The 141,640-nt window shown below is 45.7% G+C and overlaps 5 protein-coding genes across 10 annotated transcripts; 2 read left to right on the top strand and 3 right to left on the bottom strand.

Annotated features, from left to right (window-relative positions):
* Nucleotides 1-1,852: 1,852 nt before the first annotated feature.
* On the top strand, nt 1,853-13,364 carry AQP11 (aquaporin 11). Its single transcript, XM_081949981.1, has 4 exons — nt 1,853-1,934; nt 3,799-4,395; nt 9,363-9,479; nt 11,452-13,364. Exons 2-4 carry the CDS (start codon nt 3,801-3,803, stop codon nt 11,511-11,513), a joined length of 774 nt encoding a protein of 257 aa, XP_081806107.1. The 5' UTR covers nt 1,853-1,934; nt 3,799-3,800; the 3' UTR covers nt 11,514-13,364.
* Nucleotides 13,365-15,732: 2,368 nt separating this feature from the next.
* On the bottom strand, nt 15,733-29,328 carry CLNS1A (chloride nucleotide-sensitive channel 1A). 3 transcript variants are annotated; one of them, XM_081949984.1, is made up of 8 exons: nt 29,135-29,328; nt 26,573-26,709; nt 24,756-24,860; nt 23,829-23,939; nt 20,743-20,916; nt 19,144-19,217; nt 16,084-17,194; nt 15,733-16,023 (listed from the first exon to the last, which is right to left on the bottom strand). In XM_081949984.1, exons 1-6 carry the CDS (start codon nt 29,251-29,253, stop codon nt 19,150-19,152), a joined length of 714 nt encoding a protein of 237 aa, XP_081806110.1. In that variant the 5' UTR covers nt 29,254-29,328; the 3' UTR covers nt 15,733-16,023; nt 16,084-17,194; nt 19,144-19,149. The 3 variants fall into 3 exon arrangements, with proteins under 3 accessions (XP_081806110.1, XP_081806111.1, XP_081806109.1); XM_081949985.1 differs by having other exon boundaries at nt 20,777-20,916; nt 24,756-24,863; nt 29,135-29,326; XM_081949983.1 differs by having other exon boundaries at nt 24,756-24,863; nt 29,135-29,325.
* A 7,776-nt stretch (nt 29,329-37,104) lies between these two features.
* Nucleotides 37,105-89,601, bottom strand: RSF1 (remodeling and spacing factor 1). The gene is made up of 16 exons (XM_081949956.1): nt 89,351-89,601; nt 66,173-66,264; nt 64,503-64,595; nt 62,984-63,189; nt 60,788-60,933; nt 56,665-58,349; nt 52,186-52,404; nt 51,399-51,503; nt 50,101-50,180; nt 48,213-48,267; nt 46,207-46,316; nt 45,411-45,478; nt 44,748-44,955; nt 43,501-43,724; nt 40,533-40,721; nt 37,105-38,428 (listed from the first exon to the last, which is right to left on the bottom strand). The coding sequence occupies exons 1-16, from the start codon at nt 89,562-89,564 to the stop codon at nt 37,857-37,859; spliced, it is 4,266 nt and encodes a 1,421-aa protein (XP_081806082.1). The 5' UTR covers nt 89,565-89,601; the 3' UTR covers nt 37,105-37,856.
* Nucleotides 89,602-90,013: 412 nt separating this feature from the next.
* On the top strand, nt 90,014-100,692 carry AAMDC (adipogenesis associated Mth938 domain containing). 3 transcript variants are annotated; one of them, XM_081949992.1, is made up of 5 exons: nt 90,014-90,159; nt 91,980-92,125; nt 97,748-97,843; nt 100,380-100,539; nt 100,584-100,692. In XM_081949992.1, the coding sequence occupies exons 2-4, from the start codon at nt 91,994-91,996 to the stop codon at nt 100,518-100,520; spliced, it is 369 nt and encodes a 122-aa protein (XP_081806118.1). In that variant the 5' UTR covers nt 90,014-90,159; nt 91,980-91,993; the 3' UTR covers nt 100,521-100,539; nt 100,584-100,692. The 3 variants fall into 3 exon arrangements, with proteins under 3 accessions (XP_081806118.1, XP_081806117.1, XP_081806119.1); XM_081949991.1 differs by having other exon boundaries at nt 100,380-100,692; XM_081949993.1 differs by lacking the exon at nt 90,014-90,159 and adding an exon at nt 90,167-90,304 and having other exon boundaries at nt 100,380-100,692.
* A 3,547-nt stretch (nt 100,693-104,239) lies between these two features.
* Nucleotides 104,240-141,047, bottom strand: INTS4 (integrator complex subunit 4). Of its 2 annotated transcripts, none has more exons than XM_081953260.1 (23): nt 140,789-141,047; nt 139,537-139,728; nt 138,285-138,402; nt 137,589-137,695; nt 135,282-135,467; nt 135,091-135,141; nt 131,886-131,974; nt 130,213-130,333; nt 127,819-127,890; nt 126,937-127,111; nt 124,575-124,780; nt 123,729-123,871; nt 122,294-122,409; nt 120,061-120,194; nt 119,223-119,380; nt 117,900-117,993; nt 115,357-115,437; nt 112,973-113,103; nt 110,541-110,597; nt 109,350-109,509; nt 108,163-108,306; nt 106,858-106,978; nt 104,240-106,108 (listed from the first exon to the last, which is right to left on the bottom strand). In XM_081953260.1, the coding sequence occupies exons 1-23, from the start codon at nt 140,978-140,980 to the stop codon at nt 105,915-105,917; spliced, it is 3,042 nt and encodes a 1,013-aa protein (XP_081809386.1). In that variant the 5' UTR covers nt 140,981-141,047; the 3' UTR covers nt 104,240-105,914. The 2 variants fall into 2 exon arrangements, with proteins under 2 accessions (XP_081809386.1, XP_081809385.1); XM_081953259.1 differs by having other exon boundaries at nt 139,537-139,734; nt 140,789-141,046.
* Between the last annotated feature and the right edge of the window lie 593 nt (nt 141,048-141,640).

The following is a 141,640-nucleotide window of genomic DNA, read 5'->3' on the forward strand; positions in this document are numbered from 1 at the left end:
TCCTCTGAAACTTCATTTTCTCTTTGCACATACGAAGATGAGCAGCGTGCAAAACACCCCCGGCGGCGATTATGTACACCCTAGCCTGACACACGCAGAATTTTGGGTTGTGTCAAATGCCACAGGGAATCAATTTAAAACTTGCAGTCATTTGAATATTGCATTTATTCCAGCAAGCACTAATCACAACGTGCCAGTACATTGTAGCATAATTTCTCCCAGTGTGGCATTGTCTTTGGACACCAGTGCCAGAAAATACGTAACCTGGCCTTTTTTTCAAACTTGGTAACTTGAAGAGGTGTGGACTTCAATTCCCAGAATTCCCCAGCCAGGCTGGGGAATTCTGGGAGTTGAAGTCCACACCTCTTCAAGTTACCAAGTTTGAAAAACACCAATTTAAGCCAGAATATCTTTAAGCATTTTTGAAATGCAGTTGGGAGGGGGGGGGGTGGAATGCTGCTTGGAAAACATTAGTAAATATTTAATGTTCAACCTCTTCCTTCTTTATACTCTGAGTTACAGCTTTTACAAACACTTAAACCACCGTTTAGAATATTTACACTGTGGAAGAAGGCAGAACATGGAATGGTTTGACATTTCAGGACAAAAGAAACTCATTAAGGATGAATGCAAGCTCATTAAAAGCTGGAAAGCAGACTGTGTGGAAAATCTGGATGACATCTTTTTATTTTAAAAAGTAGAAATAAAAGAGCAATAATGGAACAGAGCACGGGGCTGAAGTGCAAAGATATTATTTCTTTTAGGGATCAAACCACCATTTTTCAAGCAAGGAAAATCACACCTAGATACATTAAAGATATTAAAATGCCCTTATGCATTTGCCTGGGTTATACATATTGTGGTGTTAATACTAACAGAATATCGAAGTTGAAAGGGACCTTGGAGGTTTTATAATCCAACGGTTACCAACTGGGGGCCTATGGGCCACTGGTGGTCCGTGAGAAAATTTTGGTGGTCCGCAGAAAACTTATTTGGATTTTTTATATTGCACTAAATCAGGGGTCCTCAAAGTACAGAATTAACAGAATACAAAAGAATAATAGGATAGAATAGAATAACAATTAATAGAATAGAATAATTAATAGAATAAAAATTAACAGAATACAAAAGAATAATTAATAGGATAGGATAGGATAACAATTAATAGAATAGAATAATTAATAGGATAAAAATTAACAGAATACAAAAGAATAATTAATAGGATAAGATAGGATAATAATTAATAGAACAGAATGAAATCAGAGTGGAATAGAAGAGAAGAGCTTTATTCTCACTTTGAATGCGCCCTAATCGGCATACATGAAAAGGACATTTCGGGGCGTCCAAGGGTCGCAACCATTAGACTCCGCGAAGACCCCAAAAGAAACCGAAGAAACCACCCCCTCCCCCCCAGGGAAACAACCTCCAGTCCCGGGGGGGTTTATTTCGTGCGCGTGCAAGGGACTTTTGCAAAAGTGGGCTCTGCCAAGGGCAAAGTCCCCCCCGCGTGTTCCGGACCGGCTCGGAGCTGCCCAGAGCCAAAGCAGCTACTACGCCTCCTCCTCCTCCTCCTCCTCCTCGCCGACACCGCCGCTTGCAAAGGCGACCGGGGCCAGGTTGGCAGCTCCAGCCGCCCGAGGTGGGTCGGTGCTCGGGGAGGCTTCCCCCGATCTAGGCGCACCATCAGGACCTGGACCTGGGATCCCCTCCCTCCTCCCGAGGCCAGGCCGGCTTGGAGCGAACCCAAAGCGCAGCCTCGCAACAGAGCCGGGCTTCGGAAGGAGCGACGGAGCCGGTGCGGGATCGCGCGAGCCCTCCGCGGGCAACGGGGGGGTGGGTGGGATCGAGCGGCCGTTTGAGATCGATCGAAGGAAGCCAGAGCAACGGCCGAGCCGGAGCGGCCGCCCCGAAGAAGCGGGAGGGAGCAGCCTTCGGTCAGCCGCTGCGGTCCCCTCGCCCTGAGAAAGGGTTTTATTTTCCCTTGTTTTTTCCCCCTTCTCCCCCGCAGCTTCTGCAGAGCTGAGCCTCTCCTTGTGGTCTCCTTTCCTTTTGTGTGGATTGGGGGCGGGGGGGGGAGGAGAGGAAGGAGGAGAGAGAGTGGGGGCTGCTTCCCACCCTGGCAGAGCAGGATTTGAACTCAGTCCCCGGAAGGCTGAGCCAAGGACCTGCACGGAAGAGGATTGAGCCCCCCCCCCCCCCCACAGCAAGCTTTGGTTTCAAGGATTAAGATAGTCCTCGATTTATGACCATAATGGAGCTCCACATTTTTTGTGGCTAAGCGAGACATTTTTTTAAAAAAAGTGACTTTGGCCCAGCTTCCTTGGGACCGTTGTTAAGTGAATCACGGCGGCAGTTAAGGTAGCTGTTAAATGAATCTGGCTTCTGACCTTGGAGGGTCAGACGGTCGCGAAAGCAGGTGACTCCGGGACACCGCCACCGTCATATATATGAATTGATTGTGATCCCGTGACCATAGGGAATACTGCGGTCTGAGAAATGGTCATAAGTCTTTTTTTTTTTTAGTGCTGTTGTAACATAGAACTGTTCGGTGAAGTTTTGTCCCATTTTACAACCTTTCTGGCCGCGAGTTGTTAAGCGAATTACTGCAGTGGTTAAGTTAGTTACATGGTTGTTAAGTGAGTCCAGCAAGGGGTGCCAATAACGGTCATTTTTTGGACTTCTGACCACAATTGAGCCAACCTTTTTGTTGCTAAGCAAGACAGTGAAGTGAGTTTTGCCTTGTTTTACGACCTTTTCCCATCCCCGTCACTAAGTGAATCACTGCAGGTGTTAAGTGAGTCACGCGGTTGTTAAGCGAATCTGGCTTCCCCGTGGACTTTGCTTGTCAGAAGGTCGCAAAAGGGATATCTCCCAGGACACTGCAACTGTCTTTTCCAGATCAAATTGTATTTATTTTATCAAAATACAAGATACAGAATCCCAAATAAAGGAAAAAAGGGGAAAGAGAAAATGTGGGATGGAAAGAGAAAAAGAATAATGACTTTCCACTCTCTTTGGCAAAGTTAAAGATAATAATAATAACATCACAACATCCATTTTTTATTCAATCTAAATTTTGGTCACATGGATGCTGGAAACGGTTGTAAGTTTGAATAAACGGTTCTAAGTCACACTTTTCGGTGCCGTTGTAACTTGGAGCGGCCACTAAACGAACGGTTGCTGAGTTGAGGATTCTCCGTACGGGTGAGATCCTCGAGTTATGACCGCAATCTAGGAGCCTGAAATTTACGTTGCTAAGTGAAAACGTTTCCTTAAGTGAGTTTGGCCCCATTTTACGACTTTTCTTGCCACAATTGTTAAGTGAATTTAACAACTCATTTGTTAAGCATTTGTTAATTCATTTGTTAAGTTAGCCACACAAGTGAATCGGGCTTCCCCATTGACTTTGCTTGTCAGAAGGCCGCAAAAGTGTGACCGTCATAAAAACGAGCCAGTTGCTAAGTGTCGGAATTCGGATCGCACCATCACGGGGATGCTGCAACGGTCATAAGTGTGGGGAAAAAGGTCCCAAGTCTCTTTTTTTCCAGTGCCGGCGTAACTCGGAGCGGTCCCTAAACAGACCATCGTAAGCCGAGGACTACTTGTAACATGGCTGTTAAGCGAATCCAACTTCCCCGTTGACTCTGCTTGTCAGAAGGTCGCCAAGGGGGGGATGTCGCAGTGACCCCCGGGGACGCTGCAAACGTCACTAAACGGACGGTTGTAATCCATGGACTTCCTGTATCAGCGCTCCTCTTTTTTTCCCCTTCCTTCCTTCCTTCTTTTTTCCCCCTGCAGCCATGAATACCGACGAAGCCTTGATTTCCCTGCTCGTGATGGCAGGCATCATCTTTCTGGTGGGCATCTGCAGAGAGCTAGCCCAGCGGGCACTACGGCGGACTCCCAACTGGTTCACTTTCGCCCAGGAGCTGACCGCCACTTTCCAGATCTGCGCTTGCACCCACGAACTCTGTCTGCTGGGCAGCTTGCTGCCCCGCCCGCAGATCGCCCTGTGGCTCACCTACATTTTCACCGTCCTCCACGGCTGGACGTTAACGGGCAGCGTGGGGAACCCGGCCAGCAGCATCCAACGGTTTTACAAAGGGCAGCTGAGGTCCCGCGGGTGGTGCTTGCAGACGTTGGCGCAGTTCACGGCGGCCGCCTTGGCTCACCTGGGCATGAAGTGCATCTGGATGCTGGGCTTGACCTCCGGCCACCAGAGAGCCCTGCCCGACGTCTGCAGCAACCCCATTCAAACCACCATCCCCAACGCCTTCGGCCTGGAGTTCCTCTTCTCCTTCCTGCTACACCTGACTTTACTCCAGTTTGAGTCCATGAACCCCACGATGAAAGTCCACCTGATCGCTTTGTTGATCACCTCCTTCGTCTACACAGGTTGGTGGGTTTATCCCTCGTTTGCTCCTACGACTTAAAACTAGGACCAGGTGTTGTTCTTCTTCTTCGTCTCCTTCTCCTCCTCCTCTTCCTCCTTCTCCTTTTTCTTCTCCTCCTCATTCTTCTATCTTCTATCTTCTTCTATATCTTCTCCTCCTCCTATCTTCTTCTCCTTCTATATCTCCTCCTCCTCCTTTTTCTTCTTCTTCTTCTCCTCCTCCTCCTCCTTCTATCTTCTATCTTCTTCTCTTTCTTCTATATCTCCTCCTCCTCCTTCTCCTATCTTTCTTCTATATCTTCTCTCTATATCTTCTTCTCCTTCTGTCTTCTTCTATCTTCTTCTCCTTCTATATCTTCTTCTTCTCCTGCTCCTTCTCCTCCTCCTCCTCCTATCTTCTTCTCCTTCTATATCTTCTCCTCCTCCTTCTCCTTTTTCTTCTATCTTCTTCTCCTTCTTCTATATCTTCTATTTCTATAGCTTATTCTCCTTCTTCTATCATCTTCTCCTCCTCCTATATCTTCTATCGTGTGTGTGTGTGTGTGTGTGTGTGTGTGTGTGTTCCAACATAACTCTGGAAAACCTCGAGCAATTTCAACCAAACGTGGTACACAGATGACTTACCCTCTGGAAACAAATACTGTGGGGGGTAAGATACCCCTAAAGCCTCTCGGGGTATGTGTTCCGTTAAGATGCAGCCTGTTGTGCCTTCAAATGGCTTCTGCTGTAAAATGGCTTCTACTGTGCAGTGCAGTGGAGTTGCCATGGTAACGGTTTCACAGTCCTCCACAAGGGGTCTCCCTCTGGTAAGGGGGAAAATCCAACATTAGAAATTATGTTTGGTTCCGGACATTTCCCCCCTATAAATAAATACCTGGGCAACGTCAGGTTATCGGCTAGCTTGGAATACAGACGGTCCTCGACATACGGCCACAATTAAGCCCAACATTTCCGTGGCTAAGCAGGGCAATTAAGGGAATGTTGCTTCAAGACCCGTGATGGCGCTAGTGGTTAGAATGCAGTCTTGGGGGGGAAAAGCAACCGCTAGCAAGTTATAAGACAGAAAGGGAAATTCGCAGTAAGACTTAACTTGGAAAGGTAGTCCTCGTTTAGTGACTGCCTTGTTTATTGAGCCTTACCACAGGGATGAGAAAGTGTAGAATATAGAACAACAGAGTTGGAAGGGACCTGGGAGGTCTTCTAGCCCAACCCCCTGCTCAGGCAGGAAACCCTACTGCTTCACCCTACACAACTGGTTGTCCAATTCTCTTCTTAAAAACATCCAGTCCTGGAGCATTTACAACTTCTGGAGGCAACGTCGTTCCTTGAAAGTTGACGCCTCGGCGTTTGCAACCTTGGCGGGTCTGCAAAGCGAAGGAAAGCCGGAGTAAGATTGTGAGCACAGTCACGGTTTCCCCTTGACGATCGTTTTGCTGAAGAGCCTCTTGTAAGAAGAGGGCATTGTCTTCTCCCAATCCTTCCGTCTGCCAACTGCGTGGTCTCTTCCATTAAGAGTCTTTCAGCCAGAATCACAATTGGCGGCTCGGCTCATTGCGGTTTTTACTGCTCGGTTCCAGCATTCGCTGGGCTGACTCAAAAGCCCTGGGAACAATATCCCATGCCGTGTTAATCGATGGAAAGAAAGAAAGAAAGAAAGAAAGAAAGAAAGAAAGAAAGAAGAAAGAAAGAAAGAAAGAAAGAAAGAAAGAAAGAACCCGCTTGCCATTCTAATGTAAAGCAAAAGTGAGAAGTTGTTGAGAACTTTCATGTGTTCGGACTGTGGTTTTCTTACCGTATTAAGGGTTTCCACAAAGGAGAATATTTGAAGTGAGAGGGTCCTTGGTGCTCTCTGAGCTTGGATGTTTTCTTGCAGACGTTTCATTACCCAACTAGATAATGTCATCAGTGCTAGAAGGGAGTGGGTTTGAGGAGGAGGAGGAGAACTATGATGGAGGAGGGGAACTGTGACGTTTCATTACCCAACTAGATAATGTCATCAGTGCTAGAAGGGAGTGGGTTTGAGGAGGAGGAGGAGAACTATGATGGAGGAGGGGAACTGTGACGTTTCATTACCCAACTAGATAATGTCATCAGTGCTAGAAGGGAGTGGGTTTGAGGAGGAGGAGAACTGAGGAGGAGGGGAACTATGACGTTTCATTACCCAACTAGATAGTGTCATCAGTGCTAGAAGGGAGTGGGTTTGAGGAGGAGGAGGAGAACTATGATGGAGGAGGGGAACTGTGACGTTTCATTACCCAACTAGATAATGTCATCAGTGCTAGAAGGGAGTGGGTTTGAGGAGGAGGAGAACTGTGGAGGAGGGGAACTATGACGTTTCATTACCCAACTAGATTATGTCATCAGTGCTAGAAGGGAGTGGGTTTGAGGAGGAGGAGGAGAACTATGATGGAGGAGGGGAACTGTGACGTTTCATTACCCAACTAGATAGTGTCATCAGTGCTAGAAGGGAGTGGGTTTGAGGAGGAGGAGGAGGAAAACTGTGGGGTCCTTGGTGCTCTCTGAGCTTGGATGTTTTCTTGCAGACATTTTATTACCCAACTAGGTAATATCATCAGTGTTAGAAGGGAGTGGGGTTTGCAGAGTGGAAGAGGAGGAACAGGAAAAGGGCTGAAAAGGACAAACAAAAAGGGTTCTTGCAGCTTTCTGAGCTTGGTGGTTTTCTGGTGGACGTTTAATTACCAAACTAGATAACATTATCAGTACTAGGAGGGAGAGGGGTTTGTGGAGGAGGAGAAAGGGAGGAGGAGGAGGACTGGGGGAGGTCCTTGGTGCTCTCTGAGCTTGGTGGTTTTCTTGCAGACATTTCATTAACAAACTAGGTAACATCATCAGTGTTAGAAGGAAGGAGAGGAGGAGGAAGAGGAGGAGGAGGAAGGGAAGGACTGTGGGGTCCTTGGTGCTCTCTGAGCTTGGTGGCTTTCTTGCAGGCATTTCATTAGAAAACCGCCAAGCTCAGAGAGCACCAAGGACCCCACAGTCTTCCTCCTTACCGCAACCCCCACTCTGCTAATGCGCTAGCCAGCAAAAGAAACTCCTGAGACATTTCCCCCCACCCTCCCCCAGGGTATAAAGGTAGTCCTCAACTTGCAACACTTCATTTAGTGACCGTTCAAAGTTGCAACCGCATCTTAAAAAGCGACTCATGACTGCTTCTCGGAGTTAAAACCTTTGCAGCTTCCCCCTGATCACATGATCAAAATTCCGACACCTGGCAACCGGCTCATACTTACGTCCGTTGCTGTGTCTCAAGATCACGACATTCCCTTTGGCGACCTTCCGACAAACAAAATCAACGGGGAAGCCGGATTCACTTAACAACCATGTTCCTGCCTTAACAAACTGGAGTGTTTCACTTCACAATGGTCGTAAAATGGGGCCCAAGCTCACTTAGCAAACGTCTCGCTTATCAGCAGAAATTTTGGGCTCAACTGTGGTCGTACGTCGAGGACTAACTGTGCTAAAAAGCCATGTAGGTACAGAAGCGGAAAAGCCCGCTCTAGCATTTCGCGCACAAAAAGCATAAGATAAATTCCCCCCTTTCCCCCTCTCTCTGTCCTCCCATTGTCCATCCATCAGTTCCACCTGGGTTGTTTTGAGAACAATCTGTTTGCCTCAGACATTCTCAGAGTTGGTGACCTTGGAACCAGAGTTTCCCCCTCCCAAACCACCCTCACATCCCAAGGCCTTCTCTCCACCCTCCCCTGATTCTTGTCTGTTGGCGAGCAGGCTGGTTAGCGCGTCACCCACGACGCCTTCCCCCGCCAGACTATCCTGAGGATGCCTGAAAAGATCTGAAAAACCTACACCGCCCGCCACCTACTATCCGGCTATCATTGATCATTAACCTTCCTCTGAAGAGTTTGGCAAACCGCAAAATGCAAACATCAACGATCCCTGAACTTTGGAATCTGTTCAATTTGGGACTCGCTCCGAAATCTCCAGATCAGCACCGACTGGAATTGGCGGTTAAATCCAAGCGCCGTGTCCATCAGTGAAAAGGCGCCTTCTTGCAGGATTTCAAAATGGGGCTTTTGTGTCGCCATGCCTGGTCCAATATTCCCACCTCCTCTTCCTCATGCCTATTGGAGATGCAGAAATTAAGACCAAGAGATGGTTTGTGTGGTCTATGGAACAGACATAGTCTAGTGCAGGAGTGTCAAACTGAATTTCTTTGAGGGGGCGGATTAGCATTGCAGTTCTTCTCTGTGGGCCGGCGGGGGGGTGGGGGGAGACAAGATGGATGCCTCCTGCAGCACCCTTCCAGCCAAAACTGGGTCTAGTGTTTGGCACAACTCTAGAGTTATCACTCTCTGATAAGAATGGACTAGCTGGATACCCGTGCTTCGCGATAAAACTATGTGATCAGGCAATGCAGGAGAAATCCGGTTCACTACGGTTCAATCTATTGGCTCAGTGGTGGTTGATGATTGAAACACCTGAGGGAATATTGCTCCCGCGTTGAGTCCAGAAGAAGTTCCATAGGTGGAGGGCGTAGACATTTTTGTGAGGTACCGACGTTTAGTACTGTAGGGAGTCCCAGGCCGCTCCTGAGTGAAGGAGTGGAATGTCTGCCAGTTTGACCTGTGGTAACGGAATGTGAGGCAAGTAGCAGTTGGAACTGAATTATTTTCAGGTGGGGAGGGGAAGTAGAACTCCTTAGCATCAGGGCATGTTAATTACCGTATTAGAAATACTAATGATCTGATGGTCATTTCGAAAAACCCTTTCTTAGCGAGCACCTAGAAACCAAGAACATCCGTGTCAAATTTCAAGTTTGTAGGCTTTACGGTTCTGGAGATTTTGTGATGAGTGAGTGGTACTTGGGTTTTATATATATAGATGATCAATGGTTCTGAACTACCCGATTCTTATGCCAGCGAGCTAATTTGATGGCCTCTTAAAAGTTGCATGAGGTCTTAAAAGAGAAACGTTTTCTGTTCTCTTGTAGGAGGACACCTCACTGGTGCGGTATTTAACCCAGCCCTGGCTTTTTCTCTGCATGGAAGCTGCTTCATAGACCAGTTCTGGAATTACTTGATGGTGTATTGCATCGCACCATGCGCAGGTGAGCAGTTTTGTATTTTTATTTCTTGGACAAACAGACAAGGATCCCTAAATTGTAGGAAGCAAGGGGTCTAAAACAGTGATGGTAAAACCTTTTTGGCACCTTGTGTGCATGCACATGCCGGCCAGCTGATCTTTGGGTTTCCAGTGTGCGCATGGGCATGCCAGCCAGCTGCTGTTTGGGTTTCCAGTGTGCGCATGGGCATGCCGGCCAGCTTTTCTTTGGGTTTCCAGTGTGCGCATGCGTGCTGGCCAGCTGGTCTTTGCATGCACCCGAGCGCCTGAAACCTGAAGACCAGTTGGCAACAGTGTGTGTGCCCACAGAGAAGGCCCCTGCGTGCCACTTCTGGCACACGTGCCATAGGTTCGCCATCACAGGTCTAAAACAATGGACGAACAGCTTTAAGAACAAAATCTTACAAAAAACCTTTTATCAATTAAAGAGTTCCCGATTACAGGCGCTAGGGATTTGAACCGCCGAACTTTCTGATCAACAAGCTCAGTATCTTAGCCACTGAGCCTAGCGCCGCCTAATGGCGTGAGCTCCCGTTCCTTGTCCCAGCTTCTGCCAACCTAGGAGTTCGAAAGCATGTAAAAATGCAAGTAGAAAAATAGGGACCACCTTTGGTGGGAAGGGAACAGTATTCCGTGCGCCTTCGGCATTGAGTCATGCCGGCCACATGACCACGGAGACGTCTTCTGACAGCGCTGGCTCTTCGGCTTTGAAATGGAGATGAGCACCACCCCCTAGAGTCAGGAACGACTAGCATGTATGTACGAGGGGAACCTTTACCTTTTAAATTACAGGCAGTCCTGGACTCATGGTCACAATGGTGCCCACAATTTCTGCTGTTAAGCGAGAGTTGCTAGATGAGTTTTGCCCCATTTTACAACCTCTCTGGCCACAATTATTATGTGTATCACTGCAGCTGTTAAGCTAGTAACAGGGTTATTAAGTGAATCTGGCTTTCCCTTTGACTTTTGCTTGTCAGAAGATTGCAAAAGGTCATCGCTTGACCCTGGGACGCTGCAGCCGGCATAAGTACATGCCAGTTGCCAAGTGTTTGAATTTTGATCACGTGTTTCATGCTGCAATAGTCATATGAAAAACGGTCTAGAATAGAAAATATAGAAAGTAGAATAGAATAGAATAAGAATAGAAAATATAGAAAATAGAATAGAATAATAGAATAGAAAATATAGAAAATAGAATAGAATAGAATAAGAATGGAATAAGAATAGAATTGAAAATATAGAAAATAGAATAATAGAATAGAATAAGAATAGAAAATATAGAATAGAGAAAATAGAAAATAGAATAGAATAAGAATATGAATAGAATAAGAATAAGAATGGAATAAGAATAGAAAATATAGAAAATAGAATAGAATAGAATAGAATAGAAAATATAGAATAGAGAAAATAGAATAGAATAAGAATATGAATAGAATAAGAATGGAATAAGAATAGAATAGAAAATATAGAAAATAGAATTGAATAGAATAGAATAAGAATAGAATAGAAAATATAGAATAGAGAAAATAGAAAGTAGAATAGAATAAGAATATGAGTAGAATAAGAATAGAATAAAAAATATAGAAAATAGAATAGAATAAGAATAGAATAGAATAGAAAATATAGTAAAGAAAATAGAATAGAGAAAATAGAGGAGGGAGGAGAAGGGAAAAGAGAAGAGTTGAAACGGACCTTGGAGGTCTTCTAGTCCAGCCCCCTTGCTCAGCAGGAAACCAATACCATTTCAGATGTCTCCAAAATCTGAATTCAGAAATCAATTTTTTCACTGCTCTGTAACTTCGGTCACCAAATGGATGTGTTTGTAAGTCAAGAATCACCTTTACAGATAGTTCACACTCTTTGAAAACCGTTCAACCCAAGGAACATCCACTCCTATTTTAATCTGCTTTTTTCTTCCCTTTTCAAATAGCTCAAAAAAATTTATTTGTCTCTTTCAGGATCCATGTTTGTCTCTGTTATATGGGATGAAGTTCTCCCTGGGCTGTACAGAGATATTTAAGGCCGAGACGACAGAGGCTCAAGCATCCCATTACAAAAACGGATGCAATTTTCTCACATTTTCCTGGAGACCGCTGTCAAGGGATTCTTAACGTCTTTCAGAGGTTGATTTTGAGCATGTGGTTTGAATGTCTCATAGATGTCTCGTGCTTTAAAAATTTCCTGCGCTAAGACACGTGGGGAAAATCACCGAGATGTGTTTTTCAGATCCTTGAAAACTTGAAAAGCCAAGCGCCTGTGCACCTTTTACAAGGGAAGTTATTTTCCTTTTATGCCCATTTCATCCTGTTTTCAGGAAATAAGAGTTACCGTTTTAAGGGAAAACAAACAATTCATTGTTAAAAATGTACCCCAGAAAAAGTGTCATAGAAAAAAATGACTTTTTCATTTAAAAAAACGTAGCTGGGCAATAGGACGGCAGCTAAAATGGTCACAATAAAAAGATTATTGGGACTGTTTTGCTGAATGTTTTTTAAAAAACTCAACCGTTTTGGATGCATGGACTTCAACTCCCAGAATTCCCCAGCCCAACCTTGGCTGGGGGGATTCTGGGAGTTGTAGTTCCATGCATTCTTAAAGCAGCTAAGTTTGAGAAACAATGGGCTTGAAAATGATTTAGTAAGCTACATCCTAACTAGGTCTTAAATCTGAAATGCTGGGATTCTTTTGTGGGTTATCCCAATCATTTACATTTCTGCAGAATATTGTTTCTACCAGCTCGTATGAGGTGAGGCAGCCTCAAACCCCTTTAAAAACATTTATACTATTTGATACTATTTTTTTTTAAAAGTGTGAGCCACCTTCGTATAAATGATAGTTTATAAAGCACAGTTTTATGCATATCACTTTATGCATATCAAAAACACATAAAACCCAGCAGGTACATCGTTAACTAAGGGCTGAAAAATTACCTTTTTTAAAGCATCTCTTTATTGTTAAAGCGGCAAACAAGCCCCATAATGAGAAACAATATCCAGTTATGACAATCGCATGGTTTCACATACGCTTCAAGATTTTAGGCATCCATACAAGAGTTTCCTCAATTATTTGCACAATCTGGAAATTCAGCAGCTTATGAAATAAAACAAGAGTGTGTGCCATAATTGGTTCTGGAAGCATCTGTGCTGGAGCGAACGTAGTCCTTCCAGAATTTCTATTTTGTTCTGTTAATACGAAACGGTTTCTATTTTGTTCTGTTAAGCTAATTCTCCCTCCCCGAATCTTAACATTTAGAAAGAAAGCGAAGGTTTCGTTTCAGGAAAATGTGAAATTTCCGACCCGTTTAAATGTTGGAAGCACTTTTAAAGACATTTGGGGTCTTTTGGACTTTTAAAAACGCTTTCATGGGAACTAGAGTTGACAGGATGGAGCCTGGAAGTACCCTGTATTTTTTTTATTAAAAAAAAAACAACGTATCTTAATATTTTTGGTGGATGAAAGAGTTCGTTGCGGTTTGTTTTTTGCATGGTTTATATTTAAAGAACCCTGGAGCGATCACCAATGGCGATCGGCTGTCCTTGAATTCCAGCGAAAGGATTTCTTTTAATGTTAACGGTTGTCTCCTTCACAATAACGGGGAAATTCGCGCTGTAATCGTTTATCTTACACGCCTTTGAGACGTTGTCATGGTAGCACTGCTGCAGAAAAGGAGGCATCGGAATATTCCTGCAGCAAAGCAAAGGGGGGGGGGGGGATATGGAGTTCTAATCTTTGCCCTAATTGGATTAGAAACATCGTCTTCAATTTCCCTTCCCCTGTGAAACTTGAACGTGGCCCGTCCAGTCATGGAAAATGAAACGAGCGCCTGCACAGAATACCCACAACTTTGCACAGGGGGTTAAATATTGTCTTAGAAGAGGATTATTTTCTTAATAAAGAAGAGTTTACTTTTACAACTCTCCAATGTTTTTTTTTTCCTCCCCAAAACTTTGCCGTTGTTATTAGTTGCGTAGTTATGTCTGACCCATCGCAACCCCATGGACAACGTTCCTTCAGGCCTTCCTGTCCTCTACCATCCCCCGGACTCCATTGAAGCTCACACCAACTGCTTCAGTGATTCCATCCAGCCACCTCCTTCTCTGGCGTCCCCTTCTTCTTCTTTTGCCCTCCATCGTTCCCAGCATGAGGCTCTTCTCCAGGGAGTCCTTCTTCCTTCTCATTAGGTGGCCAAAGTCTTTGAGCTTCCTCTTCAGGATCTGGCCTTCTAAAGAGCAGTCAGGGTTGATCTCCTCCACGACTGACCGGTTGGATGGCCTTGCAGTCCAAGGGACTCAATGCAGGAGTCTCCTCCAGCACCCGAGTTCAAAGGCCTCCATTCTTTGGCCCTCAGCCTTCCTTATGGTCCAGTATCAGGGAATGTTGTGGCCTGTCGGCCACTGCCCCCCCCCCCCAGCAGCTGAATCAGAGGAGGAGGAGGTGTGGGAATCAGGGCCAGCATCAAGGTAATCTGAGAGTTCCAAGGGGGAAGAGGGAATGGAGCTGGCAGAGAGAGAGAGAGACAGAGAGAGAGAGAGAGTGACAGAGAGAGAAAGAGAAAGAAAGAGAGAGAGAGAGAGAGACAGAGCCTGGGCCGTCCATCAGCCCTCAGATGGAGAGTCAACACCCCCAGGTTTGGAGGTGGATGATAAGGAAGAGGAGGAACAGTTAAGTCCAGTGCCTGATGCATGAATGCGCAGAAGGCAGAGGAGAGGAGAACAATGGAAATCTATGGGCCGGTCCTCGGGACAGAAGAGCCACTGCTGCTAGTGAAGCCCAACCCTAGCTCTGGATAAAAGGCGGGGGGCGGAGATGAATAGATGTGGCCGACAACTACTCATTTGCCATCTGACCGGATTTGTCAGCCTGATGTACTTATTGCCCGGGGCTGCTGGCGCTCCTAAGAAAGGAATCTTTTGAGTTCACGTCAGAGGGTTGGTCGTGTTTGGGGAGCTGGGTCAGAACAGGGAGACTTGCTGCATTTCTCATGATCAGATGGCAGTACAGATAGTCCTCGACTTATAACCGTTCATTCGGTGACCGTTCGAAGGTCGCTCAATGAAGCTTACGAAGACAGAACAGCAGCAGTTAAAAAAAAGAGACTTACGACCATTTCCCACACTTAGGAAACTTCGCAGCAGCCAGGTGGTCATGAGATCAAAATCCAGGCACCTGGCAACTGACTCATATTTATGACGGCCGCAGTCTCCCGGGGTCAGGTGATTCCCCTTTTGTGACCTTCTGACAAGCCAAGTCAATGGGGAAGCCAAATTCACTTAACAACCGTGTTGCTAACTACATGCTGAGCTGCACATAGAGTTAAGACCACAGCTTACAACTGGTTGCTGAAATGACCAAAGTTACAACAGACCACCCACCCAACACCCACCCACCCCCAAGGTACTTATGCTCACAACCACATTCCAACAACCAGCTGGCATTTATGGCCCTTTGCAATCGTCTAACCCAGTGTTTCTCAAACTTGGCGACTTTAAGTCCTGTGGACTTCAACTCCCAGAATCCCCCTGGCTGGGGGATTCTGGGAGTTGAAGTCCACAGGACTTAAAGTCGCCAAGTTTGAGAAACACTGGTCTAACCTCAATTTATAACATTTCTGCTGAAAACCAGTGTTTTTTTCTGAGTTTGGCCAAAATCGCCCCACAGCGAAGGTGGGCTCACTTAATGACTGAGTTTGCTTAATTAGGGACGCAATGGCTCAGTGGCTAAGACGCAGAGCCTGTTGATCAGAAAGTTTCGTAGTTCGAATCCATAGAGCTGCGTAACGGAGTGAGCTCCCGTGACTTGTCCCAGCTTCTGCCAACCTAGCAGTTCGAAAAATGCAAGTAGAAGAATAGGAACCACCTTTGGTGGGAAGGGAACAGCGATCCGTGCGCCTTAGGTGTGTAGTCATGCCGGCCACATGACCACGGAGACATCTTCGGACAGCGCTGGCACTTTGGCTTTGAAACGGAGATGAGCAACGCCCTCTAGAGTCGGGTACGACTAGCACATACGTGCGAGGGGAACCTTTACCTTTGCTTTATGAAAACGAGGCCATAAAAACAGATCTAATTACCTGTTGACCCACCTTATGATCATCACGACTTATGACCGTAAGCCGAGGACTTCCTGCACCGTGGCTACTATAGGTGTCCCACTTTGAATACCGAGATAAACACCAGTTGCTTTTAGCCCGCGCAGAAACGGGAAAATACTAAGTTCCCGGCAATAAGCAAGCTAAGCTGTAAGATACAAAAATCACCTTTATTGAACCACTTCATTTTCATTTTATAGCGGAAATAACAAAAAAAGATTTATCTGGAGCTCAGAACCATTTGCTTGGGTGCCAAAAGGGGCCCCTTAGAAACATCAGACAAGATTCTCGGAGAGACGGAGTCCATTCTTTGCAGGGTTTCCACAATTCCCTTAACTTTGTATCTCTGTCGTAACTCTCGTCACCTTAGATTAGGGGTGTCCAAACTTGGGAACTTTAAGACTTGTGGACTTAAACTCCCAGAATTCCCCAGCCAGCATGGCTGGCTGGGGAATTCTGGGAGTTGAAGTCCACAAGTCTTAAAGTTCCCAAGTTTGGACACCCCTGCCTTAGATAATAGCACAATAATCCCTGTTGGGTGAACCTGGCTGTAGACAAACAAGCATTAAAACCTACGGGAAAGATCCTGGAACCATCTAAAATTCTAAGTTACAATTTTATTCCTTACTCTCTGATACAAGGGTGTGTCCAACCTTGGCAACTTTTAAGATTTGTGGACTTCAACTCCCAGAATTTAAGACTTTGGGAGTTTCAACTCAGCATGGCTGGCTGGGGAATTCTGGGAGTTGAAGTCCACAAGTCTTAAAGTTCCCAAGTTTGGACACCCCTGCCTTAGATAATAGCATAATAATCCCTGTTGGGTGAACCTGGCTGTAGACAAACAAGCATTAAAACCTACGGGAAAGATCCTGGAACCATCTAAAATTCTAAGTTACAATTTTATTCCTTACTCTCTGATACAAGGGTGTGTCCAACCTTGGCAACTTTTAAGATTTGTGGACTTCAACTCCCAGAATTTAAGACTTTGGGAGTTTCAACTCAGCATGGCTGGCTGGGGAATTCTGGGAGTTGAAGTCCACAAGTCTTAAAGTTCCCAAGTTTGGACACCCCTGCCTTAGATAATAGCATAATAATCCCTGTTGGGTGAACCTGGCTGTAGACAAACAAGCATTAAAACCTACGGGAAAGATCCTGGAACCATCTAAAATTCTAAGTTACAATTTTATTCCTTACTCTCTGATACAAGGGTGTGTCCAACCTTGGCAACTTTTAAGATTTGTGGACTTCAACTCCCAGAATTTAAGACTTTGGGAGTTTCAACTCAGCATGGCTGGCTGGGGAATTCTGGGAGTTGAAGTCCACTAGTCTTAAAAACTTGTGGAAGTTGGATTTCCCTGCTCTAGTATTTCATGTAAAGGCTCTCCCAATTGCAAGCCATAATTAATTCTCCGATCAGAGCCAAGATGTAACTTCCCCTGTGTGTGTGTGTGTTGCAATCTATGTGTATGAAAAAAGGTCAAATCATGTTTTAGAAGCGCAGCTACAAAACCATTTGCAGTCTCCATGTTTGGGTCTAATTAGAGGTTGAACTGTGTTTATTCTTGTAACCTTCTCAGTCTTGGGGAAATCCTGCTTTGAAGACGCCAAAGAATCTGAAAGACACAAGAAGTTGCGTTTCAGAAAAAGAAAGAAAGAGGGAGGGAGGGAAGGGACAGAGGGAGGAAGAAAAGAGAAAAAGAAATAACGAAAGAGAAAAAGAAAAGAGAAAAAGAAAAAAGAAAGAGAAAAAGAAAAGAAAAAAAGAAAAAAGAAAGAAAAAGGGAGGGGGGGGAGGGAAGGAAAGAAAGAATAAGAAAGAAAAGAAAGGAAGGAAAGAGGAAGGAAGGGAGGGGGGAAAGAAAGAAAAAGAAAAAGAAGGAAAGAAAAAGGGAGGGAGGGAAGGAAGGAAAGAAAGAAGAAAGGAAAGGAGAGAAAGGAAGGAAGGAAGAAAAAGAAAGGAAGAAAAAATGAAAAAATGAAAGAAAAAGAAAGAAAAAAGAAAGAAAAAGGGAGGGAAGTAGGGAAAGAAGGAAGGAAAGAAAAAGAAAGAAAAGAAAGGAAGGGAAAGAGGGAGGATGAAAGAAAGAAAGAATAAATGAATGAAAGAAAAAGAAAAGGGAAAAGTAAAAAATTGAAAGAAAAAGGGAGGGAGGGAAGGAAAGAAAGAAAGAATAAGAAAGAAAAGAAAGAAAAGAAAGGAAGGAAAGAGGAAGGGAGGGAGGAAGAAAAAGAAAATGAGAAAAAGAAAAGAGAAAAAGGGAGGGAGGGAAGGAAGGAAGGAAAGAAAGAAAGAAGAAAAAAGGAAGAGGAGAGAAAGGAGGGAAGGAAGAAAAAGAGAAAGAATAAATGAATGAATGAAAGAGAAAAAGAAAAGAAGGGAAAAAGTAAGAAAGAAAATAAAAAAGGGAGGAGAGGAGGGAGGAAGTAAAGAAAGTAAAAGAAAGAAAAGAAAGGAAGGGAAAGAGGAAGGGAGGGAGGATGAAAGAAAGAGAAAAAGAATAAATGAATGAAAGAAAAAGGGAAAAAGTAAAAAAGAAAGAAAGAAGAAAGGAGGGAAAGAGGGAAGGAAAGAAAGAATAAGAAAGAATAAGAAAGAAAAGAAAGGAAGAAAAGAGGGAGAGAGAGAGGAAGAAAGAAAGAAAAAGATAAAAAGAAAGAAAGAAAGAAGGAAAGAAAGAATCTCCTGGCAGAGTTTCACATTAGTTTTCTTTTCAAGTAAGCTTTGAAATGCTCACAATGTAAAAACCTATCAGTTTAGAAAAGCTGTAAAGGTGAGTAGATGAATAGGTACCACCTGTGGGAAGGCCACAGTTTTTCCATGGGCCTTTGGCATACAGGTATTCCTCAACTTACAACAGTTCATTTAGTGATCGCTTGAAGTTACAACGGCATCGAAAAAAGGGACTTATGACTCTTTTTCACACTTACGACCACTGCAGTATCCCCGTGGTAATGTGATCAAATTTTGGATGCTTGGCAACTGACTCATATTTAGGACGGTTGCAGGGTCCCAGGGTCACGTGACCCCCCTTTGTGACCTTCTGACAAGCAAGATTAACGGAGAAGCCAGAGTCACTTTTACAACCGTGTTGCTAAATTATCGACTGTGGAGATTCACTTAACAACGGAGGCCACAAAAATCGTAAAAGGGGGCAAAACTCCCTTAATAAATGTCTCATTGAACAACAGAATGTGGACATAAGTTGAGGAGTTGTAATTTGCTTATGGACCGTTCCAAGTTACAACGGCGCTGAAAGAAATGGCTTACAAAGTGACTTATACTTATGACCGTCACGGATCCTTCACAATGAGGCGAACAAAATTCGGGCACTTGGTTCGTAGGACGTAGCAGGGTCCTGGAGTAATGGGATTACCTTCTGACGAACAAAGTCAATGGAGGGGAAGCTGATTCAACAATCAAAGGATTCACTTAACAAACTGCAGAGCAGAGGGTTCAGGTTTTTAACAAACTGGATTATTGGTCTGAGCTAAAGCAAGGAAATGAAGCCAGAGGCTCAACGCGATGAAGAGAGAGAGAGATAATTAGGAGGATCGTTCCTACCTTCCTTTAATGATCAACATCGGCATCTTCAAATTGTCCCGTAACTACTGGGGCCGCATCGACTTCCATTCCATCTGAAAGCAAAAACAGCAACGGAATGAAGGCAGCACTTAAGACTTATATACCGCTTCAGTGCTTTTACACCCTTCTCAAAGCGGTTTACAGAGTCAGCCTCTCGCCCCCAACAATGTGGCTCCTCATTTGACCCGCGTCGGAAGGACGGAAGGCTGAGTCAGCCTGGAGAGATTTGAACTCTTGGCTGTGGGCAGAGTTTGCAATACCGTGTTTCCCCGAAAATAAAGACAGGTTGTTATTTTCTTTTGACCCCTGAAATAAGCGCTTGGTCTTATTTTCGGGGAGGTCTTATTATTTTTGAGGTGCAGGAGGCGGCAAGCGTGGTCACCTTATGGCTGCTGCTGTGTTGCAATATTTTCGGGAAGGGATTATTTTAGCACATGCGCTCAAAAGCCCAATTGGGCTTATTATCCGGGGAGGTCTTATTTTCGGGGAAAACAGGATACTGCATTCGAAACACTGCAACTAATGGCTTCCTCCTTCCTTCCGTCCTCTTCACACTGCTTTCCAGCCCTCTCTAAGTGGTGTTACAGAACCAGCCTCTCGCCCCCAACAGTCTAGGTCCTCATTTTACTGACCTCGGAAGGACGGAAGGACTGAGTCAACCTTGAGCTGTTCAGGATCAAACTGCCGAACGGCTGGCAGCCGGCAGTCAGCAAAAGTAGCCTGCAGTACTGCATTCTCACCACTGCGCCACCACAGCTACTGCAGGTGGTCCTCAACGTACGACCATTCATTTAAATGACCGTTCGAAGGGATACCGGCACGGAAAAAAAGTGACTTATGACCATTTTTTCACACCTACAAAAATGTCGCAACACCCCGTGTTCACGGGATCAAAATTCAGATGCTTGGCAGCTGCTTCACATTTACGACAGTCGCAATGTTTTTGTGGGTGTGACGTGGTCCCTTTATGACCTTCTGACAAGCCGAAATCCATGGGGAAGCCAGATTCACTTAACAACCGTGTTATAAACTGCAGTGAGTCACTTAATGACTGCGGCATCCAAATCTCTTTGTCATTAAATGGAAGGAAAGTTTGTTGAAAATGATTGGGTGGATTTCAGGGGTGGATTCCGGCCGGTACAGTCGTACCGGTCGTAGTCAGGAGCAGCGGCCACCGTACTGGTACAGTGGCTCGTTTGTCCCACCTGCCCGCATTCCTTACCTGTTTCTAAGGCAACCAGGCCAATTGCGCCTGCCCGCACAGTGTGCGGCGGCTGTGCGACCTCCAAAAAGCGGCTGGGTAGCGCAGGGTCGGTAAAGTGCGCATGCGTGGGCAGCGCATGTCAGCATAGCACATGTCCTGCGTGTGCACGAATGGACCACGAGCAGTGTCCTGGTACCGAAGGTAAGAGCGACCCACCACTGGCGGGTTTCTCTACTATTCGACACAGGAAGAGACTTGTGTCGAACAGCAAAAACCGTTTGCAGAGCTTGGAGGTGCCCGCCTTAAATCCTAACCTGAGACGCCCCTCCAACATTCTAATGTCACTCACGAAAAGCTGCACGCTGAATTCGTACCTTCAAAATCCCTCAGAGTATCTTCCGTTCTCACCCCGGCCATGTGGTACTGAGTGCTTACGGACTGGGCCAGCATGCCCTCCAGCCTCTCCAAGGTCGCCTGACCCTCGGCTGTTAAACGCGACAAGCCTTCCTCGTACGTGTAGAAGGACGGGATATCGCCTTGACCGATTTCTGTGCCAAGAACAAAATCCAATACGCAGGTTAGCCTTTAAAGCGGGGGTCCCAAATGCCTGGGCCGCAGCTTAATTACCACTGAGCCACATGAGTGGCCGGCCAGAGTGCGGGCGTCCATGTGGCCCCGCTTGTGCGAGCTGCTGTAGCCTGTCGGCCGCTGGCTCATTTGGCGGAAGAATCAGAGGAGGAGGGGGAGGGGGAGTCAGGGTCAGCATCAAGGCAATCTGAGAGCTCCGAGGGGGAAGAGGGAATGGAGCTGAGAGAGAGAGAGAGAGAGAGACAGAGACAGAAGCGGAGCCTGAGCCATCCGTCAGCCCTCAGTTGGAGCGTCAACAGCCGCCAGGTCTGGAGGTGGCCTATGAGGAAGAGGAGAACAGCTGGTCCAGTGCCTGATGCACGGATGCACAAAGTACAGAGGAGAGGAGAGCAGTGGAAAACTATGGGCCGGTCTTTGGGACAGTGGAGCCACCACTGCTAGAAAAGCCCCACCTTAGCTCTGGGGATAAAAGGCAGGGGGCGGAGATGAATAGATGTGGCAGAGGAGAGGAGAGCTGTGGAAAATGATGGGCCGGTCCTTGGGACGGAAGAGCCACCGGTGTTAGCGAAGCTCCACCCTAGCTCTGGGGATAAAAGGCAGGGGGCGGAGATGAATAGGTGTGGCAGGTAACTATTCATCTCCCAGCCGGACAGACTTGTTAGACAGTGGTGCAAGAAACTTTTTGCCAGGACTGCCAGTGCTCCTAATAAAGGAATCTGTTGAGTTCACGTCAGAGGGTTGGTCGTGTTTGGGGAGCTAGGTCAGAACAAGAGCGTTGCCATAGGTGCTCGTGGTCCCACTCACGCGAGCCTCATTACTTGCAGCCGGGTCGCACAACTCGCTGTGAATGTTGTGGGCGCTTGTGCAGGCCCATAAAACCACCCCATCTTTCCCCATCCCACTGCTCTGGGCCGCCAACCCAAAAGGTTTGGGGAACTCTGCCTTAAAAGAGAACACAACAGGGTCTGGTCACGTGATCAAAATTCAGATGACAGGCGATTGACTCGTATTTATGACGGTGACAGCATCCTGGAGTCAGGTGATCCCATTTTGCGACCTTCGGATGAGCAAAGTCAATGGGGAAGAGCTGGATTCCGTCAGCCACCATGTCATTAACCTAACTGCCATGATACGCTTAACAACGGTGGCAAGGAAGGTCACAAAACGGGGCAAAACTCACTTAACAAATGTCCCGCTTAGCGGCAGAAATTTTAGGCTCAATTACGGTCGTAAATCCAGGACAACCTGTGTTACTTTCCAGGAATTATTTCCATAGGTAACCTGATTCTGTTACGTATATTTGTGGGAGGGGTGGCCATTAAGCTAATGGCGCAGTCATTAAGCAGAAATCACAGTCATTAAGTGAACACTGCAGTCGTTAAGAAAGCCTGTTTTTCCCATTGGACGTTGTTTGGCAGAAACTGGAAGTAAAGACCAGAAACCAGTAAAAGAGCAACAGACAAGGTCACATGACCTTAGAGTAGGGGTGTCCAAACTTGGAAACTTTAAGACTTGTGGACTTCAACTCCCAGAATTCCCCAGCCAGCATGGCTGGCTGGGGAATTCTGGAAGTTGAAGTCCACAAGTCTTAAAGTTCCCAAGTTTGGACACCCCTGCCTTACAGCATGGCAGACAGGCATAAATGCAAGCCTAGTGCCCACAATACGATCACATCCCCCCCCCCTTCCCCCTCCCGGGAACAAGGGGGTGTTCAGAAACATTCAAAGAGGTCATAAGTAGCTCTGGGAAAGTCCGTAACTTCAAGCAGTGAGTAAGCGACCAGTCGTTAAGTGAGGACTACCTTACAGACTAAGACGATGATTAATCAATGAATGTCTGTGGAGATTCTCCGTCATACAGATCCTGGTTGTCCCAAAGGTGCTTTTTTTTCAGGAGGCAAATGGACTTTATTGTTTTTTCTTTTGAAGACATTTCACTTCCAATCCGAGAAGCTTCTTCAGCTCTGGCAGGACGATGGGGAATGGAAAGATTGATACTCCTTGCAGACAGCTGGTCGTTTGCATCTTTTTTAGAGGGTCGTTGAGGCCACTTGGAGGTTTCTCTGTGTCCTGAGGGTCATCTGAGTGGTGCAAATAGGTGTGGAGCCTTCTTGGAACTGATAAAAGGACTGTGTTGTGGAGCTGTGCTTTCTGCAGGATGATTTTGCAACACAGACAAACCTCCAAGTGGCCTCAATGATTCTCTAAAAAGGATGCAAATGACCAGCGGTTTGCAAGGAGTACAGATCCTTCCATTCCCCACCATCCAGTCAGAGCTGAAAAAGCTTCTTAGATGAGAAGCAAAACGTCTTCAAAAGAAAAAAAAAACAAAGTCCAGTTGCCTCCTGAAAAAAGCACCTTTGGGACAACCAGGGCCTGGATGGTTGAGGATTTTGGCAGACATTTAGCTACACAATTTGGGTGAAGACGCTTGGAAGGGTGTGGGAGTAGGAATGGATTTCCAGAGGGGAAAGATTGCAGACTACAGGAACCATTTGCCCCTATTTGCAGCACTCAGGTTACAGACAAACCTCCAAGTGGCCTCAATGACTCTCTAAAAGGATGCAAATGACCAGCTGCCTGCAAGCAGTATAAATCCTTCCAATTCCCCACCATCCAGTTGGAGCTGAAGAAGCTTCTGGGATGAGAAGCGAAACCTCTTCAAAAGAAAAAAAAACACAAGAAAGTCCAGTTGCCTCTTGGAAAAAAAAAAAAGCTCATTTGGGACATTAATCAATGAACCTTTTTTTCCCTCTTTTTCTTTTCTTTTTGGCCTCTTGGCACAGATGCAAAACTGCCAGTTAATGGGGCCTCAGCTGGGTCAAAGTCAATGGGAGAGGATGGCACATTAGGGGACTCCAAGCCCCACTCACCGTGAGCCTCGACATCATATTCCTCCCCGTCGTAATTGCCATCAGAGTCTTCGTCCTCCGGATCAGGGTGCAGCGCCTGGCATTCGCACATGGCGGTAAACATGGCTTCCACTAGGTTCAAACACAAGTGCAAAAATTGACGTCACTCAGTGACTGCTCCACGAAGGCATTTTGACAGGCACTTGGCAACTGGGGTGTGGTGATGACGGTGGCTCATGGGATCACCTTTTGGGACCCTCCCACCTCATTTCCGACAAGCAAAGCTAATGGGGGAAGCTAGATTCGCTTAATGACCAAATGATTCACTGGAAAATGGCAACGATTTGCTTAACAATTGTGGCAAGAAAGAGCGTACATTTGGAGGTGGCTATTCACTGAACTACTCTCTTGCTTAGCGGTGGAAATGTGGTCGTAGATCAAGGGCTACAGGTGCTTGCCCCGCGGACTGAAAATCTACGGAGGAGGAGGGTATATCAGAATTATAGTGTTTGCTTGCCAGTTAGATGGGTGCCAGCATTATTCTGAAAAAACAAGCCGTCTGATGCAGTGGTTAAGGCACTAGGCTAGAAAACAAGAGAAGGTGCGTTCTAGTCCCGCCTTAGGCATGAAAGCTGGCTGGATGACTTTGGGCCAATCACCAGGAGACGGTGAGTTCTAGTCCCGCCTTAGGCATGAAAGGCAGGTGGGTGACTTTGGACCAATCACCAGGAGACGGTGAGTTCTAGTCCCGCCCTAGGCATGAAAGCTGGCTGGGTGACTTTGGGCCAATCACCAGGAGACGGTGAGTTCTAGTCCCGCCTTAGGCATGAAAGCTGGCTTGGTGACTTTGAGCCAATCACCAGGAGACGGTGAGTTCTAGTCTCTATTCTAGAGAATAGGATATATTCTCCATGCCAAAACTTGTGTGATCTTTTTTTCCCTACTTACACGCTGATTTGTCGCTGGGAACAAATCGGAATTCTGAGATGGGTTCAAACTCATCGTCGCTCTCCTCCTCTTCCTCCTCCGGAATGGGACTTTCTCTGGATTCTTCTACTAAGAAATCAAAAATGAAGATGCCTGTCAAGGAACCTGGCATTCCTGCCTCACTTCTCCAAAGAAGTAGAACCACTGGGAGCTCCTGCTGTCATTTCCAGCAAAGATAGCTAATGTCCAGGGATAATCACTAAAACCCAATAACTGGGTGTAGCTTACACAATTTTGGTTTCTGCTATACGAAATGAAAGAAAAAAGGGGAGGAAGGGAGAAAAGGAGAGCAAGGGAAAAGGAGGGAGAGAGAGAATGAAAGGGAGAGAAAAGAGAGAAAGAGAGTGAGGAAGATAAAAGGGGAGAGAGGAAAGAGAAATTCAAGACAATAAAGGGCTAGAAAAAAAGAGAGAGAGAAAGGGGGAGGGAGGCAAAGTCACTATTTCAAGAGGCAACTGGACTTTCTTGTTTTTCTTTGAAGACATTTAGCTTTTCCTCCAAGAGGCTTCTTCAGTTCTGACTGGATGGTGGGGAGTTGAAGAAGCTTCTTGGATAAGAAGTGAAATGTCTTCAAAGAAAAACAAGAAAGTCCATTTGCCTCTTGAAAAAGCACCTTTGGGACAACCATGGCTGGATGACATCTCCACAGACATCGAGGGAGGCAAAAAGAAGATTCAAGAGAATAAAGGATTAGAATAAAAGGTTGTCTCAGCCTTCCATCCTTCAGAGGTGGGTAAAATGAGGACCCAGATTGCTGGGGAAAAGATGCTGACTCTATAAACTACTTAGAGAGGGATGTAAAGCACTGTGAAGCGATATGTAAGTCTAAATGCTATTGCGAAGGAAGGGGGAAGGGAGGGAGGGAGGAGAGAAAGAAAGAAAGAAAGAAAGAAAGAAAGAAAGAAAGAAAGAAAGAAAGAAAGAAAGAAAGAAAAAAGGAAGGAAGGAAAAAGAAAAGAGAGCCTTGGTAATGCAGTGGTTAGAATGCAGCATTGCAGGCTGACTCTCCTAACTGCCAGCAGTTTGATTCCCCGCTCAAAGTTGACTCGGTCTCCCATCCTTCTGAGGTCGGTAAAACAAGGAGCTAGATTGTTGGGGGCAATTGTTCTGACCGAGGCTTCCCAAGAGCATGAAGCAAACTCCTTGTCCCAGCAAAAACCCTTTTTATTAATTTCCTGTGAATTCTGCTCCTTCACATCCAGCCAAGTCTTTCAAGGGAGGATTTACAGTCACAGACCTTCTCTGGCTTGGAGAGCTGCCAGGCCGGGATCTGCAAAACTTGGCAAGGAGTCTCAGAGAGTCACGAACCAATGAAGGGAACTCATGGCCTCCTGCAAACTCCACTCCCCTGTCGCTCCTCTTTTATTTCCTCTGGGAGGGGCCATTCATCATCTACCTGTGGCCTTACTCCCAAGTCAACCCTGTTCTTTAGCTGCTCCCTTCCTCTGGCAACTCTGCACATGCGCACACTAGGAACAGGCTCCAGCTGTTCTTCTGCCTCACTGATCTCCAACTCTGAAGGTAGCTGATAACTGTCGGATGGCCCTGGCCCCCTCTCTGCCTCCTACACAGAGCCCTCATCAGAGCCTTCCCCAGACTCCAGGACTGGCCCATCTTCCTCCCCAACCTCCTCACTGTCCGAATCTGCTGCCATCTCCATTGGCCGCTGGCAGCCCACAACAGTGATAGACTGACTCTGTAACCCGCTTAGAGAGGGCTGTAAAGCACTGTAAAGTGGTATATAAATCTAAGGGCCATTGCTAACAAGTCCAACTTACCTTCAAACTTTGCATTCACCATGACATACAAATGTTCCCACGGGTAAGTATTCAAATCCCTGGAGATGGCATGCAAGCTTATGATGGGATAATCCAATGAGAATCCAAGGCCTGAATCTGCTATCCATGACAGACGACTAAGAATACAAAGGAACAACAACAAAAAAGTTATAACCGAGTTGATAAGAACAGAATTTTACAGCAAACTGCTCATAAATCACAGTTCACATTGATCTGAGCCATAAGAAGGAAATCTTTGATTATTTTTTAAAGCTGCTACAGAATAAAACCTGGATCCAAGACACAGATTGCTAATGGATACAGGAGGCAGGAGTATTAGTCGGGATTATACAGAAGAGGGATTCAGTGCTGGGCCAGTCACCCTTTCTTGGGTCAACCAACCTCACAAGGCTGTTGTTGCGGAGAAAATAGGAGGAAGAAATTGTGTGGTACACGTTCTTTGTCTTGAGTTATTTATACAATAATAAAGGCTGGATACAATTAAATAAAAATTAGAAAGATTTATTCGCCATTTTGAGTTCAAAAACATACCATCAAACCAATATAAAAAAAAGTTATCCACCAGAAACCATCTCAAACCACAGGCTGTAACCATCTTAAAACAGAATCAGCCATAACAATGGTGGGCTCAGCCATTTTTACTATTGTTGTGACCCGACAGCTAGGATCTCAGGCAAACATTTTTAAGGGTTTACACATTTTGCCACATATATCCCGAGATCACCTATGGCCATCATAGCTACTGTAGCTTGAAGGAAGAAGCCACCTGTGTCTCAATGACATTTACAGGTGGACACGCGCCCAGCCTTCCAAGTTCAAAAAATCCCCAGCCAGTACAACGGATTCTGGGAATTGAAGTCCCATACTTTTTCCAAGTTTGAACAATACTGGGATAAACTGTAAGGATGCCCCATGCTTGGACATTTGAGCCTTAAATACAGTATCTATCTGTCTGTCTGTGTAGTATGTAGCTCATCTATCTGTCTATCTCCCATCTATCTATCTATATGCTTTCTATATCTATATCCTTTCTATCACTCTAGTTTTATTGATCCATCCATATCCCATCTAACTATATATCCTAACTATATCTATATCTGTTTATATCCTATCCATCCATCCATATCTCCATCCATTCATCACTATATCTATCTATCTATCATCTATCTATCTATCATCAATCTATCTCATCTGTCTATCTTCCATCTATCTATCTATATCTTTTCTATCACTCTCGTTCTATTGATCCATCCATCTCCCATCTAACTATATATCCTAACTATATCTATATCCTATCTATCTGTTTATATCCTATCCATCCATCCATATCTCCATCCATCCATCCCTATATCTATCTATCTATCTATCTATCTATCTATCTATCTATCTATCTATCTATCATCTATCTATCTATCTATCATCTATCTATCTATCTATCATCTATCTATCTATCTATCTCATCTGTCTATCTCCCATCTATCTGTCCATCTATATCCTCTATATCTTTTCTATCACTCTTGTTCTATTGATCCATCCATATCCCATCTAACTATATATCCTAACTATATCTATATCTTATCTGTTTATATCCTATCCATCCATCCATCCATCCATCCATCCATCCATCCATATCTATCATCTATCTATCATCTATCTATCTATCATCTATCAATCTATCTATCTATCATCTATCTATCTATCATCTATTTATCTATCTATTTATCTATCATCTATCTACTGTATCTATCTATTATATCATCTATCTCATCTGTCTGTCTATCTCGCATCTATCTGTCTATCTATATCCTCTGTCTATATCCTTTATATCACTCTTGCTTTCTCCATTCATCCATCCATATTCCATCTATATATCCTAAATATATCATATCTATACCGTCTCTGTCCTATCTATCCTATATTGTCTGTCTGTCTGTCCATCCATCTCGTCTATCTGTCTCCCATCTTATATCCTCTCTATCACTCTCTCTTCATCCATCCATCCATATCCCATCTATCTATATTTCCTAACTATATCTATATCCTATCTGTATCTTATCTGTCCATCCATCCATCCATCTCTATCCTATCTGCCTGCCTGCCTCTTTTTATTTTTACAAATCAACTCAAGGCAAGCAGGGAAGATACCCAACGTGCTTTCTCCCTCCCATTTTCCCCACAACCACAACCACCCAATGAGTCGGGTGGTGCTGACAGGCACAGAGAGGGACTGGCCCAAAGTCTCCCCATTGCTAAAAATATGATTCGATGAAGGCAACCAGCCGTTCAACAGTCGCCGGGGACCCTTAGAAACCAGGCATCCAGGGGGGCCCATGATCCCTCATGGAAACTGCGATTATATTGCGGCAGGACGAGGTTCCTGAGCTGCAGGTTGGAAAAATCTGACCACGGATGAAATCCACGGGCCGGCTCTCCTTTTCCTCCTCCGAAGAAAAAGCCGATTTGCAGGATCATTCCTCCGCCCTTCCGGTGGCAGGGAGTTCCGCAGGTCTCCTCGGGTATGTATAGGTGCGCCCTCCTCACCTCTCCGCGATGTAGAGGCTGCCGGTGCCCAGGCCGCGTCCCGCGAGCACGGCCTCCGTATCGGGTTGCCTCAGCCGGATCCCCTCGCTCGGCTCCGCGATGCGCTTCAAGAAGCTCATAGCGAGCGCCAGGCCTAGCCCGAGACACAGGAAGGACAACCCGCCCAGGCTGACCCCGAGACGCCCCGACGCTTCCTTTCGCCGTCACCATAGAGTGGAGGGAGGGAGGGAGAGCGAGAGAGAGAGAGTGAGCGCCCCGCGCGTCTATGGCTGTCACCATAGAGACGAGAAGACGGCGCTTCCCAGTGGCGATTGTGGCGGTGTCACGTGACTTTCTCCCCGCCTGCGCGCGCACGCCCTCCCCTCCCTCTATTTTTCCTTGCCTCCTTCCTTCCTTCCTTTATCTATTTCTGTCTGTCTGTCCATCCTCCCTCCCTCCCTCCTTCACCTGTCTGTCTGTCTGCCTGCCTGCCTGCCTGCCTACCTACCTACCTACCTATCATCCTTCTTTGCCTCTTTCCTTCCACTATCTATCTGTCTGTCTGTCCGTCCTTCCTCCCTCCATCCATCCTCCTTCCTTCTGTCATCTCTCCCTCCCTCCTTCCTTCCTTCATCTGTGTCTCTCTTTCTTATCTACCTACCTACGTACCTACCTACCTATCTCGGATGGTAAGCAAACCAACCTAGAATGTATATTTTATATGGAAAACTAAATGTGTAAAAGTGATAAATATAAATAAGAATAAATAACTATGTGAATGTATACCTGTAACTGTATGCAAGAGATTAAAAAAAACAACTTTTTGACCCAAAAAGGATACCTTTATGTCTCTTCTGATAGGTACTCAGTGCATCAGCTTATTTAAATGGGGTTTTTTTTGTCTGTCTGGTCTCTGTCTATCATCTATCTATCTATCTATCTATCTATCTATCTATCTATCTATCTATCTATCTATCTATCTATCTATCTATCTATCTATCATCTACCTACCTACCTACCATCCTTCCTTGCCTCCTTCCTTCCATTATCTGTCTCTGTCTGTCCATCCTTTCTTCCTCCATCCATCCATCCTCCTTCCTTCTGTCATCTCTCTCTCCCTCCTTCCTTCCTCTGTGTCTGTCTTTCTTATCTATCTACCTACCTACATACCTATCTGGGATGGTAAGCAAACCAACCTAGAATGTATATTTTATATGGAAAACTAAATGTGTAAAAGTGATAAATATAAATAAGAATAAATAACTATGTGAACGTATACCTGTAACTGTATGTAAGAGATTAAAAAAAAACTTTTTGAGAAAAAAAGGATACCTTTATGTCTCTTCTGATAGGTACTCAGTGCATCAGCTTATTTAAATGGGTTTTTTTTTATTATGACAATTTACATGTCATATGAAAGAAAGGACATCAGATATTATAAACAAAAATGTTATGAAAGAAAAAAAAAGTTACACAATCAGGCCTCTGAGCTTATTTTTTTAAAAGGCCACAGGCCCAGCTTATACACTAAAAGTTCTGACCAGACCATAGTGAGAAAACACTGAACATTTTGTTAACAAAAATATTGGCACCCGCTGTAACATTTTTTTTCTAAAAAAACTTCAATTTACAAGGAATACAGTATTTAAACAGTCATGTACTGCAAAGCTAAAAACACCAGCTGTTAGTCAACAGCAGTTAACCAGTTTTGTGGGCTGAGAATTCGAACACTCTAGTCTAGATCAAGTGAAAAAAGGATCCATGCAAATGAATGGACTGGGATGAGGGGGGGGGGGGAGAAAGAAAAATCAAAATATGGTAATAAAAAGCAAGCTCAGAATTTTGTACAATATTAAATGAAAAAGGGGGAGGGGGAAAACAGAAAAGTTAACATTAAATATACAAGTATATATTCAAGAGTGATATATAGGGGGGGGGAGGAACCTAGGATAGATTAGCAAAGGAAAGGAAATAAGAAATGATGCTAAATCAAATTTGGGTTCGTGGACATGCCATCCGAAGAAAACATAAACTGAGATTTGAAAGACACACCTATAACAACAGAAAAAGAAAGGGAGAGAGGAGGAGAGAACAAGAGGAAGAGGAGGGAAGGAAAAAAGGTAAGGAGAGGAGGGTGCAAGGGAGAGAAAGAGAAGGAGAGAGGGTAGGAAGGAGAAGAGGAAGAGCAGGAGTAGGTGAGAGGTAAGGGAAGAAGGAAGGGGAAGGAAAGGAGGAAGAAAGGAAGTAGAGAAGGGAAGGAGGGAGAAAAGAAAGGGAAAACAAGGGATGTTACAATAGAAGGAAGGGATGGTAAATAAAACAACCCAAACTGTCTATTATAACCTATTAAATGGAATAACAAATGTATAAGAATGACAAACGTAAAGAAGAATAACAATTATGTGAATGTATATTTAAAATGGTATGTAAGAGAATAAAAAATAAAAAACATTGGGGGGGAAAAAGCATTATGTACAATATGAAGAAACATCATCTATTTTTCACTCCAAACCTCCAGTTTGAATACATTTCCCCCCCCCCCCCAAAAGAGGAAAAAAGCAACGTGAAACATCCATATAAGAGGGCAGTATAGGAAAAATTTGAAGGGTGAGGCAGGCACACAACACACACTGCATATTGTTTCCTAATTCATCTCAACCAGCTTGGGACCGAGACACCCAATCCTGGGATGGGTTGTGTATTTACAGATTCTTGTGCACCCTGAAAGGCGTATACCCCATGCGTAAAATCCAGAATTTATTTCCCTTCAAACCGATTCATATTTTTATTGAAAAGGAAAATCAGGTCGTGAGTTTTAAACAGGGCTTAGTAAATATTCTTAAGGAATGAGAATGTTAACTTGCAACTGGGGGACTCAATGGAGGATAAGATGGTTCAAAAAATGTTAAATGCACTATTATTATTCAGACTCAGGTATGCTACCCAGATGGTTTCCTTGCTTGGCCTCCTGTGCTGCTATCAGTTCTTAGTAATGGGTGTACAGGTAGTCCTTGAGTGATGACCACAATTGAGCCCAGTGTTTCCGTTGTTAAGTGAGACATGTTCCTGCTTGAGCTTCCCATACTCCTTGTCCCGACAAAAACGTTTATTAATTTCCTGTGAATTCTGCTCATTCACATCCAGCAAAGTCTTTCGAGGGAGGATTTAGTCACAGACCTTCTCTGGCTTGGAGAGCTGCCAGGCCGAGATCTGCAGAACTTTGCAAGGAGTCTCGGAGAGTCACGAACCAATGAAGCGAATTCATGGCCTCCTGCAAACTCCACTCCCCTTTCGCTCCTCTTTTATTTCCTCTGGGAAGGGCCATTCATTGTCCATCTGTGGCCTTACTCCCAAGTCAACCCCTGTCCTTTAGCTGTTCCTTTCCTCTGGCAGCTCTGCGCATGCGCACACTGGGAACAGGCTCCAGCTGTTCTTCTGCCTCACTGATGTCTGACTCCGAAGGCAGCTGATAACTGGCATACGGCCCTGGCCCCCTCTCTGCCTCCAACACAGAGCCTTCATCAGAGCCTTCCACAGACTCCAGGACTGGCCCAGGTTCCTCCCCAACCACCTTGCTGTCCGAATCTGCTGCCAGCTCTGCTGGCCGCTGGCGGGCCACAACAAGGACATTTGTTAAGTAAATTGGGCCCATCTTTCTTTCTACAGTTGTTTAGTGAATCACTGCAGTTGTTAACGTAATTGTTAAATGAATCTGGTTTTCCCGTGCTGAGCTTTGTTTGTCGGGTCGCAAAAGGTGACTCCAGAACATGCAACCGTCATAAGTATGAATTGGTTGCTAAGTGTCTGAATTTTGAACATGTGACTATGGGGAATACTGCAACGGTGCGAAAAATGGCGGTTAAGTCACTTTTTCCAGTGCTGTTGTAACTTCGAGCGGTCATTAAACGAACTGTAATGACAAATCCAGCAGTTTGCAGGAGGGTGGACTTGATGATCTCCACGCTCTCGTCTATGATTTTAAAGATTGAACTGTCCTTGTGGGACGGAAATCCGGACTTAAGAACACTTCGAAAGGAGAGTATCTTTGCAAATGGAAAATCTCAAGTAAATAAAATATTTAAATGCAGAACTGTGGAAGTAGTGCCGTATTTACCCGAAAATAAGACAGGGTCTTATTTTCTTTTGGCCCTCCGAAAATAAGGTGCTTGGCCTTATTTTCGGGGAGGTCTTATTATTTTTGAGGTGCAGGAGGCCCCTTAACCTCGGCCTGCGGCCCGCAGATCAACTGATCCAGAGAGGGACGGAAGCTCTGTCTCTGGCACACTCTGGCCAGCGCTAACGTCACTGGGCCTACCGCTCTTTTTGCAGCCGCCACTGAGAGAAGTGGCACGGTAGCTAGGGTTTGCGGGAGTGGCATCTACTTTGCGCGTGGATAGCAGGTGCACGTGGGGTGCAAGGAGCATCTTCCCCACTTTCCCCCCCAAGAAATGGTGGGGATTGATCGCACATGCAGTTAAATATTTTAGGGGAGGGCTTATTTTAGCGCATGCGCTCAGAAGCCCGATTGGGCTTATTATCCGGGGAGTTATTATTTTCGGGGAAACAGGGTAGAGTGGTAATAGTAAGCCCCTTGATCTTGACTGTATCCCCGTTAATGCAATTTAGGATTGCATTGGCTTTTTTGGCTGACGCTGCACACGGCTGGCTCATATTTAGCTGGTTATTCACTAAGACTCCAAGATCCCTCTTGCAGTGACTGATATTAAGCCTGGTTTCACCCAGTTTGTATATGTCCTTTTGGTGTTTCTTGCCTAAGTGTAAGACTTTACTTTTCTCTGCGTTGAATTTTTTTGTTAGATAGGGCCCAGAGTTCAAGTCTTGTCACGACCCATCTGGATCTTGAGCCTATCTTCTACCTAGGGTGTTAGCCAGGGGTGCATTCCAGCTACTGCTATATATATATATACTGCCTTCAAGCATCACCCATATGAAAGGGAAAAAAATGACATTTAAAAGAACGAGTTAATCATTTCTGCGGATGCTGTCAGAAGTGGTGCGTTCGAAGAAAATGTACGTCGCGCAGGCCAATGCGTTGGCTTCATTTGACTACAGAAATGCTGTTCAGGAAAGCCAATTCCTCCCCCCCCCCTAAAAAAAGAACTTTAGGATTTTAAAAGAGGAAGGCAGAAAGTAACTTTGCTGGAATATTATGTGTGAAGTTGGGAAAGAAGAGGGGGGGGGGAGGGAAGAGGAGAGAGCTAAAGTTTCAAGCTCGGGAAGATTAGGGGATCTGGGTATTTTTGAGGAGATATCCAGAGATCGGGTGCTGGGTTTAAAAGCAATAAACATCAGTTAGCAAGCAGGCCAACATCTCTAAAATGCAACTTGGTGTTAACGTAATAGGGCAGTCCGGGGAAGGAAAATTCTCCCTTCTCAATGCAAAGCAGCAATTCACATAAAATCCTTAAGTTAGCAGTGAGACAGACTAATTGAATGGTTGTTTTTTAAAGAGCCCACAGTGCGTGCGTGCGCACCCCCCCCCCAAAAGGAAACACTGCAGCATCTCTTGGGAAGTGGGAGACAACACCACAAATGTTTGAATGTCCATTAATTGGCAGATCAACATTTCTGGTCCCAGGGATGGGATTCAGCCGGTTCGAGCAAACCGGATGTTAATTTTAATCTGGTTCGTCGAACCGGTGGTTACAAAGATTGGTTGACCCCAACCACCCCACCCCTCCCTTCCTAGGTGTCTCCACATGGCCCATTCATCATGCCAGGTAAGTGCAGGCTCCGGAAGGGCGAAAAACGGGCCTACCGGAAATACAGGCCCATTTCCAGCCTCCGGAGCCAGGGGAGGCCTTTTTTTGCCCTCCCAGAGGCTCGAGGAAAGCTTCCGGAGCCTGGGGAGGGTGAAAACGCTCCTCCCTGCCGCGGTGCAGGAAGCTGACTAGGCCACGCCCCCATGGCCACGCCCACCCAGCAACTGGGAAGAGAACCGGTTGCTAACGTTTTTCAATCCCACCCCGACTTATATCCCAAAGGTGTTTTTTTCCAAGAGGCAACTGGACTTTCTGGTTTTTCTTTAAAGACGTTTCGCTTCTCATCCAGAGCTGAAGAAGCTTCTTGGACGAGAAGCGAAATGTCTTCAAAAAGAAAAACCAGAAAGCAGCTTTGGACAACCATGACCAAGATGACGGAGAATCTCCTTAGACATTCTGGTCAATTTATTTTCCAGAGCACCCAAAGGCAGAACAAGAAGCAACAGATGGAAACCTATCAAGGAGAGAAGCAAGCTGGAACTAAGGAGGAATTTCCTGACACTTAAGAGTAATTAACCAGTGGAACAGAAGTTGCCTCCAGAAGTTGTAAATGCTCCAACACCGGAAGTTTTGAAGAAGAGAGTGGACAACCATTTGTCTGGAATGGTACAAGGTCTCCTGCTTGAGCAAAGAGTTGGACTAGAAGACCTCCAAGGTCCCTTCCAGCTCTATTCTGATCGACCTCCATACTTTCACTCGTATCCTAATGCAAATAAACCTGAAGACCTGTAACACGACCTCCCAGAAAAGTCTTAATTTTAAAATCCAGTTGGTAAGCGATACCTATGAAATCCCTATTTTTTAAAAAAACCCTAAGACGCCAATGGCGGTTAAAATCTGCTCGGGCATCTAGAGAGAAGTAAAACTACAACACGCACTCAAGCACACGTTTTCTAAAGAGAGGAAAAAAATCTCCCAGGAAAAAGAAAAGTGTTAAATCCTGCTCTATTTCCGTACTTCAATTTGAAGCAGACATTGGAAACGCTGCAAGGGTTTTGAAAGCAGCGGAGACTTTCTTTTGCCGCGGCGGAAAATGGTCGCAAATTCTGGGCCACGAACAGGGATAGTTTTCACTTACCTTCCCTGCTGGTTCGCAAATGTACGCGCCTGGCCACGCATACACCTGGCCTTCCACGCATGTGCTTTTCTCATGTGTGTGCCGTCCGCACATGTGCCCGGTCACAAAAAATGTGCCTAAATAGGATGACGTAAGAGCCCAGGCGGGTAGACAGGCCCACCTGTGGTTTCCGCTACCGGCTGAATAAGAAATCTCTCCCAGGATTACTGTATTTTTCAGAGTATAAGACACACCTTTTTCCCTCAAAAAACAGGGCTGAAAATCTGGGTGCGTCTTATACACTGAATACAGCATTGTTTGGCCTCCTGAAACCCCGCCCCCTTCACCAAAATGGCAGTGCAGGGCCTTTAGGAGGCTTATAGAGTGCTCCTGGGGAGGGCGGAAATGAGAGAAAAATGTGCCGTTTTTTGCCCCCTCCAGCCCCCAGGAGCACTCCGTAAGTCTCCTAAAGCAGGGGTGTCCAAACTTGGCAACTTTAAGACTTGTGGACTTCAATTCCCAGAATTCCCCTGGGGAATTCTGGAAGTTGAAGTCCACAAGTCTTAAAGTTGCCAAGTTTGGACACCCCTGTCCTAAAGGCTATGTATGCCCTTTTTTCCTGACAGAAAATGGGCCATTTTTCCTCATTTTTGCCCCCCCCCGCCCCCCAGAGCACTCTACAAGCCTCCTAACGGCTATTCATGCCCCTTTTTTTTTTTGACAAAAAACGGGCCCTTTTTCGGGAAAAACGGGCTGTTTTGGGGAGGTCTGCAGAGTGCAAAAACGTTTTTTTTTTTAAATTTGCCTCTTCAAAATCTTGGTGTGTCTTATACTCCAAAAAATACGGTAGTTTGTTGTACGCAAGAGACCAGCCGAGGAGCAAAATTCGTAAAAAGCAACCTTGTGCCCTTCCCATCCGTGCCATTTCAAACTCCGGAAAGCTCATGAGAGTTTACACGGTTTACTGTATGAAACACCTTTAAAATATGTTTATTGGGGGGTGGGGGGTGGGGGGAAGAAAGGGGAGACCATGAATTAAAAGACGATGCCAAGAAAAACGTCTCGTGGTTTTTTGTTTTTGTTTTTCTGTGAAGTTTCCTCCAAATCTGTCCACTCTGCTAAATAATATTCCGGATCTTGTCAACAGTTGCTTTCTTTCTTTTTCTTCTCTTTTTCCAGGAAGGCAATTTACTAAAATCAACTAAGGTTAAGTTAGCCTACAAGTTCACAAAAATGCAACAGTTAAAGATAATTGGTTTCTTCGTTTTCCCCTTAAAATGGCATGTTAAATCGTCGTCTAAGTTGTGAACATTTAAATAGAATATATATCTCCTATGGAAAAAAAAAAAAGTTGGAGCACAAGTGCTTCTGTCCTCGCGCCCCACTCCTTTTGTTCCCCCCCCCTCCTGCCCGCCCACCCCCTTCCCTTCCAAAGTTTATTTTTTGGGCCCTGGCCAAATTGGAATGCTTTTGCTACATACAACCATGACGTTGCCCCTAACCACTTTGTGCGCCCCTTCAGGAAATATAGAGTCAAAAATATACAATTCTCTCCTTTTTTACTACAAGCTCTGCATCTGGACGATTTTTTTTTTTTGTCAGGATTATGGAACTGGATGAGGAGGAGGAGGAGGAGAGGGAAAGCGATGGGTCAAAAGAAAAATAGTTGTAAAAAAAAAACGAAGAAAATCTAGTCGCTTGGGTTGGGGGGGGGAGAGAAGACGGGGAGAGGATCCAAAAAAAAAGTGGTACCCCAAAATTGCAGGGCTGGTGAAATTTTCAACTGCTTAAAAAGTGATACTGTAGTGGAGTTTCCTAGGAAAAATAAAACACCTTTTTTTTTAATAACTGGCCCGCTGGTATGAGCTACCATGGAATAAATTAGCACAAAAAACGGGAGTTCTTATAACTGTTCGCTGTTGCAGACGTAATCCACAAGGTCAGTCACTCGCAAGAGTTCGTCCTCGTCTTCCTCTGGTCCGCCGGCCTCCAGGCCGCCCCCCGTCCCGTTGGGTGCCAAAGTGGCATTGGCTGTGCTGTCCTTGGTCGAGGGGGCTTTCTCGGCGGGCTTACCAATCAAGTTCTCGATGGCTTTCCCGGGGCTCTGTCCGTTGGTGGAGGGCAAATCCACCAGGCTGTAGTCCAACGGGCTTTCCACCTTACTCACATTGTCAAAGTCATCTTCCTCGTCGCTTTCTATCCGGTAGCTGGGTTTCTTGACAGGGTCCTGCGGGGCGGGAGAGGACAAGGGTTTCTCGGCGGGTGATGACGGCGGCAGCTTGCCTGCGTCGGGGATGTTGTCTTCCTCGTCCGTTTCGATGCGGTTGACGCGCTTGCGAACGGGACGGCCTCCTTCATCCTCTGGGTCATCCTCGCCTTCCGAGTACTCGTCGGTGGTGTGGCTCCGTTTCCGGACCGACCGTTTGGACAACCTGGCTGGCTGGTCGTCCTCCGAATGTTTAGACAGGTAGCTCTCTGCAAGAAGGATCAGACTTAAGGAACGAAATGTGGAAGGTTTCACAGAGAAGGGGAGTGGGTGGGGGAATTACAGGTTGTCCTCAACTTACAACCACAATGGAGCCCAACATTTCCATTGCTAAGCAAGACAGTTGTTAAGTGAGTCTGGCTTCAGCTTTAATGCCACGGCTGTTAAGCAAAATCACTGAGGTATAACAATAGCACTTAAGACATATACCGCTTCACAGTGCTTTCCAGCCCCCTCTAAGCCGTTTAGAGTCAGCCTCTTGCCCCCAACAATCTGGGTCCTCATTTTACCGACCTCGGAAGGATGGAAGGCTGAGTCAACCTTGAGTCGGTCAGGATCGAACTCCTGGCAGTAAACAGAGTCAGCCTGCAATACTCATTCTAACCACTGTACCACCACAGCTCCTTCCTCCCCCCCTCACAATAGCACTTAGACTTGTATACCGCTTCACAGTGCTTTCCAGCCCTCTCTAAGCGGTTTACAGAGTCAGCATATTTCCCCTCCAACAATCTGGGTCCACATTTTAGCCACCTCGGAAGGAAGGCTGAGTCAACCTTGAGCCGATCAGGTTCGAACTGCTGGCACTGGGCAGAGTCAGCCTGCAATAGTCATTCTAACCACTGTGCCACCACAAGCTCCTTCCTTCCTTCCCTCCTTCCCAAGACCACTTAGACTTATATTCTGCTTCACAATGCTTTACAGCCCTCTCTAAGCAGTTTACAGAGTCAGCCTCTTACCCCCAACAATCCGGGTCCTCATTTTACCCACCTCAGAAGGACGGAAGGCTGAGTCAACTTTGAGCTGGTCAGAATCGAACTGCTGGCAGTGACCAGTGAGTTAGCCTGCAGTACTGCATTCTAACCACTGCGCCACCATGCTATCGCGGTGGTTAAGTGTATCTGGCTTACCCATTGATTTTGCTTGCCAGAAGGTCGCAAAAGGGGATGCCACAACTGTCATAAATATGAACTCACGGCTAAGCATCCAAATGTAAATCATGTGACCGCGGGGGAAGCTGCAATGGTCGTTAAGTGTGAAAAACAGTCCTAAGTCGCTTTTTTCAGTGTCGCCATAACTTTGAATGGTCACCATTGATCATGTGACTATGCTGCCACAGTCGTGAGAACTGGTCATAAAGCCTGGGTTCATTCCATGTTGCTGTTGTGTTCAAATAGTCACTAAACGAATGGTCGTAAGTCAGGAACTACCTGTATTGTATGAAAATGTCTGAGTGACCTTGGGCTATTTCTCAATCTAAACGACCATGCGGGATTATGATGATAAAACAAGAAAAAGAATGAATCCTTTGAACATCTGGAAAAATGTCATAAATAAATACAAATTTCACACTAAAAATTGAATTAGTTACCTTAGGAAATAGCTCAGCAAGGCTGTTTTGTGCTTATCTGGACCCCCATTCCCCCCAACCTGTGTTCCGTAGTGCGGAGAGTCCTCCATGATTGTAATGGCATTTAAATGTTGACGGATAATAATAATCTATCTATATAAAAAAAAGGCCATATGTATGTATGTTCCAGCATAACTCTGGAGCGCCTCGAGCAATTTCAACCAAACTTGGTACACAGATGACTTACCCTCTGGAAATAAATACTGTGTGTGTGTGTGTGTGTGTGTGTAAGACACCCCTGGTGTGTGTGTGTGTCAGCATAACTCTGGAATGCCTGGCCCTTTAAGGAGAGCAAGTGAGGTGTCCTAGAGAGGCAACTGTTTGTGATGTCATGGGAGGGAGAAGGGAGAGCCTGGGCCATTAAGAAGAGCGAATGCGGTGTCCTAGAGCGGCAATTGTTTGTGATGTCACTTCCTTCCTAGCTTCCCTGGAAAGCCAGCCATGATGTTCGCCCTCCAATGGACCAATGGGGAAGTGCCGGATGGATTTGGGGCAAAGTGCCAGGATCGTAGACAGGGCGGGAAAGAGGAGCGCATGGGAGGGGGGAAGGGAGAGGGCAGGGATGATGGGCATGGGAGTAGGGAAGAAAGGCCCCTCTCAATGGCTCCCTGTCAGACAAACGCTTCGACATACCCGGGCAACGCCAGGTTATCAGCTAGTAGGAAATAAATAAATGCGTGTCCTACCTTCACTGTCTGAACTAGAAAGCCTCCGCTTATGTATTCTCCTCATCTCTTTCCCGTATCGGAAGCTTTTCTGAGACCCCTCGCTTTCTGAATCTTCCTTGTAGTTCACTTGCCGCTTCTGATTCCGCCGAGATCTTCGTCTCGTTTCCAAATAATCTTCATCGCTGTATTCGGAAGAAGCGTCATTTTCTGCCCGAGGCAACAAGCCAGGAGATAAGAAAGAAAGGGAAAATGTCTACATCAGTTTCTCGAGGATAGTGTTTGCCAAGCTCAGCCGTATTGAGATGTGTGGACTTCAACTCCCAGAATTCCCTTGCTAGCAAGTCTACTGCTGAGACTTCTGGGAGTTGAAGTCCACACATCTTACCACTGTCATGGTTGAGAAGCACTGATCCACCATAACATTTTCTAAACCAAATAACTGCATGTGACCCTCATTTCCCACAATTCCCTTGTCAGCAAGTCTATTGCTGAGACTTCTGGGAGTTGAAGTCCACACATCTTACCATCATCATGTTGGAAAAACATCGATCAAGCAAACTGAATACCTGTAACTATTCAGATGTGATTTTCATCCCAGCCATTTCACCCACTCTGAGGTAAAACTTGGTTTGAAAGAATCAGTTTGGTCTAGTGGTGAAGGTACCAGGCTTGAAACCTGGAGACGGTGAGTTCTAGCCCCGCTTTAGGCCTGAAAGCCGGCTGGCTGACTTTGGGCCAATCACCAGGAGACAGTGAGTTCTAGTCCCGCCCTCGGCATGAAAGCCGGCTGGGTGACTTTGGGCCAATCACCAGGAGACGGTGAGTTCTAGTCCTGCCCTCGGCATTGGGCCAATCACCAGGAGACAGTGAGTTCTAGTCCCGCCCTCGGCATGAAAGCCGGCTGGGTGACTTTGGGCCAATCACCAGGAGACAGTGAGTTCAAGTCCCGCCCTCGGCATGAAAGCCGGCTGGGTGACTTTGGGCCAATCACCAGGAGACGGTGAGTTCTAGTCCCGCCCTCGGCATGAAAGCCGGCTGGGTGACTTTGGGCCAATCACCAGGAGACGGTGAGTTCTAGTCCCGCCCTCGGCATGAAAGCCGGCTGGGTGACTTTGGGCCAATCACCAGGAGACGGTGAGTTCTAGTCCGCCCTCGGCATGAAAGCTGGCTAGGTGACTTTGGGCCAATCACCAGGAGACGGTGAGTTCTAGTCCCGCCCTCGGCATGAAAGTTGGCTGGGTGACTTTGGGCCAATCACCAGGAGACAGTGAGTTCTAGTCCCGCCCTCGGCATGAAAGCCAGCTGGGTGACTTTGGGCCAATCACCAGGAGACGGTGAGTTCTAGTCCTGCCCTCGGCATGAAAGCCGGCTGGGTGACTTTGGGCCAATCACCAGGAGACGGTGAGTTCTAGTCCCGCCCTCGACATGAAAGCTGGCTGGGTGACTTTGGGCCAATCACCAGGAGACGGTGAGTTCTAGTCCCGCCCTCGGCATGAAAGCCGCCTGGGTGAATTTGGGCCAATCACCAGGAGACGGTGAGTTCTAGTCCCGCCCTTGGCATGAAAGCCGGCTAGGTGACCTTGGGCCAATCACCAGGAGACGGTGAGTTCTAGTCCTGCCCTCGGCATGAAAGCCGGCTGGGTGACTTTGGGCCAATCACCAGGAGACGGTGAGTTCTAGTCCCGCCCTCGGCATGAAAGTTGGCTGGGTGACTTTGGGCCAATCACCAGGAGACGGTGAGTTCTAGTCCCGCCCTCGGCATGAAAGTTGGCTGGGTGACTTTGGGCCAATCACCAGGAGACGGTGAGTTCTAGTCCCGCCCTCGGCATGAAAGCTGGCTGGGTGACTTTGGGCCAATCACCAGGAGACGGTGAGTTCTAGTCCCGCCCTCGGCATGAAAGCCAGCTGGGTGACTTTGGGCCAATGACCAGGAGACGGTGAGTTCTAGTCCCGCCCTCGGCATGAAAGTTGGCTGGGTGACTTTGGGCCAATCACCAGGAGACGGTGAGTTCTAGTCCCGCCCTCGGCATGAAAGCTGGCTGGGTGACTTTGGGCCAATCACCAGGAGACGGTGAGTTCTAGTCCCGCCCTCGGCATGAAAGCCGGCTGGGTGACTTTGGGCCAATCACCAGGAGACGGTGAGTTCTAGTCCCGCCCTCGGCATGAAAGTTGGCTGGGTGACTTTGGGCCAATCACCAGGAGACGGTGAGTTCTAGTCCCGCCCTCGGCATGAAAGCCGGCTGGGTGACTTTGGGCCAATCACCAGGAGACGGTGAGTTCTAGTCCCGCCCTCGGCATGATGCCCTTCCTGTGACCAATGCGGAGTTTTGTTCAACAGGTATAGTCACATTGCACCCAGAGAGAGAAATATCTGCCTCTACCTAGGATCAAAGTCACAGCCCCCCTGCCTTCCCCTGATTGTGAAGCGAGAGCTCCACCTCTAGGCCACCGCACCACTCTTAAGGTCTTATCCTATCTTATCTCCTCGACTGTAAGAAGATGGTTGATTCTTTGGGAAAACACGTATTAGTCAGGCCCACTCGATATCTGGACAGCTGTCACTGTCAGGCTTGCAGCCATCTTTTCTTTTGGGGTCTTTGGCCTGCCACACTTTCTATTTATTATGCCTTTTCTACTGTGGGAAAGTGGGAGGGGGGGATTGTACGGAGTTAGATGATATGTAGCAGTAACAAAATTCTTTCTAGAAAGCCAAGGTCATCCTTTGTCTCTGCACCTCTGCACCTGACCGGATCTGGATGGGTGGAACCGCCAGCAGGAGAGTGGAAGATTGGACCATGGGATGGATCTGTGGGTGTGGGGGGCAAGATCTTGAACTTTCAACTGGATGGGGAAGCTTTCAGATTCGGGTTTTCCACAGATGTGCCAACATGGCTCTCTTCATAAATTGGAACTTTGAGCAATACTTTTGCCTCGGACTCTGATTTACGTCTGGATGCTATTTGGAACCCTGACAGTCAAGACTTACCGGAGTCGCCACTTATGTTATCCTCAGACTCTTCGTCTTCATCATCTTCCGAGTACCTTTTTCTGATCGTTTTCCTCTGGAGACGTCTGCTTTGCCTCATTGGCCGAGGATGGTGCCGTCTCGGCCGACGCCTGGAGAAGCCCACGTCGCTGTCGTCGTTTGACGGCTGATCCTCTTCACTTTCGTCGAGGTTCTCGTCCGATATCACAAACTCATCCTGAGATCTGAGGGCACAGGGATCAACGGGGGAGGGTATTTAAAATGAAGGCATTTTGACTGAAAAATAAACTTTGGTGAAGGAGTTGGATTTCGAGTGGGGAAAAAGCCCGGGGCTTTGGGGGTTTCCTCCTTTGAGGGCAATGACTCACTCACGGAATTAATCGTTTCAAATAATTACACGTCTTTTCACTAACAGGAACTTGGACCCTATTAAAGAAAAAAAGAAAAAAAAAACCTACCTGTGGCTTCTAAAGTGCCTGACAAGAAAGTGCAGGTAGTCCTTGATTAACAACAGTTCATTTAGTGACTGTTTTTCACACTTATGACTGTTACAACATCCCCACGGTCGTGTGATTTACATTTGGATGCTTGGGAAAGGAAGGAAGGAAGGAAGGAAGGAAGGAAGGAAGGAAGGAAGGAAGGAAGGAGGGAGGGAGAGAAAGACAAAGAAAGAGGAAGGGAGAGAGGAAGAAAAAAAGAAAGAAGAAATAAATAGGAAGGGAAGGAGGAAGGAAGAAGGGAGGGAGGGAGAAAGAAAGGAAGGAAGGAAGGAAGGAGGAAAGAAAGAGAAAGGGAAAGGGAAGGAGGGAGGGAGAGAGAAAGAAGGAGTGAGTGAGAGAGAAAGGAAGGAAGGAAGGAAGGAAGGAAGGAGGGAGAGAAAGACAGAAAGAAAGAGGAAGGGAGGGAGGAAGAAAAAAAGAAAGAATAAATAGGAAGGGAAGGAGGAAGGAAGGAGGGAGGGAGGGAAGGAAAAAGAAAGGAAGGAAGGAGGAAAGAAAGAAAGAGAAAGGGAAGGAGGGAGAGAGAGAGAAAGAAGGAGTGAGTGAGAGAGAAAGGAAGAAAGGAAGGAAGGAAGGAGGGAGGGAGAGAGAGAAAGACAGAAAGAAAGGAAGGGAAGGAGGCAGAGAGGGAGGGAGGAAGAAAAAAAGAAGAAATAGGAAGGGAAGGAGGAAGGAAGGAGGGAGTGAGAGAAAAAGAAAGAGGGAGGGAGGAAGGAAGGAAGTATAAGAGATTATAAAATGCCTCACCCTTCACTGATTCTGAATTCATCCTCACTCTCTTCTTCATCCAGGTTGCTGTCACTATCCAGGTCATTCAGTCGCCGCCGTTTCTTGCGTCGGAGGGCAGCGGCTCTGGGGGGCCGTTTGCTCTCCTTCCTTTCTTCCTCCAGAATGGTGGAGATATCCTTGCCTCGATGCCCCGTGATGTTAGACATGTCCTTCCCTCTCCCGACACCTAGGTTGGGGAGGTGGGGTTTGTCAAGAGGATGGCGACAATGAACCACTGTAGGTCTTCTTACACCCTACGCTTCTCTTCCCCTGCTTCCATGACCAAGGCTGGAAGGCTGAGTCCAACTTGAGCTGGTCAGGATCGAACTCCTGGCTGTGGGCAGAGTTAGCCTGGAATACTGCGTTCTAACCGCTGCACCACCATGGCTCCTCCCTCCCTCTGTCGCAATAGAACTTAAGACTTATATGTCACTTCACAGTGCCTTAAAACCCCCTCTACGCTGTCTACAGAGCCAGCCTTTTGCCCCCAACAATCTGGGTCCTCATTTTACTGACCTTGGAAGAATGGAAGGAATCCTTGAGCCGGTCAGGATCATACTGCTGGCAGTGAGCAGTGCGTTTAGCCTGCCATACTGCATTCCAACCACTGTGCCATCATGGCTTCCCCCCCGCAAAGCTCACCTCCTCCATCTGCCTCCTTGATGTCATCTTCTATGGCTTCATCGATGGCCTCGTCAAACTCGTCAAACCTGCAGAAATGGGAATTCAGAATGATGATGACGACGACGACTATGTGTCAACCCACAGCAACTTGGTTTAGCAAACCCACAGGATCTTCCTTTATGAAGCCAGGCTATGGCTCGCATTTACTTATTTGATTTCTATCCTGTCTTCATTTCGTGCAACTCAAGATGATGCGTCCTAGTTGGGTCATGAAATGTCCGCAAGAAAACAACTGAGCTCAGAGAGCACCAAGGACTCCACTGAGGTACACATGTTCTCTTTTATTAGTAATTAGCTAATAACCTGATATGCATTTATCCCAATCCTGTATTAGAGGGAGCTCCCTTGTGGAGTACCACTGTGCTGTACAGTAGAAGCCATTTCAAGGCACAACAGGCTGTATCTTAACAGAACTTGAATACAAAATGCACACTTATCACTGTCAAAAGTACAGTGACGACACTATAGATATAATTCAGTCCTTTTTATTTCAGCGGCCCAGGCGTTCCAGAGTTATGCTGGAACACACACACACACACGGGGACACACACGGACATACCCTGAGGGCTGTTAGGTGTGTCTTACCCCCCTCCCCCAGTATTTTTTTTCAAGAGATTAAGTCCAACGTTTGGTTGAAATTGCTCGAGACGTTCCAGGGTTATGCTGGAGCGCATAACTCTGGAACGCCTCGAGCAATTTCAACGAAACTTGATACACAGATGACTTACGCACACACACACGCATATAGATTTACCTGTAGCTGATACACTTCCGCTGCCTGGTCGACCTCCTTTCGAGCAGCTTTGCTTTTGATTTTTTGGACTCTTTCTTCTTTTCATCGACAGGCTCTGGAATTTCAGGCTCCTATTTAAAACACGAACGCATTTCAGATACACAACATTCGTTGCAGCCAATGTCACAACTTCCTCCTACCCTTCAGCCATTTATGCTCCGCCGCAATCCTGCCTTGTGTTAATGGAAATACCAGGGAGTCCTCGCTTTACAACTACAAGTATTGATAAGCGGAATGGTTGTTAAGTGAGTTGAGCCCCATTTTACGACTTTTCTGGCCACATTTCTTATGTGAATCGCTGCAATTGTTTCTAAGTTAGCAGTAACCTGGTTGTTAAGTGAATCTGGCTTCCCCGTTGACTCCGCTTGTCAGAAGGACGCAAAAGAGGATCACATAATCCAGGGACACTGCGGCCCCTCATAAATATATGTTGGTTTCCCAGCGTGTAAATTTGACCATGGGGATGCTGCAAGGGCTATTGGTATGAAAAAAACAGCCGTAAGGCCATTTTGTTCACTGTCGCTATAACTTCGCTCACTTAAACAAATGGTTGTAATTTGAGGACTATAGTTTCCTTATCCTCTTTCCCTGAAAATAAGGCCTCCCCAGATAATAAACCCAATTGAGCTTTTGAGCGTGTGTGCTAAAATAAACCCTTGCCCCGAAAATAAGCCCTCCCCGAAAATATTGCAACACAGCAGCCGCCAGAGGTGATCATGCTCACCGCCTCCTGCACCACAAAAATATTAAGACCTCCCCGAAAATAAGGCCAAGCGCTTATTTCAGGGGGTCAAAAGAAAATAAGACCCTGTCTTATTTTTCGGGGAAACACGGGTATTACTAAAAATGAAGCCATCGTCTCAAATTTTGCAATTAACAGATTTGCCCAACGATAGATGTCCAGGTGGAAATTCTGTTATGAGGCCTTCCCTCCAATCTACGAAGGTGAATGCTCACCTTCAAACACCTCAAAAACAGGAAGGAGAATCACACAAAACCCAACTCCTCTTGATCCTGAGTGACCAGGAAACTAGGAGATCTCCTGATCTGCTCTGTGAAGATCCCCTAAAACCAGGATGGCAAACCTATGGCACTCTTGCTGGCACGCCCCAGGTCAGATCTCCGTGGCGTTCCTTTCGTGAGCTTCTGTTTCCCTGCAAACGACGCAACAGAAGCTCACGAAAGAAAAACATCTTACCTCATGCCGCGCTGCTGGCTTTGGGATGCCACACCTCCCGCCAGCCAGCTGATCCTCGGATCTCTGCTGCGCATGCACGCATGTTTGCACACATCCGTTCGTGTCCGTTTGTGCCCGCGGACACATCTTTCAGTTTGGCCATGCATGCGAGTGCAGTTTAGGCACTCAGTGCCTAAAAGATTCACCGTCACTTCTCTAGGGCATAGTGCGCATCACCTCATTTGTCAGAAATGGGGTAGGGTCTCCTTTTTGAGTCGGGGGGGGGGGGGGAGGTTGGACTAGATGACCTACAAGGTCTGTTCCCACTCTGTCAATCTAATCTAATCTCCGTTTCTGGTCCAAGGGAGCCAGCGTTGTCGAAGACAATTTCCACGTGGCCAGCATGGCTAATAAGCCAAAGCTGCAGGGAACATTGTGACTTTCCCACCGAAGTGGTACCTATTGATGTATTCGCATTTCCATGCTTTCAAACTGGTAGGTGGGCAGGAGCTGGAGCAAGGGATAGGGTCATGCAGGGCTCGGGGACTCGAACCTCAGCTGTCAGCTTTCCAGCTGATAAGCAGAGCAGCTTTTAACTGCTGAGTCATCATCTCCCCCACCCCAAACCCAAATCAGAAGAAAAAAATAAATTAAAAAAACCAAGGAGGCAAATACATACAACTAATACCGACAGTGCCAATTCTGCTTTTTCCCGGCTAGAATTTTTTTATGCTTTTCAGCAGAATAGGTCATAAACTCAATGAGAAATCAGGAGATATGTTTCATTTACCTGCGGAGGAATGATGTTCTCGATGCTAATGCCCACATAGACGAGGCGTTCCTTCCTTGGAGAGAAAGAAAAAAACATATTAAAAATGATTGTCCAGGTGAGATTTAGCATGGTCCAATATGGAAAAGCAATATTCTGCAGTTCTTTGGAGCAGTAACAAAATATATTTCTCTCTGGGCACAATGAGAATATATCTGCTGAAAAAAAAACCTCCGCATTGGCAATAGGAAGGGCATCCAGCCAATAAACATTCAGTTACAATACAAATACAATAGCAGAGTTGGAAGGGACCTTGGAGGTCTTCTAGTCCAACCTCGTCTAGGCAGGAAACCCTATACCGTTTCAGACAAATGGCTATCCAACATCTACTTAAAGACTTCCAGTGTTGGGGCATTCACAACTTCTGGAGACAAGCTGTTCCACTGATTAATTGTTCTAACTGTCAGGAAATTTCTCTTCAGTTCTAAGGAGAACTAAGTTGCTTCTCTGATTAGTTTCCACCCATTGCTTCTTGTCCTGCCTTCAGGTGCTTTGGAAAATAGCTTGACTCCCCCTTCTTTGGGGCAGCCCTTGAGATATTGGAAGACTGCTATCATGTCTCCCCTAGTCCTTCTTTTCATTAAACGAGACATACCCAGTTCCTGCAACAGTTCTTCATATATTTTAGTCTCCAGTCCCCTAATCCTCTTTGTTGCTCTTCTCTGCCCTCTTTCCAGAGTCTCCACATCTTTTCTACATTGTGGCGACCAAAACTGAATGCAGTATTCCAAGTGTGGCCTTACCAAGGCGTGGTAAAGTGGTATTAACTGTTGTAAGTATGAGTCAATTGGCCCGCATCCGAATACAAATCACATCACCACAGGGATGCTACAATGGTTTAAGTATGAAAAATGGTCATAAGTCACTTTTTTCAGTGCCATTGTCACTTTGAATGGTCCCTAAACGAACTGTTATAAGTTGAGGACTACCTGTATAAGGTTTCTTGCTTAGGCAGGGGGTTGGACTAGAGGACCTCCAAGGTCCCTTCCAACTCTGTATTCTGTACATAGCAGTGTTAAAAGCAGAGTAGAGGGAAAATGGACAGCCTTTCAGCCATGCTCAGGTGTAAATGAGAAAAAAGGCTTCAGGTGAGGTTAATGCGCGCGCTGGCCAGCTGAGTTCACCTTTTTAAAAGCTATTTTTCGCCTTCCCCAGGCTCCAGAGGCTTTATAGGAGCCCGGGGAGGGCGAAAAGAGCCCCCCCCCCCAGGCTTCAGGGAACGTCCGGAGGCTTCCTTCGGAACGCTTAAAACCACCCTCCGAGCAACCCGGAAGTCACTTCCGGTTTGCTCGGAGGGTGGTTTTAAGCGTTCCGAAGGCTTCAGGGAAGCCTCCAGACATTCCCTGAAGCCTCCGGAGGGCCTCTGGGAGGATGGGGGAGACGCTTTTCGCCCTCCCCAGGCTCCTATAAAGCCTCTGGAGCCTGGGGAGGGCGAAAAAAGCATGTAAAAATGGGTGTGTGTGTGTGTTGCACGTTGTTCACGCATGCGCACTGGGGGGGGTCGCGCGTTGCATTATGGGTGCGGCACGCCCGCACACGACCCCCCTGCGCTCCCCCCACTTGTGGCACGCGAGCCAAAAAAGGTTCGCCATCGCTGTTATAGAAGATCCAACTGTTGACACTGTTTCCTTAGAGGAAAAGGAGGTCAACCTGTCCTGCTCATAAATGGACCGTGAATTTTAAAAAAAAAGCTTGTTTGCAAGTAGATTTTTCACTTTTTTCACCACTGAATTTCATTTTGTTAAATAGTGCCCAATATTCAAGTTTGTCAAGATCGTTCTGTACCGAACTCCACCCCGCAAGGGATTATGGGGGTCATTAAAAGATGATACAATTAATATTGTGATACCTCCGTTCTGCACGCTCCTTCTTTTTCAAGACCACGTCCAGGTCCTGCAGCTGTTCCTCTAACTTCTCGCAGAGCAATTTCTGTGGGATGAAAGCAAAACAACGCAACGGCATTAGCATAATTCAAAAACACCTTTATGTAGTCAGTTTCTTAGTGGGCCCATTCCCAAACACTGTTCAACGTAATAGCTACTAATGGTAGTCCTCGATCTACAACCATTCGTTTAGTGACAGTCTGAAGTTACAGCGGCATTGAAAAAAGTGACTCATGACCGTTTTTCCCACTTAAGACCATTGCAGCATCCCCATGGTCACGTGATCAAAATTCAGACGCTTGGCGACTGACTCCTATTTACGACGGTCGCAGTGTCCTCGGGTCACGTCTTACCCTTTTGCAACCTTCAGACAAGTAAAGTCAGTGGGGAAGCCAGAGTCACTTAACAACCGTGTGACTAATTTGAGAATCGCAGGGATTCGCTTAAAAATCTCAGCAAGAAAGGTCATAAAATGGGGCAAAAGCTAACTGAACAACTGCCTCACTTAGGAACAGAAAATTTGGGCTCCACTGTGACTGTAATTCGAGGACTACCTGTATGAAAAATTGCCAATAGTTTGAAGTGAGGCCAAATAGACATGTTGTGGATCGCCAGTGGACAGCGCAACTGGTGGCAGATTCGGACAGTGAGGAGGTTGGGGAGGAACATGGGCCAGTCCTGGAGTCTGGGGAAGGCTCTGATGAGGGCTCTGTGTTGGAGGCAGAGAGGGGGCCAGGGCCGTCTGACAGTTATCAGCTGCCTTCAGAGTCTGACATCAGTGGGGCAGAGGAACAGCTGGAGCCTGTTCCCAGTGTGCGCATGCGCAGATCTGCAAGAGGGAACAGCTAAGGAACAAGGGTTGACTCGGGAGAAAAGGCACAGGTGGACAATGAATGACCCCTCCCATGAAGAATAAATAGGAGCAAAAGGGGAGTGGAGTTTGCAGGAGTTCAGTTCATGAGGGTGAAGATCCCTTCCTGGCTTCTTGCCAAGGAATTGCTGCTACAGCATGGAGTTTAGAAGATATCGGCCTGGCAGCTCTCCAAGCCTGATAAAGGTCTGTAGTTGTGAAATCTCACGAAAGGCTCTTGGCCGGGACTTTGCTGGAGAGGAATTCCCTTTAACCTAAATAAAAGAGGTTTTATCGGGACGAGGAGTCGGCTTTGTGCTTTTGGGAAGCCTGGGTCAGAACAGTACGAACCGTCCCATCACTTCTAAAAGGCAAAGGAGTAGGATAAGGGAAATAAACGAAACGAAAACTCACGTGTTGACAAGGTGGGCAGAACCACTCGCCATCTGGAATGATCATCAGAGGAGGCCGGAGACACGCCGTGTGGTAGCCGCTGTCACAGGAATCGCACAAAAGAATCTGGGGAACAAATCAAACCGTCAGCCTGACCTCCGGTTCCAACATGGATTTTTCCTTCTTTCTTTCTTTTTTTAAATCCAAAAACGCATCTTGTTCCCTTAGGTTTCAAAACCAGATCCCGTGATAACATCCTGATGTTCCTTTGGCTCACAAAAAAATACAGATAAGTCCACAACTTAGGACAAGGTAGCACCAAACTTCTGTCATTAAGTGAGATGTTTGTTAAGGACGTTTTGCCCCATTTTACGACCTTCCTTGCCACCGTTAAGGGAATCATGGCAAAACGACGCCCCGTTTTGGCCGACAGGGTTCGGCAGGCTGTCCAGGCTGAAAATGGGGCATCGGGGAGGGGGGTGGGGAGGAGAGGGTGCCTACATGTGCTGCCCCATGCCCTGTTTTGCCCAGTAGGGTGCTGCAGGAGGCGTCTGTCCCGTCTCTCCCTCCCCCTCCCCCGAATTGTTTGATTTGATTTCTCTAATGACTCCCTTGCCACAAATGACAGATGATTCTGTCCCATCCAGCATGTTCAAACTAATTATGATTCTAGGGAATTCTGGGAGTTGAAGTCCACAAGTCTTAAAGATTGGATGCTCCTGGAGCATGGCAGACCAGCAACAACACAACGGTATTTCTCTAGAGGTCTTTGTGAATCTCATTTTCTAACTCTGATCGAAGAACCTACCAGCTCTGGGTGGTTAGGAAGGCCACACTTCTTGCACGGTTCGTCATCGTCCGCAGGGGCTGGTTCTTCCTCCTCTTCTTCCTCCTCCTCCTCTTCCTCCTCCTCCTCTTCCTCAGAGTTGCCTTCACGCTCAGAACCTTCGCTGTCGTCGTTGCTCGAGTACCTCCATCGGCCACGCGTTCGGGTGCCGGCCCATCGGACTTTACTTCGCCGGGAAGCCTGGGGATTCAGCAATAAGAAAAATTCCTCAGCTCTTAAGACATCCCGTATGTCCATAAATGACGGCCGCGGCAACGGCTCCAGATGTTTTCCAGGTCACGGACCACATACCTCTCCTTTGCAGCTGTCTGAAAATCTCAGGGGGTCATAAGCACACTCTTAACATCTCAAAGGTAAAGCAAAAAAGCCAGCATGCACCATAAATCAAGGTGTAAGTAAAACCACAACAACGGCTCGGTGGGCTTTGTGACCAGAGACAAGAAAACTGTTCTGTCTCCTAGTGCTACGTGAAGCTGCATGATTGGTCGTTTTAATGTATTGAGTTATTTCTACTATATCCTGCCATTATATTATTATTATTATTAATTATTATTATTATTACTATTATTATTATACGATTGTATCACAGCGGCCAGTTGTTTCGCCGGATTTGGCATTGATTATTAGTCGGGCCCCACCCAGGGGCCTAGGATGTCATAACGTATTTTCGTAATATCCGTGCAGATCCAAGCAGTGCAGCTTTTTGCATTCGACTGATGGTGATTTTGTCAAGTTTTAACTGTTTTAAATGTAATTCCAGTGCTTTTGGAATAGCTCCCAGTGTGCCGATTACCACTGGAATCACCACTGCTGGTTTGTGCCATAATCGTTGGATTTCAATTTTTAAGTCCTGGTATTTCGTGATTATTTTTATTATTATTATTATTATTATTATTATTATTATTAATTACTATTACTATTACTGTTGTTGTTGTTATTATCAATAACTTAAGGTGGTGACCATATGGAAGACTCCTTCCTCTTCCTATTTTCCTGACAACAACAACCCTGTGAGGTTAAGTTGGATTAAGACTGGCCCACAGTCACCAGTTAGATTTCATGCCTAAAGCGGGATTAGAAGTCACAGCCTACTGGTGATTGGCCAAGAGTCTGTCAGTCGGGACTAGAACTTACCATCTCCTGGTGATTGGCCCAAAGTCTCCCACCTGGCTTTTATGCCTAAGGCAGGACTAGAATTCACTGTCACCTGATGATTTGCCCCAAGTCACCTAACTGGCTTTCATGCTTAAGGCGGGACTAGAATTCAGTTTTACCTGGTGATTTGTCAAAGTCACCTAGTTGGCTTTCATGCCTCAGGCAGGACTAGAAATCACCATCACGCTTTAGTGGCTAAGGCAAAACCAGAACTCACTGTCTCCCGGTTTCTTAACCACTCGACCAAACTGGATTTCATTAACTTAAAGCAGGGGTGTCCAAACTTGGGAACTTTAAGACTTGTGGACTTCAACTCCCAGAATTCCCCTGACTTAAAGCAATTTTTCCTTTTTTTGTTACCAAATGGCAGTTCTACACATACTCGCAGAACTGTAAAAGGCTGAGGGAAAGTTTCTGCTCCCATTGTAAATTACTCAATTACCCAAAAAACCAAGACAGCTGCGCAGAGTAACTTCTAAGCGCTTTCCTGCATTGCTCCTCACCTACAGACAGAATCTGGCCAGACTAAAGCAGACTCCTTGCATCATGGTAATATTGGAAGTTGCCTAACCGTTTTGCACACGACCGGTGTAGCATCCCTCCGTGGATGCGTGATCGAAATTCAAAACCTTGGAAACTGACTCGTAGTTGTGACGGTTGCAATGTCCCGGAAGGTCATGCGATCCCCTTTTGCGACTTTCTGACAAAGTCGACGGGGGTAGCCAGATTTACTTCACCACCGTGTTGCTAACTTTAACCGCTGCAGTGATTCACTTAACATGAAAGGTCATAACACGCGGCAAACCCCACTTAACAATGGTCTCAGGAACAGAAAATTGGGGGCTCAATTGTGACCCTTAAGTCAAGGAGTACACGTATTAAAAAATTGCCAAGAGATCAAAGAGAGTCCAGCTGGACAAATTACCCCATTCCAGGCTCATCACAGGTAATCACCAATTGATACTGTGCCTAGGTCTAAGTCTCAATTGGAAATCATCCTGATAATATATTTCCTCCAGGGCCTTCCGAAGCTGGAAGCCACACACCTTCTCAAGAATATTCCCAAGAAAGGGTGGGTTGGACTCTGGAATTAAACCTGTCCAGTTTGGGCTGGCTCCATGGAAGCCAGTGGTGGGATTCAGCCTGTTTGTATCAGTTCGCGCGAAGCAGTAGCTAACTTTCTCTGTGTGAAGTTTCCAAAGGATGACCTAATTAATTTACGAGCCATTCATTTATTAGGATCAACATTTTGGCATGTTGTTCTGTGGAACCGAAATTAATTTCCACTTAATTGCATTTGAACTTTACCCTTCTGTCTGTGTCATAAATCACATCCACCAACAAGGTGCTAGGCAGGCTATGAACATGCGCATTTCACACGCCAGCTGTAGGAATATGAGACCTGACTCTGGCCAAAGGTATGCATGGAATTCTACTCCCTTTCCTCTCCCCTTTTCCTATGTCAACTTGATAGTAGCCATGGAAACGCTTTACAAGTTGACATCCTGCAGTTTTGTGAACCGGCTGCCACCCACCTCGCCCCTCTCCTCCCAGCCACTCCTTGCCTGACTGGCTTTTTACTAGGTTTCTCCGTCTGGGAGTGTGTGGAAACAGACAGGGGCCTGGGGAAAAGGTGTCACGCCTGCGGTGGCTGCCATTAACTGGGGCGCAGTCAGGGACTGTGAGGCTGCGACGCTCGCATCGCCCCTCCGCCAGCTGGCCCTCCTCCACCCACCTGCCCAGTTAGGGTGGAGTGTGGGAGTGCCTGGCCTCCAAGGGGGAAGACCCCAAACAGTGCCAGAAGAAGAGTGGCTGGGGGAGGAGAGGGGCGGAGGGGCCGGGCGAGGCGCCCCTCAACTGAGTGATGTCACTTTGGCCATGCCTGCCAGTCACATGACCACCCTGCCATGCCTACCCAGCCGTTCATTAGGGCAGAGAATCGGTTGTTAAAATTATTTGAATCTACCACTGGAAGGGGCTGCACTGCAGTCTTTTTAAAAACTGGTGGAAATCCCATCTAAAAGATGCACTTTGTATCACATGCTCCTTTCCCTGATCCCTGATCCAAAACACAGATAGTTGCAATTACACCTTTGAGGAGCCTGTCCACACCCTCATAGCTAACTGACTCACACTCCAAAGGCATAAGTAGTCCTCGGCTTATGACACCAATTGAGCCCCAAATTTCCGCTATTAAGCGAAACATTTGTGAAGTGAGTTTTGTCCCATTTTTACCACCTTTCCTGCCTTGTTTGGTAAGTGAATCGGCCATTCACGGTCCACCTGTGGCTTTACTCCAGTGTCTATCCCTCTTCTTTAGCTATTCCTTTCGTCTGGCAATTCTGTGCACGTGCACACTGGGAACAGGCTCCAGCTGTTCCTCTGCCTCACTGATGTCTGACTCTGTAACTGTGAAAAAGTTACCGTGACTTTTTTTGGTGCTGTTGTTTGAATGGCCACCAAGCAAAATGTTGGAGGTTGAGGACTACCCATATTGCTAACAGAGAAAAACTATTTACCGTATTTTTCAGAGTATAAGATGCATCTTAGTTTTGGGGGAGGAAAATAATAATAAGAAAAATCTGCCTCTGGTATTCATGGTATTCATCTGGCTAGCATCCTGTCAGTGTGTGAGAGAGTTGAGGGCTGTTTGGAAACAAACAGTATCTGCTGTGTGAGCAACAAGGAAGGAGATAGCAAGGAGCCTGGGCGTGGCTTGTTCTGTACTAAAGCTGCCTGCTGTGCTGATATCTGAAACTTCTCTCCTCTGCTGAACTACCACGTTGGAAAACCTGCTTTTGGTATTGTATATTTATTTCATGTGTTATATTAGATATAAAGAGAAGTTATTGAATCCTGCTGAATCAGTGACTTGTGTGTGCTTTCTGAATGGGATTGCTGCTACAAACTCTGACACGTTCTTGCAGCAAATAGCAAACCCCCAGGTCGCTATTTTACTGCAGCCTGATTCGGCATGAACAGCTGATTGGTGGGTGGATCAGCCTCCTGGAATACCCCCAATCAGCTGTTCCAGGCTGCAGGGATTGCCAGAGACCATCGCCTCCTCCATGCCTCGTGTTTTTGGCTACATTCTGTATATAAGGCACACCCAAATTTTCATCCTCTTTTTTTTTTTGGGGGGGGGGGGGGGAGTGCGTCTTATACTCCGAAAAATACGGTAAAACAATTACCCTAATATACACAGCTTAGAATGAGGGCTTGCTTTCCTCTCCGGGTTTTTAACTGCCACCCCCAAAACGGCCGCAATCCCTTCTGAAATTTCACCTTGTGGGTTTTAGAGTTTGTCTCCTTCTCTTGCTTTTTCGAGTCTTCTTTCTTCTCCTGCTTTTGCATGGAGGCCGCTTTTTCGTCCTCTTCCTCGTTTCGTTTCTTCTCGGATTTCTGATCGCGAGTCTCTACGACCTTGGGGGTCGGTTTCGATATCCGGGGGGACCGTCTTAAAATGCGTCCAACGCTAACCACCTCCTCCTCTTCCTTCCCGGCGGCTGCGTTCAAAGGCTTGGCCGGGAGCGGGTCGGTTTTTTTCCGGCTGGAGATTCGGATTGTTAGCTTAATCCCGTCTTTCTGCCTCTCAGAGGTTAATTCCCTGTTCTCAGTGAGAGAACTTTCTTCTTCGGAAATCAGCTTGTATTTACACTTGGTTTTTACAGATTCTTTCTTCGTCTCGGATGGAGGTTCCTTGACTGAGGTTGGAAGGGCGTCTGTGGTCGGCCGCTCTTCTTCTTGAGATTCGGAGTCCTTGGGCGTTTCCACCTCCTGCTCCTGACGCGCTTGCTTTTGATCGGCGAAAGCGATTTGGGAATCGGAGTCTTCTTTTTCCACCGTGGATTTCTTAAAGGAAAGGACTGAAACAGAAGATGGAGTGGCATCCGAACTGGCCAAGGCTGTTGTTTTCTCGTCCAAAGGACCAGTTTTTTTCAAATCGTCAGCATCAGAAACCAGAAGCGACTCTTTAGGGAAGGGTAGCTTGGTGGGCTTTTCCAAGTTGTCTTTGGAAAGTATCACACTGTCCTTTACTCTAAGAGAGTCTTCAATCTTGGGAGGATCTCCCGCCTTGGAAAGATTCTCGGCCACCCCGTCCGACTTCTTCGCCTCCAGCTGTTTTTCGCTCCCTTTGGGGCCCGTCTCCTCCCTTAAAGGCACGATCACTCCCACGGTCTCCTTCGTGGGATGCAAAATGCATCTCTCGACATCGCTGGTCCTGACGATGGTGCTGATACCCTCTTGGACCCGTTCCTCTCCAAGCCCGTTTTTCTCCTTGGGCAGAATGGCGGCCTCTTCCTTCGGGCAAGGCGAACGCTCCAATCGGTTATTCGCCATGAGTTTCTCGCAACCCAATTCCCCGTTGACCAGGAACTTTCCGTCGGTGATGGTGGGGACCCTCTTAAAGGTCTCCTCCTCGGGTTTGCCTCCGTCCTCTTTCGAAACGTCTTTGGTCGGCGTGATGCATTTCCGCAAGGGCGCTTTCAGCGGGCTGTCGAAATCATCGGTCAGCTTGATTTCTCGTTTTTTCAGGGGGATCTTGGCCTGCTGGTCGTTTTTAAGCTTCTCGTTCTCCTCCGCTGTTCTCTCCGCCACGTCTTGCGGGGTTTTGACGCTGACGCAGAACTCGATCCTCTCGGGTTCGAGGACCGTTCTCTCTGCGTTGCTGTTCACCTCTCGGGAGTCTTTTGGCTCCGGCTTGTTCTCCTTCGCTTCCGCTTTAGCCGGCTTCACGTTCTCTTTGAAAGAGTCGTTTTCGTCTTTGGTAGTTTGCACTTCCCCGTGGTTCTCCGGAGGCTTTTCGAGTTTAACAATAACGGGAAGCTTTATGATGTCTCTCTCTTCGACTTTCTCTACTTTGATCTTCTTTTCCTCTGCCGGGGTGGCAGGAGGTGGAAGATTTTCGCAGGGCTGTGGCAGTCCCTCTGCTGGCTCCTTTTTTTCTTCCTTCACCTTCAATTCGCCTTCTGCTTGTAATTAAAAAAAAGAGACAGAATAAATTTAGAACAAGGATCAGCATTGATTACACCCAGCTCAGATCACAGACATGCATGCTACCAGGGTGGTGCAGTGATTTGGACAATATTCAGAAACAATACTTAGAATGTGTACAGGACTTCAGCAACGACATCCATCTGCATCTCGTTAAAGCTGCAACTTTTCCCAGGAAGGCAAGGCTGTCCCCTGCAGCTATGATATGATTTGGGAAAAAGATGCGTCTGCTTTAAGAAATTCCAAATCGGTGCTACACCTGTGCCCCCATATATAATCCAGGGAAAAAATGCAGCTGTTTTAAAGAGCAGCATATAGGTGCTACATCTGTGTCCCCATATGATATCAAATAATCCAGGGGAAAGACACAATTGCTTTAAAGAATTGCAGATAGCGGTACATCTGTGTCCCCTTATGTCATATAATTGAAGGAAAAGACACAGCTGCTTTAAAGAGTTGCAGATAGATGCTATATTTGTGCCCCCATATTTTTCAAAGTTCCTTTTGGGAAGTGAATTCAAATGACAACAAGATTATGACTCAGAATAGCAGAATGGCAAATCATATCCATACAAATGTCATCACTTCCCCTATGAGAATCCTAGGAATGATATTTTGATATGTTAAGCTTTTTCTTCTACACATGTCTTCATTGATCTCTCCTCATCCTCCTCCAAGCTGCACACTCCATTCTCAGGTTCTACAAGAAGGAAAAATTCTGGGATTTCAACTCCACACATTATAAAGTTAGCAAAACTGAAAAACACTGCTCTAGGGAACAGAAGTAGAAAGATTAGCCATGCATTTTTTGTGTATGTCTATGTAAAGGGTAAGAGATATGGTGGCTCAGTGGCTAAGACACTGAGCTTATCAATCAGAAAGATTGGCAGTTCGACAGTTCTTATCCCTAGTGCCGCGTAACGAAGTGAGCTCCCGTTACTTGCCCCAGCTTCTGCCAACTTAGCAGTTCGAAAGCACATAAAAAATGCAAGTAGAAAAATAGGAACCACTTTTGGTGGGAAGGGAACAGTATTCTGTGTGCCTTTGACATTGAATCATGCCAGCCACATGACCACGGAGACGTCTTCGGACAGTGCTGGCTCTTCAGCTTTGAAACGGGGATGAGCACCGGCCCCTAGAGTCAGGAACAACTGGCACATATGTGCAAGGGGAACCTTTACCTTTACCTTATCGTAAGGGGTGGGCAGCTTGCTAAACCTTCATGTGCATGAACGAATGAGGCTATCCGGTGGCTTCTGTCTTTTGCAATTGTGGTGACATGCAGACAACCCCACATATGTATACCTGCCGTTTGTGTCCTGATCAGGGCCCAGTTGGGGACCTCCTGGCAGGTGTGACAGAACACAATTCATGTTGCTAGTTTTGGGGCAAGATCTGTATCACTTGTACATATCTTAATCTGGTACTTTTATCTTGCATTTATTTATTTATTTATTAATCATTTTTATATGCCGCACCCTCTCCACCAAGGGACTCGGGGCGGCGTACAATTTACTACATAGTATGCCTTATTTTAATTGTGATGCTTCTGACACGGGTAAACAAACAAACATGGGTATGCCAGCAGCGTGACCCAGAATGGCTTATCCTGCATCTGTCTCTGGAACAAGGCCCTTCAAAATTGCATCCCTCTTGGGAGATGTTTAGTTTAGCTTACTTTATTGTCACTACACCTCGCACAATGAAATGAAATGCCATCTTCAGTGTAAATCATACATAAGGAAATTATAAAAAATAAAAACAAAAACACACATCCTTCGCATTCTATACAATTGAATGGAACACCCTTGATATTGCATTAATATTGCACTATACAGTAGAATTCAATATAGTTACTGCCCTGGGATAGAAGCTGTTTTTCAGCCTATTTGTCCTGGTTTTTAATTGTCCTGAACCAGCTGCCAGATGGTAACAGGTTAAAAAAAAAAAGGGAGCTCAGGATGAGATGGATCTTTAAGAACGTTTTGAACTTTCTTAAGGCAGCGGAAGCTATAAAGCTCTTCCAAAGAGGGGAGGGGGCAACCCATGATCCTCTGGGCAATGACGTTGACCCTCTGGAGTGCTGTCCTATCTGCCATTGTGCAATTGTCAAACCATACACAGGGACAGTAAGTTAAAATACTGATGTTTGTCCACATCAGAAGAAAAGGCCCAGTTAGGTTTCTGTGAGCCGAATTCAACTTGCAAATACTTTGGTTCTGCAACAATTAAAAGTCAAATTAGCCAAGCTTTTGAAACTTAAGTTAAAAAGAATCAACAATAGGCCCTTTTGAAGGACGTTTATTACGGGACTTCACTACCCACAGTGGTGGCTCGAGTGCCAATTCTCAAGAGGAGTAAATAGAAACACAGACTGCCCACCAGGGCAGGATAAGAGCAATTCAATTCCAACCTTGCGTTGCCGTCCCTTCCCTCTTTTTGGCCTCTTCATCTTCAGTGCTAGGACTCTCTTGCAAAGAGTTATCCTGGGTTTTCAACAGTGCAGGATCAATTTGTGCTTTCAGGAGCTGCAGAGTTTCGGCCAGCTCATTTCGGCTTCTGGATGAAAAATAAGACATGCACCAAACCTCAAAAAAATAGCAGCCTTATGTAATGTGCCACTCACTCCTGCCCAAATCCGCCTGCCTGCAGTTCCTTGCCAGCCTTTGCAAGCAAGGGGAGAGGAAGGGAAAATATCCGGCCTGGGAAACACTATCTCAGTTTTAAAAAAAAATATAGATCCGTGTTTCCCAACTGGAGTAAATTCTCCACCTCAGCTAACTGGAGAATTCTGGGATCTGGAGACCACGTGTTAAAATTGTTAAGTTTTAGAAACCCTGATCTGGAATCATTATTAAGAGTTGCATCAATCTGAATCTTTTTCTCAGATCTTTTTAGTTTTTATTTTTTTTAAGTTTTCTGTTTTTATGAGTTTATGATATAAAATACAAAAATACAGAAGCAAAGAGTAGGAAAAATAGGGAAGGCAAAGGGGAAGGGAGAAATGTAGAAGGGGGGGCAGATAAAAAAGGTGTTGACTTCCAACCGCCTATGGTGCAGTATAATAAAAATAATAACATCAAACCTCAACTTTTTACTTTTACAAAATAGTATAAACTAGATGTTTCTATAACAGCAAATCTATCAAATCAGTAAAGCCCAAAACCAAAGTTTCATTTTTTCCCCCCTACCTCGAGCACAAAATCCAGAAGTGGTTTCCAAGTAGAAACAGACCAATTTCTCAGGTATATTTGCGGTGCTTAGCAGGATCCAATATTTTGAACCCCAAACATTTAATCGGAGCAAGAATCAGAATTCACTCTCCAGCTGATGGGAAAAGCCCGAATCCCTGGCTATATTTTTAACCCTTAGTAAGGGTTAAATTCTTTTTTTTTTCCATGTAAAAGGAGCATATCATGTTGCAGACCTAAATAGGCCCCAAGAGGCAGCTGTTAAGAATCTCTAACCATGCTGCAGGCAGAGTTTGGAAAACCATAGCTGTTTTCTTTGGAAAACTTATCTGAGTATGGCCTAACTTGCTGGTAGTCTGGTTTTTTTAAAAAAACACACCAATCCATTCTTCCTCAACCTAATGCCCTCCAAATACACTAGATTTACCGTATTTTTCAGAGTATAAGACGCACCTTTTCCCCCTCAAAAAAGAGGCTGAAAATCTGGGTGCGTCTTATACACTGAATACAGCATTTTTGGCCTCATGAAACTCCACTCCCTTCACCAAAATGGCCGTGCATAGTTTGTAGGAGGCTTTTAGAGTGCTCCTGGGGGCTGGGGAGGGCAGAAATGCGAAACACGGGCCGTTTTTTGCACTATTTTGCGCCCCCAGCAGCACTCCATAAGCCAGGGGTGTCCAAACTTGGGAACTTTAAGACTTGTGGACTTCAACTCCCAGAATTCCCTAGCCAGCTGGGGAATTCTGGGAGTTGAAGTCCACAAGTCTTAAAGTTCCCAAGTTTGGACACCCCTGCCATAAGCCTTCTAAAGGCTATGCATGCCCTTTTTTTTGACAGAAAACGGGCCCATTTTTGCGAAAAAGGTGCCGGTGTTTGCTCATTTTTGCCCCCCCACCCCCAGGAGCAGTCTACAAGCCCCTTAAAGGTTATTCATGCCCTTTTTTGGGGGGGGGGGAAACCGAACCCATTTTCGCGAAAAACGGACCGTTTTTGGGAGGTTTGCAGAATGCAAAAACTTTTTTTTAAAAAAAATTGCCTCTTCAAACCTTTGTGTGTCTTATACTCCGAAAAACACGGTAACTCCCAGCCTTCTAGAGTCAGCAAGCTTGAGTGGTATCTATGGAGATTCTCAAGTTATGCAGGCCATGGTTGTCCCAAAGGTGCTTTTTCAAAAAGCAACTGGACTTTCGTTTTTTCCTTAAACGACCAATTTTCCTTGCTGACGACCAATGACTGCAAGGAATATAAATCCTCCCATCCTCCACCATTCAGCCAGAACCAAAGAAGCTTCTTGGATGAGAAGTGAAAAGTCTTCAAGGAAAAATAAAAGTCCGATTGCCTCTTGAAAATAATCACCTTCGGGACAAGAAGGTTGAGGGCCACCAGGTTAACCAAGCAGCCCGAAATGAAACATTTACCTGACGATGCACTTCCACGAAGTTCCCTCTTGATCGTCCTGCTCCTCTACATACATGCGGACGTTATGCTCTTGGTCCAGCTGGTACCAGTAGGTCAAACCATCCTTGTCTCGGCCGAGGGGCTGAAGACGCATGCCGTCGGCATCTTCCTCGTTGATGATATTCTTAAACTTTAGATTGTCATCAAACTGGCATTCGCAAAGGTACTTGAAGGGAGACAGGAAAGGGAGGGGAAAAAAAGAGAAGCAGCGCTTTAAAACATTTTCGGGAAGATCCAAAATGCATTCCTTCAACGTACCGTGTTTTTCGAAGTATAAGACGCACCTTTTTCCCCCCCAAAAAAGAGGGCGAAAATCTGGGTGTGTCTTATACACTGAATACAGCATTTTTGGCCTCCCCAAACCCCACCCCCTTTGCAAAAATGGACGTCCAGGGGGTTTGGAAGGCCTGCAAAGTGCTCCTGGGGGCTGGGGAGGGCAAAAACAAGCAAAAAAGGGGCAATTTTGCCCCCCCCCCCAATCCCAAGGATCACTCTACAAGCCTCCTAAAAGCTATGCGTGCCCTTTTTGGGCAAAAAACGGGCCCGTTTTCATGAAAAACAGGCAGTCCTTGACTTACAACAGTTCGTTTGAGTGACCGTTCATAGTTACCACGGCACTAGAAAAAGCGACTATGACCATTTTTCACACTTACAACCACTGCAGCATCCCACCCCGTGATCAAAATTTGGATCCTTAGCACTGGTTTGTATTAATGACGGCTGTAGCATCCCTGAGGTCACGTGATCCCGACCAGCAAAGCCAATGGGGAAGCCAGCTTCACTTAACAACCATGTGAATAACTTCAACAACTACAGAGATTTGCTTAACAACTGGGGCAAAGAAAGGTCGTAAAATAGGGAAGAACTCGCTCCACAACTGTCTCGCTTAGCAACAGAAATGTGGGGTTCAATTGTCGTCGTAAGTAGAGGGCTACCTGTACTTTTATGCTACGGGGCTATAAATTTCCTTGTGTCTTTTATGGGCCACCTCAAGTTCGTATGCTATTTTTCTAATTTAGAAGGAACACATTCCATAGAGTGGTGCACATTTTCAAAACGATTCTGAAAACCAACCAACTCACTGCGGCCAACTCAACGTGGGGCAACTCGGTGCAGGACAATTTAACCAATTCTATTAAATTATTTAAAACAAATAAAAAAAGATTTTAATGTTTGCCATTCACATTTCATTCTGTCTCTCCTTTCCCATCCTTTAATGATTCTATTCTGCTATTTCTTTTAATATTAGTGTAACTCTTGTCCTGGCTGGGGGATTCTGGGAGTTGAAGTCCACAGGACTTAAAGTCGCCAAGTTTGAGAAACACTGTCCTAGACCCCTTTAGAATGGGTAGGAACGCGAGGCCTCTTTAAAGCAGCTGCATCTTTTGCGGGGGGGGAGGGGGCTTATGTTTCTATGTTTGTCGTAGCTTGCAAGCTGAGTAGGAAACGGGGCAGCGCTGCCGAGAAAAAGAACACTACCTTCAAAATTCCCAATTTGCATTCGGTGCTCATTTCCAGGTATCCTTTCTTCTCCATCTCCCACGCCCAGGTGCTGTTGAAGTCTTGACACATCTACAAGGCAAACTTTTAGATTAAGTACTGAGGAATCTTCCCGCCACCGCAAACACACACGATACATTTCCTGTCAGATCCAATTGTATTTTCCGGTGTCTCTGGAAAGAAAGTAGGAATCAAGACTTGGAGGTGAAGGGGGAGATGAGTTGCTGGCATACTCCTAGTTGATTTATTGATCAAATCTTAATGCGGCAATAGCAGGGGTGTCAAACACAATGCCCGTGGGCCAAATCCGGCCCATGATGTGGTCGGAACCTGGCTTACAGGGCCGTCCTGGAAAATGGAAGGGGCCAGCTCGCGTTACTTCAGGCCTGGTCTACAGTGTGAAGAGGAAACATGCCAGCAGTTTGGGGAGTGGCGTCAAGCTGGCCATGCCCACCCAGTTGACCACACCCACCTAGTCAGCCATGAGGCCAACCACAGCCCTGATGCGGCCCTCAATGAAATTCAGTTTGACACCCCTGTGCTATAGTCTCCAGTGACTCACAACAACTTATAGTAATCTATGCGCTATTAAAACTCTCCCTGACATGACATTTAACTGGGCGAAATGGTTTATGCTCCAATCTTTACTATCTCAAAAAAAGTGGGGAACCCTTTGTTGTTTTCCCCATATTGGACAGAATCAAAGTCTCTTTGGAGTTGAGCTCAACTCCTGGTGATTCTCAGGCATAGAATCGTAGGTCCATCCTTCTTGGGAGAAAAGAGAGAAATGTTTTGCTGCTTCCTTTTTCTGGGATGACTTTTGACTTCTCAATCTACAGGCTTGGCATTTCCCGGTGGTTCCTATTCAATTACTGAGCCAGCTCAAAACTGTTTTTATCAGATTCAAGACGGGAAGGAGGGGGGCACTGAGGCTCTCTCTAGCAACAGGGAGGAAGAAGCAATATCGAAAAGGCTCAGATCTCAAAAATAAAATTATTTGGAACAATAGCAGTTAGTGATATATTAGAAAACGATAAAGAGAAACATGTAGGAACACAAGACTAACAATACAGAGTAAGATTTGGTTTACTGTTTTCTTCTATAAATTTGTTGTACAATGTTATATAAATGAGTCCCGTGCTGGGATCTCTACCAGCAGTATGAAAGCTGCCAAAAAAATTTGTATACCTATTTACCCTTCCCTATATATTTGAAAACCAATAAAACTTTGTTTTTTTTTTTTAAAAAAAACTGTTTTTATCAGATGAGACATGCTAGGAGCTTTCATCTATCTGGGCAAAGAACCAGGTATTTTAAAACACAAAGGGCAACATTGGCCAAATGTGGTTGGACACCCAAGGAATTTGTCTTTGGTACATAAGCTCTCAGCATACATAAAGAAAAAATAAAATATATTCGTCAAGAACCAGGAGATACAGCACTGAGTGATAGTCATAGGTTACTAATAAGCAATCAAATTGTACTAGGAAACAAATAATGCAATATAAATTACAGGTGCTCAGTTCAGATCACAAATCAACTTCAAAATCCACGCAGACGTTTTTGACTTTAGGTGGGATATTATTAAACACTGTGAAGCTCTCATCATCCCATATTATATTTTCAAAAGGAATATAAAATCGATATACCCTGATCAAGTATTTTTCCCATCGGTCGGCGGTGACAGATTTCCCAATCTTCCTCATCAGTTTCAGATGCAGTTCGACCAATTCTCTTGGAACTAGGAAGAAAAAAGAGGAAAAGTCGGTTTGTTCGCTTGCTTAAAGAAATGCAACAAAGACATGAAACGAAATAGTAAATACAAGTGTATATCAAATGTGAAATGGTTTTCTGCTTTGCTCCTGAACATAAATGCTATTTCTGTTACATTTTTTCTACTTTTCAAATTCTGTGAGGCAAGCATACAACCTCCAAGAATAATATCTCCACATTCAACCAGTTTCCATATATAAAACCAGGTTTATTAAGAAGTGTTACCATTAATAGCACGGCTTGCATCATCTTTCCAGATAATTAAAATGAGATTCATCCTTCTAAGAAGATAATATTCAAATTTTATTAGTAAGTTTTCTAAGAACAGTAACCATCTATTCACAGGGAATCACACCAATTGTTTGATGATAAAATATATTAAGGATTTCCACTTTTGAGCATTTATTGATTTAGCAGCCAGGAGTATAAAAATACAGGTAGTCCTCGACTTATGACCACAACTGATCTGGAAATTTCTGTTGTTAAGTGAGACACTGGTTAAATGAATTTTGCCCGGTTTTGCGACCTTTCTTGCAACAGCTGTTAAGTGAATCACTGCAGTTGATAAGTCAGTAACACGGCTGTTAAGCGAATCTGGCTTCCCCATTGACTTGGCTATTCAGAAGGCAGCAAAAGGGGATCTATACATAACTCCGGGACACAGCAACCGTCATAAATATGAGTCAGTTGCCAAGCGGCTGAATTTTGATCCCATGATCGTGGGGATGCTGCAAAGGTCGTAAGCGTGAAAAACGGCCACAAGTCCCTTTTTTCAGTGCCTTTGTAACTTTGAACGGTCACTAAATGAACAGTTGTAAGTTGAGGACTACAAGCTCTTTTTTTGTTAACCGAAAGTCCTCCACTTGCAGTCGCCTAACTGGCCATGAGATTTCCTTTTGCGACTTTATGGGAAGGCTGCACTATGGTCATAAAAATCTCATAAAGCATTCCTTCCTTCCTTCCTTTTCCCTCTCTCCCTCCCCTTCCTTTCTTCTTCCTTCCTTTTCCCTCCCCTTCCTTCCTCTTCTTTCCTTCTTCCTCCCTCCCCTTCCTTCTTCCTTCCTTTTTCCTCCCTCCCCTTCCTTCCTCCTTTTCTTCTTTCTTCCTTCCCTTCCCTTCCTTTTCCCGCCCTCCCTCCCTCCTTCCTTCCTTCCTTTTCACTCCCTCCCTTTTCTTTCTCTTCTTTCCTTCCTTCCTTTTCCCTCCCTTTTCTTCCTTCCTTCCTTCCTTCCTTCCTTCCTTCCTTCCCCTTCTTTCCTTTTCCCTCCCACCCTCCCTTTCTTTCCTTCCTTCCTTTCCCTTCCCTCCCTCCGCCTCTCTCACACCCCCACACAGAATATGTTAGTGTTAGGGACAGATCATCATGGAGAAAACCTATCCTTGTAGTCGATAGGACTTAAAAAAGAACTTGACCGCCTCTAATTCAACCACCCACCCACCCACCCTTCCATCCTGTGTGCAATATTATCCATTTGGCAAATCCCCGTTTTCCAACTGCCCACGGCAAATGCCCCCGTTTGGAATAGAACTGGAACAAAGAAATCAACAATCAAATTGTTCCCTGATAGCAAACGAAGAAATACATTTTCAACTTGACTGCTCGGCCCCATCATGCTGAACCCTTTCCAAAATGTCTGACATTCTCCACCATCCCCTTTTCACAGACGACCAACCCAAGGCTGAAATGTCAACGAGAAGCTAAATGACACGACGAACACCTTCTGCTATTTAAACTTACTGCAAGAAACCTCTTCCTGGATGAGGAGCCGCTACGAAAAGCTAATTTCTTTCCTTCTTTCTCTTTTTTTCTTTCTTTCTTTCTTTCTTTCTTTCTTTCTTTCTTTCTTTCTTTCACTCTCTCCCTCCCTCCCTCTTCTTTCTTCTTTCTTTCTTTCTTTCTTTCTTTCTTTCTTTCTTTCTTTCTCTTTCTTTCTCTCTCTCTTTCTTTCTCGATTCTCCCGTTTCATGGAGCTTGATGAAAGACCGGTGAGAACAGCACAAACTGGGCCCTGGCAATAATAACTACGTACCTCCTGCCGTAGTTCTCTGGCAAATTGTGGGAAATGGAGAACAAGCCTAAAGGCTTCTGAAGGCTGAAGACACAACAACAACCCTGGGCGAGTGGGCAGTGAGGCGAGATTTCAGCCATTTCTTTCTTTTGCCATTTCTTTCTCCGTAGATCAGGCTTAACAGGCAAAAATGAATTCTGAACTGATTCAGAAATGTTTTTTGCCCCCACTGTTATTGTTGCTTTTAAAACTAGATAATCACCCAAGATCTGAGGGTGCTCCTGGACCCTAACTTTGGGGCATTAGATAAGAGCTGAGGTTAAGAATGGTAACCGTTCAGATACTACTGCTGGTTTTCTCTCACAAGTGTGCGATTGTGACTCAGGTCATTTGAGAAGGGACACAACTTCATAAGGGACGTAACTATCCTCCAGATAGGCTGGACTAGTCCGCAGAATTTGTTGTGGCCCACCAGAGGCCAGTGGAGCTGTCAGGAGATTCAGACAGCGAGGAGATTGGGGAGGAAGATGGGCCAGTCCTGGAGTCTGAGGAAGGCTCTGATGTGGGCTCTGTGTCGGAGGCAGAGAGGGGGCCGACAGTTATCAGCTGCCTTCAAAGTCGGAGATCAGTGGGGCAGAAGAACAGCTGGAGCCTGTTCCCGCTGTGCGCATGCGCAGAGTTGCCAGACAAAGGAAACAGCTAAGGAACAAGGGCCGACTTGGGAGTAAAGCCACAGGTGGACGTTGAACAGCCCCTCCCATAGGGAATAAAAGAGGAGCGAAAGAGGAGTGGAGTTTGCAGGAGACAATTAGTTCATGCATTCTTGCCAAGTATTGCGGCGTCTGAAAGGTATCGGCCTGGCCACTCTCCAAGCCTGATAAAGGTCTGTAATTGCGAACTATCTTGAAAGGCTGTGGGAGAGGAAAGACTTTTGCTGGAGAGGAATTCACTGTAAATTAAATAAAAGCAGTTTATCGGGATGATGACTCGGCTTCGTGCTGCTGGGGAAGCCCAGGTAAGAACAGAATTCCCACTCAAAGCTGTCGAAGAAATTCAGAGCAAGACAAATTCTCGAAATAAGCTGGCACACGGGTCCTTGTGTTAAATTTGTCTGTGAACACAGGGATTCCATTTCTCAGTGTTTGTGCAACTCCTTACAAAGTGGGATTTGTAATCATCTCTGGTCGGTTATTATTGTTTCGCAAAGACTTATCAACTCTACGTTTTGGTATCTTGTTAGGTCTAACACATATATCTACACATCGCCGCCTGCCACGCTTCCACCGCCAAAAAATAATCCTCTTTTGTTTCATTCAATTCGCATTTAGCAGTTTGGGGCCGATTAATTCACTAGGGGGTTTGGCAAGCCCTTTGATTACTCGTTTGAAAAATTAGTTGAAGTTGTATTTCCATTCACCGAAGAAACTAGTGCTTGATTCACATTTATACTGACTGTAAAAGTTCACGGATATGTTCTTTTCCCCAAAATATTTCACAAATGGAGATTACTTCCTGAACGCCCACGTCCCATTTTAAAATACGACCTTGCCCCATATTCCACTTGAAGACTTGCTGAAAAAAGTAGGCAGTTTTGTATGCAATTTATGCGTTACAAAGCTAAAAACCAGTTATATCTTTTGTAGAGCAGAAGACTTTGCATGCTTCTGCACCACCGTGGGAATGCTTTGTCATTACTACCAATTCTAGGAGCGGAGAAACGAAGGAATGTATCTACTGATATGAAAGGAAGCTTATCTTTGCGCTGCCGATACAGGAAAAAGATTCTTTCAAAATTATGATAATTATAGATGAATAATGAAGGTGGTGTTTTTTTTTAAAGGGCAAACAAGTCCTTTAAAAGGTTGTGAGATGAAGAATCATAGAAAGAATGTCACGGCCCTATCAGAGCCCGAGGAGGAGGAAGGAGGAGGAGGATAGACATGGCGTCCTTCATGCTATCTGAGCTTGGTGGTTTTCTTGCAGTCGTTTCATTACAAAACCAGGTAACATCATCAGTGCTAGAAGGAATGGGAGTTTGCAAAGAGGAGGAGGAGCAAATGGGACCATCTGACAGGGATTGGACTGTTTGGAGAGGCCGGGACCGAGGACGATGCTGGCACCTTCAGGCCTTGGGGGGAAGTGGTTGACCAGACGGAGAGCTGCCTGCCTTCACAGTCCCAGGGGAGGATCAGCCAATCTCCTCTGATGAGGAACAGCTGCCTCCTCCACTCCTTCCAAGGGCAACTGAGTAGAGGCAGGCCCAGAGAAGGGCTGCAAGGCTACTCGGGTGGAGGCCGCCCCACCCCTCCTCACAAGGAACACCTGGGATGGAGCAACTCAACACGTAGCCATGGGGAGTTACTCTGTGCCAGGAACAATTGCCTTGGCTTACACACCCCTGGCTTTGACTCCTGCCTTTTTGCCTTGCTCTAAGGCAGGGGTGTCCAAACTTGGGAACTTTAAGACTTGTGGACTTCAACTCCCAGAATTCCCCAGCCAGCCATGCTGGCTGGGAAATCCTGGGAGTTGAAGTCCACAAGTCTTAAAGTTCCCAAGTTTGGACACCCCTGCTCTAAGGACTGCCGTTATAGTCTTACCTTAGCCCTGCCTTTGCCTTGCTCCCCGTCTCTGCTTTCATGGCTGCCCTTGGCCTGGCCCTAACCTTATGGACTGCTTTTGCCTTTTGTTTTGCTTTACCTTCAGACCTGCCTCGTTGGCCTGAGGACTGCCACTCGTCTTGGCCTGAGGACTGCCACTTGTCTTGGCCTGAGGACTGCCACTCGTCTTGGCCTGAGGACTTCCACTCGTCTTGGCCTGAGGACTGCCACTCGTCTTGGCCTGAGGACTGCCACTCGTCTTGGCCTGAGGACTGCCACTCGTCTTGGCCTGAGGACTGCCACTCGTCTTGGCCTGAGGACTGCCACTCGTCTTGGCCTGAGGACTGCCACTCGTCTTGGCCTGAGGACTGCCACTCGTCTTGGCCTGGCGGACTTTCCCGGTAAAATAGGGGTTGTTGCTTGAGGGGGCTGAGGATGGAATTTTACTGGTCGTTGGAGGGCCGGTTTGTTGAACCCCTTCTAAAGGACAATAAAGGACTCTCTAACGCGGTGGCCCCCAAATCTTTTGGGCACCAGGGGCCGGTTCTGTGGAGAGAGGTTTTTTTCACGGACCAGGAAGGGTGGGGCTTTGTGTGCTGTCTGCATCCTACGGGTGAGGATGTTTGTTTATGTGGCCGGGTTTCTGGCCCCACGCCAGCCCACGGGCCAGGAGTTGGGGATCCCTGCTCTAAAGGCCTGCCTTGCCTTGACCACCTGGTCCAAAACCAAGAACTTCTAGTGCTACCATGCTGGCCTTGTTTATCCAAAGAATACTGATCGACTAGCCAAGGTTTACAGCTTTTATTAAGAGATTGATTCACGAAGGAACACTGCCACGATCACCATTTAATGCAAAGTTTACTTAAGTTAGGTTTGAGTCCCAGAGTATCAGAGGAGGACAGCTGTCGTGCACAGACCTAGTTTGGACACGAGGACTCCTAAATCGTGGGTTTCCATCCACTCTCGTCACTCCACCAAGGCTTAGCCAATTTTGAGCACCATTTTTTTGGAAACCTAGACTGTGTCATGGGTCATATAACATATGCGGGTATATGCATAATTTTGTATTTATTTGTGTCATGTTTATGTAATATATATTAAAGGTGGTGACAAGTATGAAAAATGGTCGTAATTCGCTTTTTTCGGTGCTGGTGTAACTTCGGTCATTAAGTGAACTGTTGTAAGTCAAGGACTACCTGTATATAAGTCTACGTGCTATTGCTATTGATGTATACGCCACACATTATGTATGTATGTATATATGCAGGGATGCGGTGGCCCAGTGGCTAAGATGCTGAGCTTGTCGATCAGAAAGGTCGGCAGTTCAGCGGTTTGAATCCCCAGTGCCGAATAACAAAGTGAGCTCCTGTTATTTGTCCCAGTTTCTGCCAACCTAGAGTTCAAAAGCACGTAAAAAATGCAAGTAGAAAAATAGGAACCACCTTTGGTGGGAAAGGAACAGCGTTCCGTGCGCCTTCAGCATTGAGTCATGCCGGCCACATGACCACTTTGGTCAGCTCTTCAGCTCTTCGGTTTTGAAACAGAGATCAGCACTGTCCCCTAGAGTTGGGAAAGACTAGCACATATGTGCAAGGGGAACTTTTATCTTTTACTGGAAGGGTGGGTGACATTTTCCTCTTGCACTTGGGCTGTCAAATCCTAATCCTTTTAACAGGAACCTTTGTGACGAGAAAATGAGACGTTACCCCAGAAACGACTAGCACATATGAGCGAGGGGAACCTTTACTCTGTGTGTGTGTGTGTGTGTACACACACACACACACATTCATACACACACACACACACACACACACACACATGCATAGTGTGTGTATGTATATACACCCATACCCCAATATACTATGGATATTCATCCACTGTAACAATATGGCAAAGAAGACTTTATGTGGGTTTGCAACATAATTAAGAGGAATTTCATTAATTACTTTCCTCCAGGGGGAAAAAAACAAGCCTGAGATCATTGTTAATTCCTTTTAACGGAAAAAAATCACTATGGCAATATGAAATATAAACACTTGTATATGTGTCTTAAGATGGCTTGTGACAAAAAATGCAGAGATTTCTTTCTGGCATTTGATGTCTCTTCTCATTACGGTGGTTAACTGTCCCCACAGACTTTTACAACACCAATTCAGCTAATGGGCCATGAGTATCTAGAGAGAAGAGAGGGCAGCAAATGACACATTCTCCACCGGTTGTGTACATATGTTAGAACACTGAGCACAAATACATAAGGGATGGAGCTGGCATCAGGGCATTGCAGTATGTTTTTGTCACTCCAGGGAAATCTTGGCTTGCTGGGGAGGCCTTGGAAGCCTGGATTAGACTGCTCTGTTACTGCCTGTCAGGAATGTGTGCCTTTCTCGTTCAGGGATGGGTGCATAGATATTGCATTTATAGCTATCTAGTCCATTGTGCTGCTTGTATGTGCCTTTGCCTGCTACCCACCTCCCAAGAGGAAGTTGGATCGTCCAATCAGCATGCAGGACACGCATCTCCACACATCGCCAAGTTGGGATTTGGGAGGTGCGTACATCAGTCTGCAGCCATCTGCTTACCCGTCAAACCCTTCACAGCATAGGAACTGTGTTTCCCCCAAAATCAGACCGGGTTTTATATTAATTTTTGCTCCAAAAGGCACATTAGGTCTTATTTTCTGATTATGTCTTATTTTCGGGGAAATTGGGTAACGAAATGCATCTGTCTGGCTGGGTTCATTTTCTGGTTGGGTCTTATTTTGGGGGAAACACGGTATATGGCAATGCCTAGGGGCAACTCTAAGTCAACTATGAATGTTAAGTTTGTTAAGTGAGGTTTGCCCCATTTTACGACCTTTCTTGCCAGCGTTGTTAAGTGAACCGTTGTTCAGTTAGCCACCCAGCTGTTAAGTGACCCTAATGTCAGGGTTCCAAATAACATCCAAAATTAAATCAGAGTCCAAGGCAAAGTATAGCTCAAAGTTCCAATTTATTAAGAGAGTCGTGGTGGCACATCTGGGAAAACCCGAATCTGAGCTTCCCCATTGACACAAGGTCGCAAAATGAGATTACATTAGCCCAGGATGCTGCGACCGTCATAAATATGAGTCAGTTGCCAAGCATCTGAATTTTTTATCTCGTGACTGTGAGGATGCTGCATTGGTTGCTAAGTGTGAAAAATGGTCCTAAGCCACTTTTTCAGTGCTGTTGCAACTTTAAAAGGCCATTAAATGAGCTGTTATAAGTAAAGGACAACCTGTATTCTCTTAAGGGCTGGCAAGTAGGTTTAAAAATAGTTTCTATCCTTGGGCTGTCAGACTCTTAAACACAACCACAATCACTCCATGCACACGGGAAAACGTATGACTAGTTTTCCTGTTCTTTCTTTTTTCCTTTCTCCTAATTACTTGCATTGGGATTATCCTTTATATTTTTATGTTGTTTGTATTTGCTGTCATGAATCCCACCAGTGAGCTCAAACCAATTCCGTTGTGTTGATTTTGTACAATGACAATAAAGGCTATACTAATACTAAGCAATTCAGCACGAAAGTCCTATTTGCGATGAAAAAAAAAATCAGATTGTGCAAATAGATGGCAGCAAGGAGTTAAGACAGGGGTGTCCAAACTTGGGAACTTTAAGACTTGTGGACTTCAACTCCCAGAATTCTCCAGCCAGCATAGCATAGCTGGCTGGGGAATTCTGGGAGTTGAAGTCCACAAGTCTTAAAGTTCCCAAGTTTGGACACCCCTGAGTTAAGAGGTTTCTGTATAGCCTCCTGCATTGGAGTACAGGTAGTTCTCGACTTACGACCGCAACCGAGCCCAACATTTCAGTTGCTAAGCAAGACACTAGGTGAGTTTTGCCCCATTTTACAACCTTCTGTGCCATTACGTTAAGTGAATCACTGCAGTTGTTCAGTTAGATACATGGTTGTTAAATGAATCCGGCTTCCCCATGGAGTTTGGTCACAAAAGGAGATCGCCGTTGTTAAGGGAATCACTGAAGATGTTAAGTTAGTTAGCCCGATTATTGTGAATCTGGCTTCCCCGTGGCCTTTGCTTGTCAGAAAGTCTCAAAGAGCAATCCCATGACCCCGGGAGCCTGCAACCTGTCATAAATATGAGTCAGTTGCCATTGTCTGAATTTTGATCACGTGACCATGGGGATGCTGCAATGGGTGGTGTACAGGTCCCCTCCAATTTTATGCTTTACCATTCTGCTTACCGTATTTTTTGGAGTATAAGACGCACCCTTTTCCCTCAAAAAAGAGGGCGAAAATCTGGGCGCATCTTATACACTTATACAGCATTTTTGGCCTACTGAAACCCTGCCCCCTTTAGGAGGCTTCTGGAGTGCCCTTGGGGTCTGGGGAGGGGCAAAATGAGCGAAAAACAGGCCGTTTTTGCTCCACCCCAGCCCCCAGGAGCACTGTACAAGCCTCCCAAAGCCTCTGCACGTCCATTTTTGCAAAGGGGGCAGAAAAGGCCAGTTTTTGTGAAAAACAGGCCTTTTTTGCTCCCCTCCAGCCCCCAAGAGTACCCTAAGAGGTCTGCATGCCCCCTTTTTTGCAAAAAATGGCCCGTTTTTTGTTCGTTTTGGGGGGGCAACCCCTAGTAGCACTCTACAAGCCTCCCAAAGCTCTGTATGCCTTCCCCCCCCCAAAAAAAACAACAACGAGGCGTGCAGAGGGTTTGGGAGGCCTGCAGAGTGCAAAAACTTTTTTTTAAAAAATTACCTCTTCAAAATCATGGTGCGTCTTATAGTCAGAAAATTATGGTATTTTCTTTCTCAGTAAATAAGAAATAAACCAAATACAGGAAAATGTTAGATGTTTCTCTGAAGCGGGGGAAACTAACGAAAACCCTACCCAATGAATTTCCATACAGGCAGTCCTTAACTTACAACAATTCACTTAGTGACCATTCAAACTTGCAAGGGCACTAAAAAAAAGTGACGTATGACCAGTTTTCACAATTACAAGCGTTGCAGCCTCCTCATGGCCACACAATCAGAATTCGGACATTTTGGCAATTGACTCAGATTTATGACCGTTGCGGTGTCCCGGGGTCACGTGATTCCCCCTTTGCCACCTTCCAACAAGCAAAGTCAACGGGGAAACCGGATTCACCTCACCACGTGACCAACTTACCGCAGTGAGTTCACTTAACAACCGTGACTAGCAAGGTTGTAAAATGGGGCAAACCTCAATGAACAAATGTCTCGGTTAGCAACGGAAATTTTGAGCTCAATTATGGTCATAAGCCGAGGACTACCTGTATTTAAAAATTAGACTCTGTGCAGTTAATGGGAATTTTTTAAAAATATAGTCACATCTACATCATTCACAAAGAGAAAAGGAAAGAGGTCATTAAATTAGAGCAGGATTTGAAACCGGATTGGTACATTATGTGTTGGGCTCTGAATTAAGGAGCAAAAAGTTTTAGGATGACACTGAAATAATCTTTATTCCCAATCCAAGAGAACTGAAAAATCAGTTTTCATCGAAAAGGAGCTTTTTTAAAAAAAAAAACTTATTCAGGCTGTAGCACAAATAGTTCCAAACAGAAAGCATTAGAGTAACTTTGAACTTAGAATAAATAACATGCCAGTCAGAAAACCACTTAGGAGCCGCAGAGAGATATCAAAAATCCAGTTAACAGGCTGCAAAATGAGCAATGTGAGAATTTGCACAGCATTCACAAATGGTTTTAATAATGGTTTATTAGCTACCACTCCAGAAAGAGAGAGAAACCCAGCATAAGCCTAGGAACGGGAGAATGGGTGGGGGAAAATGGGCTTTGTCTTAACCCAAACAGGTCTGAATGGTTTTGGGAGTTTGGACATACTGTAGTATAGCTTTTATTATCATTGTACATCATGTATACAATGAAACTGGACCTTGGAATAGAATAACAGAGTTGGAAGAGACGTTGGAGGTCTTCTAGGCCAATCCCCTGCTCAGGCAGGAAACCCTATAATAACATTTCTGACAAATGGTTACCCAACATCTTCTTAAAATCTTCCAGTGTTGGGGCATTCACAACTTCTGGAGGCAAGCTGTTCCACTGATTAATTGTTCTGACTGTCAGAAAGTTTCTCCTCAGTTCTAAGTTGCTTCTCTCCTTGATTAGTTTCCACCCATTGCTTCTTGTTCTACCCTCAGGTGCCTTGGAGAATAGTTTGACTCCCTCTTCTTTGCGGCAGCCCCCCGAGATATGGGAACACTGCTATCATGTCTCCCCTGGTCCTTCTTTTCATTAAATTAGACATACCCAGTTCCAGCAACTGTTCTTCGTATTTTTAGCCTCCAGTCCCCTAATCATCTTTGTTGCTCTTCTCTGCACTCTTTCTGGAATCCCAACATCTTTTTAACATCGTGTGTAAATTCTGTTTGAGAAGGAAGGTCTTCCATCACATTCTGGTTGGGGTGGTTGTAGTGGTACATCTGCCAGGCTGTTGGAGATAAGGTAGTAACCTCAACACAACTGGAGTAGCTACGTTGGATAGATGCAGCCTGATGTGTCTCGCCAGCTACCCGTGGGGCTGGTGGCAGACTGGGCCCATGAGGAGGTTGGGGAAGAACATGGGCCACTTCTGGGGCCTGGGGAAGGTTCTGATGGATGCTCAGTGTCGGACACTGAGATAGAGCCAGGGCCGCCCGACATTTCCCAGCCACTGGAGAGGCAGCTGCCTTTGGAGGTTGCTATGACTGAGGAGGAAGAACTGCTAGGCCTGTTCCAGATGCGCGTATGTGCAGAGCTGTTAGGAGAGGAGAACAATGGAGGACAAGGAGTCGGCTCGGGAAGCAAAGCACACGTGGATGCTGAATGGCCGCTTCCCGGCTGGGGAATAAATAGAAGGAAATGGGAGTGGTGGTCATAGGAGACAACAGTTCGTATTTCTGAAGATTTTGCTCATTGCGTGTCATGCTACAGAGACTGCTTGCCAGAACTTAATTTGCAACCTTTCTGCTGGGAACTCTTGGCCTTGCAATTATGGCAAGGAACTGATAACTGTTACTGCAGTTAACTCTTTGAAGGACTATTGCCTGGACTTTTCGGTGTGTGAATGCCATTAATTCACAGGAGATAAATAAAGAGGGGTTTTTCGTGACAAGGAGTCTGTTTCTTGTTTCTGCTAAGGCTGGGTCAGAACACAGCCTATTAAATAAGTCAAAGCTCACAGGTTTAGTGTCTTGGGAAGGGGGAGAATGGATTATACCGGGGTGTCAATCTCCAGACCTGGGTGCGGGATATGGTCAGATCCGGCCCGCAAGGCTGTCCTAGAAAATGTAAGGGGCCAGCCCACATCCCTACGGCCCAGTCTACCCAGCACAAAGAGAAAAGATCGGGCCAGCGTGGCTTCGGTCCAGTCTACCCAATGCAAAGAGGAAACATGCCAGCAGTTTGGGGAGTGGCATCAAGCTGGCCATGCCCACCCAGTTGCAACACCCATCAAGTCAGCCACGCACGCACGTCCACCTCCCCCCCAAGGTCAACCACAGTCCTGATGTGGCCCTCAATAAAATTGAGTCTGACACTCCTAGATTATCTGCACCCGTCTTAAAAATGAGAACTGCTTCAGCACAATTCAACCTTTAGAATATAATAATCAGTTAAAAGGCAAATCTTTACGGACAAACAAAATTACAGTATTAGCAACATTACTCTTTAAAACATTAGTCTTTTTAAACTGATCTTTTAATTGAAAATCATCTGTTATAAAATATATGTTTTGATTTGCCACCCAGGCCACATCCGCAAGCTAATTTACCGTACGGTGCTTTTACAAGATATATCTCTGAGAGGAGACAATCCCCCCCCCCCCAGCTTTTCTGGAAGGAATAATTGTAGTTCAGATGTTTTCAATTCTGATTTAAGAGTAAAAAAGCACGGTTGACAGTATCCATGAAAAATACTGGCTGGCTGCTTCAGCTGAACCGTTAAAAGCCGTAATCCAACATTTTTAAGAAGCTGATCATTAAAAGAAATAATTAGAAAACACCCAAATGGCTTCAGTTTTTCCTACGGTTCCTTTCAAAGGGCGCCACTAATTATTCTGAGGATTATTTAGTCAAGGACAACATGACACCGTTGAAACCACCCCAAATCCCAAGTCCACATACACGTAGTCCTCGACTTATGACCACAATTGAGCCCCAAATTTCTGCTGCTAAGCAAGGCACTTTTTAATGACCTTTAATTTCTCTGCCTTTCAGGGAAATTACTTTCTTTATACATTTTTAAATAGTTAAAGGTGCCAGTTAAATAATCCTCAACATACGACCACATTCCTAAACAAGACAGCTGTTAAGCTTTGCCTCATTTTACAACCTTTCTTGCCGCAGCTGTTAAGGGAATCACTGTCGTTGTTAAATGAGTAACAAAGTTTGTCAAGTGAATCTGGCTTCTCCATTGACTCTGCTTGTCAGAAGGTTGTAAAAAGGATCACGTTACCCCGGGACACTGAGACCGTCATAAATATGAGTCAGTTTACTAGGCGTCTGAATTTTGATCATTTGACCATGGAGATACTGCAACGTCACAAAGGTGAGCAATGGTCACACGTCACTTTTCCCAGTGCCGGTCGCAAAAGGGGATCACGTGACTCGGGGGCACTACAACCGTCATAAATATGAAATCACTGCCAAAGCAGCCAAATTTTGATCACATGGCAACAGGGATGCTGCAATGGCCGTAAGTGTGAAAAATAGCCATAGGTCGCTTTTTTCAATGCTGTGGTAACTTCGAACTGTCACTAACAAGTGGTTGTAAGTCGAGGACCAGCTGTATCGAGTGCCCTAAAGCAACTTTGTAGTCTCTAAAAGAATGGTCATAAGTCGAGGACTACGTGTAATTTTTAACCAGGGATTTTCAACCTGTTTAAAAATTTGATGGAATTCTGATAGATAAAGGTAAAGGTTCCCTTCGCACACATGTGCTACTCGTTCCCGACTCTAGGGGGCGGTGCTCATCTCCGTTTCAAAGCCAAAGAGCCAGTGCTGTCTGAAGACGGATCCGTAGTCATATGACCGGCATGACTTAACACCGACGGCACACAGAACGCTGTTCCCTTCCCACCAAAGGTGGTTCCTATTTTTATACTTGCATTTTTTACGTGCTTTCGAACTGCTAGGTTGGCAGAAGCTGGGAGAAGTAACGGGAGCTCACTCCGTTACGCGGCGCTAGGGAGTCGAACCGCCGAACTGCCGACCTTTCTGATCCACAAGCTCAGCATCTTAGCCACTGAGCCACCCTCCTCTGATTGATACTAAAAGAAAAAAAGTCCAATTGAATGCAGCCAATTTTCTGTCACCGGAGCTTTGAGTCTGGATCCGGAGTTGGGGGGAACTTTAAAAAAAAAAAAAAAACTAAACAAGTTCCACAGCCTGAAAAACTTGGAAAATGGCTGGTTTAGGGAACAAAGCACTCTGGAAATCATTTTATGCCAAGCACCACCCAGCTGCTCAAGAGGGAGCGAATCCAGACAGATTTAGTTTCTTCAAAGCAAGTCCGGGGGGGGGACACAGAAGCTTGGAAACTGCCAGAAAATTTCCCCCGCCTCCTTTAAATTGGAAGCCAAGTTCCTTTGCCCTGAATTGACGTTTACGTGATGACTGGGCTGCCCTTTTTCTCCCGTTTATACAGGTAGCCCTAGGCTTACAACAGTTCATTTAGTTACAACATATTGTGACCCCCCCAGCGGCCAGCAGAATCAGACAGTGAGGAGGTTTGGGAGGAGCATGGGCCAGTCCTGGAGGCTAGGGAAGGCTCGGACGAGGGCTCTGCATCAGAGGCAGAGACGGGGCCGAGGCCATCTGGCAGTGATCAGGTGCCTACCGAGCTAGACAGCAGTGAAGCAGAGGAACAGCAGGAGCCTGTTCCCAGTGTGCGCATGCGCAGAGCTGCCAGAAGAAAAGAACAGCTCAGAAATCAGGGTCGACTTGGGAGTAAAGTCACAGGTGGAAGGTGATTGGCCCCTCCCATAGGAAATAAAAGAGGAGCGAAAGGGGAGGGGGCTTTTGCAGGAAACAATTCATTCGTTCGGTCGTTAGATTCGTTTCAGGAGTGTGAAGATCTGTCCGTGAATCTCCGAGACTCTGTGCCCAGTCTTTCCTTGCACGGCACCTCCTTTGGAAAATATTTATATGGCAGCTTTCCAAGATAGATAAGGTCTGTGGTCATAAATATTCCTTTGAAAGACTTTTTGCCAGGCCTTGCTGAATGTGAATGAGAGGAATTTACATTCATTTAATAAAAAGGGGTTTTGTCGGGACCAGGACTCCGCCTCGTGCCTTTTGGGGAAGCCTAGGTCAGAACACATCAGCACTGAAAAAATTGATTTAGGACTGTTTTTCGCATTAATGACAATGGTCAGGTGGAGTGGTGAGTTGGCCTAGAGATGGAGCTCTCATCTCCCCATTAGGAGGCTGTGGGTTTGACTCTAGGTAGGGGCAGGTGTTTCTCTCTCTAGCAACAATGAGAATATATCTGCTGAAAAAGACTCCATATTGGCAACAGGAAGGGCATCCGGCGAGTAAACACTCAGCTTCAGTCAGCTGCCCAGACTCCACCCCGCAAGGGATTATGGGTTCATTAACTTTCAGACACAATTGTGGCCGTAAGTCGAGGACTACCTACATATGCATCATCGCGTATATACCGGCAATAAAGTTAAAAAGAAAAAACCTTAGTTATCATAGCAAATGAAAAATGGCACTGCCCCAAAACATGTCAATTTCAGAAGGGTATGGGATACAAATAGTAGATACAATCCTTTAATGCTTAGCACTATTTTGTATTTGGATACTTAACAAGTCTGTATCAAAAGCATATCTAATTATATTTAAACAATCTAAATTTAAATTCCCCTTTTGCAAAAAATGTGAAGACTGTAACAAGGAATATAGAAGCAATGAAAAGGTATTTATAATTTTATTGGAAATTACTCTCCGGGTGCCAGACTCCATAGCCAAGCAATTAAAAGCTACATTTAAGAGTTGAATTGTTTTGATGGCCCATTTGAAAAGGACAAAAGCAACAAAAGAAACTGGGGGCTGTGAAATTTCAGTCTTTTAAAAGCACAGTCCACAAAAACGAGTGCCCAAAGCATGCACGCGCCAAACCCCAAAATGCAATGCAAGCCCCCCCCCCTCGTGCATGCATGTGTGTCCCTCCCCCTTCGCCCTGTTTTGGCTTCCAGGTTGGTGCAGGAGGCCTTCCAGGCCTAAAACGGGGCACCGTGGCCCATGCACATGTGCCCCCAAAATGCAGTACAAGTGTCCCCTGCGTATGCACTCTGCCTCCCCCGTGCATGCATGCGCACATCCCCTGCATGCCCCCCCCCCGCGCGGCAGAAACCCAAAGACCAGCTGGCTGCTTGGAGGCGGTGGAATACTCATAGAGAGACCTCTGCCTGTCACCTGTGGCAGGTGTGCCATAGGTTCACCATCATGGGCCTAGGATTTGGGAAGGGGAGGAAGCGGTTTTGATGAGTTACTGTTGGAAGATAGAAGACCAGGGATGGGAGGATCCTTGAGATGTTCTCCAAGTTACCCCAAGATTTAAATTCTCTTCCAGACTGATTTTAAAATAAAATAAAACAAACCTTTTTTTCCTCCTTAGCAAAAACCCACCATAACCATCCTTAACAGATCCTACTTTAAGAACAGCAGGTTTACTGGCATCTTTTGAGTGTCCTGTGTATCTGAGCTGATATTCTACAAGAAAAGGAAGTTTATGGAGAGGCCTAGATGCTTAACGTGCCATGCATGCTGCTATGTCTGCAGGACAGCAGGAAACATAGGCAGGAACAGAAAGAAATCTTCAACAAATGCAGAAAACAACAGATATTTTCTCCTGCCTATCCTCAGCGCTTTGAACAACCTCAAAATGAATCATTCGGACAGGTTTAGGAAATAAGCATCAAAGAGAGAGAAAGAGCTGCTCGACCACAAACAGTCATGTACAAAGAAAGGTTCAAATATGACACATGAGAGAGAGAGAGAGAGAGAGAGAGAGAGAGAGAGAAATGATAGATAGATAGATAGATAGATAGATAGATAGATATGATATAGATATGATAGACAGACAGACAGACAGACAGATGATAGATATAGATAGATAGATAGATAGATAGATAGATAGATAGATAGATAGATAGATAGATGATAGATAGATAGATAGATGATAGATAGATAGATAGATAGATAGATAGATAGATAGATAGATAGATAGATAGATGATAGATAGAGATAGGTAGGTAGGTAGGTAGGTAGGTAGGTAGATGATAGAGATGATAGATATACATAGATAGATAGATAGATAGATAGATAGATAGATAGATAGATAGATAGATAGATAGATAGACAGACAGACAGACAGACAGACAACCACAAATATTCATGCAGTTAAAGAAAGGTTAAAAAGTCACTCTATTGAGAGATGGATGACATAATAAACAAACAAACATAAAATAAATAGATAGCTGTTCAACCACAAATATTCATGCACTTAAAGGTAAAAAGTTGCCCTATGGAGAGATGAATGTTAATTAAATATTAAATACATACATACATACATATAGTACATACATAGTATATATACAGCTTGTGAACTAAAGAGAAGTTTTAAGGCATTGAGTGGATCATTGTGTCCTCTTTCTCTTTTATAAACATCTCCATCAACTTCTGCTGTCGTAAATTTACCAATTTCCCTCCATCTACCTACATTAACCAGAAGGATTAAGTTATAGTCCATCTGCCTCCTAAAGAGGGGGTCTCTTGGTTAAGAACAGGTAAAATGCCTTCGTGATCACCCTACCTATTTTGTTTGCTTGTTTACTTGCTGGATTTTCATCCAACCTCTTGCTCAGTAGTTCAAGGCAGACTGTACACAATGCTGCAGCCTCCCATTTCTCTCAATAACACAGTCTGGGTTCAGGAAAAAAAATCCCCCAAAACCTTCAGGGGGAGAGAATGGAGAAGAATTCTGATCTCTCCAAGGAGGGTCCAACACTTTTATCAATGTGTCAGATTTGACCACAACCCATTACTAAACTACTAAGCAATTGTTGGGGGCCTGCCAAAGAAAGTGGAGCCCTGAATGCTGCTGGAGCTAGACCAAGGGCGGGCAATTAATTTCCCCAAGGGGAGAAACTAAAACTATTGTGGAGAGACCAACCAATGGGCTTGTGAAGGTGTGTAGGCAGTTGCCTTCAAAATAAAAGCATTGCGGTTGTATTGTGTGCATGAAGTACCCTTATTTACACTTGATTCAGTCACAAGGATGAATAGCCCGGCCAAAGGGGGGGGGGGCGGCGGCACGACAACGACTATAAAATACCCAGGTCTGTGCTACACCACATCGAGTTTCAAACAACTTCAACAAACAACATGAAAACCTCCCAGAGTTGCCTGGTAGTAAGATGGGAAGCATATAAATTCAATATTCAAATTCATAATGAATTGTACGCCGCCCCGAGTCCCTTGGTGGAGAGGGAGCGGCCTATAAATTGGATTAATAAATAAATAAACAAATAAATAAATAAATAAACAAACAAACAAATCAACACACCATTTGACCTAAACTCTTTCGTCCCCATCCTTTTTTACAAAAACAAGTCCTTGGTAGAGGAATGCAGTGAACGGAAAAGCTCATGAAGCATGGGGGAAAAAAAACCCTACCTCTATCTATACATTTGCTAGAACAGGACAAACAGAGATAAAAGTAATCCAAAATTGGAATCAGATGAGGAGCAACTGAAATTCAAGATGCCCCTTTTCCTCTGCGAGGCACACAAAAAAGCACACACAGAGTAGATGCCCACTGGGGAAAGAAAAAAAAAACGATGCTCAAAAGCCAACGAAGAGAATGGGAGAAGAAAGAAAGAAGGTAGCCAAGTCCAGAGAGCATCTAGGTCAGTGATTCTTAACCTGGGCAGCTTTTAAGAAATGTGGACTTCAACTCCCAGAATCCCAGTGTACTGGTTGGAGGATTCTGGGAGTTGAAGTCCATCCTTCTTAAAAGTACTGAGGTTGAGAAACACAGAACAACAACATAGAGTTACAGAGTTGGAAGGGACCTTTGAGGTCTTCCAATCCAAACCCCTGCTCGGCCAGAAGATGCTGCACCATTTCAGACAGACGGCTGTCTGATCTCTTCTTAAAAGCCTCCAGGGATGGGGCACCCACAACTTCTGAAAGTTGTCAGAAATTGGTCCATGTGATAAAAAGCCAATTCAGGAAGAGTTGGGAGAAGAGAGCGAACTGCAGATCAGGGATGTCTGCGGGCTGCTGTCAAAAAAGTCAAAGATGGCAGACACAATCATGCAGTTGAACCTCCCTCTGCTTTTGTCAGCTTTTTACAAATGTCACACATAGACAACAGGAGCAGCGATTAACCCTTTGTGTCCACTCACTTGATTTCTCAGACAGCACCTTGAAAATATCCCAGATGCTGCTGGAGGGAACAGTTCCTACAAAGGGAACTCAGGGAGAACAGAACAAAAGGAAGAATGGCCAGGAAATGGAGACTAATCATCCTTTAGACATAGAATAAAGATAAAAGAGTCCCAATCTTTCCTCCACTGGTTTGAAATCCTGGCCCAGAAACCAGGAGACGGTGAGTTTTAGGTCTCCTTTAGTCATAAGAGTTGGCTAGGTGACTTGGACAAGCCTTCTCCCTCAGTCTAACCTACCTCACAGGATTGTTGTTGCAGGGAAAATAGGAGGCAGATCACTTAGGTGTATGCATTGTCCTGAGTTATACATGTGCATGTGTGTATGTGTGTGCATGCATGCATGCATCCATCCACATACATACATACAGCCATCTATCTATCTATCTGCCTGCCTGCCAACCATCTATCTTACATCATCCATCCATCCATGTATTTATCAATCATCAATGTATCAATCATCTATCTCCATCAATCCATCCACCTACCCACCCACGTGTATTCTGATAGTCCTCAATTTACAACAGCTCATTTAGTGACCATTTGAAGTTATAACGGTACTGAAAAAAGTGACATGACCATTTTTCACTTTCGACCATTGCAGCATCCCAGGGGTCACATGATCAAAATTTAGATGTTTGGCAACCGACTCATATTTATGACAGTCGCAGTGTCCCGGGGTCATGTGAATCACTTCTGCAATCACCTGACAAGCAAAATCAATGGAGGAATCGAGATTCATTTAATAATGATGTTACTAATTTAGCAACCGCAACAATTCACTTAACAACTGTGGCGAGAAAAGTCATAAAAATGGGGCAAAACTCACTTAACAAATGTTTCCCTTCACCACAGGAATTCTGGGCTCAACTGTGGTTGTAAGTCAAAGATTACCTGCATGTACATACACACATACATACATGTATATACATACATGCATGCATACATGTACATGTGTACACACACATAAACATACACATACAATTTTATATAAGTATAATCTTTATTCTCATGGTACTTAAATACAACGAAATTGGTTATCTTTTATATCTTTAAAAGGATGAAATGTAATATAACGATGATGATGATAATAGAATAATGCAGAGAGATGCCAGAGTACCAAGAAGATCTGATGATGATGGTGGTGGTTGATGATAATAATAATAATAATAATAATAATAATAATAATAATAATAATAATAATAATAATAATAAATACTTGGCTGATACCTAGGATGCTGGCAGCAATCCATATCAACCATCAGAGCCAGTCAATGATATTTGTGATACATTTTAAAATGTTCAGTTGACTGACTTTTATGTTTAATGAATAAAAGAGATAATAATAATAATAATACAGCAGAGAGATGCCAGGGTACCAGGAAGATCAAATTATAATGATAATGATAATAATAAATGAGCTGTTGAGCTATCAACCAGTCCCAAAGGCTGTGAATCTCACCAAAGATTAACCACATAATAATAAATAATAATTACTCAGAACATCGTACTTTTTAAGAAGATACTTGATGGATAGCAACCCATATCAACCATCACTGCCAGTCATTGATATTTGTGATACATTTTTATATGTTCAGTTGACTTGAGTTTCATGTTTAATAAATAAGAGATAATAATAGTAGTAATAATAATAATACAGCAGTAGAAAGATGCCAGAGTACCAGGAAGATCAAATAATGATAATAACAACAACATCAATAATAATGGACGGATAACGGCTATTGATGAAATACGTAACAGTGATACCCATTGTCATCAGGGCACTTGGTACCATGTTCAAGAATTTTGCAAAACACATCAAGAAATTGCAGCTTCCTGCAATAACACCAGCGGAACTGCAAAAAACTGCGCTACTCAGAGCCTCGTACATGTTAAGCTACTTGGTGGATACCTAGGATAGCAATCCCTATCAAACATCAGTACCAGTCAATGGTACTTGTGATGCATTTCTGAATGTTCAGTTGACTGAGTTTCATGTTTAATGAATAAAAGAAATAATAAATAATAGTAATACAGCAGAGAGATGCCAGTACACCAGGAAGATATAATAATAATAATAATAATAATAATAATAATAATAATAATAATAATAATAATAATAATAATAAATAGTAATACAGCAGAGAGATGCCAGAGTACCAGGAAGATCAAATAATGATAATGATTAATAATATAAGCTGAATATAAGAAAGAAGTAATTGAGAAGCGAACTGAAAATTGGAAAAACAAAGCTACACCAATACTTGAAAAGTATTGAAGGCAAAGCTGACCAAAAGCTAACTTGGAACTGGTTAAGATCAGGAGCACTGAAAAAAGAAACAGAAGGCTTTATTTTGCAGCTCAAGAACAAGCCGTAGCCACAAACTACATGAAGGCAAAAATTCAACATGTTACCACCAACAGCAAATGTCGCCTCTGTAATGAGAAAGACGAGACAGTTGACCACTTGATTAGTGGGTGCAGCAAAATTTCACAAACTGACTACCTACAACGCCATGACCGCGTTGCTAAGATCATTCACTGGAAATTGTGCCAAAAGTTTGGATTTGAGTACAGCAAAAACCACTGGGACCATCATGTTGAGAAGGTTTTAGAGAATGAGAAAGTCAAGATCTTGTGGGACTTCGGAATCCAGACTGACAGGAACTTGGCCCACAACACACCTGACATAACAATAGTTGAAAAGAAAAAAAGTATGGTTCATTGACATTGCAATACCTGGAGATGCACGAATTGAAGATAAACAGCAAGAAAAAATCACAAAGTACCGGGACTTGCAAATTGAAGTTGAGCGACTGTGGAAAAAGAAGTCGTGTGTTGTCCCGATTGTAATTGGAGCCCTTGGAGCAATACCTAAAGGACTACCTTGCTATTTGGAAATTTTAAATTTATCAGATTTGAACATTCTGATTCTACAAAAAACCGTCCTACTTGGAACAGCTTATATCCTTCGACGTTACCTTAACAGTTCCTAGGTCCTTGGTTAGGACTCGAGCTATTGAGCTACCAACCAGCCCCAAAGGCTGTGAATCTCACCAAAGATTAACCACGCAATGAATAATAATAATAATAATAATAATAATAATAATAATAATAATAATAATAATAATAATAATAATAATAATAATAATAAGTAATACAGCAGAGATGCTAGAGTACCAGGAAGATCAAATAATGATGATGATGATGATAATAATAAGTAATACAGCATAGATGCCAGAGTACTAGATGAAATAATAATGATTATGCTAATAGTAATAAACAATAATAGAGCATAGAAATGCCAGAGTACCAGAGAGATCAAATGATGATGATGATAATAAATAGTAGTGATAGTAGTAATAGTAATATAGCAGAGATACCAGAGTACCAGGGAGATCAAATGATGATGATAATAAGTAATAGTAACAGTAACAGTAACAGTAGTAGTAATAGTAATAGTAATACAGAAGAGAGATGCCAGAGTACCAGGAAGATCAGATTCTCCAAACCCACTTTGCTGCTTAGAGGAAAGAGGAATCTTGTACCCATGTTCCACTGTATGCCCATCATCCCCTTCTCCCTCCTTCCCCCGGCTGATCTATCCCAATTTAGCTGAAGGGATGGAAAACACAACCTCAAAATGCCTCCCTGGGACCCGGGAGGGAATCCCCTCAGGGGCCGACCCGGGTCGGCGTCTCGTGTGAAGACGCCCCTCCCGATCCCCGCAAGACACCCCCCCCCCCAAGGAGGGGAGAAAAGGGACCGACGACGACGACCCCAAGGTGTCCAAGCCGCGAGGCCCAGACATTAAGCGGGTCTCTACCCCGCGCTGAGGGAGGGAGGCCCGGCCGGGCCACGGCGGCGTCCCGGAGGGAAGTGAAGCGGGCCCGCGGCGGCGGGGAGAGGAAATACGGCCTTGCTCTCCTTGCTCCGAGGAGCCACGAACGGTTCGAAACTGAGGTAAATTCGCCCCCGGTTGGGCTTACCCTGGTCGCCAGGCTCCTGCGGCGCCTGCAAAACGCGCTCCAGCTCCGGGAAGGGCAGCTCGGGCAGGTCGAGGAGGGCGCCGTACCTCTCCAGGAAGGAGCAGACGACGGCGAAGTTGGGCCAAGAGCCCGGGCGGGAAGAGCCCTCCGGCGGCGGGGCGGCGGGCAAAGGCGGGGAAGGGGGAGCCGCCGCCGCCGCCGTCGCAGCCGCCATCTTGGAACCTGAGAGGATGGATGGATGGAGGAGGAGGAGAGGCGGGCCGGGCGGGCGCGCGGAGGAGGAACGCAGGGGGCGCTGTGGGGCGGGGAGAGAGAGACCCCCGCCGCCATTCTCCCGTCGGGCCCCGCGAGAGGAGGCGAGACGAGACGAGGCGAGCCCGAGTAGAAAAGGAGGCGACGCTGGGAAAGAGCGGCCCGGGATAGCAAGCCCCCCCCCCGTCTCTCTGTCTCGTTGGTTTAAGATTTCACTGATTGACACAGGAACCAAAACGAGCTTGGCGTTGAGGGGCGGGGGTGGGAAGAGTCGGAAAGGGGCGGGCAGAGAACGCCGCCCGAGCCAATCTCGCCGGCGGCGACGGAGAAAGGGGCGCAATCATAATAGAAAGGGACGAGGAGGAGAGGACGTCGAGACCCCGCCCACCTCCACAAAAAAAAGGAGGGGGCGGGACCGTAAGCGAGGGCGGGGAGCCCAATGTTGTGGGAAGGTTTGTTAGTGGGCGCGGCCCGTGTTTGTAACGTCGCCTTCGGCCAATGAGGAGCGGGAGGGGGCGTATCCTGCCAGACGGGAGACAGATGCGTGGTCTGGACAGGTGAGCGGGGCCTACGGGGACTACAACCCCCATCGCTCCCCATCCGCCACGCTGCGGATGATGGGGACTGCAGTTTGGAAGCCCTCGGGGAGGCAAGCGCCTCCCTGAGTGGCTGCAGAAAGGGAGTTTGTCAGCTGCAATTCAGGTACGGGTAGTTCTCGACTTACGGCCAACATTGAGCCTCGAACTTTCCGTTGCTAAGCGAGACAGTTGTTAAGCGGGGCTTGTCCCGTTTTACGACCTTTCTCACCACAGTTGTTAAGTGAATCGCTGCAATTCTTAACATGGATAATATAATATAATATATAATTAAAATAATACAGTTAATATAATATATAATAATATGAATATGGTTTCCCCAATTGAGTTTGATTGTCAGAAGGTCGCAAAAGCAGATATACGTGACCCCTGGACTCTGCGACCGTCATAAATGGGAGACAGTTTGCCAAATGCCTGAATTTTGATCACATGACCACTAAGATGCTGAAACGATCCTAATCCCCTTTTTCAGGTCCATTGTAAGTTAAGTCAATGAACAAATGGTTGTAAGTTGAGTATGCAAACCACCAAAAATCCCTCAGGGGAAATGCCCAGTGTATAAATTGGACAAATAAATTTAAATAACAGTAAAATAGCAGAAGATTGTAAAATAAGATAATAGAAAAAGATTAGATGCAAAAAGATTACAGTGAAATAAAGCCAACACCATAAGAAAAAAACATATATAATTTATTTCTAAGTTTCAATGACATCAGAAGAAAACTGAATAAGTCAACCGACTCTCAGCCATTTTAAAGTCCATCCGTACCACCATTTTATATCTGCCCTGCTCTGTAATTTAAGGAGGATAATTCAGTCTGTAGCAGGAATTGAAAATATCTCATCTTATATAGGTAGTGCCCTTCTCAATAGTAGTAACTGTGGCAGGGATCTTGGAGTCGTGGTGAACAACCACTGAAATAGGAACCAGCAGTGTGCGACAACTGGTACAAAAGCCAAACACTGTTCTAGGCTGCATTGACAAAGGGATAAAATTAAGATCACGTAAAATGTTTAATACCACTTTATAAAGCCTTGGTAAGGCCACACTTGGAATACTGCCTTCATGTTTGGTTGCCACAATGTAGAAAAGATGTGGAGACTCTGGAAAGAGTGCAGAGAAGAGCAACAAAGAGGATTAGGGGACTGGAGACTAAAACATATGAAGAACGGTTGTGAGAACTGGGTATGTCTAGTTTAATAGAAAGAAGGACTAGGAGAGACATGATAGCAGTGTTCCAGTATCTCAGAGGCTGCCACAAAGAAGAGGGAGCCAAGCTATTCTCCAAAGCACCTGAAGGCAGGACAAGAAGCAATGGGTGGAAACTAATCAAGGAGAGAAGCAACCTAGACATAAGGAGAAAATTTATGACAGTTAGAACAATTAACCAGTGGAACAGAAGTTGCCTCCAGAAGTTTTGAATGCTCCAACACTGGAAGTCTTTAAGAAGATGTTGGATAGCCATCAGTCTGAAATGGTGTAGGGTTTCCTGTTTGAGCAAGGGGTTGGACTAGAAGACCTCCAAGGTCCCTTTCAACTCTGTTATTCTATGACTACAGGGAGAACAATTCATCAGTGGAAGAACTTCCCTCCAGAACTTTTGAGAGCTCCATCGCTGGAGTTTTTTAAAGAAGAGATTGGACAACCATTTGTGTAAAATGGGATAGGGTTTCTTGCTTCAGTAGGAGGTTGGACTAGAAGACCTCCAAGGTCCCTTTCCAACTCTGTTACTCTGTTTTTCCACTCTGTTATCCTTTTGCCTCTTGTTCTTCCCTTACAGGCACCCCTCCTGCTATGTCTTCCCCCGAAATTGCCTCCCTATCATGGGGACGGATAATGGTAAAAGGCTGCCCCACAACCTATAAAGATTGTAAAGTATGGCCTGGAGGCAGCCGAACGTGGGACTGGAGAGAAACGGGCACGGAAGTAAGTATCTTGGGGAAATTTCTTCGGGGCCTCCTATGGCATCAGGCATTTTTATGCCCCAGGGAGAATCCCAGTTTAACCAGCCAAAAGAAGCAAGAATTAGGAATGGTTCCTCTTCGCCTCAGATCCTGCATGTCTCCTGCTGTCAAACAGGCTAGAAAACTGGGCCTCAAACCTGTTGATTCCTGTACCTACTTCCCAAATCTGGGGAAATTACCCAAAATGAAATAAAAATGAGTTTTTCTTTGGATAACAACACACAAACTTATTATCCATGGCAACAGGGACAACTTAAACTGAGTTATAGACTGTCATGTACAAAGATAGTCCTCGACTTGTACCAATTCATTTAGTGACCATTCGAAGTTACGACGGCATCGGAAAAAGTGACTTACCGTATTTTCCGCAGTATAAGATGCACCAAGATTTTGAAGAGGTCAATTTAAAAAAAAAGTTTTTGCACTCTTCAGGCCTCCCAAGCCCTCTGCACGCCTCATTTTTGGTGAAAAATGGGGTATGCAGAGAGTTTGAGAGGCCTGCAAAGTTCTCCTAGGGGCTGGGGGGGGGGGGAGGCAAAAATGAGCAAAAACTGGCCCATTTTTTATGAAAATGGGCCCATTTTTTAAGCAAAAAACAGGGCATGCTTAGGTTTTGGGAGGCTTGTAGAGTGCTCCTGGGAGCTGGGGGGCAAAAATGAGCAAAAAATGGCCCGTTTATCACTTGTTTCTGCCTTCCCCAGCCCCCAGGAGCACTTTGCAAGCCTCCCAAATCCTCTGCACGTCCATTTTTGGGAAGGGGGCGGAGTTTCGGGAGCCCAAACATGGTGTATTCAGTGTATAAGACGCACCTAGATTTTCACCCTCTTTTTTTGGAGGAAAAAGGTGTGTCTTATACTCCGAAAAATACGGTATTCACACTTAACGACCATTGCAGCATCCTCATGGTCAGGTTATTTACATTCAGATACTTGACAACTGACTCACATTTATGACGGTTGTAGTGTCCCGGAGTCACGTGATCCCCTTTTGCGACCCATTAACAAGCAAAGTTTATCGGGAAGCCAGATTCACTTAACAACTGTGTTCCTAATTTTAACAATCCCTGCATGTGTAAGTAAATCACATGGTCATAGATGAAATCCATCTTTCCCCGTTGGCCTTGCTTGTCAGAAGCCAACTGGGGTAATCTCAGATGGCGATCACCTGATCCTTGGGATGCTGCAACTGTTAAAAACGCAGGCTGGTTCCTTAACCAGTTTTTGATTAGGTAACCATGGAGTTGGCACAACGATTGTAAGTGTGAAAAATGGTTGTAAGTCACTTTTTTCAGTGCTGTCATAACGTTGAACAGTAGCTAAATGAAGGTATCAGGGTTCCAAGTAATACATCTATAATAAATAGGTAGGTTCCTCAAAGCATTGTTTTATTGCACATATCATATTGACATATGCTGGTGAAAACAGACTCTGAATATTCCCGCTGTTTTCACCTAATTAAAAGTAAAAAGTGTTCCCTTTTCCCAGTCAGTCACATGGTCCAATCAAGGTCCCGTCCGGTTGCCTGGTAACTTCGCTCCTCCTCTGTCTGACCGCCTTTGGGAATGTCCTTGGTTTCCAGGAGAAATTATTTTGTTTCGACTATAAAACTTCCTATCCCTCAGCTCCAGTGTGGCAACACTGAAGCCCCAAAATGGTCTCGGTCGGGTCAGCTTCAGGGTTGACACAACCATCGTGTGAAAAACGGTCATAAGTCCCTTTTTTCAGTGCTGTCGTAACTTTGCACGGTCGCTAAACAAACAGCTGTAAGCAGTGGTGGGACTTGAATAACTTAACAAGCAGTAGGCATGGCCGGTTGGTCATGTGACTGGGTGGGTGACATCACTCATCACACCCAGCCCCGCCTCCCAACCATTCGCCTCAAAGGCAGTCGTAGGATTCAGCTGGTTAGGGCTAATCCCAGAACTGGCTGGCCCCGCCCCTGCCCATTTTGGGGGCCTTTTTCGGCCATTTTCCGGGCCATATATCAGGCTGCTTTTGACCTGAAAAATGACCCAAAATGGCCAGAAAAACAAGCGGGTGTGAGACCCAGCCAGTGGTGGGATTTGCCGGTTTGCCGAACTGCGCAGAATCTTAATTATCGGTTTGCAATGGCACCTGAACCATTGCAAACCGGCAACAGCTCACCTCTGATTGTAAGTCGAGGACCTTTAAAGCAGCTTTCTAATCATTTTTTGGGAAAAAGCACATTGAAAGAACCTATGCCAAGAATAGGGGAACAAAACTACAACCGTCAACTCTTAAAAAAACAAAACAAGGCAATTTTGGGGGGGAGTGTGGGAGTTAAGGAAGGTTGAGGTTTACTCCAGAGGTGGGGGGAAATGTATCTGGAAGGATTTCACAGCTGTTGGGGGTGAGGAAACACCCCCAAATCAAGACAAAAATAGAACTGGAATGTTTCTGCTGCTTTAACACCCCTATGCCTTATCTTTCCTTGATTTGAAACTGCACGTTCGTGACATTAGAAAATCATTGGTGAAAAAAACCTCACAGCATTGGGCGCGAAAAACTATTAAAACAAATTAAAACAAAAAATCCAAAAAAGAAGAGAAAAAACAAGACAAACATAATAATATAAAATAGTTTTACAATCTTCTGTATCTGCAGACATGTTTAGTTTTTGTAGTGTGTGAGAACTACTTATAAATCACATATTTGTTTCTTTTTCAGAGCATTGCAATGGGTCACAATTAAAGCAGGCTGCAGTTTTTAGAGGCGGCCAAAAAACTTTTTTCCTTGCTTATTGCTCAGACATATATTACTTATTTATCAATTGTCATTTCACCCCATCATCATCTTCATTTAACGACCCCAGAATCCCTTGCAGAGTGGAGTCTGGGCAACTGAATGGAGTTAGCAGAGAATTTACTGGCCGGATGCTCATCCTGTCGCCAGTGTGGAGTTTTGTTCAGCAGATATATTCTCATTGTGCCCACAGAGAGAGAGAGAAATATCTGCCTCTACCTAGGATTGAACTCACAGGCTCCTGATTGTGAGGTGAGAGATCCACCTCTAGGCCACTCCACCACTCAAAATTCTCCTCATTAGAAAACTGCACGAATTCTTTTAGGCTGTGGGATGATTTTAATGAACTTTTTAATAATTGGTTTTTAATTAGTACCGGTAAATCCTCGCCTTTGTAAATGTCATTTTTTTTAAAAAAAATTAAAAGGCTATTTTCATGTTATTGTATTTGCGCACGTCCCCCAGTCCCTCTGGTGAGGGAGATGGGTGATTTCAGATGTTGATAAAATAAAATTAATAAATAAAAGCTTGTTAAAAATAGACCCCCCTCCCCGGGTCTATTGAGAGCAGCTGCACGCTGGGGTGCAGAGCAGGAAGGCTGCCGTACTTTATTATGCAAATGTACATCCAAATTGTAATGAGAAGGCAGAAGGGAAACAAGCAAAACAGGCTAAGAAAAGTCACATCTGCCTCAACAAGCTGTGATTTACCAGGTTAATTCGATCAGCGGGAAGCCGGGCCAGAAAAACACAGAGGTTCAAGGAATCGGATCATACAAAAGGCTTGGGAAATAGGGTTAGGTAGAAAAAGTTACCTGCTCTGTGTGTCTGTCCATCTATCAATCTGGGTCCTCATTTTACCGACCTTGGAAGGATGGAAGGCTGAGTCAACCTTGAGCAGGTCAGGATTGAACTGCTAACAGTGGGCAGAATTAGCCTGCAATACTGCTTTCTAACCACTGTGCCACCACGGCTTCTTCTTCTTTTTTTCCTGGTAATTTTTATTCTTTTTCTCTTTTCAGCATATGTTACAATCGTTATGTCAACATTTTGTACATTGTCATATCGTCTTATCTATACATGTTTTTCTCTTTTCACCATATATTACAGTCATTATGTTAACATTTGTACCTTGATATATCATCTTTATCTATACGTGTTTATAATATTCCGCTTCTATATTTACGTACTTTTATACACAGTTCTATATGTATTTATATATATTATTTTTGGCTTAATTTTTTTCTTGTTTTCTAACCATTCATACCAATTATTCCAGATTTCATAATATTCCGATTCCTTTTTATCTTTTAATTTTAGAGTTAATTTGTCCATCTCTGGGCAGTCCAGTGTTTTTTTTAATCATTAATTCTTCCGGGGGAGGAGTAGTTTGTTTCCAGTATTGAGTAAAGGCAATTCTAGCTGTAGTTAGAAGATGTGTTAGTAAATATTTAATTTTTTTTTGCGTAATTCCCTTTGATTATTCCCAGCAAGAAGGTTTCGGGTTTATATTTTATTTGTTCTCTCGTGATTTCTTGAACCCATTTCCAAATTTTTTTCCAATATTTTTGTGATTCCGGGCAAGACCACCACATATGATAGACCACCACGGCTTCTTCCTCCCTCCCTCCCTCCCTCTCCCTCCCTCCCTCCCTCCCTCCCTCCACGGTTTACAGTATCAGCCTCTTGCCCCCAACCATCTGAGTCCTCTTTTTACCGACTTCGGAAGGACGGAAGGCTGAATCAACCTTGAACCAGTCAGGATTGAACTGCTGGCGATGGGCAAAGCTAGCCTGCAATACTGCACTCTAACCACTATGCCACTACAAGGATCTACGACAACCCGCCACAGCTCACTCATCACAGGACAACTCACTATGGGGCAAGAGTTACCCTAATATCAAAGAAATGATGGAACAGAATCGTTAAAGAAACATTTTAAAAATGATTTTAAATACTTAAATTGAATTGTTGCATTGTCCCCGCAGAGAGCTGCCCCATGGCGAATTGACTGTGGTGAGTTGGCCCAGTCTGCTAGAAGAAGGAAGGCACGAACGAATGAAAAAGGAGGAAAGGAAAGAAGAGAAGGGAAAGAAAGGGAGAGAGGAAAGGACAGGAAAGGAAAAGGGAAGAGAGGAAAGGGAAAGAAAGGAAACGAGGGAAGGAAAAGAAAGGAATGGGGGGAAGAAGGAAGGGGAGGAAAGAAGAAGGAAAGGGAAGGGAGAGAGGAAAAGGAAAGAAAAGAATGAAGGAAAAGGGGAAGAAAGGAATGGGAGGGAAAAGAAAGGGAAGAGGAAGGGAGAGAGAAGGAAAGAAGGGAAAGGAGGGGAGGAAAGGAAAGAAGGAAAGAGGAAAGGAAAGAAGGAAAGGAAAGGGGGAAAAAGGAATGGGAAGGAAAGAGAAGGGAGAGGAAAGGAAAGAAGGAAGGAAAAGGGAAAGAAAGGGAAGAGGAAGGGAGAGAGAAGGAAAGAAGGGAAAGGAAGGGGAGGAAAGGAAAGGGGGGAAAAGGAATGGGAAGGAAAGAGAGAAGGGAGAGGAAAGGGAAAGAAAGGAATGGGAGGGAAAAGAGAGGGAAGGGAAGGAAAGAGGGAAAGGGAAAAGAGAAAGGAAAGGGAAGAAGGATGGGAAAAGGAAAGGGAGGAAAAGGAAGGAAAGGGAAGAAGGGAGAGGAGAAGAAAGGAAATCAGGATGGTAGCATCTGCCACAGAAGAAGGAACCATGCACTTCAAGGCCAGTCCTTGAAAGTGCCAAATCACAACACCCACACCCACCCCCATTCAAGTGAAATGCATCTCCCGCTAACTTCCCTCTCCCCCAACACAGCACGTCCCAGGGGTTCAGCCTGCCGACTTGAAAGAAGTCCTGGAAAAGAGCGTCAAGACGTTAGTGATCGGTCGTGGCATGAGTGAGGCCCTGCAGGTAGGTGAGCTGAGCAGTGGTGGGCTCCCTCGGGGATTGCGTGTTTCACGCGTGCGCAGCTTTTTTACCAAAACTTACCTTCCACGTTACTCCTTGGGGAGTAACACAGCTGAGGGGGGGGGGGCAATCCACTCTGCCGCTCTAATCAGCGGAGAGGATATAGGTATATATATATAATTTTTTGCACTCTGCAGACCTCCCAAATCCTCTGCATGCCTCATTTTTTTGTAGGGGGACCTGGGGGGGGCAAAAACAAGCAAAAAATTGCCTGTTTTTTCGCTCGTTTTTGCCTTCCCCAGCCCCCAGGAGCACTTTGCCGGCTTCCCAAACCCTCTGGACGTCCATTTTTGTGAAGAGGGCGAGGTTTTGGAAGGCCAAAAATGCTGCATTCAGTGTATAAGATGCACCCAGATTTTCTCCCTCTTTTTTTGGGGGAAAAGGTGCGTCTTATACTCTGAAAAATACGGTAAGTAAAGCTCAAGGGCGGGCAGGCCAACCTGATCATGGGACCGAACTGTTTCGCTCTCAGCTGATTGTTGGAGCTACCGGTTTACCCGAACCAGTCCGAACCGGCTGAATCCTTCCCCTGGAGCTAAGCCTTAGAGAAGAGCCAGGCTCTGGTTTCATGCCAGGTGAGAACCATTTGTACGCATCAAAGCGTTACCATCAGTGGCCTGGGGAATCCTGGCGGTTGGGAGTCCACATCTCTTTAAAAAGATGCCAGGGTTTGTAAAACACTAAAGATAGTCCTCAATTTACGACCACCATTGGCCCTAACATTTCTCTTGGCAGGCAAGAGAGTTGCTAAGTGAGTTTGGCCCCGTTTTACAACGTTCTTCAATTTGTCATGCAGTAAGTCACTGCCGTTGTTAAGCCAGTCAGACGGATGTGAAGTGAATCCGGCTTCCTCCTTGACAGGCACAAAGGGGGGGGTGTCGCACGATCCACTGCGACTGTTGTAAAGATGAGTCAGTTGCCAAGCATCCGAACCTTGGTCAGGTGACTCTGCGGATGCTGCGACGGTCGTAAGTGTGGAAAATGACCGTAATTCACTTTTTTCAATGAATTTTGGTTGCTAAATGGTTGTAAGTTGAGGATTCGCTGTATTTATCCTGTCTCCTAGTCTTCTCTTTTCCAAGATAAACATGCCCAGCAAGTTTTAATTCTCCCTCATAAGGCTGGGTTTCTATATTTCATGGGATAGGATAAGATAGGATAGGGAGTGGCCGAACCTATGGCCCACATGCCGCAGGTGGCACACAGAGCCCTCTCTGCGGGGCACATGAGCCGTCACCCAGCTCAGCTCCACCATGCATGCTTGCGCACCTCCCGCCGCCGGCCACCTGGTTTTGGGGTCTCTGCGCATGCGAGGGGCGTGGTGCAACACCCCCCCCTCACACTCCATTTTTGATCCTAAGAGGCTTAGGGTGGGGTTAAGCTGTTTCGGCCAAACCGGATGCTAATTTTACATCTGGTTCACCGAACGGGTAGTTGCAAGGATTGGCTGGCCCCGCCCAACCCGCCCCTTCCAGGAATCCCCACATGGCCCATTTTGGGTACCAAGGTAGTGCAGGGCCTGCGTGGAGGACTCTGGGAGGGAGGATAGGATAGGATAGGATAAGGAATAGAATAATGAAAAAAGAATAGAATAAGGAATAGAATAGAATAGAATATAGAGTAGAATAGAATAATGGAATGAGTAGAATATAATAATAGAATGAATAGAATAGAATAATGGATGAATAGAATAATGGAATGAATATTATATAATAATGGAATGAATAGAATAGAATAAGGAATAGAATAGGATAATGGAATGAATAGAATTGAATAGAATAATGGAAATAGAATAGAATATAGAATATAATAATGGAATGAATATAATAATGGAATGAATATAATATAATAATGGAATGAATATAATAATGGAAATAGAATAGAATATAGAATAGAATAATGGAATATTATATAATAATGGAATAAATAGAATAGAATAATGGAATGAGTAGAATATAGAATATAATATAATAATGGAACGAATATAATATTAGAATGAATAGAATAGAATAATGGAATGAATATTATATAATAATGGAATGAATAGAATAGAATAAGGAATATAATATAATAATGGAATGAATAGAATTGAATAGAATAATAGACTAGAATATAGAATATAATAATGGAATGAATAGAATAGAATAATGGAATGAATAGAATAATGGAAATAGAATAGAATATAGAATAGAATAATGGAATGAATATTATAGAATAATGGAATGAATAGAATAGAATATAGAATAGAATAGAATGGAATGAGTAGAATATAGAATAGAATAATGGAATGAATAGAATAATGGAATGAATAGAATTGAATAGAATAATGGAAATGGAATAGAATAAGGAATAAAATAGAATAATGGAATGAGTAGAGTATAATAATGGAAATAGAATAGAATAGAATAATGGAAATAGAACATAGAATAAGGAATAGAACAGAACAGAACAGAATTTCATTGCTTTTTTCCCGCCCAAGGTGCCTCCAGCCACCGTGGAGTATCTGAAGCAGCAGGGGATTGACGTGAAGGTCTTGCAAACGGAGATGGCCGTGAAGGAATACAACACCTTGGCTTCCCAGGGAGTCCGAGTGGGTGGGGTCTTCCATTCTACCTGCTGAGGGTCTGAGGACAGAGCCTTCTCTCTCTCTCTCTCTCTCTCTCTCTCTCTCTCTCTCTCTCTCTCTCTCTCTCTCTTCCACCTGCTCCTTCGGGGAAATCCAAAGGAACATTTCCCCCACCCCCACTGTGCCAACTTCCCACCCAGGAATAAAACCATTTGCAAAAATAAAAGCCCCACCCAATTTTTATTAGCACATGTCCAGGTGCGTCAAGGAAACAACGGGGAAGGTGTCAGGCTTGCCAGGTAGCTGATATGGAGGGGGAAACCCAGCCAGACGAGCTCTTTCTACATTGTTGTAAAGCTACAATAACAAAATTTTGCGAATCAGGAAAAAAAAACACCAGGGAGTCCTCGACTTACGGCCACAACTGAGGCCCGACATTTCTGTTGCTAAGTGAAGCATTTGCTCAGTTGAGTTTTGCCCCCGTTTCTACGACCTTCCTTGCCATGGCGGTTAAGTCAGGGGTGTCCAAACTTGGCAACTTTAAGACTTGTGGACTTCAACTCCCAGAATTCCCCAGCCAGCTCTGAAGTCCACAAGTCTTAAAGTTGCCAAGTTTGGACACCCCTGGGTTAAGTGGATCGCCGCAATTGTGAAGCTAGTGACAGGGTTGGTAAGTGAATCCTCCTTCCCCATTGACTTTGCCCGTCAGGAGGTCGTCAAAAGGGGATCACATGACCCCCCCCGGACGCTGCTACAGTCATGAGTCAGTTGCCAAGCATCCGAAATGTAAATCACGCGGCCATGGGGATGCCGCTACATCCGTTCAGTGTGAAAAACGGTCGTAAGTCACTTTTTTCAGTGCCATAACTTCGGTCACCAAGTGGACTACCTATCTTGTGCATGGAGCAGACCACGCCTGAAGCATTCCACCAAATTGTGGCCACTGCATTTTAAGGACATGGACAAATTGGGCTGTGTCCAGAGGAGGGAGAGGGAAGGAGAGACAGACAAGACAGAGAGAGAATCAGAGACAGAAGAGAGACAGAGAGTGATAGACCCATAGAAAGAGACACAGACAAACAAGAGAGAGACTGACAGAGGCAGAAACAGAAAAGAGACAGAAAGAAACAGACACAGAAAAACACAGACAGACAGAGAAAAACACAGACAGAGAGAGACCGAGACAAACAGACAGAAACAGGCAGAGACAGAAAGACAGAGAAACAGAGACAGGCAGAAAAACAGACAGACAGAGAGACAGACAAAGACAGAAACAGACAGACAGAAAAACAGGCAGACAGAAACAGAGGTCTAGAGAGATAAAGAAACAGAGAGAGACAGAGAGAAAGGGAGAGAGTGGAACAGAGGGGAAAAAGAGGATACTAGAGAGGTAGAAATATTGAGGTTATCTTCAGTCACAGGAAACGGGGGGGGGGGGGATATGACAGTGGCGCAATTGTTCCAAATAATTCCGGGGGTAACAGGAGACGTCCAACTTAATCATTCCCAGGGAGTGAAATAAAACAATCAAAATCGAATTTACGGGACGCCTTTGGGTTCCGCTTTCAGGGGGAATGAAGAGAAACAGATGTTACATTCTGTGATTCCCATGCGCAAGTTTTGTACAAGTGGTCTCGGGATGTGGGTTGGTAGGAGCTGTCCGGCTGCAACAGGAAGATGCAAGAGACAAGCAGCTGAGCCGCAGGAAGCTTTGGGCTCCCGGCGTGGCAAGTCGGCTCTGGAGAATCCAAGGGGAAAATCTGATTTCTGCCTTTAGAAGCAGAGAATCTGTACAGGCAGAGGTATACTATAAATATATTAAATCAATGTCCCTTCACTCTAATGTTCCTCTTTTCCTTCCTCCCTTTCATCTCTCCCTTCCACTATCCTCCTTTTCCTCTCTACATCCTTCCCATTTTCCTTCCTGTCTTCTTCATTCCATCCGTTTCCCTTTCACTATCTTTTCTTCCTTCTTTCTCTATCCTTCCGATTGTCCCTCCCATCTTTTCTTCCTTCTATCCTTCCATCTCCCTTTCAATATCCTTCCTTTTTTCCTTCTTTTTCTCCCTCCCTTCTCATCATCCTTCCTTCCTTCTAATATTCCCATTTTCCTTCCATCCATTCCTTCTATCCCTCCATCCTTCCTATTTTCCTTCGTCTTTTCTTTCCTTGCATCTCTTGGTCTCACTTTCGTTATCTTCCCTTCCTTCCTTCTCTCCCTCCATCCTTCCAATTTTCCTCCCTGTCTTTTCTTCCTTCTATCCATGTCTCCCTTTTCACTATCATCCTTTCTTCTTTCCTTCATTTTCCTTCCCTCCTTTTTCCTCCTTCCCTCCCTTCTCATCATCCTTCCTCCGTTTCTTCCTTCCCTTCCTCCCCATTCATCCATCCACCCATCCAAATTAACAAAAACTCCAGAGTTCACACAAGAAATGCTACTTACACCAAGGGATGAAATCCAGCAGGTTCTGGAGAACCGGTAGCGGAAACTTTGAGTAGTTCAGAGAACTGGCAAATGCCACCTCTGGCTGGCCCCGCCCCATCTAATATCTGCCTCCCGAGTCCCAGCTGATCAAGAAGAAATGGGGATTTTGCAGTATCCTTCCCTTGCCACGCCCACCAGGCCACGCCCACAGAACCGGTAGTAAAAAAAATTGAATTTCACCTGTGGGTCGCGACCCCCTTGGGGGATCGAATGACCTTTTCACAGGGGTCGCCTAAGACCCTCCATCTCCACCGGCGTCGCCCATGCTCAGGAGCCCGTCCTGAAGCGGCAGGTGCATGAAAAGCGTCGGGTGGCAAAGCAGCCTCCTCCAAGCTCGGGGCGCAACCTAGATACCGCCCCGCCCGGTCTCCATGCCAAGGAAAGACCGAGGCGCTGAAGGAGGAGAGAGACGGGTTATTCTGGGTGGCGAATCAGCCTCAGCTCCGCCGGACGTCCAAAGTGAGCACGGTTGGTGGTGCTGCTTCAGCCCAGCTGCCTACACAGGGGCTCAAAGGCACCTGGAGAGGAGGAGACCGGCGGGGCAGTCGGGCCACCCGCTTCAGCCGGCAGGATGGGCTCTCGCCCAGGCAGGCGCATGTGGGGATTCAAGCCGCCTTGGGCCTGGACCCTGCCTTTGCCTCCCCGGGCAGTGGTCCCGTCCTGCAGGCTAAACTGAGCTCAGAGGCTTTTTGGCCCCCAGGAAGGGCTGGCAGGAGAGGCCAGAGGGGAGGACAGGCCCCGCCCACCCATTCCTTTCGTTGGGGCAGAAGCACAGTTCGATGTAGCTTAAGCCTCCGTTTAAAATCCCATTTAAAGGACAACTTTAAATCTGTGTTTAAGAAAAAAAAAGGGAGGAATGGAAGGAAGGAAGAAAGAAAGAAAGAAAGAAAGAAAGAAAGAAAGAAAGAAAGAAAGAAAGAAAGAAAGAAAAGGGAAGTAGGAATGGAAAGAAAGAAAGAAAGAAAGAAAGAAAGAAAGAAAGAAAGAAAGAAAGAAAGAAAGAAAGAAGAAAAGGGAGGAGGGAATGGAAAGAAAGGAGAAAAGGGAGGGAGGAATGGAAAGAGAAAGAAAGAAAGAAAGAAAGAAAGAAAGAAAGAAAGAAAGAAAGAAAGAAAGAAAGAAAGAAAGAAAAAAAAAACCTGGGTGGGTGGATGGAACGGAATGTAAAAAAAGTAAACTTAACAAAGTGAAACTCGTGTAAACCACGAACGGCTGCTGGAGGCAGGCAGGGAGCTCGTTTTAGCCTGGAAAAATCCCAGCCTGGCTGATCTTCTCCCAAACCAAGATGGGCAGATTAATCACTATGCTTTAATTATGTTCAATTCTTAACAATGAAAATACATCCTGCATATCGGATATTTACATTACGATTCATAACAGTAGCAAAATCACAGCTATGAAGTAGCACCGAAAATAATTTTATGGTTGGGGGGTCACCACCACATGAGGAACTGTATTAAAGGGTCGCGGCATCGGGAAGGTTGAGAACCCCTGGCTTACAGCATACAGTAATATCACCAGGGGAGGCACCCATTTATTTATTTTAATAAATGTCGGAAAATATTACATTCGGGGCTCCCAAGTTCTTTGCGTAAACACCAATCCCCCTGGAGGTCGCACGAAAGCACCTTTGACAGGGAGACGTTTCTGTCTCAAGAGAATCGCACGCAACATCTCTTCCCGTTTATTCCACTGTCCCCACATAACCCCCCCACCCCAAAAGGAAAGGTACATTCTGCGATCAGTCTATTCCAGGGGTCTCCAACCTGGGCAACTTTTAAGACTTGCGGACTTCAACTCCCAGAGTTCCTCAGCCAGCTTTGCTTCTGGGAGTTCAATCCTGCAAGCCTTAACGTTGCCAAGGTTGGAGACCCCTGGCCTAGATGCCAGGGCAGCCGTGCTCTTTCTCAACGTGACACTTGGTAATCTTGACATCAAGACCACCGCCTCTCTTCAAGATTGAAATTGAGGAACCCCGATACCGGGTTTGATGATTTTGGTCTCTCATTTCCCTGTCATGTCAAAAAAGCCGCTAAAAGAAAAGCTCTCTCGCATCCTACCTGTGTTTCCCCCGAAAATAAGACCCTGTCTTATATTTTTTCACCACCAAAAAAGGGTGCATGATGGCAAACCTGCGGTATGCTCTACGGGCACCCTCGCCTCAGCTCAGCTCCACAGTGCATGCACAAGTGCCTGTCCCTGGCCAGCTGATTTTCGGGTCTCTGCTGCGCAAGCGAGGGCGCATGTGGAAGACGCATGAGGGGGGGTGCGGCACGCTCTCCTTGCATCCCATTTTTGGTCCCAGAAGGCTGCAGGCCCAAAACGGGACACTGGGTGTGTGCATACATCTATGGGAGGCAGGGGAGAGCAGGTGGGTTGCGCGCAAATGCACAGCGGGGGCATACACGAGGGTGTTGCGCGGACATCGCATTACGGGTGTGGGCACGCATGCTGTCGTGCGCGCTTTCAGCACGCCACCGCAAAAAGGTTAGCCATCACTACACTAGGTCTTATTTTCAGGGTGTGTATGTTCAGCCACTGACTTTCTGAGTAGGTCGTATTTTCGGGGCAACGCGGTAAAAGTTGAAAGAAAGGGGAAAAGCAGAGTGACCGAGAGACAGATTTTCCCCAATCAGACGCCTCCTCCAGATGTGTTGGAAATGCCCAACTGCAGAACTCTTGGCTGGGCAAGTTGGACCAAACCATTTTGCATTTCAGGAGGCTGCCAACCGACGGACCGTAGCAAAGTGGTGAGTGGCGACTTCTTTGACCACTTCCCTTTTCAAGCGGTTCCCTAAGCAGAGAAGGGAGCAGAGTTTTAACCTGGGAGGACTACAGGTCCTGTCTCCCACCAGAGGTCCACTCCGATGGTCTTTACGGATGCTCCATCAACTTCTGAAATCTCTTCTCTCGTCCCCCTGCCCTCCTCCCAAAAAGAGAAAACGATTTTGCAACGACAGCTTTCACCGTCTAGCAGGCTTGGGCATAATATAAACTTTGACCGGTTTGCCGAACAGGAGAGTCCCTTCGATGCTGCCCTCGGATGGGGGAAGAAGATCCGGGCTGTCTCCCCAGGTGGATCGCGAGAGCCCCACGGAGGCTTTGGTTCTGTCTGAACTGTAGGCCAGTAGAAGCCGAAGTTCGATTTGACAAGGTTCTGGAGCAAAGGAAGGGGGAAAAAGGGGGGAAAAGAGAGAAGGAAATTTCAAATCTGCCAAGTTTCAAAAAGCAACTAACATACAAGTAAGTCCTCAACTTACAACCATTCGTTTAGTGACCGTTCAAAGTTATATCACTACCCATCATCCAGGCCATTACAACAGAAAACAACAACGGACACACAGCCAGCACCAATGAGCATCAATCTACCAATCATGGTACAGCCACACATCCAATCAATCCACTTACTGAAACAAAGCCACACGCACCCCACCAAGATTTATAGAAAGACGGCAGCTCCGGCCATCGCATCCCACCCCGTTACAAGATCCTTTTGCACACATTGCAGCATCCCCGTGGGTCAGGTGATCGAAATCCAGAGGCTTGGCAACTGGCATGTACCTAAACAGTTGCAGTGTCCCAGGGTCAAGTAATCACCTTTTGCGACCTTCTGGCTAGCGAAATCTATGAGGAAGCCAGATTCACTTAACAACCGTGTTATTAACAGCTCAGGTGATTCATTCAACCACTGTGTCAAGAAAGGTTGCAAAATGGGGCAAAACTGCCTTGACAAATTTCTCAATTAATGACACACATTTTCTGGCTCAATTGTGGTCATAAGCTGAGGACTACCGTCTATGTACATAAACAATTCTTTTGAACCCTGAGAAATTGCCAGATGAAACTTAAGTTACATAGAATTATTCCTGGAGATCAAAAGAAGCACTAAAGCAAAGTCTCCCCTACCTGTCCAGGCAGTATGTGAGAGATAGACCTGAGTAATTAATCGGTGTCTTCCTGGACCAGGGTTTCTAAAATCTGCCGGTTTCGGGTGGATCACCTGGGACTGACCGTCAGGATACATGATCTAGAAGAAAAGAGAGACTCAAAGTGATTGTCTCTTCTCAATCCTCAACCCTTAAATCATCAATGAAACAATGCATTCAAATTTCGCAGCTACTAAGACTGTTGGCCGGGCAGGGACAAAAACAGCCGGGGAAATGATTGAAGCCGGGGAAACGGGTCCCTTGTCAGTCAACAGGAGTGCTGATTTACTACCGGCTTATCAGAAACTCGGGAGCCAAAGACTTGGCAGCACAAGGAAACAACAGCCAATGACGGAATAGCCGGCCATCAACACCCCAATTAAACAACTAAAAAGACACACACAACCAGGCTCCAAATAAATACCACACATAGAATAGTTCAAAGCACACATTCTGGTGAAAGAGAAATTTCCTGAGGATGGGCTCCAGCACGAATCCAAAAGCTCGGACAGCTAAACCTCTGATCCCCGTGACCGACCCTGATTGGACCCTGCAATGAAGCAATTCCTGCTTGTCCCACATCCCTCTGACATTTTTTTTTCCAGCTCAGTCATTCTATTTTGACACACCCTTTATGAAGAACTAGCTGATAACCCGCCGTTGCTCGGGCATTTATAGATGTCGAAGCGTTTGTCTGAGAAGGAGCCATTGAGAGGGGCCTTTCTTTCCTACTCCCATGCCCATCATCCCTGCCCTCTCCCTTTCCCCTCCCATGCACTCCTCTTTCCCGCCCCGTCTACGATCCTGGCACTTTGCCCCAAATCCATCAGGCGCTTCTCCATTGGTCCACTGGAGGGCGAACGAGACAGCTGGCTTTCTAGAGGAAGCTGGGAAGGAACTGACATCACAAACAATTGTTGCTCTAGGACGCTGCACTCGCTGTCCTTAACGGCCCATGCTCTCCCTTCTCTCTCCCATGACATCACGAACAATTGCCACTCTAGGACGCCGCACTTGCTCTCCTTAGCGGGCCAGGCGTTCCAGAGTTATGCTGGAACACAGACACACACACAAAAAAAGCCCATGCAACCTCATTACAATAGTCTTTGCTGGCTGTGGAATTCTGGGAGTTGTAGTCCACACATCTTCAAGGGGCTGAGGTGGAGAAACACCGGTGTGCACCCCAAAGACGGTTGGCTGACCGTGAATTGGAGACAAAAAGGTGGGAAAATTGAGTCCTTGTTCTAACCCAGCACGGTGGCCTTCACGGCTCAATTCCCCTCACCTGAACCTTCACTGTGCTTTGTGGATCTTGCACGTGTTCCAGAGTGGCGTCCACATCCAGAGCGACGACTAAGCCGGACGTGAAGCGCAAGGGATTGTCCGACTCTCCCGTGGGCTCAATAATGGTGGCAGTGGCTCGGTGGATCTGGTGCAAGAAATGGGGTAAATCAACCTACGTTTCTTGAGACAAAGCAAATCCCTTTTCCAATCCCCGACATGACCTCGCACAGGTTGTCCTCAACTTTCGAACCCTTCGTTTAGTGACTGTTCAGAGTTACAACGGGACTGAAAAAAAGGAACCGAGGGCCGTTTCCCACACTTACGACCTGCAAGCATTCCCGTGGTCCCTTTAATCAAAATTTTGGTGCTTGGCAATGGACTCGTATTTATGACGGCCACAGTGTCCCAGATCCACCTTTTGTGACCTTCTGACAAGCAAAGTCAACGGGGGAAGCTTACTTCACAACTGCACGGATTCACTTAACGACGGTGGCAGGAAAGAGCATAAAATGGTTTCAGCATTCACTTCATCCCTGCCTCGCTTAGCAACAGACATCTGGAGCTCAATTGTGGCGGTTGAGTCAAGGACAGCTTCCACCCGTTAGCCTTTTGCAAAACTTAAAAAAACCTGGGATGCTAAATGCCCCTGGGGATCTGTTTCCTGGCGATATTGTTAACAGGTTTCACTTATTCTGGCCATGTCACGCGGGGGAATTCACTGGAGAAAGCAGTTATGTTGGGAAGAGTTAGTGGTAAAAGAAAATCAGAGAGCACGATGGCATCAAAGCTGACACCAGCTTTTTTCTGTGCTCTTAATGCTTTCTATTTCTGTTATTAGTCGAAAATATCTTATAATTGTAGGATGAGTTCTGAATTGAAAGCCACCCAGAGTCATTTACTGAGATGGGCAGCTATAGAAATTGAATGAATGAATATATTTATGAATGAATGAATATATTTATGAATGAATGAATATATTTATGGATGGATGAATATATTTATGAACGAATGAATATATGAATGAATGAATGAATGAATGAATGTATGAATGAATATATTTATGAATGAATGAATATATTTATGGATGGATGAATGAATTTATGAATGAGTGACTTTATGAATGACTTTATGGACTTTATGAATGAATGAATTTATGAATGAATGTGTTTATGAATGAATGAATCTCACCTTCTCTGGCAATGGAAGGCGAAGGAAATTGCTCTGTCTCAAAGTCACCCGGAGGATCTTGACTACCTCTGAAGGCTTAGAAGTGACCAACCTGGGCATCAGGTCAAGAAGCTTATCCACAAAGCTGCCTTGCATGTGAGGCAGCTCAGAAATAAAACACCTGTGAGAGGATGGGAGAACAGAGAAGTCGAGGCACAGCAACACAGAGGCACAAGAAAATGGCTATTAACAACGGCTTTTTTTAAAAAAAAAAAAACAACCCGGAAATATACGGTCAAGAATAGAAAACGATTGTTAAAAATAATGAAGGAATGAAAGAATACATGTATGACTAACAGTGTTGTGGCCTGCCAGTGGCCAGCGAAGCTGTCAGCAGATTTGGATAGTGAGGAGGTTGGGGAGGAACCTGGGCCAGTCCTGGAGTCTGGGGAAGGCTCTGATGAGGGCTCTGTGTTAAGAGGCAGAGAGGGGGCCAGAGCCGTATGCCAGTTATCAGCTGCCTTCGGAGTCGGACATCAGTGGGGCAAAAGAACAGCTGGAGCCTGTTCCCAGGGTGCGCATGTACAGAGTTGCCAGGAGAAGGGAAAAGCTAAGGAACAAGGGTCGACTTGCGAGTAAAGCCACAGGCGGACGATGAATGGCCCCTCCCAGAGGAAATAAAAAAGGAGTGAAAGGGGAGTGGAGTTTGCAGGAGACCATTAGTTCAATTCATTTGGGTGAAGATCTGTTCTTGACTTCTTGCCAAATAATTGTCTGCTACAGCGTGGCATTTGGAAGATATCGTCCTGGCAGCTCTCCAAGCCTGATAAAAGTCTCTAGTTTGTGAAATCTCATGAAAGATTGTTGTCCGGGACTTTGCTGGAGAGGAATTCCCTTTCACCGAAATAAAAGGGGTTTTATTGGGACGAGGAGTTCGGCTTTGTGCTTTTGGGAAGCTTAGGTCAGAACAAAAAGGAACATGAGAAGAAAATCGAGAATAAGATCAAATTATTGATAACTATAACTAATAACTAATTATTACCTTTCTGAGAGTAGGGTTACGTCTATGTGTCTGTGTGTAACAAATGCTTGTGTCAACCCTGACAACTTGTGGATGCAAAAGAGATGGAAAACTGAGACAAGGGCAACCTTATGACAAAGAGGCAAGCACCTGGTGTGCACCTGAGCAATATCTAACCAGACAATACACACCTTTGAAAACAGTCCACTTCCTGCAAAAATTTCTCGCATATCCCGAGCGGTTCCACCCTGTGAGAAAAGATACAAAGTCCAGTTTAGACATCTTTATTGTGGCCGGTTACAAGTCACTTCCGGACCAAGAAATCAGACAGATTATTCTACAGGAAAGTGGGAAAGGAAGTGATACAAAACTAATTTCCATTCCAATTCTTACTTAACCATCAATTCAGTGCAAGGCGCTTGGTAAATCGCTTTGGAACGTACATCAAATTTGAAATTTGGGGGAGGGGGTGGGTGGGATTTGCCTTGAAAAAGTGCCATCCACATCATTACTGTAAGAAATGACCAGACTGAGGGATGAGTCAAATGTGTCATAAGTTATGAGTCCCTTCGCACCCACAAGCGATCTAAATCCAGCCCTCTGTGACTTCCTTATTTACTGCCCAATTGCTTTAACTGTTAGTAGTTCAGATTCTTGTACAGAGTTTAAGCTTGCAATAAATCTTCAGACCTCTTTCAACTGCCTGGCTCTCCCCATTTCCATAGGCATGTGACAATTACGACCAACAATCATTCAAAGTTACAATAGTGCTGAACAAATGCCGAATATAACTAGTGTTTCAGAGTTACGGCTACCTCAACAGCCTACGGTCGTGGGATTGTGATCTGGGCCCTTGGCAATCAGTTTGCATTTACTATTAGGTGCCGAAAACTCTCTGATCACATAATCATCATTTGCAATGTTTTCTACCGGCTTCCCCAGAAAGTCAATGGTGAAGCCGGCAGGAAAGCTTGCAAATAATTGTAGTATGTTTCCACCCTCTGTGCATTATTCCCCAGTTGCTTTGTCCTCATGCCAGCCATTTGCACGAAACCCGCAGACACTTCCCAACCTGGGTGGCACTTCCCGCGTATGCCATACACCCTCCCCAACAGGCACCTCTTGGGCAACATCTAACCATGCAACATCTCTCGCACCCTGCCCCATGTCCTCCCCAACCCGTGGGGTGCCTCTCACACACATCCCGATGTGACATTCCCAACCTTCATCTGCATCTTTGCGTATCCTCTCCTCGCTCCCTCCCCTCTTTGGCAGTAGCCACTGACCTACCTACTCTGGGACTTGCGAATTCCTGCCAGCTGGGGACCAGTGACTTTGATTGTGGGAAGTCAGCAGGAAGATGCTTCTCCTGCCAACTGTGGGATTCCGTTAAGGATGGCGAATGGGATGGCCGGCGTTGCCGTCATTAAGCAAAATGGTTGCAATTTACAACCGCATCACTTAGCGATGGAAATTCCAGTCCCATTTGTCATCGTTAGTCAAGGATTATCTGTAAAACTTCCCTGTTTATGGATTTGGTCACTAAGAATAATAGAATAAAGAAGTTGGGAGGGACCTTGGAGGTCTTCTATCTAGTCCAGGCAGGAAACCCTATACTATTTCAGACAAATGGCTATCCAATCACCTCTTAAAAATCTCCGGCGTTGGAGAATTTTCTGAAGGCAAGTCGTTTCACTGATTAATTGTTCTCATCGTCAGGAAATTTCTCCTAAATTCTAAGTTCTATTCTGTTCCTATTCTATTTTATTATGTTCCTGTTTCAATTCCAATTCTTATTCTTCATTGGTTGTTGTCCTGCCTTCAGGTGCTTCGGAAGAGTCAACACCAACCTGACAGCACATAACCACTTTACAAGGCCTTGGTAAGGCCACACTTGGAATACTTGCATTCAGTTCTGGTCGCCACAATGTAGAAAAGATGTGGAGACTCTAGAAAGAGTGCAGAGAAGAGCAACAAAGAGGATTAGGGGACTGGAGGCTAAAACATACAAAGAACGGTTGCAGGAACTGGGTATGTCTAGTTTAATGAAAAAAAGGACTAGGAGAGACATGATAGCAGTCTTCCAATATCTCAGGGGTTGCCACAAAGAAGAGGGAGTCAAACTACATTCTCCAAGGCACCTGAGGGTAGAACAAGAAGCAATGGGTGGAAACTAATCAAGGAGAGAAGCAACCTACAACTGAGGAGAAACTTCCTGACAGTCAGAACAATTAATCAATGGAACAGAAGTTGCCTCCAGAAGTTGTGAATGCCCCAACACTGGAAGTCTTTAAGAAGATGTTGGATAGCCATTTGTCTGAAACGGTATAGGGTTTCCTGCCTAGGCAGGGGGTTGGACTAGAAGACCTCTAAGGTCCCTTCCAATTCTGCTATTGTATTGTATTATTGTTTTGTATTATTGTATTGTATTATTGTATTGTATTGTATTATTGCATTGTATTGTATTATTGTATTGTATTGTGTTGTGTTGTATTAAATCCATCGATCCAAAGCTTTTTGAAGTTATACGAGCCGACTGTAGTCAGCAACTGAATTGATTTTTCTGCTGATTTCTCTCTCCAGTGATCCCGGCATCCCCCAAAGTCCCAGAAAGCCCCCTTACCCTCTCGTCGTCCGTACGGTGACAATCAGCTGCAGAGCCTTGGCCTGTAGCCTCATGTGGTGGATAATGACCACTTGCCCATGCTCCACGTTGCTGTACATGAATTCCATCTTGTACGTTTCTTCCATAATCTAGACGAGAAGGGACTGTTTTTTAAAATTCTGACAGGTTCCCGGGGGGGGGGGGGGGACACTACCGAAAGACGGTTTCACTTGGGAAATGGTGTGTTGACTAGTTCAACCCACAATGGCTGAAGCAACCGCACAGTGTAACGCAATCCAAGCAATGATCAAGAACCTCTTATACAATTTATACAATAGCAGACTTGGGACCTTGGAGGTCTTCTAGTCCAACCCCCTGCCTAGGCAGGAAACCCTATACCGTTTCAGACAGATGGCTATCCAACATCTTCTTAAAGACTTCCAGTGTTGGGGCATTCACGACTTCTGGAGGCAAGTAGTTCCACTGATTAATTGTTCTAACTGTCAGGAAATTTCTCCTCAGTTCTAAGTTGCTTCTCTCCTTGGTTAGTTTCCACCCATTGCTTCTTGTTCTACACTCAGGTGCCTTGGAGAATAGTTTGACTCCCTCTTCTTTGTGGCAACCCCTGAGATATTGGAAGACTTCTATCATGTCTCCCCTAGTCCTTCTTTCTATTAAACTAGACATGCCCAGTTCCTGCAACTGTTCTTCATATGTTTTAGCCTCCAGTCCCCTAATCCTCTTTGTCGCTCTTCTCTGCACTCTTTCCAGAGTCTCAATGTCTTTTCTACATCGTGGCGACCAAAACTTGATGCCGTATTCCAAGTGTGGCCTTACCAAGGCCTTATAAAGTGGTATTAACCCTTCACGTGATCTTGATTCTCTCCCTCTGTTGATGCAGCCTAGAAGTGTGTTGGCTTTTTTGGCAGCTGCTGCCCACGGCTGGCTCATATTTAAATGGTTGTCCACTAGGACTCCAAGATCCCTTTCACAGTTACTACTATTGAGCAAGGTACCACCTATACTGTACCTGTGCGTTCCGTTTTTCTTGCCTAAATGTAGAACCTTCTTAACCTCTGTTGCAAACCACCCCAAAGTCCCTTAGGTGAGATGGGTGGTATAGAAATTAGATATGGTAAATAGGCAGACCGATGGACGGACGGACAGACAAATAGAGGTAGGTAGGAAGGTGGAAGAGAGAGGGAGGGAGGGAGGGGAGAGATAGACAGCATTGAAAAAAGTAACTAATGACCGGTCCTCCCTTTTATAACCATCACAGCATACCCACAGTCGTCGGATCAAATCAACTAATGACCGTGTGATTCTCTTCACAACGGCAGGGATTCCCTTCAGAACCATGGGAAAAAGAGATGGTAAAATCGGTCAGAACTCACTGAGCAACCGCCTGGCTTAGCAACAGAAATTCCGGTCCCCACCAAAGACTCAACTCGGAGCTACAAATGGAGGGGCTCCAAAATTGGAGCTTTTGTTCTTGGGTTTCCTACCACCCCAGAGCCAATGATTCCCAGCCCAAACAGCTCTCTGCTCCCATCCAGTGGCTCCCTCTTCCCACCCCACAAGATAACATTCGTTCTGTGCGAAGGTGGAGAGATGCAAAATCCGGCCCGTTTGTTGGTCTGCCGATTACTACCAGTAGAACGCCCCCAAAAGTGATTCGTTTCAGATGAAAACACTTAAGATTAAATATGAGCGATGTAAAAGGACATAAGGGCCCAGGGGAGGAGGAGCAGGTGAGATTTGTTAAATAAGTGTTGAAACACCCCTTGTGTGTGTGTGTCTGTGTGTGTTCCAGTATAACTCTGGAACGCCTGGCCCGTTAAGGAAAGCGAGTGCAGTGTTCTAGAGCGGCAATTGTTTGTGATGTCATGGGAGGGAGAAGGGAGAGCCTGGGCCGTTAAGAAGAGTGAGTGCGGCGTCCTAGAGCAGTAATTATGTGTGAGCTTCCTCTGGGAAGCCAGCTGTGACTTTCGCCCTCCAGTGGACCAATGGAGAAGCACCTGATGGATTTGGGGCAAGGTGCCAAGGCGGAAAAGAGGACCGCATGGGAGGGGGAAGGGAGAGGGCAGGAATGATGGGCAAGGGAGTACGGGGAAAGGAAGGCCCCCGTCAGACAATGGCTTCGATGTCTATAAATACCCAAGCAATTCTGAGTCATCAGCAAATTATATATAAAGTGAATTGACCTGTTCCCTGAGCGCTTATGGATGTTATAGAAAAAGGTATTAAAATTAAAAAAAAAGAAAAATGATTTGTTTCTGGCTAACGATGTAACCAAAACGGTGGCCTCATTTCGGCAGTTGAAAGGTTTGAGCTGGACATGAAATAAATAAATACATAAATAAATAAATAGCCCACCCGCCCCACCTTCCCACCGGCCATACCTGCCGAGCTGCAGCCAAGGCCAAAGCGTTCTGTTTGACGTAAAGGGGAGCTGCCACGTTCCAGAGTTTTTCCTGCAGAGCCTGAAAAATAAAACGAGACCCAGAGGTTTTTTTTCCCCCACAACGGATCTCGCGTAGGGGACGTTGTCACTTGCAACAACCTTGTGTGATGGAACGGTCTGGATCTCCCAGGTGAGGGGCCAAGGGGAACTTGGACTGCACGTCGGGAAGGTTGATTCTTGGATCTGTCAATGGAGATTCTCGGTCATCCAAGCCATGGTTGTCCCAAAGGTGCTTTTTTTTTTTCAAGAGACAACTGGATTTTCTTTGAAGACGTTTCGCTTCTCATCCAAGAAGCTTCTTCAGCTCTGGCTGGACGGTGGGGAACGGAAGGATTTATATTTCTTGCGGTCATCTGGTCCTTCACACTCCCTCTGAAAGTCGCTGAGGCCTTAGAGGACAACATAGGACGGGGGTCGGCAACCCTCCCTCCTGCAGGTCCCTGCCAACCCGATCAGGTGACCTGCTCTCCGCCCCGAGACACTAGCCCTGTCACTGCGTTTTTTGTTTGCCAGCTGTGCTTAAACTCAAAGACATACGGTAGACTGACCTGACTCTTATCACTAAACTCACTAGGCATGTCCACATTCTTTTCCACATCATTCTTCTTTGTTCGCCCACCAAGAAGGTAGGCAGGAACACTGCCAAAAATGTAATCATCAGCTAGTAAGTTTTGTTTTCTTTTTCTTTACAATAAAATGTGTTTCTTAGAATATATCTCGGGTTTATTTTTCTTAATTATGAAGTATACTTCAAGGAAAAACCACGGTTCATCCTTCATTGAATACAATTACCCCAGGATGGGGAACAGGACTGAATTTACACTCTGACAAGCCCAACCTGACTATGGCCAATGCCAACCTCGTAAACAACCAGGGCTGGTGGGGTGGGAATGGCATCGGGGAGGAGGGCACGACAGAAAGGGGGACAGATCCACAGCTGAGGAGTGAGCACAAGCCGCCGCCACGGCTTGGCCGAAGACACTCCTTCTCCTCACGTGACCCCCTGGCCGGCTGCTACGGGGCCGGGAGGGAGAGCCCAAGCAGGGATACCCTCCTCAAACAAGGGAGTTGACCACGCCCACCCAGGTTTTGTGGCTCCGGGTGTTTTTCTTCTTCTGGGAAACAGGTCCAAATGGCTCTTTTGAGTGTTTAAGGTTGCCGACCCCTGACGTAGGAGAACAAACCCATCAGGACAAGATTCAGCAGTCCATATCTTCATTCTTTGGAAGCCCATTCTTTGGAAGACAGCAAAATCCACATTTTGAACAGAGAGGTCCTCGGGTTTGAAAGTGGGATCAAAGAGGCCACCTATGTCAAAATTGAACAGCTCTCTCTTCACACAGGGGGAGGGATAGGACATCGTCTATCTCCAGTCTACAACAGGGTCCTTTCAGCAGTTCCAAGAAGGCTCCACACCAATTTGCACCACTCGGGTGACCCTGAGGACACAGAGAAACCTCCAAGTGGCCTCAAGGACCCTCTCAAAGGATGCAAATGACCAGCTGTCTGCAAGGACGATAAATCCTTCCCTTCCCCACCATCCAGTCAGAGCTGAAGAAGCTTCTCGGATAAGAAGCAAAACATCTTCAAAAGAAAAAGAAAAACCCCAGAAAGTCCTGTTGCTTCCTGAAAAATCACCTTTGGGACAACCCTCACCTGGATGACTGAGAATCTCTACAGACTTTTTAGCTATAAAATTTGGGATGAAGACCCTTGGAATGGTTGTGGGAGAAGGAATGGATTTTTAAAGGGAAAAAATTGCAGACTACAGGAACCATTTGCACCACTCAGGGGACCTTAAGGACACAGAGAAACCTCCAAGTGGCTTCAAGGACCCTCTAAAAGGATGCAAATGACCAGCTTTCTCTGCAAGGAGTATCAATCCTCCCATTCCCCACCATCCTGTCAGAGCTGAAGAAGCTTCTTGGATGAGAAGCGAAACATCTTCAAAAGAAAAAAAACAAGACAGTCCAGTTGCCTCTTGAAAAAAGCACCTTTGGGACAACCCTCCACCTGGATGACTGAGAATCTCTACAGACTTTTTAGCTATAAAATATGGGATGAAGACCCTTGGAATGGTTGTGGGAGTAGGAATGGATTCCCAGAGGGAAAAATTGCAGACTACAGGAAGTATTTGCACCACTCAGGTGACCCTGAAGACACAGAGAAACCTCCAAGTGGCCTCAAGGGCCCTCTAAAAGGATGCAAATGACCAGCTGTCTGCAAGGAATATCAATCCTTCCATTCCCTGCCCTCCAGTCAGAGCTGAAGAAGCTTCTTGGATCAGAAGTGAAACGTCTTCAAAAGAAAAAAACAAGACAGTCCAGTTGCCTCTTGAAAAAAAAGCTCCTTTGGGATAACCCTGACCTGGAAGACGGAGAATCTCCATAGATGGACTGAAAGGGAATGGCTGGCTCCACGTGATTTCCTAGCTTATGCCAAGGGTAAGGAACCACACACAGAGCGGTTATAAATGCATACCTTAATGAGGAGGAGCTGGCAGCGTAGGTAAGCGGCAGAGAAGTCAGCCAGGCCAGCTAAGTCAGACTGCAATTCTCCAAACCTCTGGAGGTCCCTGGGGCCAAAAAAGGTAAAGATATAAAGGAATCCCTGCTGGTTTGCCGCATTAAAGCTCGAGATCTGAAATACGATTGAATTGCATCACTATTCGAGGAGACCTTGTCAGTGCACTCTGAAGTGGGTTTGTCTGTGAGAACGCTGGCCTTAAATAGCTTCTCACGTGATGCAAAGTAGCATTGTGTTGTTTCCCCCATCCAGTCGCGTCTGACTCTCAGAGGTAATGCTCATCTCCGTTTCTCATCCGACAGAGCCAGCGTCGTCCAAAGACAATTTCTGTGGCCAGCACCATAGTCAAAGGTGCACAGAACGTTGTTACCTTCCCACCGAGGTGGTACCTATTCATCTACTCGCCTTTGCAGGCTTGCAGACTGATGGGAGGGGGGAGGGGCAGAAGCTGGAGCGAGGAACGGGAGATCACCCTGTCCCATAGCGATCGGGTCTCGAACCGGGCCTGTCAACTTTCCAGCTGACAAGCTCAGTGTCTTTAACCGCTGAGTCACTCTGCCCCCTTTACTCTACTAGTCATAGCCGACTTTATGGGGCCGGTGATCATCTCTGTTTCTAGGCTACTGTATTGTGTTCCCGCCGACAGCCTGCGGAGCTGGCAGCAGAGTCGGACAGGGAGGAGGTTGGGGAGGAACATGGGCCAGTCCTGGAGTCTGAGGAAGGCTCAGACGAGGCTCTGAGTCAGAGGCAGAGAGGGGGACAGGGCCATCTGGGAGTTATGTACTGCCTCCGGAGCCTCCAGAGTTGGACAGCAGCAAGGCAGAGGAACAGGGGGAGCCTGTTCCCAGTGCGCGCATGAGCAGAGCTGCCAAGACAAGAACAGTTAAAACAGACGGGACGACTCGGGAGTAAGGTTTGGAGGTGATCGGCCCCTCCCATAGGAGATAAAGGAGGAGCAAAGGCGTGTGAGCCTTTGCAGGAAGCAACTTGGTTGGAGGGGGCAAGGTGGGGACTGGCAGGTGGGCAGGGTTACATTCAGTGTATAAGAGGCACCCAAATTTTTGCCCTCGTTTAGGGAAGGGGGAAGTGTGTCTTATACTCTGAAAAATATGGTACTTTGGGACACAAACCCACACTGCTGAATACGGCTGGCCTACATAAGGGCTTGCAGGCTAAGAAATAGAAAACTAGGCAGAGAATTCAGGGGATGCCACCAAATTGGGTGGAGGTAACCAGCCCACCCCCCCACTCCTCTCTCTCGTTTCCCAAAGCCAGTACCGAATGGTGAATTCCAGCAGCTCCTGAGTGCCCTGGGGCTCCAGGTGCTGAAGGCTGAAAACTCTTTCCAGGCTCTGCTGCAGAAATTCCTGAGAAGGGTCTTCTTGGAGGGTTAGGCTGGCAGGCCCGGAAGAAGAGGCCGTCTTTTCCCCAGGCAGCTACGTGTGAAGTGAAAAGAAAAAAAAGAAAGAAACCAGAAATGAAAGAGAAGAAGGGAAGAGAAGTGGGGAAATGGGAAAAAGGGAAGGGAAAGAGAAGGGGAAAAGGAGAGGAAAAGAAAAAGGGAAGGGAGAAGGGGAAGGGAAATGGGAGGGAAAGGGAAAGAGAAGGAAAGGAAGAGAGAGAGAAGAGAAAGGAAAGGAAGAGAGGGGGAAGAAAAGGAAGGAAAGGAAGAGAGAGGGATGGGAAGGAAGGAAAGAAGAGAGGAAGGGAAAGGAAGAGAGAGGGAAGGGAAAGATACAGTCAGTTTCCAACACATGTGCCCTGCAATGAGTTTTTTTTTCCCCTTTGGAAGTGCTGGTTTCTCATTTAGGACACCTTAAAGTTGCCATGTTTGAGAAAAACACACATGCTAAGGACTGTCCAAATACGATTTGCCTTCCCCATGGGCAACCCGGAGGCTGTGGGTGACACCTCCCCCTCCCCCCAGCTCACCACATATGTGGCTTCTAGGACCTTCCAGAAACAGGCAGCTAGTGTGTTCCATCTTTCACATGAGAAGTCGAGGACTTATACTAACTTGCATTTGTACCTTTATAAATTTGTATTTTTAAACGTTGCCTCTGTCAACTCGTCAAAGCGCTCTCATGCCTGCTGCGCGTTCGTCCCAACGACTTACCCTCAAAGGCGGCACAAGGTGCCAGAGACTGTCCCGAAGGTAGGCGTAGTGCCGGAAGGTGTGGTCGGAGAAGAGCGCCGGCATCGTTGGGCAGGATTTCGCCGCGTTGAAAATAAGAACCAAGACTGCGATATCTGTGCCGCAGGTTAAGGAAGGGGAGAAGAACTAGAATTCACAATCTCCTGGCAATTGGCCCAAAGTCACCCAGCTAGTTTTCATGCCTAAGGCAGAACTAGAATTCACAGTCTCCTGGCAATTGGCCCAAAGTCACCCAGCTAGTTTTCATGGCTAAGGCAGAACTAGAATTCACAGTCTCCTGGTGACTGGCCCAAAGTCACCCAGCTAGTTTTCATGGCTAAGGCAGAACTAGAATTCAGTCTCCTGGCAATTGGCCCAAAGTCACCCAGCTATTTTTCATGGCTAAGGCAGAACTAGAATTCACAGTCTCCTGGTGATTGGCCCAAAGTCCTCTAGCTGGCTTTCTGGCTTAAAGAAGCAAGCAAATCCCCATTTGTCAACTAAATGGAGGTTAGAATACAGCTGCAATTTTACGGATGCTTCTCTTTTCACAATACCCCAGGAAACCACAACTGGCGCAAAAGGTGATTTGCGTGCTCATTGCAACTCAAACTTTCTGTCCTGCCAGCTGCTTGCAAACCACAAGCAGTTTTGTGCCCTAAATCTGAATTCCTCTGGAGCAGGGGTGTCAAACTCAAGGCCCGTGGGCCACGTACGGCCTACGACGCGGATGGATCTGGCCCGCAGTACTGTCCTGGAAAATGTTAAGGGGCCTGCTCGCGTGGCTTCAGCCTGGTCTACCCAGTGCAAAGAGGAAACATGCCAGCAGTTTGGGGGAGTGGCGTCAAGCTGGCCACAGACACCCGGTGTCAGGCCTGGAAGTCATTTTTTACATTGGGCCTTCAGGCCTGCCACATTTTTCTGCTGTGGGAAAACTGGAGGGGGGATTATATGGAGTCTGGGTGATATATAGTCAAAATAACCTTCTTTTCTCAGAGAGTCAAGGACACCTTGACCTAGGACAGGTGGTTTAGCATGTCCTTCATGACGGGAAGCGGTTAGGTGTTCTCCACACTAACAGCATTAATTCCACGAAAATCAGCGCAAAGCCTCATCCCTCCATCTGTTTTTCCCTAAGAAGACTCGGAGATTTGAGCCTCCTCAAAGTTCCATGTCATTAGAGATGTCATATTCGCACATCTGGGGAAAACCCGAATCTGAAAGCTTCCAGGTTTTCCCCATCCATAAGAAAGTCCAAGTCCCTGCCCAACAGCCACATGTCCGTCACATGATCCAATCAGGCACCGTCCAAAACTGGAGATGCCTCCCAGTTGCCCCATTGCAGTTGAAGGGCAAGGCGTCCTTGACTCTCTGAGAAAGGAATGTTATTTTGACTATACTCCATATAATCCCCCCTCCTGTTTTCACACAGCAGAAAAATGGGGCAGACTTGAAGGCCCAATGCAAAAGATGGCTTTCAGGCCTGACACCCAGTTGGCCACACCCGCTCAGTCAGCCATGCCCCCCCATCAGGTCAACCACAGCCCTGATGCGGCCAGCAGTGGGATTCAGCCAGTTCAGACTGGTTTGGGCGAACTGGATGTTAATTTTAATCTGGTTCGCCAAACCGGTAGTTACAAGGACCGGCTGACCCTACCCACTCCACTCCTCCCAGGAGTCTCCATCATGCCATCATGCCAGGTAAGTGCAGGGCCTGTGTGGAGGCTCTGGGAGGGCGAAAAACAGGCCTCCCAGAAACACCGGAAGTACCAGAAGTCTGGAAACAGGCCCATTTCCGTCTTCTGGAGGGCCTCCAGAGTCCGAGGGAAGCTGTTTTCGCCCTCCTGGAGGCTTGAGGAAAGCCTCCGGAGCCTGGGGAGTGGGAAAAATGGACCTCCCAGAAGTACTGGAAGTCCAGAAATGAGTTCGTTTCTGGTCTCTGGAGCCCAGGGGAGGCCGTTTTCGCCTCCCGGAGGCTCAAGTAAAGCCTCCGAAGCCTTGGAAGGGTGAAAATGCCACGCGCCCCCCGCCACGATGGTGTGGGAACTCGACTAGGCCACGCCCCCATGGTCACGCTCACCCAGCAAACAGGCAGAGAACCGGTTGCTAACATTTTTCAATCCCACCCCTGGATGCGGCCCTCAATGAAATTGAGTTTGACACCCCTGCACCCCGGCATCACATCCAGAGCAGGTGTCTGGGGAGGAAAGGATACAAGCTGGATCATCCATGTCTGGTTCGGGGGTGTCAAAGAAAGGATGGGTCCCCAACAATTCGGGGACGAGTGGGAGCACCAGAGTGGGGTGCCTGCCTCCCAGAAACTTCAAGCACCTGAAAAATACACAAGATTCAAAGCAGAGAAGGTTCCCTTTTAATGTCATCAAACAGCAAACTCTCTTAGGACTTAGGATCTTTTTATTAAAAAGGCTACAGCATTTATTTACCAACAGTTAGAACACAGGTAGCCCTAACTTACAACTGTTCCTTTAGTGACCGTTCAACATCAAGCAAAGTCAACGGGGGAGTGAGATTCACTTAACAACCGTGTTGTTAATTTAATATCTGCAGTGGTTCCCTTAGAAAGAAGGTTGTAAAACAGGGCGAGACTCACTTAACACTTATCTAGCTTAGCAACGTAAATTTTGGGCTCAGTTACAGTCCTAAGCCGAGGACTGCCTGTGTAAAGTTTTACTTTAAACAAAAATGGGTACAATAATTATTTATGAACGATTGGGAGATACTAAATTAGATGTTTCAGAGTAAGAAGAAAATTAGAGCAAAAGAAATTTAACTGGATAAATATCTGTTTTAGTATTTGTAGTCCCATTGTTACAAATGTACAACTTCAATTAGAATAGAATAGAATAGAATAGAATAGAATAGAATAGAATAGAATAGAATAGAATAACAGAGTTGGAAGGGACCTTGGAGGGCTTCTAGTCCAACCCCCTGCTCAGTCAGGAGACCCTATACCATTTCAGACAAATGACTATCCAACATCTTCTTAAAGACTTCCAGTGTTGGGGCATTCACAACTTCTGGAGGCAACTTCTGTTCCACTGGTTAATTGTTCTAACTGTCAGGAAGTTTCTCCTCAGTTCTAAATTGCTTCTCTCCTTGATTAGTTTCCACCCATTGCTTCTTGTCCTGAGGGTAGGACAAGAAGCAATGGGTGGAAACTAATCAAAGAAGAGACTATTCTCTTCTTTGGAGAATAACCTGACTCCCTCTTCTTTGTGGCAATCCCTGAGATGCCACAGGAAGCTCATTCTTCGTCTTCTTGTGCCATATCCCTCATCCAACGTTGGCGATCATGTTTGCAATCCTATTTTTATCAACAGCTACACGAAAAAATGCTGATGAATTTCGTCCAAACCACTCCCTTAGATTTTGAAGCCACGATGTCCTTCTTCTGCCTGGACCTCGTTTGCCTTCAATTTTTCCCTGGTGGATTAAGTGAAGGATGCCGTATTTTCCCGGGTGTCACATCGCGTGTCCGAAATATTCTAACTTTCAAGGAACCTCATAAAGGGACGCGAAACTCACGTTAACAACTGTCTCGCTTCCCGAGGGGAAACGTGGGTCTTGCTTGCAGCTGTAAGTCAAGGACTCCTGCATTCTAATTTTTTAGGGGGCGAAGAAAGACTTACTTCCAGATGGAGTCCCTGTCCGTCGGATACTTGGCGAGGTTTTTGAGCAGCTCCGCCAAGGCGAGATGGATGCCTTCCTTGGTTGTGACGTTGGTGCAACACAGCAGCTCGTGCAGAGCTTCCCTGATATCGCGGGAGGAGTCCTAAAGCAACAGATGGAGAGATTCAAATGGCGGAGTGGTGGACAGCCTCTGCGTTTTAAAATCAACCACCCACAGTAAAGGAAGAAGCGGTCAAGAAACACTTTTCTTCTGAGGAGAGGCTGCCTGTCAGGCCTGCAGCCTTATTCCTTTTGGAACTTTTGTTCAGCAGATATATTCTCATCGTGCCGAGAGAGAGAAATATCTCCCTCCACCTAGGATCGAACTCACAGCCTCCTGATTGTGACGCCAGAGCTCTACCTCTTGGCCACCGTATCACTCTTTCTCAATCATAGCAGTGGTGGGTTCTGACCGGTACGACCCAGTACGGCCATACCAGTAGTAGCCGGGAGCAGCTGACAGCGTTCCCGCACGGTGGCTCGTTTGGCCCAGCCGCCTGCCCGCATTCTATACCTGTTTTTAAAGCTACCGGCCAACTGCAAACGAGCAGACAGCGTGCGTCACCTGCGCAAGCTCCAACAAGCAGCTGGGTGTTGCGGGGACGGTGAAGTGCGCAAGCAGCGCGCATGCACTAACAGGACGTGCGGCCCCGTGAGCAGCATACTTATAGCGACAGGGAGAGGAACCCACCACTGGATCATAGCAATGTTCCCGGTGGAATCAAACGATAGCGAATCAATCAACCAAAGGAAGCTCAAATATTGAAGAAGGACCAGGGGGTTGCGGGAGGAGAAAACATCCTTGCCTCCAAGACGCCCAGCACCGTGTCCAGCTGATCCTCGCGCAGAGCGATGTTGTTGGAAATCTTCCTCATGGTGTGGATCGACCGCAGCCTGACTTCCTCGATCTCGTCGTTAAACATGTCGACCAGGAAATCAAGGCACTTCTCGGCAAAAGAGGGTGAGGACTGGGCCAGCATGCAGAGGGCTTCCACAGCCGCAATCCGGACCTCTGGGGAAAAAAAGATCAAGGCTGTGAGATGGAAAAAAAAGGAAACGCCAGAATTCTCTCTTTTGAGAGGCCGTAAGACGGGCAGCCCCATTTCAAATTTCTTCCCCTCCCCCTTATCGAGTTTTTTGAAAAAAAGTTTTGTTACACATACATATTTATGAACAAAGTGTTGTCGGGTGTTTTTTCTTTTTACATCTTCCCATGTACACAATCCATTTTATATCATAATTCTGTTCCAATTTCCGCTCTGTTATTCTTTCCATATTTTCCATTTTACCCTTATTTCCTTTTTAATACATATATACAATATCATTAATTGCCCCTTCAAAGTTAATCCAAGTTATCATTCCCTATTTCATCGATTAGTCTATTTTATTCCAGTGAAATCCTCTAGCTGTTTTCCATTTTCCGTTCCTTTTTCCTCCCTATTCTTGTTCTTCAATTAAACCCTCTATTACTTCTCTTCTCTCCTATTCCCTGGAGTGAGTTATCCATCTAATTTTTTAATTTTTTTCTTGCCATTTAAGGTTTCACACACATTTTTTAGAGTAGTTCATTATACATCCATGATCTCAATTTAACATTTTTAAAAAGAATTTTTACATTATATCACAATAATCGTTTCATATGCATAATCCCTTTACATCATAGTTGTTTTCACTTTCCACCTTATTATATAATAATAGTTAGTTATTTATAATTAATAATATTACAAAACTCTTATATCTTAATTCTCTATGTATCATTAACTGCTTTAATGCCATTCCCTTTTCCCAATTAACTAATTTAAAATTTTCAAGTTGTTTCACTTTCAAATTTCTTTCTGTCCAAACCAATTGCTGGATTTGGAAAAGCAAGCCACGTTTTCTGAAACAGCTCCTCCGCTTCTCAGAATTAGCAGCATAAACCCTCCTTTTTTTTTCACGGCCACTCAGTTACGACACCACTGTGGGGAAAAAGTGACTTGTGGCCATTTTCCATAACTGTGAACAATGCAGCATCCCCCCCACAGACACGTGATCAAAATTCAGACAGTTGGTAAGTGAGTCGTATTTACAGTGCATTCAGAAAGTATTCACACTACCTTCCCTTTTGTCAATTTTTCATTCATTCATTTATTTAATTAGGGACGCAGCGGCTCAGTGGTAAAGATGCTGAGCTTGTCGGTCAAAAACGTCGGCAGTTCAGCGGTTCGAATCCCTAGTGCCACGTAACGGAGTGAGCTCCCATTACTTGTCCCAGCTTCTGCCAAACCTAGCAGTTCGAAAGCACGTAAAAAATGCAAGTAGAAAAATAGGAACCACCTTTGGTGGGAAGGGAACAGCGTTCCGTGCGCCTTCGGCATTGAGTCATGCCAGCCACATGACCACGGAGACGTCTTTGGACAGCGCTGGCTCTTTGGCTTTGAAACGGAGATGAGCACTGCCCCCAGAGCCTGGAACGACTAGCACCTATGTGCGAGGGGAACCTTTATTTAATTAATTAGAAATTTTATATTGCCGCCTATACATACCTAACAATATGGCGACAAGGCGGCTTACAGGGATATAATTTTGTGATGCTGCAGCCTGATTCTACAGTCGTTGAAATTCATTTTGTTCTTCTCATTAATGGACACCGAGGACCCCATAACGACAAAAATGAAAACAGACGTTTGGAAATGTCCGTAAGTTAATTTCGAGGATGCGGCACAACAAAATTGATCAAAAGTCTAAATACTTTCAGAATGCACTGTTACGAAGGTCGAAGTGTCCTGGGATCATGTGATCCCCTTAGGTGACCTTCTGACCAGCGAAGCCAGTGGGGAAGCTGGATTCAATGAGCAACCAGGTGACTAACTTAATGACGGTGGTGATTCCCTTAACGACTGTTGGCAGAAAGGTTGTAAAACGGAGTAAAAGGTCACTTTACAACTGTCTTGCTTAGCAACCGGAAACGGAAGCTCAATTGTAGTCGTAAGGCGAGGACTACCGGTATTAAAATGGCCAACTTTCTTGCCATGTTGGACTTCATTACGCAGGAGGCCGTTGGGGTTTTCGAATAATGCACTAAAATGCACGGGTTAAAAATCGAATGAAAAGGCAGAGGACCGAAGGAACCGTTCCTGGGAGGTGAGGACTGCTCCCCGAAAGAGATCCACGGTGCTCCCCACTCACCGTACATCTCGTCTTCCAGGCCGTGGACGAAAGCTCCGCAGGCTCCGGATTCAATGAGATTCACGGCTCCCGTGTCTACTTCTTCTTTCGGGGCGTCGTCCCCCCATTTCCTGCCACTGGAGAACTCACCGGAACTGTACAGCTCTTTAGCCCGTTCGTGAGCGGTGCGTTTGCGCTGTAGAGACCAAACGGTCAAGGGTTATATTCCTGTTTCCCGGAATATAAGACCTAGTATGGTTTTTATGCATGCGCCTAATATAAGCCCTACTCCACCCCAAAAAATAAGCCCTAAGCCCCACTTAAGAGCCTGTGCAGCTTGCTCCCTGTCTGGTTGCTTGCGATGCCACTGCAATGAGGCAGGGGGGCGCTGGAGCTGCCCCAGGCACCCTGCAACGGCTTCCCTCAAAGCCAACGCAGCCAGGCCAGTAGAGCAGGGGTAAGGTAGAGTAGAGTAGGCTTAAAGTAAAATAAAGTAGAGGTAAGGTAGGGTTAAGCAGAGCAGAGTAGAACAGAGTAGGGATAGAGAAGGGATAGGATACAGTAGAGTAGAGTAAGAGTAGAGTAGAGATAGAGCAGGGGTGAGCAGAGTAGAATACAATAGAGTAGAGATAGAGCAGGGATAGAGTAGAGTTAGAGTTAGAATAGAGTAAAATAGAGATAGAGCAGGGGTAAGCAGAGTAGAGTACATCAGAGTATTGTAGATGAGAGCAGAGCAGAGTTAGAGCAGGGGTGAGCAGAGAAGAATACAATAGAGTAGGGATAGAGCAGGGATAAAAATACAACCAGGAAGCATTCAAAAGAATAAATTGGGGAACCTCCAGACTCCCAGGGTTTGGATATACAGATAGAAGCCCCAGAACAAAACAAAACTGAATACTGTACCCTCAAATCTGACATCAGCTTCTTGTCCAAGGTCTGTTCCAAAAAATGAGAACTAACTTGCTGCATAGAGCCCTGGAAAACAGGCAGGGGAGACCATTGATCAGAATGTCAGTTCAATCCCAAGCCCAATAAAAGTTAAAACAATTATTTAAGTCTCGTCGGATACATGGGCAGAGTTTGTCTCAAGTCACTTTGAATAGAATGAGGCTAAGTTCATAACAGACCATTTGTGCTTTAAAAAAACAGGTCTCCAAATTTGGGAACGTTCAGATTTATGGAATTCCAACTCCCAGAATCCATGGGGACTCCCTGGGGAATTCTGGGAGGTGAAGTTCTGTTCAACTATGATGTTTTACGTTAAGTCTTAAAGTTGCCAAGTTCAGAGAGCCCTCTGATAACTCAGTCTCTTATTTCAGATATTCAAAAAGTAGTCAAAAAGATTCAAAAAATAGAGAAGAGCCACAAAGAGGGGACTGGAGGCCAAAATATATAAAGAATGGTGCTGGAATTGGGTATGTCTACTCCAGTGATGAAATTCATTTTTTTTTTTACTACCGGTTCTGTGGGCGTGGCTCGGTGGGTGTGGCAGGGAAAGGATGCTGCAAAATCCTCAGTCCCTCCCTACTCCAGGGAAAGTATGCTGCAAAATCCTCAGTCCCTCCCTACTCCAGGGAAAGGATGCTGCAAAATCCTCATTCCCTATGCACTCCAGGGGAAGGATACTGCAAAATCTCCATTCCCTTCACACTCCAGGGAAAGGATGCTGCAAAATCTTCATTCCCTTCACACTCCAGGGGAAGGATACTGCAAAATCCTCAGTCCCTCCCTACTCCAGGGAAAGGATGCTGCAAAATCCTCAGTCCCTCCCTACTCCAGGGAAAGGATGCTGCAAAATCCTCAGTCCCTCCCTACTCCAGGGAAAGGATGCTGCAAAATCCTCAGTCCCTCCCTACTCCAGGGAAAGGATGCTGCAAAATCCTCATTCCCTATGCACTCCAGGGGAAGGATACTGCAAAATCTCCATTCCCTTCACACTCCAGGGAAAGGATGCTGCAAAATCTTCATTCCCTTCACACTCCAGGGGAAGGATACTGCAAAATCCTCAGTCCCTTCCTACTCCAGGGAAAGGATGCTGCAAAATCCTCAGTCCCTCCCTACTCCAGGGAAAGGATGCTGCAAAATCCTCAGTCCCTCCCTACTCCAGGGAAAGGATGCCGCAAAATTCTCAGTCCCTCCCTACTCCAGGGAAAGGATGCTGCAAAATCCTCATTCCCTACGCACTCCAGGGGAAGGATACTGCAAAATCTCCATTCCCTTCACACTCCAGGGAAAGGATACTGCAAAATCTCCATTCCCTCCCCACTCCAGGGGAAGGATACTGCAAAATCTCCATTCCCTTCACACTCCAGGGAAAGGATACTGCAAAATCTCCATTCCCTCCCCACTCCAGGGAAAGGATGCTGCAAAATCTTCATTCCCTTCACTCTCCAGGGAAAGGATACTGCAAAATCTCCATTCCCTCCCCACTCCAGGGAAAGGATGCTGCAAAATCTCCATTCCCTTCACACTCCAGGGAAAGGATGCTGCAAAATCTTCATTCCCTACGCACTCCAGGGGAAGGATACTGCAAAATCCCCATTACCACTCCACTCTGGGGCCAGCCAGAGGTGGTATTTGCCGGTTCTCCAAACTACTCAAAATTTCTGCTACCAGTTCTCCAGAACTGTCAGAACCTGCTAAATTTCACCCCTGGTCTAGTCTGATGAAAAGAAGGACTAGGGGAGACATGATAGCTGTGTTCCAATATCTCAGGGGTTGCCACAAAGAAGAGGGAGTCAAGCTATTCTCCAAGGCACCTGAGGGCAGAACAAGAAGCAATGGGTGGAAACTAATCCAGGAGAGAAGCAACTTAGAACTGAGGAGAAATTTCCCGACAGTGAGAACAATTAATCAGTGGGACAGAAGTTGCCTCCAGAAGTTGTGAATGCCCCAACACTGGAAGTCTTTAAGAAGATGTTGGATAGCCATCTGTTTGAAGTGGTGTAGGGTTTCCTGCCTAGGCAGGGGGTTGGACTAGAAGACCTCCAAGGTCCCTTCCAACTCTGTTAATTCTGTTTTGTTATTATGGTCAAGTCAGGATGTTGCTGTAGGCCAAACACCCGTTTCCCCCCATATAAATAAAAGTGACTCAAGAAGGAAACATTTTTTTCCACTTCCTTCCTTCCCTCCTTTGAGCTTTTCAGGGTGGGGCTGCCTGAAGCTCAGCACAACAAAGGCAGATCGACCAGGAAGAGAGAGGACAATTAAGCATCTTGAGTTTCATGGACCAGCTGGCAGATTAGTGAGGATCACCATGGCAACGGAAAAAGGAGGAGGAGGAGGACCCTTCCTTACCAGTAGCTTAGCAGCCTGGACTCTCACGACCCAGGAGCCATCGCTGACCATGTGACAGATCTTCCCAAAAGCATCGTCGACCAACCGGATTTCTTCATGGGAAGATGGGATTGGGACAATGCTAGAGAGAGAGAGAGAGAGAGAGGGAGAGAGGGAGAGGGATTCAAGGAGGGAAAGGGAGGGAGAGGGAAGGAGGAAGAGAGAGGGAGCGAGCGAGGGAGGGGGAGGAAATGAGGGAGAGAGGGAAAAAGAGGGAGAGGGAGGGAAAGAGAAAGAGGAAGGGAGGGAGGGAGAGGGGGAAGGGGAGGGAGAGAGGGATAGAGAGAGAGGGAGGATGGAGAGGGAGGGAGGAGAAAGAGGAGAGGGAGAGGGAGGGAAGGAGGGAAAGGGAAAAGAAGTGGGAGAGGGAGGGAGAGAGGGAGGGGGGAAGGGGGAGGAAAGGAGAGAGGGAGGAAAGGGAGAAGGAGGGAAAAAGAAAGAGAGAGGAAGGGAGGGAGGGAGAGGGGGGAGGGAAGGAGGGAGAAAGAGGGAGGGAGAGGGAGGGAAGAAGGGAGAGGGAAAGGGAGAAGGAGGGAGGAAGGAGGGAGAGAGAGGAGGGAAGGAGGGAGAGTTAGAGAAAGGGAGAGAGAGAGAGAGAGAAAAAAAAAGAGATTTTATGGATCGTCCTGAACTTACAACTGTTCCTTTAATAACCATTCAAAGTTACGACCTTGAAAAAAAGTGACATGACTGTTTTTCACACTTATGACCGTTGCCGTATCCCCATGGTCACGTGATCAAAATTCAGACACTCGGCAACTGGGTTCCTATTTATGACCGCTGCGGCGTCCCGGAGTCCTGCAATCCCCTTTGGCGGCCTTCCGACAAGCCAAGTCAACGGGGAAGCTGGAGTCACTTAACCACCGGGTTGCTAACTTAACAACTGCAGTGATTCGCTTAACAACGGTGGCAGGGAAGGTCGCAAAACGGGGCAAAACTCCCTTAGCAGATGCCTCGCCTAGCAGCAGAAACCCTGGGCTCAACCGTAGTCATAGGCCGAGGAGTAGAGGGAGTCCTCAACATACAATCCCAATGGAGTCTAAAATTCACCTGTCAACAATGTCTGGACTTCAACTCCCAGAGTTCCCCTCCCCCACCCCCCATCCCCCAAGGCTTCTCTGAATCCTGCTTATAGTACCGTATTTTTCAGAGTATAAGACACACCTTTTTCCCTCAAAAAAGAGGCTGAAAATCTGGGTGCGTCTTATACACTGAATACAGCATTTTTTGCCTCCCAAAACCAAGCCCCCTTCACCAAAATGGCGATGCAGAGCCTTTAGGAGGCTTCCAGAGTGCTCCTGGGGGCTGGGGAGGGCAGAAATGAGCAAAAAACAGACCGTTTTTGTTCATTTTTGCGCCCTCCCCAGCCCCCAGGAGCACTCTACAAGCCTCCTAAAGGCTCCGCACAGCCATTTTTTTGGCAGAAAGCGGGCGCTTTTCTTGCTCGTTTCCCGCCCGCAGGAGCACTTTGGAGGCCTCTCAAACTCTCTGCATGCCCCGTTTTTCAGAAAAAGCGAGGCGTGCAGAGTGCAAAAACTTTTTTTTTTTTAATTTACCTCTTCAAAATCTTGGTGTGTCTTATACCCCGGAAAATACGGTCGTTCCTTCGGAGCGACCTTACACCTCCCACGTACCTTTCCGCGTAAAGCTGGCTGAGGACCCAGGTGAGCTGCACCGCGACGCTGCGGACCTGTTCGTAATCATCCATTAAGAGTTTGCAAGCCTGCAACGGAAGATACCCCAGGCGGTTATTAGCGGTCAGACGTTTCACCCTTCGCGGGGAGTCCTCGACTTACAACAGTTCGTTTGGGGACCGTTCAAAGTTACGACGTCACTGAAAATAGCGACCCAAAACCGTTTTTCACATTTATGGCCCTTGCAGCAACCCCCACGCTCGCGCGATTTACGTTCAACTCATATTTACGACGGTGGCAGTGTCCAGAGGTCACGTGATCCCCTTTTGCGACCTATTGACAAGCAAGGTCAATGGGGAAACCACATTCACTGAACAGCCGTCTTGCAAGTTGTCCTCGACTTACAACTCTAATTTACCGTACTTTTCGGACTATAAGACGCACCAGCTGCTTGTAGGAACTTGCGCAGGCGCCGCACGCTGTGGGCGCATATGAAATTGGCCGGTTACTTTAAAAACTGGTATAGACCGCGGGGCGGGCAGGCCAAAACAAGCCACCGTACCGTATGCTGTCAGCTGTTCCCGGCTACTATGAGGTTTATGTATGAGGTTTAATTCGTTTTTAAGGGTATAAGATATTCGTCTTTTGTATTCGTTTTAATGACACACCTGTACACCGCCCCGAGTCCCTTCGGGGAGAGGGGGCGGTCTAGAAATACTGAAAATAAATAAATAAATAAATACTACCGATACGGCCGTACCGGGCCATACTGGCTGGAATTCACCACTGGAGCATTGCTCATCTAATTGCTGGGTTAGGATTATTTGTGAAGTAATTGCACTTTAATTATCTGCAGGGGGGAAAAATCCTAACCTATTTGAAAAGTGGCAGCTTGAAAGGAATCATTTGATCTGAAGAAAAAAGACACCTGCAGGCAGAGGTGATTCATGCCCCAAGCCAAACAATCAAGCTGAAGCATTAAGGCTGATTTTGTTAGAATCTCAAACAGAACAGCTCTGGGCTTGGGGACCCACCCACCCCCCAGCTGAAGGACTACAATCCCAAATCAGAGGGGCCAAACCTGAGCGTGTGGATCCTTAAGCCTTACCACAAGGGGAAGCTGTCCTCGGTAAGGTCAAACAAGTCAAAATGGCAGGTGCAAATGTGATCAAAGACACACCTCTTCTTCTTTTTTGAGTAAAGTTTTTTTTTATTTTTAAACATGCACCAATATCATCAATATCATTGCATGGACATTGTGGTGTCTGGGCATCATTTATTTTGGTACAAAACCAATATTAATACAAATAAAAATTATTATATTAATCAAACGGACATAGTCTAGTGTTGTTATGTATATTAATATCAGCACGTACTTCGTTTTTCAATTATCAATATTTACTACATCCTTCTAATAGTCATATTCTAGTATTATTATATATAATCAATATTTACTACACCCTTCCAATAGTCATAACACTATTCTTAGGCGTATCTAATATCATCCTTTTTCAAAATCTAATCTTAACCTCTAACATTAGATACGTTCTACAAAATCATGTATAACCATATTCCCCCTAATTCTAATTTTCTCTTTAATCTATTCTAATTCTCAGTACAGCCAATATTATTATTATCATCATCATCATCATCTCTTTTATTCATTAAACATGAAACTCAGTCAACTGGACATTTAAAAGGTTTATATTATTATATACTTTTTTCATTAAACATGAAACTCAGCCAACGGAACATTCAAAAATGCATTACCAGATACCAGTGACTTGCATTATTATTATTGTTGTTGTTGTTGTTGCTGTTGTTATTATTATTGTTTTTATTATTATTGTTATTATTATTATTATAATTATTATTATTATTATTATTATTATTATTATTATTATTATTATTATTATTATTCTACAATAGTATCACAGCAGCCAGTTGTTTCGCCAGATTTGGCGTTGATTACTAGCCGGGCCCCACCCAGGGATTATTATTATTATCATTATTATTATTATTATTTATTATCATCATCATCACCATTATTTTGAAGAAAAAAGATCCTTTTTATCCATCTTTTATCTATAGGCACCTTCCATAGGTCTGAGCTAAAGCTGCAGAAAAAGTCTAAGCTGAAAAACGTTTGCTGCCATCTAGTGGTCATTTAGTTTAAAAATGCTTTAAAAAGTTTTTAAAAAGTTTTGAATCAGCTGTGCCACATGTGAAAACATTTTTTTTTTACTTTTCAAAGGATTTTTTTTTTTTACTACCGGTGCGGGTGAACTGGCCCGAACCGATAGCATTTCACCCCTGGACTCAAGGGGGCAAACATTCCTTCCACCTCGTATTTCCCCAAAAACAATAATCCTGTTTGGTGGATTGAACTGAGAGTCTGAACTCCCCCAGCTGGCTTTCATGGCTAAGGCAGGACTAGAACTCACCGTCTCCTGCTTTCTAACCTGGTGCCTTAAGCACTAGACCAGCGACGGCGAACCTTTTTTGGCTCGCGTTCCATAAGTGGGGGGAGCGCAGGGGGGGTCCTGTGTAGGCATGCCGCACCCATAATGCAATGCGTGACCCCCCCCAGTGCGCATGCGCGCACTACATGTGCGCCCCCCCCCATTTCTGCATACTTTTTTCGCCCTCCCCAGGCTCCAGAGGCTTTATAGGAGCATGGGGAGGGCGAAAACAGCCTCCCCCGCCCCCGGGAAGCCCTCCGGAGGCTTGAGGGACCTTCAGGAGGCTTCCCTGAAGCCTCCGGAGCAGTCAAAACAACCCTCCGAGCAAACCGTAAGTCCGTTCCTGAACTTCCGCTTTGCCCGTAGGGCTGTTTTTTTGCCCTCCGGAAGCTTCAGGGAAGCTCATGAAGCCTTCGGAGGGCCTTCAGGGGGGGCGGGGGAGGCTCTTTTCGCCCTCCCCAGGCTCCTATAAAGCCTCTGGAGCCTGGGGATGGCGAAAAATGGCTTTAAAAAAGGCTGAACTCAGCTGGCCAGCGCACGCAGGCGCGCTGGCCAGCTGACAGGGCAGCGCCTCGCATGCCCTGACAAATGGCTCCGCGTCTCACTCGTGGCACACATGTCATAGGTTGGCCATCACTGCACTAGACCAAAATCTAATCAACACAGATTCCCTCAATATTTCTCTTGCATTCATCAAATATTAGAGCCCCTTACTAAATAATGATATAGGACATAATCATTACCTGGTTATAAATGGCTTGCTGCAACTTTAAACCCCTTTCGTGGAGCTGCAACTATAGGAGAAAAAAAAATACACCAGACTGTTGTTATAGTAATTCAAGGAACTTTTGCAAAATAACATGAAAATATGACAGGATTTGGGCTACGTTTCCACCATTCATTCTAAATCCTCATTCTTGTCACGGAGACTAACCATGGCTTTGATAGCTGCCGTCCTCACTCGTGGATCCTGGTCATTAAAGTGATCGCCGATGATCTTCTGGACGTCTTTGGGGGACTGGCGTTCCACTTCCTTCGAGCCACCTTTCTCCACTGATCCCAGACAGCCAATCAGGAGCAGGCATTTGTTCCTTACGCCGTGCGAGGAATCCGTCAGATGCTGTGGAGCAAAAGAAAGGATTTCCGCATGGTTTTTCTGCTTTCTCGGTCTCCGGAGGGACCACAAATGCAATTAATAATAATAAAATGATGATGATGATTAGTATTAGTTGTGGTGGTGCAGTGGTTAGACTGCGGTACTGCAGGCTACTTCTGCTGCCTGCCGGCTGTCTGCAATTTGGCAATTTGAATCTCACCAGGCTCAAGGTTGACTCAGCCTTCTGTCCTTCTGAGGTGGGTGAAATGAGGACCCAGATGGTTGGGGGCCAAGAGGCTGACTCTGTAAACCACTTAGAGAGGACTGTAAAAGCACTGTGAAGTGGTATGTAAGTCTAAGTACTATTGGGAAGGAAGGAAGGAGGGAAGAAGGGAAGGAGGGAGGGAGGGAGGGAGGGAAGGAAGGAAGGAAGGAAGGGAGGGAGGGAGGGAGGGAGGGAGGGAAGGAGGGAGGGAGGGAGGGAGGGAGGGAGGGAGGGAAGGAGGGAGGGAGGGAGGGAGGGAAGGGAGGGAGGGAGGGAGGGAGGGAGGGAAGGGAGGGAGGGAGGGAGGGAGGGAAGGGAGGGAGGGAGGGAGGGAGGGAGGGAGGGAGGGAGGGAGGGAGGGAAGGGAGGGAGGGAGGGAAGGAAGGGAGGGAGGGAGGGAGGGAGTGGTGTTGCAGTGCTTATAATGCAGTACTGCAGGCTAACTCTGCCCACAGCGAGGAAGTTTGATCCTGATGGGCTCCAGGTTGACTCAACCTTCCGTCCTTCCGAGGTGGGTCAAATGAGGACCCAGATAGTTGGGGGTAAGAGGCTGACTCTGTAAACCGCTTAGAGAGGGCTGGAAAGCACTGTGAAGCAGCATATAAGTCTAAGGGCTATTGCTATTCCTTCCTTCCTTCTTTTCTTTCTTTCCTTCCTTCTTCTTCCCCTATTCTCTCTCCTTCCGTCTTTCCTCCCTCCCTCCCTCCTCCCTCCCTTCCTTCCTTCCTGCACAGTGGTTAGAATGTAGTATTGCAGGCTAACTCTGCCCACTGCCAACAGTTCGGTCTTAACCAGCTCAGAGTTAACTGAGCCTTCCGTCCTTCCGAGGTGAGTAAAATGAGGACCCAGATTGTTGGGAGGCAAGAGGCTGACTCTGTAAACCGCTTATAGGGGGCTGTAAAAGCACTGCAAAGTGGTATGTAAATCTAAGGGCTATTGCTATTGTGGACTTCAACTCCCAGAATTCCAGAGCCAGCATTGTCGGTGAAGGAATTCTGGGAGTTGAGGTCCTCGTGTCTTATAATACATACAATAATACAATACAATAATACAATAGTAGAGTTGGAAGGGACCTTGGAGGTCTTCTAGTCCAACCCCCTGCCTAGGCAGGAAACCCTATACCGTTTCAGACAAATGGATATCCACATCTTCTTAAAGACTTCCAGTGTTGGGGCATTCACAACTTCTGGAGGAAACATCTGTTCCACTGATTAATAGTTCTAACTGTCAGGAAGTTTCTCCTGAGTTCTAGGTTGCTTCTCTCCTTGATTAGTTTCCACCCATTGCTTCTTGTTCTACCCTCAGGTGCCTTGGAGAATAGCGTGACTCCCTCTTCTTTGTGGCAACCCCTGAGATATTGGAAGACTGCTATCATGTCTCCCCTGGTCCTTCTTTTCATTAAACTAGAAATACCCAGTTCCTGCAACTGTTCTTCATATGTTTTAGCCTCCAGTCCCCTAATCCTCTTAGTTGCTCTTCTCTGCACTCTTTCTAGAGTCTCCACATCTTTTCTACATTGTGGCGACCAAAACTGAATGCAAATATTCCAAGTGTGGCCTTACCAAGGCCTTATAAAGTGGTATTAACCCTTCACGTGATCTTGATTCTATCCCTCTGTTGATGCAGCCTAGAACTGTGTTGGCTTATTTGGCAGCTGCTGCACACGGCTGGCTCCTATTTAAATGGTTGTCCACTAGGACTCCAAGATCCCATTCACAGTTACTACTATTGAGCCAGGTACCACCTATACTGTACCTGTGCATTTCGTTTTTCTTGCCTAAATGTAGAACCTGACTCTTAAAGTTGCCAAGGCTGGATATGTGCAATTAAACAAGTTAAAAGAACCCGAGTTCTTTCACCGGCTGACCGTTCTTAATTACCTTGCAAGCCACGTCTACGAGATGTCCTCGCACTGCAGGGTACTCTTGAAGTTTCTTCCCTATCACCAGCAAGGTATCCAAAAGCTGAGCCAGAACTTGGTGGGATTCTGGAAAACAAGCCAAAAGCCCCACTTCTATTTACAATGCAACGACCATCTTGTAGGAAAAGGGCCAGCTCCTGTCTAAAACAGAGAGCAAACTCCAGACTGATGATGTCACCTAGTTGAGTACCGTGTTTTTCGGAGTATAAGACGCACCAAGATTTTGAAGAGGTAAATTAAAACAAAAAAAGTTTTTGCACTCTGCAAACCTCCCAAACTGTCTGCATGCCTCATTTTTTTGTGAAAAAGGCTCATGCAGAGAGTTTGAGAGGCCTGCAAAGTGCTCCTGTGGGCTGGGGAGGGCAAAAACGAGCAAAAAATGGCCCATTTTTTGCTCGTTTGTGCCCTCCCCAGCCCCCAGGAGCACTTTGCAGGCCTCCCAAAGCCTCTGCACATCCATTTTGGTCAAGGGGGCGGGGTTTTGGGAGGCCAAAAATGCTGTATTCGGTGTATAAGACGCACCCAGATTTTCACCCTCTTTTTGGGGGGGGGAAAGGTGCGTCTTATACTCTGAAAAATACGGCAATTAAATTGTGATTGTGAGGCGAGAGCTCCACAATTCCGTACATTTCTTGGCTGGGGGGAGACGACTTACTTTCAACCTGGAGGGTGTTAATGACATCATCCAGAACGGAGTCAGGAGAAAAACCAGAGGTTTTTGACAAGAAGCCCAGCAAGGAAGCAATTTTCAATCTCACGGAGGGATCGGTTTCCTGTGGATAAGAGAAGGGTGTCTAAACATCGTCTTGTCTGCAACCGTCCCAGCTGGCTTCCAACAAGCAAAGTCAACAGAGAGCTGCATGATTTGCTTATCAATGTGCGATTCATTAAATGGCCATATAATTCACTGAATGACTGTGCCAAAAAAGGTCATAAAATTGGAGACGGTCACAAGATGCATCGCTCTCATTGCTTAACTGTGGTGGCCAGATTCGGACAGCAAGGAGGTTGGGGAGGAACCTGGGCCGGTCCTGGAGTCTGGGAAAGGCTCTGATGAGGGCTCTGTGTTGGAGGCAGAGAAGGGGCCAGGGACGTCCGACAGTTATTAGCTGCCTTCGGAGTCAGACATCAGTGGGGCAGAAGAACAGCTGGAGCCTGTTCCCAGTGTGCGCATGCGCAGAGTTGCCAGATGAAGGGAGTCAACTTGGGAGTAAGGTGGATGATGAATGGCCCCTCCCAGAGGAAATCAAAGAGGAGCCAAAGGGGAGTGGAGTTTGCAGGAGTCCATTAGTTCCCTTCATTGGTTCGTGACTCTCCAAGATTCCTTGCCACGTTTTGCAGAGATCGGCCTGGCAGCTCTCCAAGCCAGCTAAGGTCTGTGACTGTAAATCCTCCCTTGAAAGACTTTGCTGGATGTGAAGGAGCAGAATTCACAGTCAATTAATAAAAGAGTTTTTTGTCGGGACCAGGAGTTTCATGCTCTTATCTGGCTTGGAGAGCTGCAAAGCTTGGCAAGGAGTCTTAGAGAGAAGCGAACACATGGCCTCCTGCAAACTCCACTCCCCTTTCGCTCCTCTTTTATTTCCTTTGGGAGGGGCCATTCATCATCCACTGTGGCCTTACTCCCAAGTCGACCCCTGTTCCTTAGCTGTTCCCTTCATCTGGCAACTCTGCGCATGCGCACACTGGGAACAGGCTCCAGCTGTTCTTCTGCCTCACTGATGTCTGACTCCGAAGGCAGCTGATAACTGGCATAGGGCCCTGGCCCCATCTCTGCCTCTGACACAGAGCCCTCCTTAGAGCCTTCCCCAGACTCCAGGACTGGCCCATCTTCCTCCCCAACCTCCTTGCTGTCTGAATCTGCTGCCAGCTCTGTTGGCCGCTGGTGGGGCACAGCATTGTCCTACCTTGTAATAATGTTCCAGCAGGATTCGCACAATGCCTTCCACACTTTCAGCCTCCACTGGTTTCCTGGCAAACTGAAGCAGATACTGCAAGGCATCGGCCGGCGAGGTGGCCTTGCAAAGATCTACATGAAGGGCGGCAGACTTGCTGGGTTTGGTTAGCCGGAGTTTTTTAGCCGAAATTTCTTCATGCTGCTGTTGCTGAAACATTAAAGTGAAGTTTAGACTAGGGTCCAATTTTTGTTTTGTGTATCATGGACGTCTATAGATCTTTTTATTTTATTCCTTTGTTATTATACTAGCTGATAACCTGGTGCTGCCCTGGGAATTTATTCATCCCAACCCTCCTTGCACGAACATTGAAAAATATATGAAAATATATAAATGAAAAATAAAATATATATGTATGCTAAATATAAAAGAAAAATACGGAAAGTATATGAAAATATATAAAAGAAAAATACAAAAAATACATGAATATAAAAGAAAAATATGAAAAGTAAATGAAAGTACATAAAAGAAAAATAAAATACATATGCTAAATATAAAAGAAAAATACGAAAAATATATGAAAATATATAAATGAAAAATAAAATATATATGTATGCTAAATATAAAAGAAAAATACGAAAAATATATGAAAATATATAAATGAAAAATAAAATATATATGTATGCTAAATATAAAAGAAAAATACGGAAAGTATATGAAAATATATAAAAGAAAAATACGGAAAGTATATGAAAATATATAAAAGAAAAATATAAAAAATACATGAATATAAAAGAAAAATATTAAAAGTATATGAAAATACATAAAAGAAAAATAAAATACATATGCTAAATATAAAAGAAAAACACAAAAAATACATGAATATAAAAGAAAAGTATGAAAAGTATATGAAAACACATAAAAGAAAAATAAAATACATATGCTAAATATCTTATATAAATCATATAAAAGCGGGTCTCCTTTCTCCCTAGCATCCCAGGTGCCGTCCACACGGTCCAATCAACCCGGGTCAAGTGTAACGTGGGAACCCGCCCGTTTCCTTGGTACGCGGAGTGCCTGGACCGTGCCACGCGCCGCCGCCTGTTTCGATAACCCGGGTTCCGCGTGTCGTGTGAAGACAGCCAGACACGCAGGCATTGCAGCCCACCCCGCCCCGGGTCCCTGTCCAGCTCGGCAGGCTTCTTTCCACGAACTCCCTCCGACCCCGGGCCCTCCTTCCTTCCTCCGGAGCCTCGTCGGTTACCTGGACCACCACTTTGCTGAACTCCTCGTAGACCCGCTTCTTCAGGTGAGCCGCCATGCTCCGGGCCTTGGGGAACCGTCCCAGCTTCGCCTTTTGGGTCCTCAAGGGCCTCCTCGGCCGCCGTAGCCACTCTAGCTTTCGCTCGCTCTCGCTCACCCGCGCTAAAGAGGCTCCTCGTCTCCCGCCTTTCATTTAGCCGTGACTTCAGGTTTTCAAAGGGCAACTTTCAAGAGCCTTCCATTTGCGGGGTCGGAGTGGCGGAAGTCAATGGAAGTACCGCAGATGAGATTTTTCGAGAGGGGGCCTTTCGCTGGAGCAGATTGGCCTGTCTGTCTATCAATTATAAGGTGACCAACTTTTTTACAATGAAAAGGAGGACAAATAAATTGGAAAAAATATATCGTAAATAAAAGAAATATTTTATTCATTGCAACAATAATACACTAAAATATGATATATGCATAATAAAACATTTGCAACATTTTATATTGTAATTATGCTTACGTGCCTGTTAATTATTATTTAAATGAGTACTTTTCCATTGAATTAATATTTTTATCATCTTCTAACAATATATTGGAAATATCTGAACAAGAAATATCCTTCATATTGAATTTAACGGCAAGTGCTGCAGCTAGAGTATCAACATTCAATCTCGATTTCTCACTTGTTGAAAAATCATTGGCAATTGAAAAAAATTCTTTCAACTGCTGCATTAGTTCCAGGGCAGCACAACGTAAATTGAACAAGTATAAATAAATGTTCACATGGAATATGTTCATTTTTGAAATGGCTGAAAATATCCACCCATCTTTTATCAATGTCAACATGTTGATTTTCCCAATGTATTAA

Source organism: Natrix helvetica (genome assembly GCF_964273705.1).
Source record: "Natrix helvetica genome assembly, chromosome: 4".
NCBI lineage: Eukaryota > Metazoa > Chordata > Lepidosauria > Squamata > Natricidae > Natrix > Natrix helvetica.

Coding starts and splice junctions, on each gene's coding strand:
- AQP11 (XM_081949981.1), top strand. CDS start 3,801: ATGAATACCGACGAAGCCTTGATTTCCCTGCTCGTGATGGCAGGCATC. Junction 4,396..9,362: donor CACCTCCTTCGTCTACACAG/GTTGGTGGGTTT, acceptor GTTCTCTTGTAG/GAGGACACCTCACTGGTGCG. Junction 9,480..11,451: donor TTGCATCGCACCATGCGCAG/GTGAGCAGTTTT, acceptor TGTCTCTTTCAG/GATCCATGTTTGTCTCTGTT.
- CLNS1A (XM_081949983.1), bottom strand. CDS start 29,253: ATGAGCTTCTTGAAGCGCATCGCGGAGCCGAGCGAGGGGATCCGGCTG. Junction 23,940..24,755: donor TCCCAGCGACAAATCAGCGT/GTAAGTAGGGAA, acceptor GTTTGAACCTAG/TGGAAGCCATGTTTACCGCC. Junction 20,917..23,828: donor ATATGATGTCGAGGCTCACG/GTGAGTGGGGCT, acceptor TTCTTGGCACAG/AAATCGGTCAAGGCGATATC.
- RSF1 (XM_081949956.1), bottom strand. CDS start 89,564: ATGGCGGCTGCGACGGCGGCGGCGGCGGCTCCCCCTTCCCCGCCTTTG. Junction 64,596..66,172: donor GGGAAAAATACTTGATCAGG/GTATATCGATTT, acceptor TTTGCCTTGTAG/ATGTGTCAAGACTTCAACAG. Junction 63,190..64,502: donor GCAAATTGGGAATTTTGAAG/GTAGTGTTCTTT, acceptor TCTCCCTTCAAG/TACCTTTGCGAATGCCAGTT.
- AAMDC (XM_081949991.1), top strand. CDS start 91,994: ATGTCTTCCCCCGAAATTGCCTCCCTATCATGGGGACGGATAATGGTA. Junction 92,126..97,747: donor GGAGAGAAACGGGCACGGAA/GTAAGTATCTTG, acceptor CCCCCAACACAG/CACGTCCCAGGGGTTCAGCC. Junction 97,844..100,379: donor GCATGAGTGAGGCCCTGCAG/GTAGGTGAGCTG, acceptor TTCCCGCCCAAG/GTGCCTCCAGCCACCGTGGA.
- INTS4 (XM_081953259.1), bottom strand. CDS start 140,980: ATGAAAGGCGGGAGACGAGGAGCCTCTTTAGCGCGGGTGAGCGAGAGC. Junction 115,438..117,899: donor GCCAGCTCCTCCTCATTAAG/GTATGCATTTAT, acceptor TTTATTTTTCAG/GCTCTGCAGGAAAAACTCTG. Junction 106,109..106,857: donor CTCACATACTGCCTGGACAG/GTAGGGGAGACT, acceptor CCTTTGCTCCAG/AACCTTGTCAAATCGAACTT.